Consider the following 128,020-nt stretch of genomic DNA (forward strand, 5'->3'; position numbering starts at 1 on the left):
CACATTGCCTACACGTAACGCAGCATTACTCAGACGGAAAGTAAATCAAAGCAACCATCATAGCCCGTAACAACTGCCAGGTGCAGCAATGTAAGAATGTGGTTCCCAAGTATTACACACAGCTACTGTCCTTCTACAAACAGAACACCAGCTACCAACAAATATTGACCAGTACCAGCCCCAGCAGGGATATTGTACAGTCTGATAAGCAGCACTGATACATTGCAGAGTAAATAGATCCCTGTTCTTCTAGGAAGAGTAGATCGCAATGTGAAGAATAAACATTTTGGTGAGTCACTTCCCCTGTTTGGGACATGCGAACATATAGTAAAAAGGTTCAACGCTGACACGGTTTAGGGTGTGACTTTTCTCAATAGCAAATCACAGCATGAGTTTGGAGCTCACCTAGGAGGTGAAAACTTCCATGGCACTGTTCGAATGCTGCTGGCTCCTCCAGTGTCAGCGCATGCACATGCTGCATCAGAAATCTGGGTTCCACAGGTATGTTTTCATGATCCTCAACCGTGACAATTCACTCACGAGCTTATCAAATGTCCTTTGCATTTTATCTGCCACAGTGATTGATCCCATGCCAATGCAGATATGGTAAAATACAGACGTTCATATACAAAAAAAACCAGAGCTTCATGATGATTCTGCATTTGTATTCTCAAGATATGATTAGCACCTGGGTAGAAGAGTTCCAATTTGACTATCCAAAATTATGTCCAACTGGTATCTTATCTTATGGTGACTGTAGTTCCTGAAAACTAAACAGAAGATAAAGAACAACCCTATCATTCACCATTTTGTTTTGAAGAAAGTTAGAGAATCTCACTTCAAAGCATGAAATTCCCTATAGGAGCCCCTGTACATAAATCTTGTTATCTTTATCTGACCAACTGACAGTAGTAAATTGCTGGAAAAGGCAATGTGAAACACTTTGTAAAGAAAAAAATTACTGGAATATGATGAAACTTCAGGTTACTGTATGTTAAGCTCTGGTACAGTAATTCAGTAAGGTATTCAAAATTACTCCTTGCTTGTTGGTATCACCCAAGTGCCGGGAAAAGTACCTTTGTGATTATATATCTTGCTATTGTATTCAACTTCAGCTCCTGTGGTAAAGACAGCTAAAATGCTAAGCTTAATAAACAACCACCCTGGGATGGTACGTTACCTGCTATAAAACAGACTGACCAAGAACTAAGACATCCTGTTTCTCAAGTAACATTCTGTGGCAACTGTTTTCAACTATTTACTTGTAAATGTATTTTTCAAGAGTTTCCCTAACATGCAGAAATTGTGTCGTAAATGAGGACTCCAGATAATCTGCAGAGATCTGATGATTCTGTCCTGACACCTTTCTGAACCACCAGGATCGACGTGTCCCCGGGGTGCCAGGCACCCCAGGTGACGTATTTGCCAACTGTACATTTCTGGCAGAACTGGGACAGATGCGTTCCCAGTTTTATTTCTGACAGTATAAAAGTTTTATTTCCTTTCATATGGCTGTCACATTTACAAACTAATAAGACATCCCCTGCTTTGCCCTGACCCATCTGCTTTCCCTAAAAATGTAATTCTGCTTGTATTTTTGCTATGCCAGACAAATTCCTATTGCCTCCTGGCATGAGGTCATTCCAGGCAAATACTAGTACATCATCCCTCTTCCCTCCTGTCACCTGCTACTGCAGATTCATATACAGGATCCTGTGCACAGGCACTGATGTTGAATAATACTTGTCTGAGTCACATTTGTTGTGAAAATGGCAGACCATTTCAGCCAGTGGAAAGCGATCCATTTCAACAGCAGAGAGTTTGTCCAAATGCCTTTATTGCCACTGCTTTCTTAAAAAACATACTTAAAAAGTGTAAAAATAAGAATATTTTAAATAAATTACCCTAGTGTGTACTGTCTGAAATGTTCATGAGCTACAAGCTCTTAATAACTAAAAGGCATTTTATCAGCTGTTTCATTTTGTATTAGTGAAGATATATTTCCCATCAGGGTAACAAAACCAACAACATTCACCAAGACAGCAACTACAATTTCCTCTATTAACCCAACAGGGAAGAAGGCATTCAGCATCAAACAGCCCTGTCATTTCTTTCTCTAGAGGAATAACTTTCTAGATGCATTACCAACAGTCACGGAAAACTGCCTTACAAAAAGAGTTTTATTTACACTATAGAGGAATTAAGCTGAAAGTGAAGTAGCAGGGTCTGTGTTAGTAAGAAATGCATCTGTAAAACACGCATTTATAAAAAACGTGCAAACGAGCAACAAATTCACAGGCTTTCTAAAAGCTTAGGATATTAAGGCATTACAAAAGAGATGCCAGTAGAGCTGGCACTCACGAATAAATGTGGGTTTATTAGACTAAGTTTTCAAAGCCTAGATGCTTACAAGGCACATTTTCCCAGCCTTTTAACACTGGTTTTAAAAAGTAACTCTCCAAAATAGCCATTGGGTCCTATTATCCTGCAGAAGGAAGTAGGGAGTGTGAACTCAAACCCTCCCGACTCCATCTGAAATGTAATTAATTAGAGGCCTCAAGGTATCACAGACAAAAGCCCGTTTATATGGAAATTCCTCCTCTAAAAAGAGACCTGTAGAAACTTCCTGATTCAGCAGATAAAACAACATGTAAACTCATCCTGGCCCGTCCGACCAGCCTACAGACAGATCTCACGCCACCCTCACAGTGCTTACTGCTTACAGAGCAGGGAAGTGTTCAGGCTCCTGAACTTCTGTTCATTTTAACAGTTTCCCTTAATGAGATGTAAAAATATTTGAAACATTTACACACTGGAGGAACACTCCAAAATTAAATCTAGAGAATACGGGCTTGGCTTAATAAGATAGTTTCTCACCCTGTTCATTTCTCCCAGATATGCAGCCAAACTGGGCTTTAAAAATACATTATAGTATTTCTTCAAGCTTAATTTGAGGAAAAAAAAAAAAAAAAAATATCCCTGAAAGTAAAAAAGTACTCCTAAGTACCATTAGAAAGTCATTACAAGTAAGCTAACACTTTTCAGAAAAAGTAACCAGAAGTTTGTATTCTTAAAACAGACCTCGCTTAGTAACTGGAAGCATACATAAGGGAGGCAAGTGTGGGGAGTCTCCTGCCTTTCTCTCATAGGAACGACAAAACCTCTGGACCACAGGAAATAACACAACTTTTAGAAAACCCCAGTGGTGTGAGTGAAAACACTTCAAATAAATCTGTAAGCCCTCAAAATGATGTTGAAGGACAACAGATGTTCTTCCCCCCACTAGCTCATTTGAAGACTCACGTACTCCCTAGGAGAAGTCATTTATTTGCATTGATTAAAGTCAGTATTCAGATCCAGACTCATGCAAATGGAGAAACTGAGAGGAATAGGTGCATAAGGAATGACAAGCTGTGCCTGTTCTCTTGTTGCCGGGGGGAAAAAAAAAAAAAGCCTCCCTGAATATGTGAAGATAATGGAAAAATACAGACTTTTGAATATACCTTTTCTTCAGATTTAATATCTGTATAATGTAAAAGAATGCACACAAAAAAGGTAAGTCTTAAATTTAGTCTGAAAACTACTTTCAGAATTAATTTTTTCTTTTGCTGTGTTTTTGTGATATGTGGCTGACATACCGGTGCCTTGGCTGATATGCTGCCAAAATAAAATATAATCATCATTATAACTGCCATTATAAATCAATTCTGAAATTAAATCAGCAATTTAGATCCATCTTATTGTCAAGCATCCTTAAGCAGGAGCCTTTCCACCTAACCATCTCTGCTAGGAAGCATTCCCGTTAAGTAAGAATGATGACAGCAATACAGGCCCAGATGCGTCCATGAGAAACTAAAATAATACACGGGTATCAAAATCCAAACGCAGAACCTCCCAGCCTTTTCTCAAGGCTGCAAGCAGCTACAATGCCAGACATTACCCTAAGAATTGATCATTTTATTCACTGACTCGTTAGGTAAAAATCTCCAATAAAGCTGGGAGCAAGGATCAAAGTCCAGCCCAAGTCAGTAGGCTAAAAAATAATTAGCTGTGATTACCACAATGTTATTTCCTCCACAAGCGATACAGTACCACAACGTTCCTTATTTCTTCCACAAGCGATACAGCTTTATCAGAAGAAGCGATGAATGCTCTTTGACGGTCCTTAGCAAAGACTAAGCCAGGGGCTGAGGACCTCTCCTAAGTTTAGGAGCTACGGATTTGAATCTTCTCAGCCAATGCCAGGCGTAGAACAAGTCTCTTGCACCTTGGGCAAATACTGCAAACCTTGTGGACAAGTAAGCATGGAGATCCTACCCCCACCAATGACATCTGGAAGGACGGGAGCAGTCCCTGCAACGTGGGTGCTCGGGTACGGAACTCGTGCCAGTCTCGGGGTTGGGGATGCTCCGACAGAAGCTTTGCACAGCTGAATTAAGTACCAAAATCCCCTTTATATTGTCACACAGCATCTTTGGTGCCTTAGCATCTGCAAATCAGTTCTGTAGCCCACAGAGCCTCTCACGGCTCTTTAATCTTTCACCTGATCAACAGAAGGGTTTTCCTTTCTTCTTGCTCTCCTGCTTTTATTCTCCCACATATATTCTTGCACCTGCAAACCCAGTGTTATTACAGCAGTGTCTCTGGGAACCTGGAGATATTCCTACTGGCATGAGATTCACCCCTTCTTCGCTCCCTTTTTTCCCCCCTTGACTGCAGCCTTCGGTTTATATTAGGGGGCCCAATACTAGCCTGAACAAAGTTTACCAACAAACCAGTATGCAGCACCTGCCTTGGATCAAAGCCTGCTCTAATCGGCACAAACCGCACCACAAGCGCGAAAAACCCAACAGGGAGTTTGAGCAGGTCCAGGTGGAACCATATTCTTACTAGGGGAAAGATATTATGGGGGGGATTCACGTGCTGTGTTGGACCCAACGGGGGGTGGGGGGGGTGTTAATATATTGAAGATGACCCGCTTCTGCCATTTTTTTCTCTGCATTAACGTTATTTCATCACCATGATCACCAATCAGAGCAACTAAAATGGGCTGTAGCTTAACCTCAAATTGAATTGGTAGAGAAAAACTGATTTGCAAACTACTTTCCTCTCATCGCTACAAATAATTAAAAATTTTGCTGCTGTTGTGAGAAATTTAACAACTGAAGAATTGCACAAGCCATAGTCTCAAAGGCTGAACAGTTCACAATGACCTGAACGTAGCAGTAAAAATTTTATAGCAAAATACTTCACTGCCACAAACAATTCTATACCCTCTTTCAGCTTCGTTTTCATCAAAACCGAAACTTGTGAAAGCCAGGAAATGCACCGTGTTAAGACACAGCCCATACGCTCCTCACCCAAGAAACAACACGAACTACCTGCAAACGCAAGAACCGTGGTCACTATACAAAGGGCCGTATCGTGAAAGCCAAAATAACTCTAACAGTGATGCAAGGCGATCTTGGGAATCTTGCTCTTAACCTACACAGGAGGTAACCTGAGACTGACATTTGCCTCTGTACCCGCTACCGCCTGCTTGGCTCTGTGCCTTTCCAGCCTTCCTCTTTCTCTTCCTCTGTAGGATTTTGCAGCATGAATCTGCAGCCTACAGTGCTACGAACTTTAATAATTCTGTGCTGGTAACCCACGATCACAGTAATTTTGCAGTAAGTCTCCATTGCTCCTGAGCAAAGAGCATCTACCAATACAGCTCAGGAAAGCCAGGTCCTATTGTTAGGATTAGCATTTTTAGAAAAAACATACTAGTACACTAGGAAATATCACAGAGATGAAAGTAAAATACTGGAGCTGAAAAGAGCAAACAACCCTGTGTGTCAAGTCTATAATCTGTATTTATAAACTATGGTTAAATGCCACTGTCTCCTGCTCAACCTCTGACTGATCCAACCACCACCACCCCCAGTCCAATAACTTTTACCACGGGTTTTATGAACTACGATTTCAAATCTAGCATGTTGACTAGAATTCATAAATATGTATTTAACAGTGTAGTGTAGAATAAAAAAAAAGTATGAGTATGTGTTTCTACAACATTAAGTAGCAATAACACTGTGTCAGTGCCCTTCACTTCCTTTGCAGGAGAAGGGCTGGGAAGCAGATACTTTTTCACTCGTGAGAATGAGGGAAGTAAAGCAAATACCTTCTCATTTTAAATTTGGTTTGACCATTGCTGTCCTTAAATGCAGAAAAGTCCTTCCTACTGTGTACAATTACACATATATATATATATTTTAAATGACTGACAATTTTTAATCAATAAATCAGGTGTCACCTACTACATTGTGTAATCCTTCCACAAAAATGTTAAATAAGTATGAATTTTCAGATTGGCTTAGAAACTATATTTAATCATTATAACCAGTTTCTGGATAAAGGCATTCAAAAATAGTTCTGCAGGTGAAAGATTCAACAGAGCAAAACCGCAGTACTTAATTAAAAGGAAAAAAATATGTAAAAAGGAGTAAAAACAAAAGGACATTTGAAAGCAAATTTCAGCCCTCAACTAACCCAAGAAATAGAGAAAGAAAAGGAACAGAAAACAACCAACCTTATATCTGTATACTGATTGTTCACCCAGTCTCAACATGAACTGGGTGTCAGGTACATTCTTTTTGACAGAATAAAAATAATAAATACCAAAATTCAGAAACCATCGCAGTCTTTTGCTAATAAAGTCAGAAATCCCAGGTTTTCCTATGAAATTTATGATTATACTATGCCAAAATAACCACAGGATTACTTATAGACATACATATCAATGATTACACTATGTAAAGCAGAAGTTAATAAATAATATGTGTAAAGATAAAACTCACATGCTCACATAAAAAACCACATACATTATCAATACAATAAGAAAGGGCAGAACACTAAGCCAGCTTTCATTTTTGTAGAATATATTAGACAACTGAAAGGAAGTGAATATTTGTGGCAATTCTACAGGCCTGGGATAATATGCTACTGAATAAGCTGAACAATGATATGAGGTCTCATGGGGGAGGGTGCCGGCGAGGAGGTTTGGAGATTGACTTGAAGCAAAAAAATCAACAGTTTTGGACTATATAGTTTACATGTTTACAAAATCACCTAAGCTTGAAATTCAACCCAGAATTTGTGTCTAGCTTTTCCATATAAATTCTGGGTACATATTACTAAAATATAAAATATAAATATGCAAATATATACCAACTTTTTATGTTGTATCACTTCAATACGAAAAGCCAATAACATCCAAAATCATGAATAATTATTTGGACTACAAGGAAAATCTTGTCCCACAGAGGTCAACAGCACAAGTCTCTGGTATGGTTAAATTCCCAATACTGTATGGTTAAGATGTACATTTAAGATAGCCATACTTGATTGTGTAAATGAAAAAGCCTAAATGTCAACTCAAACATCTAATTGTAAATGGAAACTCATTCCCTGAAGGCATATTATTCCACTTCCACACACCAACACAAAAATAAAGATTGCAAAAATGTAAGGCAATGAAAAAACAAACCAGAAGGCCACGCAGTTTGAAGACCAAATTTTTCTTTACTTCAAAAATACATCTTTATATTCAAATTCCAAGATGCTGCACTGTAATAGGAATATACAATAATAAATTTAATTTATCTTGATCATTTGCATCCCCTGGCAAACTGAGCACAGGCACACCGTGTGGTTTTCAGTGAAGACCTTGGTTACCTAGTCTTCTGTCTGCGTCCATTATAATGCAAAGCAGTCAAGAAATAAGCCTCAGGGTCACGTAATCCATTCTCCATTAAACTGTGAATCGCCTCATGATCAAACATTATCCAATAATGAATGGATTTGTTCATGATCCATCACAAGAACTCTTCAGAGTATATGTGGATTTTTTTTTATTTTAAGATGAACACACAAAAGTATTGCAGTTACATAACTGAATTTGCTTCTTAAAATTTTGCAGCACTTAAGGTGAGCTTGGTAGTTAACCAAGTAAAAAGTTGAACCAAAATTGACAGAAATTAGAGTATGGCAAATGTCATTTTTTAAGGAGCACTTATGCCTTGGCATCTCTTTCATCATTCTGCTTGGCTGGGGCACCTGTTTATCTTGACCTTAAAACAGGACACATGCAAAAAAAAATATACTTTATCTCTTCTTGCTTGATGATGTTACAGTCCAGCAGTTAAATACCGTCAGTTATCTTTTGCATACTTCAATCCATTTGGACATGGCCAAACAATGATTTGAAAAACAGTAAATATCACAATCATAATTTAACCTCTGGTAAATTAACTCCTAAAAAAGTTCTTAGAACTAAAATATGGCATCCACATAATTAGGTAGCAGGACTCTTCTGCATTGGTCACACCAAAAAATTGCTTGTTTGGTAAGTTTCAGTGATAAACACTTCAAGCGGGAGGTACTGGCAGTCGTCTTACTATTTCCATAGCTATCTTTAGATAGGCTTTAGCCTGTAAAAACAGAAACATATATTTAGCACCGTTCATTTTCTATCAAAAGGAGTATTTCACATCTTGTTAGGTATATGTTCTTTCACACACCTTCAAAGAAAAAGAAAAAAATGCTACAATAAATGGGTTCGATTTAGCCAGTTTTGTGTTCAGGAAAAATGATGCATTAATACATAAAATAAGTACAAGCATTATTTAAAATATTGGGAGGAAGGGCATGTAAAATTTAACTTTGGTGTTATTCCAAGAATAGAACTTGACTGAACAAGCTGTCTTAAACAGCAAACAAAATCAACATTCTGGAGGAGAAGTGTTGAGAAGGAAGGAGACTCTTTAGTCCCAAAACTGCTATCGGTTAGAAACTTTTCTCACCTTGAAGACTGAGATGCACCGTGCACAGGATTGAGATAGAGTATCAGAGAAAACAATGACGTTAATTTTTTTTTAATAATTAATTAATTATGGACTAGACTACACTACAGAATTTCCTATACAGACATTAAAAATTAAAGTATTTTCAAAAAAACCCATCTTTCCAAAAGACTGAAGTGGGTATTGGAAAGAACTAATTCTGCAACACTAGAATCCATACAGCAAAATCTGCCTTTCACACCAACCCATGGCATCTGGTCAGATACCGTCAACTGGAGGGCAGAAAAGCACAGAACTGTAAAGACTATTGGGAGTGACCCAAATAAGTATACTTCTTCTAACATCTCCAAAAACATGGCACAGCTAGGACCGTGATCAGCCTAACATCAAGTATTCATAAATATAATGTCAAGAGACATGTATAAAAACACTGCCTAAATCCAACACAGAAAAAAACCACAAAATGAAACCAAAGAATTCCTGTACCAAGCTCAACAATTTGTAGTCAAAATGGAACATGCCTTTTAGAAAGGTCTCCAATCTTGATATAAAGATTTTCAACTAAAAGAGTATCTTTGTATATGTGTATATTTATATATCTTGTACGTTGTTCCAGAGGTTAATTCCATTGTTAAAAATGTACACCTTATCTATAATTTGAATGTCATGCTTCAATTTCCAGCTGGTGCATCACGTTCTGTGTTTGTCTAGTACAAGAGAAAACTCCCCTGCTATTCAGCTTGCTTCTGCTTTTGTTTGAAGCTGCTACTTCATCTTCTCAAATAAGCCTGCATATGGAGCCAACATTGTCAACCATCCCTGTTTTACTAGAAGAAATCACCACAGTGTTCCTTCCCTATCACACCGATCTCTCCTGCCTCCTGCGGCACTCTTGGATGGCTCTAGCCTCCAGTTAGACCTTGTTTATCCTGATGAGCCTTTAAAATAGTGAAGGAACTGACATGCGCCTGAGGCCAGAGCTTGAGGGGCAGGAAGAGAAGGTCTGTCTCTCGCTTGGGCCACCTGCACAAACTGCCACTGGTCTGAACCAGGTGCCAGCCTTTTGCAGGGCCAGGCAGCCCAAACGTGTCTCCTCTCTTCTAGGGTTCACTTCTGACTTGTAGGGTTTTCTTTTCCGGCACTCCCAGCCTCAGTGCTCGCATCACCTTAAAACTAATGTCACAATTTTCTGAGTTTGTAAGGAATGCAGACACCAAGCTAGAATTGTGTTCTCCCACATGTGTGACTTTGTGGCAAGAACTACAGAACTTATGTCACAAGAATGAAATTCAAACTTCTCCCATGGGTATAACTGCAGTGCCGTTGGGTAGCACAGCTGTGCCCATGTGCAACGCCCACCACACTAGCTATTAATTCCCTGGGTGGTCTAGCTACTCCCCAGCTAGCCACCTGCCTAGATGAGATAATGGACCAACTTGAATAAGGTGACTGACTGAAGTCAAGCTGCCTTTGCAGTTAAATGTCTGACTAATTGGTGTAGGAGCGCTCCAGGCGGGAATTTTGGACTGTCTTGAAGAGTCCCACAGGCAGCTCCCACTTTGTGTAGATCAATTCATGTGTTTTAAGGAGTCAGTTAAAAACTTGCATAGAAAATCTGGCCCTTTCTAGAGATTGTCCAGGCTGTTTCTGCTCCAGAATTGACCAAATTGTACACAGAATTACAAATATACTATAGAAATTGTTCCTGTAGGTGCAGAAATACTAACACAGGACAGTGGTTTTGTACATAGTTAAGATGGGAGGTGTTCTAAAGACAAATTAAGATAATCAGCAGCAACGGATCATGCATATGCTGAAGCAGTCATACAGGACCATGGACTAGCTGCATTGTTAAAACTGAGCTATAGAGCAGTTCAGGGAGTCTCATTTGATCCAGCCATAGAAACCATTGGCAAGGGTCCTTGGAACACAAGACTTCCATAACCATCTAGACAGCAATGAGCTATCCTGCTTGGAAGACTTGACTGCTTGTGTGTTACCCTATGTCAAAATCCCAATAAACTAGATTTCCCCCAAAAAAAAAACACTGCTAATGAGTATCTGGGCAACAATTTCACAATGTACACTGACTCTCATTTGCCAAGTAGCTGATCTGTCGCTTCATAACAGGAGGTTCCTGGTGTAACTCTTTGTAACCAGCATGCTAGTAGTACCTAGCCCTAGCATTATCAGCAATTGGTCTTACCTGCTAAGCATCTTTTTTTTTTTTGTTTTCCTAGATCACTACTTCATATGTTGAACAGACCAGCATCCCATACATGTCCTTACAAAACTCTACCAGTAACCTGTGTTTGACAAAATAATCTGTTTCGAGCCTTAGTTTCCTATCTTTGAACAAATCATTCAGCTATGAGTGAGGACCTGTCTCTCAATCAACATATGTGAAAGGTCTAAATGGAATGTCAGTGACTGTCAATACGCCTTTCATCACATAAAAAAACCCCTACATGTATTGAATGGTTCCTCCTACTCATGTCTTTTCAATGGGGCATCTGTAGACGGGAAGCACAGCTCAGTTCAGCTGTTTACTCCGTCATTACTAAGCAAAAGAAAATGGATTGCAACTGAAAACAGAGAGGGTTTTTTACTTCCTTTTTGGGTGGAAAGCTAGAGGAGAAAAAGTAAAGGATGAGTTCTTACTCATCACTCACAACCATTTTCATTTTAATAGGATAAAAGTGTGCTTTACAGATCAGTATTTCCCTTTATGGTTTGGAAGCTCTAAAGGAATGGTTTATAGACAATCTTTCTGAAAGTTTTTTTCACAGATGGACAACTTGATATTTAACAGTAACATATCAGTTAGCTGGAAGCCAAACATTCCCCCTGTTTCGAGAGGATGAAGGAGAAGCACACAGGAAGACAGAATGCCCTAAAACCCAACCAGGCTTGTTCATTATGAACACTGCCCAGATGGGGTCCGAGAGCAGCACTGGGGAAGGGCACAGGTAGAGGTGGAAGGTGATGTTCAGAGTCGAAAGAGATGGATAATGGCCACGTGAGAGACTGCTTACCTCTCAAACACTGGTACAAACACTGCCAGAAGAGCACAGCATTTTTTAAATCACAAACCTCCTTAGGACTGAGAAGGCATGGTAGATGATGAAGTGACTAATGACAGCATAGATCGTGGACTAGGAAATGGAGAACTTGTAATGAAGTTCATCAGGGAAAGGACTGAAAAGTCCCACTTAGCCTAAATAATCAGAACATACTGATTCATTACTCTGTCATGGGATAATAGACATGGGATAGATTTAAACTGCAAGTCTTTTTATTAGCTCATCTAATTAAGCCCTACAGTAATCCCAGAGAAATGTGAGCCCTTCAGTTATGGCGTTTCATTCTCCCTAAAAATCTTACCCCTGAGGGAAGTATGCATCATTGCTAAGATTATTGCAAACTGACCGTACAGGTCATAGCTGACTCTGCCCTGTTCTCATGGATTGGATTGGCTTGGCTTGACCTGCTAGTTTGCCTTTCACTGAAGTGCAGATCTTAGCCTGCAAACAGCTCACTGCAGTGGCTTCCAGTGTCTGGTGCAATGACCACACAAATACAGAATACGATTTACCCATCAACAAAGGCAAAACAGGTATGAGCTGATACCTCATTCGCCTTCACCCAAACCACTGCATACAAACAGCTTCAGAACAGCAACTCAGAAAAAGTATACTGATCCCACCACTTGGTTGTGGGCCAAGTATACCATAGAGTATAAATCCCAGTACTGACATGGTTTCTGACTTCTATTTGTGATTAAAAGACTTCAAGACTATTAAGATGCTTTATCCAGTCCAGCAATCCAAGGGAGAATCTATGCAAGTCCCAACCATCTGGAATATCAAATGCTGTGGATGCTACTATACCTGTAAAGAAGGATAAGGTATTTAAATCTGCTCAACTGAGCTGTTAGGGCCTTATACTTTATTCATTGCTAAAGGAAACTAGCAACCATATGCAACTAATCAAATAGTGACTATCACAAGGACAAATACTAGACTCAGCTACCATTTGCATGAAAATAATGATAGGTGATAGCTCTTGTTCTTATTAGCACCCTCTTTGCTCAGCCACAGTCCATTTGTCCATTTTCCAGTTCAATCAGATTGTTAAATAGCTTTAATTTCCACAGAAATTGCTTGTTACTTTGACACAACTCCAACCTTCAGTGCATGACTGGAGCTGCCCTACGATGTCTGTATTTTACTGTGGTCAACTCAGAAGGCACTAAAAGCATGATGATAAACACAGCTTTAAATGAACTTCCACTTCAGATAAAAGCTTCACGTGACCCAGAGAAATTCTTGATAGCTGCAAGAGGCCCAGAGCCTTTCCCACTCTGTCCTCCTCTGGGCAGTTCTACCATAAGATTCTTCTTTGCATGTATTGGCAACTCCTGCCAAGCTGCAATGAAGTCTCAGCCCAGAAAGGGGACTTAATGAAACGATAAAAGTCAATCCATAAATTACAACATGAAATAGAGGAGATGGGTAGGTAAACTGGATGCTTCCTGAATCTAATCCCTAAAAAAAAAAAATCCTCAGTGCTCATGGGAAATTTGCTGTTAATCCTATATATCAGCGATTGCAAAGCCAAGCCATCCTCTGAGGGAGCCTCAGCTGGTAAACACTGCTAGCCCCAAGGTGCCATTATGCATGTACATCACTCAGGTGCCATTACGTACATCACAAAAGACATCCTGCCCAGAAAACTGTTAAGTAGAACACTGCAATTCAAATGCAATATAGTAGCATCATTCAAACAGACTATCCTACCACTCAGCATTTTCTTCAGCAGAGTGAAGCATAAATGAGGGTCTGATGATGCATTGTACTATCGACACCCTGAATGAAGGATTCGAACCTACACATACCAAATGTTACTGTGATCATTCAAAGGAAGCCTTGATGATAAGGCATATTATAAATCATATCATGCAGTCTTCTTGAGGGTTTGCTTTTCTTTTAAAGACATCACACCCTGGAGAGACCACTCTTTATATGGAATTATTGATGACAGCTAAACAACAGCAAACATTATTTGCTACCACTACCTCAATTTTTCTCCAACTATTTCTTGCAAGCTTTAAAAGGTTGTACATTTTTACCCTACTTAAACATCACCCTTTCATAGAGTTCTACAAAAAAAGTCCTTCGAAATACAAATTCCACCTGTCTCTTTGGATAATACCACAGCAAGGTCTGTAACATTTCTAATTTAATTGAAAAGGGATTTTTAACCAGACTTAACTTTCCTCTGTTACGTCAGACTGCTGATGCCTTGTGCTTCTGCTTTCCACCTGACTGGGCTTTTTCTCTCCCCTTATAGATCTGTGTGCAATTTACTGGTCTCAAAATCCTTCACCAATGTATGTGAGTACGAAATCTGCAAGAGGGCTGAATCCATTTCACATTGTTAAATGTGAACTAGACAGTAACAGAACATCCCCCAAGAAGTACGTGGGGTTTGTATCATACACTGGTCTTTATCGCAAGCTGGACATGATGACATTAAGCATGTTTTCCAGCCGCAGGTCCTGGTTTCCTTGCTCCAGGACAAGTTTGGCTCTTCTCCTACCCAAGTCATAAATTCCTGACCCCACCGCATGTAAGTTTGTGCATACCTGCAAGAGGCTGTGTGATCTGGGGATCCAACCCTCTAAGCTATATATGATTCGTTGGATTTGCTCCCTTTCATCTTCCCCTGCTTTCCCCATATAGTCCACTCAATTTTTACAGAACAAGAGGGTAAACTCAAAGTTTTTTTCCTTAATAGATTCAAAAGGTTTTCCATAACAATATGTGGCAAGAAAACACTAAGGAACTAACTGACCATTATGTGTTTCCTCAAATTTGTTGTTTTTTTTTCCAAAAGCAACCATCCTCTTTATACTTTCTGGCATGAGGGCTCACTATCTCTTTAATAATGGAGAAGGGGAAGAAGGTGAAATGTAAACTTCATTCTTTCATGACTCCTCTGCTGCCTTGAATACATTATCCCTGCTAAACCTTAGAGGTGTATCATCTCTCCTCCCCAATTCTTTTTTTTTTATCACCCCATTCCCAAGAGAAGATGATCAGAGATACCACCTACCTACTGCTTGCCTCAGCCTCCAGCATGTCTCCTCCCTGAAACGTCTATCCCAACAAGACTCCCCAGCTTTTAGAAGGTAAATGGACACACTGGTACAGCTAATGTATTTTGTACTTGCTTGAGCTGCTTCCTTCATCTTGAGACAGATGGGAGTTTGGTGCTCAAAGGTCACAGCTACCCTGCCTGTTCTAGCAAGGTATTAACAAATCCACTGTGCCATCAAGGCTGTGATATACCCGAAAGTTTCTAGCAGGAAGTTCTCATAAGATAACCACCAACTGTCTCATACTGCTCTGGGTTTTGTGCTCACAGATAGTTAGAGCTCTTAGGAACCTCTACTTACCTTTTACCCCAGTGTTGACAGAGAGTTCACTGGGCATTTAAACAACTCATTTGGTGGAAGAATGACTCCGCTGCAATTAATCATGTTCTATATTTCTTGCTGTGTTTCTAGCCCTCTTATCCACAAGTTTCAGGATGCTTCTTTCAAACACCTGTTTTGCTGCTGGTTCATTTCATGATCCCTAGGAGATTCCCCTACACCTCAGCATGATCAATTCCACCTGGTTTCAGTGATTCCTCATTTGTTTTCCCTGTTCTAGCTTTTTCCCTACCGTTTTTCCTATTCTACCATTTTAGCAGTGTTCCTGATTCTCCTAGTAAGCTTTTGCTGTCTAGAGACTCTCATATGTTTGGGTGAGCAAAAAAATGAAACCTTCATCAGCCAATCCACCTCCACAGCTTGATGGAGGAGGAAAATGCTCCCAAGACTCTCAATTATCTCCTGAAGGGTCTGTAAGTCCTCACTGTTGATTAAACTAAGAAATTATTAGCTTCTTGTAGAGGATCTTAGATCACTCCCAATTGCTGCAGTGTGTCTGCTCTTTCTGTTAGACTAGCCTCTGCCATTTAGGCTAACATGCGAGTACAGCAATATTCCATTGCTACAGTACGTAACAAAGTTTTGTCATTGAAGACTATTAAAAAAAGGGCCACAATTTAAACAACTAAGCTGACAGAAACATTAACATAGACAATGTTATACCAAAAGCAAAATTCTTTTACCAGCACTGTTTATTTCTCCATGGGGACTGTCTCAAGCTTCACCAGAAGAGAACTCTGGCCATTAAACCTTCACATCCTTTAGCACAGTCTTATGTATTCTGTGCCTTTGCTGAGGATGAACTTTCTAAGTTCACACATGCACAATTCTACAATTAATTTTCTTTTTTTCTGGCAGGGTTGTTTTAGTTGTTAGTAACTTCCTTGCCAGTTGTGAAAAGGAAACTTCCCTTTTCACCAACTACATCTAAGCTTTAAAATAACAAATTTAGACAAGTTTGCTTACACATTTTAAAATTCTAGTGTAGAGTGAGAGCTATACGTTTATATATCAGCAAGGCAAGTTGAACCCCATGGCAGGTGTGTAAGTAAAAAAAGTATTAGCTAACATATTTTAGAAACACCATTTATTCTAGTCTTGACAGAGCTTAGAAGGTGTGACAGCTTGCTGGGTTTCTGAGAAGTCAATCACCATCCTTATTCCCCACTGTTTGAACATGCTAGCTATTATTTCAGTTCCATGATTCTGTATTTGATTTGTAAGTGTGTTCTAACAAAAACAGCACAGATTTTTGCATTTAAAAAACCCTGTAAATTTAAGGGACAAGAGCAGAGATAATTTCAGCAGCTCTGGGCACATTGTTATCTATCTGAAAAATTGCGATTGTTCATGCATGAATAGCCACAATTTTAGTTTATTTGAGAAACATGGCAATGGGTGTCATGTATTAAAGATTAGAATCGGACCTTATATGACCTCCCCCCCCCTTCAGTTATGTGCTAAGAATTTAATTTTTCTTTTAAAATATAAGAGAACAACAATAATTTTCTCTGTCTTTAAAATGAGAAGCAAACCACAGATAAAGGGAAATTCTTTTTTCATTCTGTAGAGATTAGTGATATCTAAAAAAACCTCATTCTTTGAGGAGAATGATTATCTCGCAGACACAATGGCAGAGAAGAATATTAAAAGTTTTCCCCAGAGTCACACATATTTGTCAATCTTTATTCCTCTTCATATTTAACTTAATTGCCACAAATGGTGCTTATAACCCCTCCTTTCGTTACCAGGAACATAGTCCAACGAGGAACAGATGGCAACACAACAGACTTCCCTGTCTTTTTTAATTTTCAGAATGCTATCCTACATGTCTGAATTCTTAGATTGATAGTCCTGCAGGCTACAGACTCTTGGTTATTATAGATTTCAGATACAGTGAGCTGTGAGCCTTCCATCTTAGTTTGCTCAGCTGTTTTGTGTCAACTTTGACCTAAGCCATGCATCTATTCAAACCTTTGCACTGCTGATCAAACTTCCCAGATAGAAACTACCATATTGATTAGAATGATTCCTTTTTGCAAGGATCTAGACTCAAGATCACGACATTATTCCACAGAGGATCAGCATGGGCTTTGCCCAAGCCTAGCAAAAATATTGCATTAAATTAGAAATCAACATGCCATAGTGCTGCTGCTTCTCTTTCAAAACAAAATGGCGTATTACAATTTTAAGACTGTCACTGTTCCTCCGGAATCCCAATCAGTATGTTAATAACACTGGATTAACAGTGTTAATCACCCCCCTTTTTTTTTGTCTTTTAAAAGACTGGGAAGGAAAAAAATATTTCAGCATGTGCCTAGCAATCATGGTATTAGAAAGGTTACTGATACTAGAATGTGCTGTAGGTACATTCTACCTTACCTCTAATTGATTCTACCATCTATTATCAGCATTAATCACTTTTTTTTTTTTTACAGTAACATCTAAGCAGCAGTCAAGAGTGAGGCTGCATCATGCCATATACTGTGCAAACACAATGTGGCAGACAACACCCTGCCCTACAGAACCCAGCAGACACTCCAGCGAGGAGAAAGAAAATACTAGACAGGAAAATCTTACTCTATCATTGTTAATGAAGCTTTATATGTGCGACTGCTTTTCTTTACAGACTTGCATTTTTGACTCCCACCACCTCAACAACTCCTATTTTCCTTTGGCAATAAAATGTTATGATAAATGCACTGAAAAAGCCATTTCCTGTTGTGTGTAAATTGCTCCACTTCCTGCTGAAAACAACCCAGGTACTGACGATACACAGGTTTTGTTCCAAACATCTTTGGATAGGACCCTTTGACAGTTTCCAGGCTCAACTACCAACGGCTCAACTGACAGTTTTAGAGGACCTACATTAGCTGCAAGGTCTCATGAGGCTTGACACTGACCTTCCTCTTCTTGGCATGCCAGAACCTGGATCAAATCTTTGCTATTCTGAATGATTCAGACTAATTAAAAAAACCAAACCCACAGAAGCAGAACAGATGACCAGCATTCCAAAATGAAGGGCCTGAGTACTTGATGATACTACCCTCTTTTACTTTATTTCCCTAAATCACATTCAGATACACATTTTTTTCCAAACAGCAATAACGAGAAGCACTCTCCATTCACTTTTGGAGGAGGGCTTTTTGTTGTTTTAAGTGCAGTGCATCAAACTTACTGCATCACTCTGAGGCTGCGAGATCACAACAGGCTGTCCTGAATCACATGTCTCCCGTATATTAACGTGCAGTGGAATGTCTCCTGTATCAAAAATACCAAGACACGCATATGTGAAGACCTAACATTTCTTAAATGTTTTGTTAAAATAGCCCTAAAGCAGCTTGAAATCAAATTCCAGTTTGGTATATTCTTTGAATTACTTAATCTCAAAAAATTAGCCCTTAAAATGAAAATTGGCTGCAGTACAGTTTCTGTACATCCATAATGATTAATGCCAAACATATTTTAGATTTTTCGTTCTCTGAAGAGGAAGGACTATGCTTTGCAGTCATTTATTAGAGTCGGCAGTTTGCTTTTTTTGCCTCAAATACACAGAAAAACACAGGCTGAGATACAAATTATTTTGCGTACATAAAAAAATTGCTTGAGTGTTAGGCAAATGCTCATCATGCAACTTACTATTCAGACTATCTCCTCATTGTATATTCTTTTCAGTGCTGTTTTAAGATTTTAATCACTGTTCAAAGACTTCTTTGAATACTTAATTTCCAAATAATAGCATTTGTTATTGTCCTTATTAGGCCTTGGATCCAATTAAAAGGTAGACAACTATTCTGTTCATTCTTCTTTCCAATAGAAATCTTCTTTATAGTCTGCTTTTATAATGAGCAGGGAACAGTCAGAGAGGAAAGGAACGCTCTAAGGGAGCATTAGCAGCCCTATCAATTAGCAGCCCTATTCCATTCTGAAACACATTTTCTGAAATAGTTTTTCAGCACTAAAGAACACTAGAAGTTCCCATGTTTAGTTCATTGCTACATAGATAATTATGAAGTGAATTGAAGACCAACTTTCTTTTAATGGAAGATACAGCTACATTTTACATCATGGATAGACAGATAGAACAGCCTACCTTAGTTCAATCTTGACTGGTCTTAGAAACTATATCAGTTTAATTCATACACTTTAGCAACATTTATTTAACCCAAACCAAGGCCAGTGTAAATTACTGAAGTTCAACGTAACCAGGAAAAGAGATGTTAAAAAAACTGTATGAAAATTGACACAGCTTAAGAGATAAAAAAACAGAATGGAAAGCAAGCAGGAACACAAAGAAAAACCCAAACAAATAGCAAACACAAAAGCTGTGGCTCCATGATTAGTGAGCTGAATCTTTGAAGAACTTCAACTTGTTATTTATGATGATTACAGTCCATTTCCTTCAAATTTAATTATTTCTTGTTTCAGTCATGAATAAATTTATTTAGGCATAAAGGTCTGTTCATTTATTCATTTAAAAAAATATTTAGGGGGTCCTTTGAAAGGCTTATCTTAACCTTAAATATTCTTAATAAAATAACAATAACTTAATAAATCTCCCAGAAGTTAGTTCCCACCATTATTTTATGCAGAGACTAATCTTCACTTTTCTCCCCAAAGATGTTTTGTTAATGAAAAAATACTTCTTCACTATCAGCTTAGTAACAATCTCAGAGAACTACAAAAAGAACTGCCCTACTACAAAGTGGTAGCCTCTCTCTTTTCTTCCTCATACTTACAAAGATGTGCTGGTACTACAGGAGCACAACAGGACTTGTATGAGCAGAAGTGCAAGTCAGAAGACAAAGCAAAATGCAATCTTAATTTAAAAAAAAAAATCAAAACCTTATAAATTAAGCAGAAGCATAAAGACATCAAAAGCATCTGCACAGCTGTTTGGGTGATAAGGGTTTGAGAAAGATGAAGTTTTTGCACTATTCTTCACTACAGAATGTGATAGGAACTTACCACCGTATATTTTTCTGATACTAACAATTATTGCTGACTGCAAAGAAAGGGTAAGCGCTGAGAATAATCTGAATTTATTGTAGGATTGTAGGAAAAACAAAAAGAATTTTAAAAATCTGAGAGTCATTGTTGCTAGTTCTATTAGCAGATACAGTTTAAAAAGTTAGGAAGTGCAAAGGTCAGGACGGAGTGTACAGAAAATATCTTAGTATTACGTAAATTGATAGTCACAGCTTTCTGGTCACAGTTACAGTCATCAAACTTCAGAAAAAAGAAAGCAAAATAGGGTATTTCAGAGACAGAGAGAGAAACAGTCAGCAGTACAAAGTCTCTCTCACAAAGTTTGGCACACTTTCCTTTAGGGAACAATAAAAAGATGAGACAATCGAAAGTATATGAAATAATGAACTACACTCCAAGGTATACTGGCAACTACTAATTGTCTTCTGTCATAAACAAAAATAAAGGAGGTATCCAGTAATATTAAAGGCAGCCAATTCTGAGCAAATAAAAGGAAGATACTTTCCTATCCTGTACATTGTTAGCATGCAGAATTTGTCAGATGTTATCATGGCAACTAAAACCTAGTCAGGTTTCACAAGAGGCCTAAGTGCTTAGTTGAACAAACAGAAAAGCCATAGATGTTGCAAAATGTAAGGAAAATAAATTTAGAAATACTAATTTCAAGTATATACTTTTTTTTACATATATATGTACATAAAAGTTCTCAAGGCTTTGGCGCAGAATTCAAATAACACTGGGATAAAACTTCCATTTGGGATAGATTAATGTAAAATCTGTAAGCAGTAATTCTTATAATACCATATGGTATTATTATATAATGGTCATCCCTGGAAGGAGGAGCATACTAATCAGATCAAGTGCTGTGATTCTAAATTTAACCCTTGGGCCCTGTTCTTAATCTTAGCCTGGTCTTTCACTGACAGTTTGAAGGTAAACTTCACTCTGTTTTGATTCACACATCTCATCCATACCCTGCTAAACCTGTAGATCTCTCACATTACTCCTAATTAAGTATAATCACAATCAGTTCTGCCCTCTTAGGGAATAACAAAAACCATCTATGGGACCAATAGCATGGCACATCATTTGTGCCTGTGTATCTAAATGCATGTTTGATTCAACTGCTTGCAGAAGATTTGCATCCATCCACATAACCCAAGGCTGTAGAAGTCCCCTTGAGCTCTGATCACAACTCATTATATATTCAGAAAACTAAAAGATAGCCCAAAAGCATGCCTTTAATTATGTGTTGCCTTCCTATCTTAAGTTTATGTCAGACCTTGATGTTTCTGTGTTGATCTTTCTAAGTGAGCTTCCTGGTTCTTTTTAATGAATTAGCTATGGAAAATCATTGAGATAATTATAGTAATACATGGAAACACATCATTAGCACATGCAATTATCCCATTTACCGACTTAATTACGCTGTGTTATATTCTGTAATTTTTTTTTTACTGACAGCACAGGGTGAAGTATGCCTTTTTAAAATAGCAATGTATATTTTAAAGATCAATGTATATTTTAGCTTATAGGCATGCCAAATTGTTTAATCATGGCTAATTTTTGTTTTCAATAAAGATAAATTTTCTTTTGAAACAACATTTTGCAATTCAGCCTATTCTTTTAATCTCAACACTTACATACAATTATTACAGTCTGCTTGCTTCCATACAAGAATTGAGGTATCTTCATATGGGGATAAAAGCAACTGCTTTAAGGGACTGCATTTGAAATTACTGTCTTTATTTTAGTATGTAACAACTCATTTCATTTAAATGAAATAAATGAGAAAACTTCTATTGACATTAATGGACAGAGTTCAGGTTTGCTTTATAAGACCAAATAGAATTGGTTATTTGTAAAAATTGTTGTATGATCAATAAGATAATGAATTTCAGGTAATATTAGCACATCGATATCAAAACAATTTATGTTCTGGATTGTTTATAAATTCAAAGACATTTAAGATGCAGTTCAAGAATTTTCATATCCAGTCCACATCCCGTTTACAAGAATGATCCTGAAAAGGAACAGAGTATAAAAAAATTGTGACATTCAACTGCTTAAGTTATTATTTCTATTATACCCGAACACTGTCTGAATATAGAGTAATCTAGGATTATGCAGTTTCATACTTCAGTCAATGCTTCCTTCATGCACGCCATTAAATTTTTCTTCAAAAATAAAACTATTTCTACATTCTTACCTAAAATATCCAATCCAAGGGTTTTTGCTAGATCTCTTACACCATCAGCTCCGAAAATGTGTGTCTCATGCATACATTTGGGACACCGGAAAACACTCATATTTTGAACCAGTCCTAAAACCTGTTAAAGTAAAAGAAAGGAATGTTCAAACCTGGGATTCAAGGTTATTATTTCTATTATTCATCTCTGACAATAAAGAAGAGATTATCAACAAAGAATTGACAAAGAGTACTCATTTATAATGGGAAGTAGCAGTAATATCAGACTCATTAACATCATTATCAACTCTTATTAGTCCTCTCAGTTTCACTATCATTTGTGCATTATTTCAAGTTTTTCACATTTATAGCTCTCAAAGATTAACAAACTTATTTGTTACAAAAAGCATCTCTTGTACAGGCCTACCTTTCCAAGAACTCTCTGTGCCAGTATTTCATTTTCAAACTATGAATACTGGAAGAATTTTCATGTTGTGTTTTATAGCTTTGTAATTTGCAGTTTCAGGAAACACAAAATAAAAACATACCATTACAAGAAATGACATAATCAGACATGCTTTTAAGATATTTTTTTGTAAGTTATCCTGTAGGGAAATGTTTTCAAAAAGAACCAGATTTGCTATTCTTCTGAAGAGCAGAAGCACATTTTAAAGATCAAACAAAGGACATAATTATGTGAAACTAAGTGGCAAAAACCACAGCATAAAAATCTAATACACACATATCGGGTACCTTTCTGTTGATGCCAGGTGTTCAACATCATCCTTTCAAAATAAGTCAAATGAAAATTTGCCAAATCATGCACACAAAAATCTTCTTTCACAATGTATAATAATGCTAATGATAGCATTGATCTCATTTTATCCACTTAGTAAACACAACTATTCACTGAGGCAGAGCAGAATTTCTCAAAACTGATGAAAACAGCATTCAAACACTACAGGGTGAAAGCTTCTACCCATCTGCTAATCAACAGAAGACCTGCTTTAAGAGGTTCCATGTTACAATATTTCACTTTAAGATTTACATGTTATCTAGATACGTCACATATACCAGAGCTAAGTTTTAAAAATATGAATATATATTTTCAAGTACAAAAAGCTGTTATTTACTTTGTAGCGTTTTGTACTTTTAAATTTCCCTAGGCATTCTAGTTTTGTGCTTGAACAAGCTGGCCTAGTTATTAGAGGAGTAACATACTCACTATGCTAACAAAGTATATCTGAAAGGATATACCAGTGTTCAATGCAAACAACAAATATTAAGTTATTTAATTAAAAATCAATGTACAACTTTTGGCACCAAAATTGAGAAAAAAAAAAGCATGTTATTTACAATATCTTAATAAAAATTTCCTTAGATATAAGCTAAAAAAGATCAAAAGACGATCACCTGCTTTTTCTATACCACCGTAATATGTTTCATGCTATTTTCTAAGTAGTCTTCCTTTACTTAAGTAAAACTTTCAGAGGGTTTAAAGGAAGGAACATTTTAAGAAACAGTAATAACAACAACAAAAACCAAAACCAAAACCAACCAAACAAAAAAGATCACCTACTTTCAATTTAACACCACAAATTTTTCCCATTTTCTACTTTGTCCCAGGGACTGCCAGAGGAGCAAGAGAAACAAGTTTCTGTTTACTGGCACATCACTACAGGTAATTTTCTCATCCAGTTCTTAAACTGAGACAGACATGAAATACTATGCGTCAAAGGGTACAAGATGCAGGGATGGTAAAAAGGGCTCTCTACAGCCAGTCTTCTACTGATGACCTCTGAGCAGGCATTCATCCTGCTCTTCTCTAAATTCAAGTCATGGAATTTTCACTGTGTTGGTAAACTGGAGAACACTGGAAGGAGTACTATTTGACAAAAGAAAAACAGTATTTGAACTAGGATACAGGGAAGCCATTTTCTGCAGCACAGGGAAAAAAAAAGAGAACTTGACATTTATACTTTAAATGAATTAATTCACCTTCAGGTATCTTGTGGTTCGAACTTTCTGTTCTCCTCAAAGTAGTCATGCAACTTTTATGATTCAGCAAATTCATAATCAAAGAAAAAGTAGTCTACTATTGTTTTGTGAATAGTTAAGGACTATTACAGCAGTTTTGTTAATTCTTTGATAACCTAATAACTAAGAAGTCTTTCTGCCACAGTTAATGCAAATGCTGAGATACAGCTGTATCCTCAATGCTATAGCAGTTTTAGAGGGCTTATTCACTGTCCTTTTCTGTTTTCATTTCAGCAAATCTTAGTAAAAGCAAATGACATATCAGCATTACACACTAATTTTTATTTTTTCAGTGTTGTTCCTATCTGTCAGCCAATGAGTACTCCATATTTATTAATATATAAATTATTATTTTGGAATATGAAGAGATTTTTTTGGAATATTAAGTTGCCGATTATAAACGCCCAGTTTAATATAGGATCTGTGCAAACAAACACAACTTTAGTGCTGAAGTGTATTTTTAACATGCATACTTCAGCAGATATAATTACAGAAGGAAGAGAGTTCACTAGGATCCTCAGAGCTTTTAAATCTACAGACAAAGTAATAGGTCTTCCTAATGAAGTCAGTAATAACTCTCATTTCCCTGCTCAAATAATAGATCTGGAATAGCTTCAAAGCAGCTGTTCCTGTCTACACAAACTATCCCGTAAGTATGCGTGAATCCTATTCTAGTCCTTAGTGAGCTCCTTTCCCTGTACACTTCTCGGCAAGCTTGGCTCAGTAATGACATGAAAATGAGCATGATGAGATGCACCACAATACAGGAGCTAACCTATGGTAGTGGAGGAGAGGATAGTTATAATGCACGGAACTGAATTCCATTTAGTCAAATCATTATTTTAAACGGTGAACAGACTTCTATCAAGAAATAACAGGAAATGAAGAAACTGTTCATTATGAATTATCTCCATACAGACTGTTTCTGAATGCGTACATATTTCTTATGCTCAATTAACCTTTTGGTTCCGTAACAAATCATGCCAAAATCCAAATATACTACCTTCTAAGTTAAATAAAATACAGTGAGAAAATTAAAACCCTCTGTCTTTACACAAGGAGACAATTCCTGAGAAACCCACTTGTACTACAGGATGGATGGTGCTGAGGTCCAACTCCAGTCTGATGGGGACTGAAGTGATCAGGGTTACAGTTCCGCAGTCTGCCATCAACCTCCTGTGTAACACCAGTCAGTCCCTTGACGTTTTAGTGCTTCAAGAAAACAGGCACACTAGTTTTTCTGTCTTCCTATCTTTCATCTTATAATGAGCGATTTTTGGCTCTAACATCCACTCCCAATATGAAGCCATAATCTTGGCTGGGTACTCTGGACACTACAGAAATACCAGTAAGTACATAGCCAAATAAACAATTTAGACAATAAAAATCTTAGAAGGAAATACATAGCTGAGTTTACATAAGCAGCTTTTTGAAAACTGTGAAATCCACAACATAACCTTCCAATTTAATGAAACTACCAGGAAAGTTACAGATTTAACTTAAACCCTCTCCTTTTCTTTCAAGGATGTGATTGAAAATATAAACCATACTGAACTGAACTCAATTTAAGCAGTTGAAAATAGGCGATTCTTTCCTAAACATTAAAAGTTATTCACCTTTTTTTTGTCACCTGCCCAGAGCAAGCCTCTGGGATGCATAAAAACGATGGCCAAACTCACATAATGGGCAAGAATCTTGAAATTTGTGATAGGAGTCAGCATCACTTTGCAAACTCGCTCCACTGCACAAGAGATGGCACTCCTCTTCTAATGACTGTGTCTTAAGACTGGAAATAAGACTTTTGCATTGTAATCCAGGTTCTAATGCTGACTGTTATTGCCAGCTTTCTATCAGTTCCTTCAGCCATTCCACTCTAATTTCAATGCAGTAAAGGACAAACAAACAATGTTAACGACATTGTGACTTTGCTGTGCTAATACTACACGTGTCAGTTGAGTCTTTGGTAACTAATGACTGTGGGAGTAAGGGGAAGGTGGTGTATCTATGCCTATATGTACAAGGGAGAGACTCCAGTTCATTAAATATAAGCAAGCATACTCAAAGATTCAGAGCTGAGCAAACTACAGACTCCCTGCTTCTTTGAAAAGTAGACTCTTTGCAAGCGCTTTTTTAAAGATTAGATTAAAGATTTTACAGATTAGATTTTTAAAGACCAGTCAATTATATAATCAGGATATGCAATTTTAGCACAGTCCCACAGATTCCACCTCTTTGATGTAAACCTCAGGTTTGAAGTTGTCCATCAAAAATTATGTAACTAAACTTTCTTTAGATCCTCAGATTTAGTTGACACTTAGAAATGTAATACATAGGCAGGAGGAGCTGCTTTAATGCTGAAGTAAATGACATGTCTGTACTGATGTATATACAAGGTTAGAATAAAATGAAGCAGCGACATGAAAAAGGTAAGACCTGATGACTGGTGCAAGCACTTTCAAACTCAGCATCTGGCGCAACAGCTTTGCTGTGACTTTTCATTTGATTTAGAAAGATCTGAAAATTCCAACAAATCAAAATAGATCGTATTTAATATTTTATCTACCACTAGTCAAATTAATAGCAGCCAAGCCTATCCTAGAATGCATGATTTTCTTAGAGGCCATTCTCTTCAAAGACCATTGAACAAAACAGACTTAGAAAGAAATCCTGGTAATTTCTCATTAAATCAAAAGGAAAATTCAGCAAAGTACTAATTTGAACACAATTTCATTTGAAGAAAATAATTTTGCATAATTTTAGCAAACCCATACATGTGTTATTCTTCTGTTATATATATTTGTTTTTCTTCTAGTAGCAAATTATAAATGCTACTATACTTTCATTTTGGTGCAAATATGCTTAAGGAATAGTTAACAATAAGGAATTTCTCAATGTATTTCTTTTGTTAAGCTATTCTGTAAATTAAAACAAAAGGGGAAAGCAGTCAATTCAAGGTTTCTGTTGCATTTTTTGAATTTACAAAGCACTAGCTATGAAAAAAATTTCCTTTCTTAATTAAGAGTTGAAGTAACCTTCACACAGGTAAGCAAGAAAACATCATTTTTAAAGCACACTAAATGGCTTTTTTTCCTTTACTGATTAAGATAAGGAAGCATTTCAGTTTATATTTTCTAATCAACTGCACATTTCAAATGAAAAATGAATCTCTTCATGAACACTCTGGAGTATAACATTCAGTTACTTAGCAACTTGTAGCACACAGAAAATATCGAGTCAAAGATGTCACCCTGTTTAATATTTTCTTCCAATCCATATGAATATTGTTGGTATTTTTAAATTTTGCATTTCCCAAACAAGCGAGCTACCATATAAGCTATAAACCTCATGAAAAACAAAGTGATATAGACAGCCTTCTACTTGTCGTGACAGTCACAGAGCCCTTCAAATGGCAAAGTGACAATTAGGTATGCACTTATCTCCCAAAAAAACCCCTTATATTTCCTTCTTAAAATGTACCAATATATGATTTTTCCACATTTCAAGAAGTTTTAGATTTTAAGCTCCAGCACAGATAGTGCTGAAGAGGACACATAATGAGGATATAATAAGACAGTATAATTGGAAAGCACACATTACTTCATAAGATACTCTGTTTAGCAGTCTGATCCATTCCAGGTGATTAAACAAGCTGATTTAAAAGAAATTAAGTACTATTTTGACCTCGGCCTGAGAAAATTCTTTCCTTTCTGCTAAAGCAAGCTCCTGATACAGATATAAGATGGATTCTAATCCTTTTTTTTTTGAACAAGAATTTATGAAATTGAAATGATTCCTGAATGCTTTGTTCACCTATTGTTGCAGTATATGGAATTTTTTTTGCATTTTGGAAAAACAATCTACTGGTATTATTGATGTAGAGGCTTACAGGTACATGAACTTTTCTAAACATTTCAGCTCCTTTGCGTGCATCCAGTAAAGCCACATCTTGCGGAGTAGAGATGATCACAGCTCCTGGGAAAAGAAAACATGAAATACCATTAAAATGTGTATTATTAATTCTACTGTTAAATATTTTGACTATTTAATACATGCTACTAAATTCAAAGTAGTTACAATTTTATATGCCTTTTTTTTTTTAATTTAAGGCGGAAAATGATGCTAGTTTTTTTATTATCTGAGGACCAAAATCACTGAGATACGATATGGAGTGACAGAAATCATTTAGATATTTTCATCATGTTTTTCTACGTAGAAACAATTTATATTTTCTAAATGAGAAAATTGATCTACCTGTCATATGACCATGGCTAGAAGACAACATGGTCCACCTGCTGACAGGTTGCAGAGGTGGTACTCTGGGAATATCTACACAGTAACTGTCCCAGGCCATAATTACATTTGAAAGCTTTTGATTTAACAATAAGCCTTGTTCTAAAATCAAGAGGCAGCTGCCTGTAATCAGACTGTTGCTTTCTGAACCTGCTACACTTGCTGATAAAAGTGTTGACAGGCACAGTCTTGAAACATGTTACACTAGACGCAACACCAGCGCAATTGTATGAATGATACCACAAAATAAGAGGCCAACTCATGCACACTTGCACTAGGTTTGAAAAATACTATTGCTTACTGTTCAGACACGGCTCCAGGCTACCTGATAATTAGTACTCCCAGGAGTTATTAAGCATATAAAACAGGTAGAGCTCTTTGTCAAAGGTTAGATTCTAAAGTAAGCCTACAGCTTACTATCCCACACTATCCTATATTACTTCTTGATTAATATAGCCGGCAAAAAATAGACATTATAATATTCCCCATTGCTTCACAAAGAGCATCTTTTTGCATATGCTCAGGGGTTTCAAATATTATTTCTTCGAAATTTGCATCAAGAATCTGCTCATGCTTGTCCCTCTTTTAGAAAAATGAAATGTAAAAGAGGACATTATCGGTCAATTGATTAGCTCTGGTTTCACCGTGACCATTCAGTTTCCAAAGCATCTGTTATAAAACGTCTCTGCAGAGCCAAGTCAAGCCAACCTCGCACAAGAAATTTATGCCAAACTTCACACTAATAGCAACTACAGCAGACAAGTTTAGACGGACGCGACAGAGTTTCCTACCGGGCCTGCAGCTCCCAACCCTTGATGTACATGGCAAAGGAGGAAGCAGGTAGATTTCCAGAGGCACGCAATACTGGCATCGCTGGCACTGGCCGGAGCACCGGGCATCCCGAGAGTGCTCCCGGCTCTGGCAGCACTGGGACAGGCAGCCCTGCCCTCACACCAGCCCCACGCCGTCCACTGGCTGCCGGGTGGCATCGTGCCTGCCTGACAGCCAGACGTTTCCAAACACCGCCTGAGAGCACGTTTCAATGTTTTCAGCCAGCGTTCTTAACCTCTAATTTGTGAAAGAAAAATACAATCTGGCACCTCGCTCCTGAAAAGCTTCCAATCTCTGCCTTACATAATATTAGACACAAGTCCAAAAAACTGAACGGCATATGTAACGTACTAAGCAAACGCAATTTCCCTATTGTTTGCTAAAACTCTGGCATCCAAGTAATTTGCTGTTTTACCCAAGCCAACTTGTTTCCAATGGCATCAAAAAGAATAAAGTGGAAGCCTTTCAGTTACATCCAAGTCACCTTAGCTCCTCATTTCACTAAGTGTAGGGTTATGCTCTACAGCTGACATTGAAATGCAGGGCTAATTCCACAAAATGAATGCACCCTTCCCTAAAAGCACAGTCCAGAAGTAATTTAGACTCAATGTCCTCGAGTTTTCTGCATATTTGTAAAACAAAGATCTTTCAATACTTGGACAAATTTGCATCTTATGTGTATACACTCATGTTAGTTGTTTCACACTTTTGTTCACACTCTTCTGTGAAGCTGCCGGCTCAGCATTCCCTGGAACTTCAGGCAGAAGCTAATATGCAGTCAACAAAACTGAAGTTTATATTTGCTGGTCCATTATTAATTTTTTTTAAGAATCCAATAATTGGCATGGCATGAAGGACAGAGACCATGCACAATGAAAACACCCACTAGAACCACAAGCAACTTATCAAAGAGATATTTTTTTACTAACAAATTCTCATCCAAAGGGGAAAAGATCCAATGGCACATTGCAGAGTTTAGGCTGCCAAACACCAACTCCCTGTACAAAAACCCCCGTCTCCTGAAATACATGAGTTAAAATTAGGCTCGCTGGACAACTTGCATGGCTTCTTCCACAGAATAAAAGCCAACATGCTCAGAAAGCTGCTGCTGAGGGTGTAACAGATGTGTGTCTCCTACTTGCCTTTTCACTCTGAGCTGGGTTACAGACAAAATTTATTCACAGCAGCTTGTACTGACTTGCACCAACGCCCTTTAAAATAAGTATCTTTTCTCTTTCTTTGGTACAACTGCTAGTCCAGCAAAGCCAACCTGAAGTTCAAGAATTCAAATTATTAGCAGTATTATTTCCTTCACTAGCAACTGAATACGGCGGATGAGACTTTTCACGGTGCTCCCCTCCCCAAATAAGTTTGCATATGTTTATTTCAGAAAGTGATTCAAATGACGAGCGAGAAAGAACACATCCCACACTTTCTTTGCTATCTTGGCTTTACATGGTTAACAGGAATATCAAGCAGTAAAGAGTTATTTTGATCAAGAAAGTAATGAAATATGACTGAATTCACGCACACAGCACGTCTCTTGAAGTGTAATACGTGCAATGTTTACACAAGCCTCTGTCTGAATGAGGCAAACTAAGGCTGACAAATTGAACAGAGAAGTTGCAGAAACTGTAATGCTATCGCATAGCACATTAAAACATACTGCAAACTCTATGTTTGCAGTTGTGTGCAGAAGAATAATTTCTGTGCCTTGAGCATACTAAGGATATCTAAGTTGAGCACATTTAGGTTTAACTGACATATCTACTTATTCATGCACTCCATTTATTTTTGTAACTTCACCGTATTTCTGTTGACAAAAAGCCGATGCACATTGCAGTAGTAAAAACTATGCCAACTGTATTTTTAATCCCTAGCATACATAATATAGAGAGACAAAACTGATGTTTGGCTTAATCCCAGGTCCTTAACCCTCAGTAAAAGAAAGGTGTGCCTACACAGCACATGGGTACTCACCCTTCTGGTAGACTGCTGTTCAGGAAATTTTAAGAACTGAAACAGCCTATAATTTCTGCGTATAGAAAATATCACCTACATTCACTGCATCATTAAGGTTTGCATCAGATGCTCTGGGTTACAAGGCATAAGGTGGAATCTCTCCAAGCCTTAGCTATAGTCAATTTGTACCCAAGCAAAAAACAGGCAGGTCTAAAAAGAAGCTGATAAGCAGCAGTTTAGAAGGGTGGAAAGGATCCCTCTAACACATTCTTTTCTTCCCTCTAGTGTCTTCAAAGACAGACTTCAGAACCAGGCTACGTGCATCTCATCCAGACAGATGATTAAGGACCCCTCCACACACAAGTATTAGACTGTGTCTTACATCACCCTGATTCTTATTAACTTAGCAAATAATGCTACCCCAAAACCAGTGAAGTGTAACTGACCAGAAAGACTGATAAATAAGAGTTCTGGAGGATAAAGACACAGAAAGATACACTGCATTTTTCTAATAATTGCATCTGCTTACTGACAGGCACTGAACGCTCTTGCAAGGAACCACATTCAGACTTCAGTGCAGCTGTGGATGGCCTGATCCGACCACACCACCGATGCACCTTTTGTAGCTTTTGCTACTTTTTCCACTGCATCAATTTCAAACTTCTAGGCGAGACTTTCAAGTTATAAATAGCCTGGTGAATCTGAATCTTCTCTACTGTGGATGTCTTCAGACTTCCTCTCACCTTCTGTTAAATTTCTTGTTACTTCACAGGTAAAATGTGCCTGCAATTACGGATAGAGTTTGCACTTGAAGATGCACAACAAGATCTTGCAAGAACAAAGACTTCTGTCTTTGCTGAAATTTCAGCTGGTGATGATTACAGATACATTAACATTAAAAAATTGTCCATCTCCTTGGATAAACCTTTATGTCCTTTAACTTTTATGTGTGACATCTCATCACAGCTAGCAACTTAAAAGAATCACCAGTGTGATTTTCCCTTAAGGGATCCTTACTTGAGACTCATAATATAGCTCAGAACTGTCCCAAAGGATGGATCCTGGCTGCATCACACCTCCAGCCTGCTTGCTACCTTCTTCTTGGAGGAGTCTCTGAACAACTGCTCAGAGAGTGTATGTTTCCAACAGCCACACATCCTCTTCTGCCCAGGAACTAGTGGGTAATTCGAGATTGGGACACTACCACCTTGCCCACGTGAAGACAGGACATAAATCTTAGACCAAGCTTCTCCCTCCTGGCAGGAGGAACTGTCAGTGATGAAACCATTGAGCAGAGGAGTATCACAAGCTGGATAAAGCTGTCACCTGAAGTTAAACTGCCCTCACCTAACTGATCAGTAAGTTTTGTAACATCCATTTCACACTAGACCATGTGGAGAAAGATGTGGAAACCAACACTTGCTGTGTTAAAATGTTTGGGTTTGGTCATGGCAAAACTGATTGTGTGTCACACTAAAGCAATTAACAACGCAATATTTATTTAGCAAAGTGAAAACACTGAAAACATTTGTAATAACATCTATGAATAAACATTATTTGCAAAGTATAGGCATAAAATAAAAAGCTACTCCCTCACAGACACTCTGCCACTTTCCATCTTTCCTTAGCTATCTGAATTAGCATTTTTCTGCTGTGCTCCATTCCACCTCCTGCTTTCAAGAGCATTTGCCAATCATGTCCAGATTATAATGACCATTGTACTATGCAAGAGCGAAGTCCAAATAGTCTCTTTTGACAAATGAATATGATTTTTTTAAATGAGAGGTCCTAATCCAAAGAGGAGAACTGGGTAAAACATTGATTCTACTACAGAAAAAAGACAACACTGAGACTACTTGCATGACCTCCAAAAGCACTCTGTGTTTTACTTTTCTCCCCCAGAGGTGGGGGTGTTAAGGGGCAGATTTAAACTTTTTTTTTTTTTTCCCCATAAGAAATAGCTAGAGGAGAGAATGCAATACCACTATTCACATGGATTTCTCTCACCTTATGCAACTGTCAGCTGAACACTATGCTCGTTTATTCTTCCTGTTCAGAATAATTGGTCTAAAAAAACCGAGGCAATTGCAGCTAATCTAGTACTTAACATACACTTAGCTGCTGTTGCCAGACCTCAGAGAACCTCAGTTTTCAAAGCCTCTATACTTAACAGCTTTTTTCCCCCTCAATACCTGGAAACTATTTTTCAGGAATGATAAAATTTAAAGAAATTGCACCGAATAAGCTATCACTTCAGCCTGGACCAGCAATGTGCATTAAATCTATCTCCATGAGCCAAGAGTTAAACTTTAAATTTAAACTTATATTGAAAGAGTGCAAGGCATTAATGTGTAAACTCATACTGTATTTTGGTCTCTACATTAAGTTTACAGACTCTACTGAGTCTGAGACTTCATAATGAAGTACCAGGAGTGTCCAAAGCTAAGATAACCCTGATGATAATTTGCCTTTGTCAACTACATCTTCTCTGACAACAGAGCAAACTATTTCAGCATACAAATTATATTTGGTTGAATACAAAGAACTATTTTAAAATCCCCACCGGTGTGACTAAGGGGTTTTTGTTTTTCAATCTATCCTAAACCTATGTGCCTTTCCTTTCCTACAGTTATTTAAAATATCAAAATACAGCATGAAATAAAAAGTAAATCCACATAAAAATCTGGTATTAAAAATATTTGCCATTCAAAAATAGATCAAGTAAAATTTACTATTACCCAGATGGCTTTCATAAAATATCTTCAAAAATTTACTGTAGAAACTAATGATGTACCTCCTCCACGCAAGAAGAAAGCAAGCTCAGAAATGGAGAAAAACATTATGTGTTATTGTTAAACTAAAAGGAAAGAAGATCAGATGCCTTGAAACTGTGATTTGCATCAAAGTAAGAGATATTCAACAAGGGGCAAACAGACACTTACACAAAGAGCAATGACAGAATACAGATACACCTCTAATCTTAAACTGTATGCTACATGCAACTTGTACTGCAGCATTGGGGGTTTTTTGATCATTTCTCTTCAGAAAAGACAAGAGAACAGCACCATACCTACTCAGCTTGCAATTTTGGTTAATTTTAAAAGACACCTTTATCTCACAAATCACAATTCTTTTTCACGCTAATTCATGCATAGTTTTATAAAACATCAACAGTATTTTCTTTTTAAAAATCTGATTTGAAATTCCCTTTTTCTGTTTTTAATGCTCATTTCTGAACAGGCAGTCTACTCATCACCTGGAACTTCCTGTTCTTGTACATTATTATATGTTGAGGCAGGATCCAGTTCTCCTAAGTCCCACACATCACTATAAAACACTTGTGTACAAGGCTACACCCTGGTCTGTGTGACACGGACATAAATATGATGAAAAAGTTCGGTTCACCAGTTTGGTATGTCACATTCCATTCAGAATTTAGAAATGTCAAGTGTCTTCAAGTTGGTGGCATCCCTCTACACTTTTTTCTTCAATGTACATATTTGAATAGAAATAAGACTATTAACACTTAATCAGTAAAGACAGAAAAATGCCCTTTTTTTTTTTTTTTAAAACCTATCTATCAAAATGCTGCCATCAAAAGAAACTCTATTAATTAAAATTCTTTGAAAATTCGTATTTGAAGTAACAAAAATTCCTTTGGTAAATATTTCAGCCTTACATGCAAAAGGCATTCAGGATATAATTAAAAGCTACATATTGCTGAAAGATGCAACCATAAGGAAAAAAATCACACCATTTATAGGACAGGGCAATAAAAAGATGGTAGGAACTCTGTACTGTGTTGATTTTAAATCTAAAAGGTGACAAAAGTCACTCCCTGTATGACTAGCAATGGCGACGCTTCTGCTTTTATAGAACTTGAGAAAAATGTAAAATAGCATTCACATTGCTTTCACTTCACTTATCTTGACTAATTGTCTTTTCTGATTCTTATTAACAGCCTTTTCAGACCTTATTATTGTAAGATTATAATAATATATGCTTTATGCAAAAAAAAAAAACCCAAAACACATTACTTCCGAAAGGTGGGAAAATTAAGAGCACTGAAATAAAAACACGAAGCCTTTTACCTTTACGTGTCCTGTATAAACAGTTCAGTCCAATGCTCACTACTGTAATTATTAAAAGATTGTTCAGTAAGATGTGAAATTATTGGGTTGTCTCAGTCAGCTTCCCACTAGACAGGTACATATTTCTAATGGTTTTCACTGCCATGGCATCACGATATCCAAAGAAAAGAGCGATATGACAAAGTTTAGCAAATGAAACAATTCCAGTATTAACCTGGAGTCCATTCTGTCAATTGAGACAGGAGTGCCAGTCTCTAGAGCTGTCAAACTGTCACATTTTACTAATGCAGACTTCACTTTAACATTAATAAAGAAAGGGCAGTAGACAGCCTAATTTATTTAACGGTCAGCCTCCACGAGGAAGAAACACTTGTGCAGGACTCTGGGACTGCCTCTCTAAAAGGGATGCCCTTGCTGCTGCCCACGCAGCCTTCACACTCTGAAGGGAGAGAATGATAAACTTCTCCCCCAGCCTTTAGGGAGGCTAATCCTCCATCTCCAATATTATTTATAAATTTGATTTATGGCTCCTTTACCTAAATAATCAAAAAAATACACACACTTAGACTTCTCAATTTCGCAACCACGTAATGCAAAGGAATCACAAGCCTTATTCTTCATAATATCATTAATTTACACTACATCTTGATATCAAACATCATAATGTCATCTGAAACCCTCTATGTTTTAAAAGCTGGAAAACATGTAAGGACACTTCGAACTTTCCCAAGCACACATGATCAATACATGATAAAGAGCCCACTTCTGGGTATCCCATGCAAACGATGAAACAGAAGAACAAAGTCGAAGAAGCAGAACCAAATACAAATTAAGTGACAACAGACCACAAACAAAGCCTTTTTCTCCAGACTGACCCTGGATTTCTATTTGGAAAGCAGACTTGAATCTGAAGAAAGAAGTGGTGGTTGAGCAGAAATATATATCACATTTTCTAACTACCGTATCATTTCTCACCTACTAGTTTTTGAAGAACGACTCCAACATGAGAAAAGTTACGGATGATTAAAGAATAATATGCTAAATAAGATGCATCTCCTTGTAAGGTGACTAAGAATAATAAAATAAAAAACAGAAGTCACAGTAGTTTCCTTTTTCATCTTTTAAAGAAGTAAAAGTACCCACACAAAACTGTCACTCCAGCTGAAGTTGCGTGAGGCTGATACTCTCTTTAATGACAACCAGGATTATAAAACATATTTTGTTGTTTTGCTTTTACACATTAGGTATCGCTCTAGTCTCTTTTTGACTCAAGAAAGTTATGGTACCTGTGATGCAGAATAAAAAAAGGTCTTCTAAAATTAAAACCCAATACTATTTCACACATCTGATCAGTCCCTCTCTTATTGTCAGATGTTGCAATGCTACAGTTTTTCATGACGCATCTGGGCAAACCTGTCCCAAACAAAACACCTTTACCTGTGCTCTTTCTGACACTCACAGAAAAATCTGTAAATGGCTGGCAAAAATATGAATGCAGGCTTGTAAATTTATCTAGAGACAGAGTAGAATTTTTCTATGCTGTCTATTCCTAGGAAGCCATAGATAAATAATGAAGAAACCGTAAGGCAAATACTATATCTCACATATGCATGAATGCAAATCAAAGTACAACTTTTATGCAAACTAGATAATGCACTTCTAAACGTACTTAACCAAGATATATATGCTGTCTCTGAGGAAAAAGAATGAAATTATGCCACTAATACCATGACTGTCCAAGACATCCTCAAAGGATAAAGAAAGAACAAGAAAACTGGAGAGGGAACAGAATGGCACACCACCAAATACTCTCTGTAAAAAAATAAAAGACAACACACAGCTTAGAAACATGAATTGCAAATGAAGACGGAGCCCGCAAAGCCAGCAGAATTCTGTAGACTGCTCCAAAGACATCATCATCAATATTTGTAACACTATATTCCATACCCTTAAAAGGAACAAGGTTGAAAAAAATGAAAGCATGTTAAACAAGGCTATAGACTGTCAAAGAGACAGAAACCAAGTAACAAAAGTAAAAGAAAAAAGTGCAGTTCAAGATGTAATACACAAAAAGAAGCCCTTCCAATGAGAATGAAAAATACCCACAATACACAACAGAAAAAATTCTTCATAAATCACTAAAATTCACTGAGCCAGTAAGAACACTGGGAATTACAAATCTTATCACTCCTTGTCTGCTTTGTTGTCCTCATCAAAAGCATAATACACTTATTTTTTTAAACCACAGGAGTAGACCTCAACATGCTCAACACCACCAGCTAATGAGAAGGACAAATGTCAAGTGATGCTATCACTCCTAATTTTATGGACTTAGGATTGACAAAGAAATAAACCAAACTGAGCAACTGTGGTAACAACATGAAGCCATTTCAGAATTCAAATCAAAATGCTGTCTTCAGTTAGGAAGTTGTAAAAGCCCATATTGGTACAAATTTAAAAAAAAAAAAAAAAAAAAAGGAAAAAAAAAAAGCCAGAAAGCCATTGCAAAGAGTTTAAGGAGAGACATGGGCAAGAATTTATCCCTTTTTTATGGCATATCAAGAAAATCTACATTGCTTATTGTTGTTTTAAGCTGGTTTTCCTTTTCTTTTTTTAAATCAACATCTTGTCTACTTTGACTTGCCTCAAAACCTGATTCAACAGGTATGAGAACGACAAGTTTCTGACAAGCATATGGAAAACTAATGAAAATACTGAATAAAAATTATTTACCCTCAATTCCTATAACTTTGTTATAACTACACAAGAATGACAACATTGCTGTCCTTAGCAAAAAAATCCAGCTTTTTATTTTAAACTTCCTTTGCCTTTGTTAACATGTATTACATTCTAAGAAGATGTAAGTATTATGAAAAAAACTATCTAAATTAAGGTTTCCATTTACTGATGTAGTGTACCAGTTAGAAAGATCTTGTGACCTTCCACAAACAGACCTCAACAAAACTTAGAAGAAATACAGGATTTTTTTGTGATACTTTTGTCCATCACATCTCTGTCCCAGAGGACCCAGTGGGCCAATACCACAACCACTCACACTTCTGAAGACAGTGTAGAATTCAGTGGGAAAAGGGCACAATAATCCCTTGAAGATCAAGAGTCTAATGACCTTTTGTATGTTAAATCAGGACATTTAGGTGCACTGTAGTGGATAGCAATTATCAATACCCACCATACTTTAAAAAAAAAAAACATAATCCACTAAGATAAAGCCACATCTCTTTAATTTCATAATTTTATTGCCCTTACATACAGGATTTAATGTGAAATTCTACTTTACCAAAAACTTCCATACCACTGTCATGCTTCACCTCATTGCTTAAAACCCTAGGAGTAAAAGGCCCTCCTGCTTTGCTACTCACACATGCAACCTACTAAGCACTGCATTTAAGAAAATGGCTATGAATCATGGTTTGCTTTTCTTCATATGCTCCAGGTCACAGAGAAGCTAAGGCACTAGAAGCCTCCTCTTCTACTTCTTATGGGAAAAATTCATTAAATCCTTCATCACTACTCTACTGATTTGCTCCCTTCCACCACTCAACACAATCACAGACAGCAGAGGGAACCCCCTGTGGTTATTAACAATTTGGGGGCGATAGTGTTATGGCTGACTTAACATGTGCCTTAACATTTGAATTTTATATGTCAAAAGATTTAATTTTTTCTGAACTTGGCATCATGGAAGATCATGAGATACCACCATGCAGCCTTAACACTAAATCTAACTATTTGTCAAAAATTTTGGCTTGTAGATATATGAGTAACTGTGGTTATCATGTATGATTGCAGCTGACACATGACTGTGTTACCAAAAAAGTACAAGGTGCTGCCTGGTTGTTAAAGGGTTCCTTTTGTTCCTGTAGACTTCACTGTGCTGTAACAGTGGTGATGGTTTTGCTATGAAACCAGGATGTATGTCCCAAAATCCATTAGCTCTAGTGCCTTTATAAATGGGCATGTCTGTAATGCCCACCAGTCTTTCTACTCATACCTGTAGCTAACACTTTTATCCTACCCTATGAACTTTTACAGATACACAATTCTTTATTCATTAAACTTGTCAGGCAGCCTGGTAAGAGTTCTACATGCAAAGTGACTTAGTTCTACAAATTTAATATTTAGCTGTTTCACTTCAGTGCATTACTGCCACCACAGTGCAGAGAAAGGAGTGTTGGAGGTAACCAGGGCCTCCCTGTGCACATGAGCCAGTCTGCACTCAGGAAGGAATGAGAGCAGTAAAAGATGCTACCATTTTGGGTTTGTATCAACATATTTATCTGGTATCACCAAAAGTAGAGCAAGCAGTCCCACTGATTCCTTAATAACTCAGAATCACAGAATTTCTGGTTGGAAAAGATCTCTGGAGGTCATCTGCTAGCAACACTAGGTAGGGCCAGCTAGGGCTTCGTCTAGTACAACCTGGACAACTGCCAAGGATGGAGATACCATGGACTCGTTGGGTAATGTGTTCCAGCACTGCACTACCCTCCTGGTGAAAAGCAATTACTAAATTATTTCTGGAACTGTAAGGATTGCTTTGTCTCTTACCACTGAGTTCCTAACATTGATTATGTTGGCTATTCACAACTGCTTCTGTTGAAGTATGTCAGACAGGTAATAAACAGTCTATCAGGTCTTGTGAGATGCTCAGCTTGCTTTCAAAAGCAGTATTTCTAACTCCTGCTGAAACCCATGAGATTCGAGGGCAGCCTGCATATCTCAAGACTGATTTGTTGAAGTTTAAAACCCCTACAAAAAGTCAAATTCATAACACTAGAGAAAAAAGAATGCATTAGTGTATTACAGCGCTGCATAGTTTATCTGAATAAATGTTGTGCATTAACAGTGTTGCCAGCTTCTAACTAGAAAGCAATCATGAAGACAAACTATTTTATTGTATTAGCTTTACTGTGCAGTAGATACAGACAAAGAAAATATTTTCTACTACTAACCTTACCAATTTTTGGCATGACTGCCTTTTTCAAGAGTACTGCTATACCAGACTTCTCAATCTGTTTGAAACTTAGCTTAAAAGAAAGTAACACAACCACCATGCTAACATGTTAAAAATCACTGATAGTGTTTTTCATCACCACATGACTGACAGGGCAGTTTCTTAGTGTGTTAGAAAGACAAAAGAATTTTTGACTAGCATTTTAAAATAAGATTTTTCTAAAGCTACCAGACTTAACTAATTTCAAATCTCTGAGGCAGTCAAGTAATACACATACCTGCAATTGGAATATTCTGTGAGACTGACAACTGTACATCTCCAGTCCCAGGTGGCATGTCAATTACTAAATAGTCCAGCTGACCCCAGTCAACCTAGAAAACAACAGTAAAAATGTATGTTGGAGGTCTGAATTGGTTTTATTTAAGGCACTTTGTGTTTTATGGCAGTCCTTGTTTCCTAAAATGTAAAACAAGTGAACCAAGGACACCTCAAAAGAACTGCTACTGAGATGCCTTTTAGTCACGCTTTCAGTACAGGATCAAGCCATTATTTTTCTAAGAGATGCAATCTTTGCTAATCACTCAAACTACGAGAATAACTTTATTATTAACCTTACAAACATAATTCTTATTGAATTCTTCCCCCCCAAAAAAAGCAGCAACAACTTAAGGCTTTTAGCTTGCAGACACGTAATCGCAGGCTAGAAGCAAATGTTAGGTAAAATTCAGGTTAGAATTCCACATTTCAAATACAGCTTAGGAATTGTTTCCATTCATTTTAAACCAATTTTGCTTGCTTCTTATCACTTGTTTGAAACTACATATAAATCTTTAGCAATTTTTTTCTGGTTTGTTGTTGCAAAGTTAGAGCTATCATTACTGAATTTTTTCTAGGAAAAAGAACTGTTGGGAGAAAAAACAAACAAAACACATTTGTTAAATTAAAATTACCAGGTATAATTATACAAACAACGTACATGAGACATCACACAATTTTAAAAGTTTACTGGTTGCTGGGCATCAAATAAGAGTGACCATTAAAGATACTAGGCTCAAGTATGAGAATGCTGGAATGCTGTGATTATTTACATTCTTTACTAAGACAGATTTCCAGGAGAGCCAAATAACTTTCTCCAGATCACCGTGTACTGCAATAAATGTTCTCTTCCCGAGAACAGAAATGGTCCTAGGCCTACTCTATATAACGTAAAGCCAAGCTACACTTTGCATAACCATTTCCCAACAGTTTAACTAGGCTTTGGGAAATCCTCGATTCAATTCTGACATGGTGCAGGTTAGTACCAGCATGCTTTTACTAGCCAGCAGTAATGTGTGAGGTCTTCTATCTCTGCAGTACAGAAGCCTTAGAAATCATAACCATGTTAAAAATAAAGACCCACAAATGCGTCCCCCTCACTTTTCTCTCCACACAGACATAATGCAATTACATGATATGTTTCCGATTCATACAAAATAAGTAAGATGCAACAGTATGAGCTGCTTTAATAGAGGCAAATACCAAACAAGAGCAGGATTTTACTTTCTCTTTTATTTTACACATTCCCTCAGTGTCACTTTAACAGCAAAAACAACTAACATTTTGCCAGTCCCCCAGCTACTGTCCTGGAATGTTAGACCCTGTCAGGGGAACACTCATTCATTTTCACCCAGTTCTTGTAGGGATGATGATGTTCTGGGGAAGCACAAGCGATATGAAATCCAGACCACTAACCCAATGTAGCACTCCAGTGAGAAATGGAATTTGGCACACCTCCCTTTCCTCACTTTCTATATAAAGGCTGCAGGAGCACTAAGTGGTGCCTAAGACAGTTTAGCTAAATAGGAACTGCTAATTATGTTAACCACAGCAAACACTGCACTTTTTTCACATTTATTATTGATCTGTATTATCTATATCTGCATTATTTTATAATATCTATATTTTGTCAACAAAAATTACATATACCTAGCAGATTTCTGAAAGTAATTATCATTAATAATCATACTGAGACTATATGACCCCAAAGAAATATTACAAATATGTGCAAAAATGTATGTACAGAAACATAGGCACAGGATAGAGAAGCCAGTTTATCTAAAAAAAAAAAAAAAAAAATTTTAAAAAAAAATCTGCTTTTTACTTTGTTTTTCTTAACTCATCTTGCTTAGTTATAAAGCAAGATAAATGCCAGTGCTGATGAATGCCTCCTCTTCCAGTGAAAATTACTTTGCTTACTTGAAGGCATGAACTTTACATTTCTATGTTTCTTAATTAAAAATTAACTATTATAAAGGTGACAAATTGAAATTACATAGATGTTAAAAAGTAGCAGTAGTTTACAACATGAATAAAGTTCCTTAAAGATTCGCAACTAAACACACAGATCCTGTATAAATAGTTAAGTGTGTAAATCTTAATATGCAAAAACGAATCCTTCATAACAATCACAACCATTTTGAAACACTAAGGTATATAGAGTTCTACTTTTTAAAATGGATTAATTCAAAATACCTTTTTTCCCCCCAATGTCTTCATAAAGGCTGATCCTGGCATCTTTTGTTAAGTCCAAATTTATAAGTTCAGTAATCATATTCTCCTTTCTTAAATACTTTTACAGCAACTACGAATAAACTGGTTTTTCTACTTTCTGCATTGCAGCAAGACGCAGTCCAGAAACACATCTGAGTGCCATTGTACTACTATCATTCTGACATAGTTTCCAATCACTTTGTCCGCTAAAAACACTTTGTTCTTGAAGAAACTTGGATAGGAGTAGTTTTCAGCCCTTTTCTCCATGAGCTCAAAGTTCAGTCCTTTTAGGTACAGCACTGCCTCATGGAGTAGTACAAGACAATCCAAACTGCACCCTTATCAGAGGTAACTGGTTTTTTCTTTCCTATAGCTAAAAGCTGCCTGGTTTTGCATATACTTGCTGTCCCTAACTTTAAACTAGCTCTTGTGGAACAAGGCAACTTTCCGGGTTTGACCTATAGCCTTACTTTTCACTCTTGACCAGAGGTTCTGCTCCTCCAACCTCTTCAAGCACTAGTCTCTTTCATGAAGCTCCATGTGATCCTCCTACCTAGCAAACATTACAGTTCTCCAAAGAAAAGGTCTAGACCTGCTCCACTACTATGTGGAACACTAACGGAGAAGACCTCAAACGCCAGTGCTCAAACCCTTTCCTAGGCTTTCAGTTTTGTGGGGAAGCACAGAGCAGTTGCTGCTCTTCTAAGCAGAGGTAGCTGCCTTGGTAAAAACATCTCCATGTAGAAACTTTAAAGTGAAAGAACAGTTTTATAAATAGCTTACTGCTTCAAAAACACACAAAACAATTGTTGCTCAAGAAGTTAGTTTCAAAATTTACCACATATAGTAGCATGGGAGAATGGGTACAGAAATCAGAGAGCACCAGAGCCTTCTGCCTCAAGCTTCCTCAGTAAGTGACTCCAGAACAACAAAAAGAACTTCCACAACATGCACTTTCTGGATTGTCCTACGAGTAATCATTTTTATTAAAGTTATAAACCTCTGAAAACAGAAGTTAATAACGGAATCTTAAGCACATGGTGAATCTCACGGTTAATCTCATTGCTAGGCAACAGGAAAAAATACTCTGTTAATACATGGTGCAATTAAATTATAACAATTTATGGCACTGAAACCATCTTATTTCATGTATTTTCTTTAAATTCATGGATTGAAAAAAAGAAATTAGCTGTCTTTATCAAATGAATTGTGCTCCATTATAATACTTACAAATCTGAGCACAGAAAAATGGAGAAGCTAGACCACCCCAGCAGCAGTGGAGAGGATCTGTTGCTGCTGTGCAGAGTAGGAGGAAGACAGGCTTTTGTTACACCAGTTCAGAAGAGGCAACAGTGAAGATGTCCATATGTGAGAACTACCCTGCACACACCTCTCAGTTATGCCACTGCTGTGGCGCTGAACTGGAGAAAGTCAGATGGCAAACTAGATTGGAAAACTGTTCCTCATTAAAATTAACCTTGTTTATTCTGGATGTAGTCAAGTAGTTATCCTCACAATTTTATTCTCTTCTTCATTTGTAATTCGGGGTGAGAATGGAGAGCTGCACCACAATGACATAGCTATAGTTGCTGGAAAGAATTGAGCTAGTGTTTTTACCCAATAGCGAGCAGTGTCCTCTAGACACATGGATTTGCTCAGACTTGGGGTGGGGAACTCTGCACCTCATCCCATTTCGCTCCGTAGACTCCCTCTTACTCTCTTCTACTCTGCAAGAAGTAGATGACGAACACAACACCGTGGAGTTCAGTTGCTCCTCCATTACCCTCCCACAGGAACACAAAAGCAGTATGACAGTCTTTTATTAAACAAATTATTGAATGTAATTTGGAAGGTATAACAATTTGTTATAGAAGTGCACGTATTATTTAATGTGAGAATAAATTCCAGGTCTGTTACTAAATTTCAGCAAAGGAAGAAAAACAGGGGGGAAAGACTTTTTAAATTAAATTTAGAACTGGAACATATAGTCAGAGGAGTGGCTTTCTGAAATCCACTATTGCTATTCATTCAACATTATTAAAATGGGACGTATAATCAGGCTGTGATATAAAACACTAATTTGAATGCAAATCCTGTTTATATGCAACAATTTACCAAATCAGGACCACTAGTCCTCATGTTCTCAATCAGTTCTGAGAGTGTGTCTGTATGCAAATGTGGCTGCATACAAGTAAATGAGCTCAGATTAACAGCACATTACAGTAAACGAGTTCCCTTTGCAAGCAATATGCGGACAGCAGTTACAAAAGCCTGCCTTATAGCATCTGAAATCTGTCAGCACCTTTGCATGTACAAAAGTGTTAATATCTTTGCCCCTCTAATATATACAGTGTGTAAAACATTTCAAACCATAGAAATGTAATTGCACTTAAGTATAGCATTCATCTTTTTTTAAAAAGGTTTAACTTGACATTTATTGTTAAGCAATGTAATTAAGTGCCATGTGCTTCTGTGTATTTTCGCTTGCTCAAACACCACGAATGCTTCTATGTAAATTACTTTAATCAATCACTCTGTTTATGTGGCAATTCATAATCAAAATACCAGATACACATTTTGAGTAAGGGTTCCAAATAGCAAGCTAAACCCAAGGTAGAACATAGAGATACAGATGGCATTTCTGCTGAGGAATGAAGCCTGAGCATCCTCTGTGCACAAGGCAGAAATGACAGAATATTAGCACAGAAGGATTGCTACTTGTGGTTTTGAAGTAATCCTGGTGTTTGGTAAATAACAGGAGATATTATTTATTTCTTCTTATTAAGAAGAATACATGCAGAGTTTCAATCAAGCAGCACTGCAGGTGCAGACTTGGCAGCAGCCAACCAAACTCTGAACAGCAGTATCAGAGAAGTACCAAGAGCTACATTGCAGGCAGCTTAAGGTCTATTCCTGCCAGGTCCCCCCTCCTCCTAACTATTTTGTTGTGTATATAAATGATTTAACACAGGCAAACAGCTGAACAAAATAAAGGTAAGAAATGCTGTTGTTCAATGAATATGTGTATATATATATATATATATATATAACTGTTCACATATATTTACATCTTTTAGTGCAAAATAAACAAATATTTAAAAAGATTTCCTTGAAAAGTTACTTAAAGATTCTGCTTAAACGTACATAGACATTGAGAACAAATAAGTAGTTTCATGATGTAAGAAAACAGATAATTTAGGAATAGTATAATGAAACATGGCGCTTTAATTTAAAAAAAAATAATAATACTTATTTTCACAAATATTTGATAAAGAAAGGAGACATTCCCCAGACATAAACCAGAAGATTTTTAGTCCCTATGGAAACTTGCTCTCTGGTAGTGAAGTAACTACTTAAACCATAGCAGGATATTCCATAGTGCTTAATACAACTTGACACTTTCTGAATAAAGACAACTGCCCCTTTGACTTGTCCTCTGATGCCTAAGCAATATCAAAGCCTTGCAATCTAACACCATAAAAAACAGATGCACTGCAAAGGTTCAAACTCCCTCTAAAGTATTTCTGAGCAGCCTGTTCTGCAAAGTTCAGAGCAAAATTGAGGTGAAGCATAAGAACAGTTTGCTCCAAAGATTTCCACAAAAAGAAGGAAATTCTCCTATTCTTTCTCAATATAGACTAAAAGTAGCTTTTAGAATTAAGTGCCTAAGAAGAAAGCCAGGGTCCTGTTCAATTCAACAACCAAAACAGAAACTGGCCTCCTCCTCCCTGGTGGCTTTTAATAATGTTAAGAACTGAAGGAAAATGTAGTAGCCTGGAGTTTCCGGCACCTTCATTTATATGACCTACAAAGCTAAACAACTCCCAGAAGACTACAATAAAGAGGTTATTCTCTACGGGGTGTTGTAGGAGACAGAGGGAAAGCAGTCAAGACTGGGCTCCTACTCACCTCAGAAAGCCCAGTCAACATCATGTCAGCCTGAAGGGAAGACAGCAGTCAGCTGTGGGGCACATCCACAAGACTCTGGGGACAATCTCTGGGGATGACTGAAAAGGAATATTTCTGGTTTTGCTTGGTGATATGTTATCAGATTTCAGAGTAAGTAGCCTTGGGGTGAAACATTAAATTTCAATATTAAAATGGTTTTGTTTTTTTTTTAAATAACCTGTTTTTCACACATATGGACAATAATACATCCTCCAAACTTTCCGTACTTAAAATTCACAAGCACATTCTCTCCAGTCACTGAATTCAAAATAGCCTACCCTTGCTAATGAAACCAGCATTGGAGAGTCTGCTTGAATTACCTCAGAGCACAACAATCAATACTCCCAACAAGAAGTCGCAACAAGGCTGCACAAAATACAGAACCTTTCAAGTCCACAAGAAGATTCAAGAGGATGAGAGAGTGTGAAAAAAGAATGTAAGCTAGAGTATGTGCAAGAGCAAGCAAGGCAGATCAGTCACTTGCTGGGATTCTTCACCATGGGACTGTGAGGTTGGTATACATTCTCTGTTAAAAGAGCCACCTTTAGGAGAAAGAACAACTGCATATAGGTTGTCCTTATGAAGAGTGCAACACAGAAAGTTCATTAAAGACACAGACAAGATGTAGAAATGAAAATAAATACAATTTTAATATTGTACACATTTTGCAGTTGAACACGTAACATTCCCACAGTTTAAAGATGTGCTAAATGTCTTATTCCTCGAGTAGTAAAAGCATTTACTATGAATTAGGCAACAGATAATCTGTGAAAGCATCGCATATAGATTGCCAAAATAATTGCTGTGCCCACAGAACCATGCTTTTGCATTCACCAGTGCCCTCAGTTATGAATCTGCAACAATAAATTAAGAGTGTTACTTGTATTCTAAACCTAATTAAAATAATTTGCTGAAGGTGCCGATACCATGAGTTTCAGGGACATTCAGTGATTATTGCCAAGCAAGGAACAGTCTTCACATTTTCATTTGCTTCCCAGATTTTTGTTTAGCTCCAATTCTTAGTTAATGGTTTTTATACAGAAGAAACTGTTTATATCTAGCAGAAAAAGTACGTAAAATGGGCACCCACTTTAGTTGCATCACAAAAAAGCTGTATTCTAAAGGCATCGTTCTGCTGGGAGAACATATTCCTTCTTTTAAAAGATACTGTTGATGGAGCAAAACACTGTTAAGAGGAGAAACATCTAAAAATCTACTACAGCTTGATAAATAGTACAGAAAAGTGTTTTTTTCTTGGGGGCGGGGGGTGGGGTGGGTGGGCAGGACACAACACAGAGACACTAATTTCTGGTACCTTAAGCACAATTACTTTACGTTTGTGTCAATCACTTGGTATGTGAGAAATAATCACTTCCTACAAAGAATACTGGTACAAAAACTGCTGCTGTCCTTGGATATCTGCAGTTATTTTCTGGGAGCAAAAGAGATATGGGAGGATGGTGTGAGTGGAAGATCAGCCTGTCAGCTTCCAACGGTCAGAGTGCAAGCTGGATTATTAAAAAATAAAAAACACCACATCTGTGCAATCAGTTTAACATCTATTAATTCAATATTAATTTTAAAAAGCTTTTTATACAGTTATATTCATAGTTTATTTACTAAGTAAAATTAGCGTGTAATGCTAAACAATGTATCAATGTTCAGGGTGGGGAGGTTCCAATTTTGTTTTGATCAAAAAGATGAAAAAGAAATGCTGAAAAATGGAAAAAACACTGCCTAAAAAAAGCAGCTTTGGTGAGCTCCACCTATGTGTTCAGAAGCATCTCTAAAAATTCCCTCAAAGATTTTGACGACTCAGGAAGGGAAATACCAAAATCTCCATTGAGCACCAAGTTTCAACCAGAAGCCCATTTAGGATCCATTAATTATACACACATTTGTGAGAAAAGAGCAAGTCTTACAGGCCCAATGCTCTAAAAATACAACAAAAAAAACCCTAAACCAACCAAAGCCTGTGGTTCTGCTGTTATAATTGTGGTTGTTTAATATCTTAATTAGACATATGACAGAACCTATCTATGAACTGGAAGATGTAAGTTTCCATTTCTCAGGTAGGTGGCATTTACCTGGACCACTGTACAACCAAGAATGCAAAAGCCCTATGTAAGGCCAGTAGCCGAGGTATTCACCTGGAAAGCTGAAACTTCAGATTAACTGAATTTGCTGCATAGCACTGGTCACACTCCCTGCTCACATGTCTAGTCCTGGCCCCAGAAATCTTGCATCCCTGGCTGTAGAGCAGAAGGTTTTGACTGCTGTATGTGATTTCGGAGCACTCTCCTGGGTAGCAGGAAAAACAGGCTTAAATGCTAAACTAAGAAAGTAGCTGAACTTGCAGCTCCCATGTCCTGGCTGAATAGTTATGGAAACTTCCCAGGCTTTTATTATGAACAGAGAATAAGTTTGTCAAGCTAAACCAAAAGAAAGGTCTTGGCACCTAACAGAAGATACTCGATTTTGGCTCTAAATCTCTGCTCCACAGAACTGTCCGATACAGGCTACAATTAGGTGCTGAAATCCAGGACAGAGACAGAAAGTGACACACATCCCATAGGCTTTTTCCTAATAGCCTTCTCGCTCAACACCTTCAGTATTGTTCATTTCCAGCCAGTGAACCTATGACTTACACCATTAATTTCCACTTACTCCACACCAAGCTCTTAACTTCAGCACTCCAAGATACTGCACCTATTCTGCAAAGGCACTGCCAAAGGGTGTGAAGGTAAATCCAGGAGGGGAAAGTAACCCCTCAGATAGTACCACTGGGAATGCCAAGTGAGGTATTACCACCATCCCAGGTAGGCAGTGGCTCCAGCCTAGGCTTTAGTTTAACTTTCCATTCCTGCAGGCAGGGCACCTACCTCTTAGGCACTGCAACATTCAGCACAGAAATACCCGTGTCCCTTTTTGCATCTAACCTACAGCAGCTAGAAAGACAGATGCTCTTATTAGTGGAGAAGAATAGAGAAAGTAGAAGAGTGGCATTAGGTGTCTACTATTTTTTGAAAAGTCTCACATAATTAATGGAAACTTCATTTAGAAAACAAATAGTGCCATCTCCTTTCCTACTTCCTCTACCACCAGTACTCCTGTTTAGCAAACGCTTAAGAACATGCTTAAATCACCACCTCTTTCCAAGAATGAAGCTGCATGCCATTTAGGCACAAAGTTCTGAACTTGTTGCAGAGAAACCTTAAATGTCACCACAGTTTCTTTTAAAAGCTCAAGGGGGTAAAAAAGGAAAAAAAGGAGGAAAAAAAAAAGGAGGGGGAAAAAAAAAAATCAGTTCTAGCCGCAGTGCAGCCATTTTGAAACACCACGAGCTCTCTGCCATTGCCTCCCATCTAGTCAACAAACCCAGCAAAACAGTTGTATGTTTTGCATTTGTTTTGTTTCATGCAAAGGAGGGCAGACACATGCATACCTGTGTAATCTGGGCAAGAGATGAGACTACTGGAAGCAGAGCAAAGAAAACACACAGCCTGTTCCCACAGCAGCAGTAGCTGCACAGTCATAACCATGACAGCTGAGGAACCAGGCCAAGAAATGTTTGCTGTAAATACATTCTCACTATGCTGTTAGGCTTTTTTTTTTTTTTTTTTTTGCCTTTTTTTTTTTTTAATCCTCAAAAACAGTTAAAGTACATTTACTGCAAATGCTTCCAGTTCAGCAGTAAGTTGTCGGCTAATGTTTTTGTTTTCTTTTGGCTTTCCTAACACTTCTTTCTATGATTGTCAATTCCTTTCAGAGACTATAATCCCTTTTCGTATCAGCTGCTAACACGAGCCAATAAAGCAACAGGGATCCGTATAGATCCTGCTTCCTTCATTAAGGGAAGAAAGGCAACAGAACAGGTTTTGTAGCTGCAGCCAGAAACGAAAAGAAAGAATCAAGCTCATAATTGTTCAATCATACCCATCCCAAAACACACAGGAGCACTCGAGTCAAAGGGTTATGGCAGGAATACTCTAACTCCATAAGGAGTTAAGCTGACGGGCGGAGGGATGGAAAGAAGGAGCTTTCTGTCATCTCCCACACTTTTGGCTGCTAAATCTCTAAATCTATGTTTAGTTTCTAATCTGCAGGAAGTACAATCATTTCCTTTAAATATGTACATACTGAATGGAACTGGTTAAGGCGGTTCTCTCTGGACAGACAGGACCTTTCAAGGTGATTATTAGCATTTAAGCAAATCAGTGATGATTATAAGAATTCCTGTAAGAGGCTTTTCTAAACTTCAACATCACGACTAAAGTATGATGTAGAAGTTAGCGTCAAGATTTCCATTGATTTCAGTGGGCTCTGGATGATAAGAAATTAGTTTATTTGTCCTTTTGTCTTAGCAAAATAAATGTAACAAAAAATCAGTATAAGCATTTTTTAAAACAAATTCTTTTATAAGGTATGAGTGGGTCATCTGTTTATCTTGCCCCTGAAACAGTTTCCTGAATTTCAGCAATAAAATGAGGGATGCTAATTGACCCTCCTTGCTTTAAGTGAAAGCTTATTAAAGATTTAAGAAAAAAAAAAATCTCACAAGCATTCAGTTATTGTTTACTGCCTGCCAGCTGTAGACATAGTCTTAGTAGCATATCAAAGTACAGTCTTAGCACTGCAAAGTTTGTACACTATTTATGATTGAGTGTTGTTCCTCTTTTCAAAATATCTCAATAGCAGATTTTGAGCTTTCTAAATAGAACAAATACATAATACCAATGATCTTATGTGTACGGATGAAGTGTCTGGGTCTTTTAATTTTTGTACTTTGGATCACAAAATGAAAAATAGAAAAGCATCCCAATGCCCTGAAGATGGAACTGCTCTTACTGTTCTGAAGAACCCTGATGTCTCAACTTTCTTTTTTTTTTTTTTCCAAACTGGAAAGTAGTAGACTTTAGCATGAACTAGCAACCTCTATGCCCACATCAGGCTAAGATAACTCAAAACAGAAAAATAGAACAGAAGAAATATTTTTGTAATCGCTGAAATGCTGGCAAATTTTTCACTGTAGTGACACCTGGTGAGACTACTGTATTTTAGAATTATGCACTGCAAAGTATAAACACATCTTTGTAGTTTATAATAGAAGCACAGCTTTGTTTAGCTCTATGAAACGTAAACTGTAAATATCCTGCTACAGACTATCTGCCTCAATTCCTCAATTACTTACAGACTGGATAAATACATGAATACTGTGAAATACAAGTCAATTTTGATATTAGCAAAAATTCTCAAATTCTCAAATGGAAGATGTTGCCAAAACACAAAACATAGAAAGAGGAAAACAATATTAATATGCATTTAGCACATACACTTTAACTACATCTACTCTGTTGATAAACAGACAAGTGTGCACAGACTCTTAAATGTGTATTAAAATTCAAAAAGATTATGAAAGTTTGAAAAAAAATACTAAGAATTATTCATGTTTCTGACCATCTTTGCTACAACTTCCCATTGCAGCATCGCACTCTTTTCCAGTCTTGAAAATTTACTGCCATAATGTGAGTTAAATGCCTTCAACGGTAATCTCTTGATAGAGCGCCCTTCCTAAACCAAAAAGCGTTAAAAATAAAATCTACACTCAAAAAAAAAATCTTCTGGCTTCATTGCAGTGCTTTTTCTTCACTCGCTCTTTACATTTACAATAAGAATAATTTTCATCATTGACTCACTATTACTATTCTGGGGATCCTTTCAATGCATTCAAAATATAGCTGAAAAAAAATCAGAGCCATCAACTTGTTATTGTCGTCTTCCTCCTGACCCAATACACGTCATTCCCTGCTATATCCCATTTCACTGCTCCCTCTCATCCACCAATACACTCTCCCACTAATTTTATACTGATGAGACACAGGTTTTTTGCCCACATTAACAATAAGTTCATCTTTGAGCAAGCCCCCTATGACATTTACCATGTAAGTGATGAAACACAGCAAAACTGGAACTACACCAATTTGCTTAAGCGATGGATCCAAAGGATAAGAAGTTTTTGCTACCCTTAAAATCCAAGGCTTGCACCTATTCTCCTAAGACAGTGCGAAAGAGTATGAAGGTAAATCCAGGAGGGGAAAGTAACCCCTCAGATAGTACCACTGGGAATGCCAAGTGAGGTATTACCACCATCCCAGGTAGGCAGTGGCTCCAGCCTAGGCTTTAGTTTAACTTTCCATTCCTGCAGGCAGGGCACCTACCTCTTAGGCACTGCAACATTCAGCACAGCAATACCCGTGTCCCTTTTTGCATCTAACCTACAGCAGCTAGAAAGACAGATGCTCTTATTAGTGGAGAAGAATAGAGAAAGTAGAAGAGTGGCATTAGGTGTCTACTGTAGTCTGTATTTTGAAATTTTTCATGTAAATAAGTACCACCAGTATTCCTGTTAGCAAACACTTAAGAACATGCTAGCCTTCACATCTGTGTCTCCAGAGTCCATTCCTGAACTCATTCCTGAACGCCTTTCTTCAACCTTTCTTCTAAAGAATTTGGACATAAAAGATATATTCTACATGTGTAACTTATTTTGTCTTTTGCTGTGATTTTTTAATTTTTCTTTGTCCGATTTATACTGTAAAATACTCAAGGCCAACACTGATAGCAGGATTTAAAAAAAAAAAAGAAAAAAGTCAACCTATGGTTCTCCATGCACTACAGAGGAGGGCCAGATGCCTTAGACTGAGTTTCATGAAGGTCTGCATCCTAGGCAGTAAGCTACTAAAGCTAAAGCAAAAAATTGCCATAAGTCTCCAGCACAGCCTTCTTTATGGCATTGCTACTCAATTCTAAGATGCCTGAGAGCACATCAATGCACACAAGCCTAGAATCACCATTTTTAAACCTCTCCTAGATCAAGGTACTTCTATCAAAACAAGAGGTATGACAGGAAAAAAAAATTAGGGATGCTCATTCAAGAGATAAGGCTTATTCAAGTTCTCTGCCTACAGGGATCTGATCAGCACCTCTAAAGTCTAAAAAGACCAAATGACTGGAAATGCTAGTGAGGAAAGGATGCTCTCAGTCATTACGTTGAAACTTGCTCATTTGATTGCAAGACTTAATGGTATATTAATTTGAGCAAGAGAGATGAGCTAGCATGACTGTCTAGCTTGGTGATCAGGGCACTTATACTAGAGAGACACATGCATTTCTGTTTAGGTTTTGACTGAGTGCTCTAAGCAGTGATCTCTGCGAAAAGCAGAACCATTCTCTCTGACCTATAGGCTTTAATGGAGTTATATACCAAGAGTCAAATAGGACAAGTTTAGAACTAATCCCAGGTTCACAGAACTACTTAGGTTTGAAGGGGCCTCATGAGGTTATCTGTATGGTCCATCTTGTTGCTCAAAGCATGACCAACTTAGAGCAGGTTACTCAGTGAGTCTTGCCCAGCCGAGTTCTGAATATCTTCCAAAAGAGAGATCCTAGAATCTCTCTGGGCAACCTGTTCTGATGTATGATTGCTTTCACTGTAAACAAACAAACCAACTGACCTAGTTTCAGCTGGGATAGAGTTAACTGTCTTCCCAGTAGCTGGTACAGTGCTATGTTTTGAGTTCAGTATGAGAAGAATGTTGATAACACACTGATGTTTTCAGTTGTTGCTAAGTAATATTTAGTCTAAAGTCAAGGATTTTTCAGCGTCTCATGCCCAGCCAGTGAGAAGGCTGGAGGGGCACAAGAAGCTGGCACAGGACACAGCCAGGGCAGCTGACCCAAACTGGCCAACGGGGTATTCCATACCATGGGATGTCCCATCTAGTTTAGGAACTGGGTGGGGGTGGGGATCACCACTTGGGGATTAACTGGGTGTTGATTGGCAGGTGGTGAGCAATTGCACTGTGCATCATTTGTACATTCCAATCCTTTTATTACTGCTGTTGTCATTTTATTAGTGTTATCATTATTAGTTTCTTCTTTTCTGTTCTACTAAACCATTCTGATCTCAACCCACGAGTTTTACTACTTTTCCCGATTTTCTCCTCCATCCCAGTGGGTGGGGGGAGTGAGTGAGCGGCTGCGTGCTGCTTAGTTGCTGGCTGGGGTTAAACCATGACACCAACCAACCAATCCTCCCCACCCCCTCACATTTCTTATTACTGCAACTTGCATTCATTACCTCTTCTGCTATCACTGCACATCCAGGAGGCATCTACCTTCATCTTCTCTGTACGTATCCATCAGGCAGTTCAAGACAGCAGTTCATCTCCCTTTAACCTTCTCAAAGCCAAAAAAACCCCATTTCTCTCAGTTTCTCTTCACATATTACATGCTCCATCCCCTTTATCACCTGGATGGCTCTTTGCTGGAGAATATATATGCAAGGTAGCACGCACCATCAGAAGTTAAGCAATTGTGCATATGTCTGCAAAAGACACTTAGGTCCTGATGAATACCAGTTGTGGTGAATGCCAGTGACACAATTACATTCATGTTAGGCATTCTTAACAGATTTTGTATCATTGATACACGCACATACTTTGGGAACCTGAAACTCAAAATATATTGTACTCAATAGAAAAAAATGTATAATAAATTTATTTTATAAATATGAAAAAAGTATCAAAGGAAGAAGTTTAGATTTACTTGGAAGTTGTAGATACTAGTCTTTATTTCTGTGCATCTCTTCAGAAGTGATAACTCACAGCAATACTGAACATGGTATATAAACAGAATGAAATTTGCATGGTTCCAAAAATGTAAGGCAAAAGAGAGTATGTAGACACAAACAGAAGCTGAAGGACAACTCTTAGTAAACTACACTAACCAATCAGGCAGACAGCTTAGCATGTGGTACCGAACTACCTTACTGACAATGTTCTTGTATATTGCTTCCATATCAAATGCACATCATTCCTTCCAATTTGGAATGGTTTCCCCTAATTTCTCCATTGTTCCATTTGTAAGAAATCTATTTATACACACAGGCAAACTAGATGGTACAAAACTGTGAAAGTTTATATGCTGAAGAATTTATGCGATATAACACAGTCTGTTATAAACACACATGATAAATGACACTGGACTGATGTGTACAGACATCAGATACAGAACATTCTGCTGCATTGAACATGCACAGTAAAACAGTCAGTGGCAGCATGGTAGCTATTTTACCAGGTATAAATACCTGCTATTTTCCCTCAATACCTTATCTATTTTTCCGGTCTTCCCAAGTGTAGCATTAATGTATACCTAAAATAAACCACATTTAAAGAAAAATTGTCCCCGAATCCGCATATGCAACCTCTCTAATTTAAATGGTGGAAAGGAGAATACAAATAACTACATACACACTTCTCAAACAGTAGCAACTGCACATAATAATTTACTAACTAATGTATGTCAAACAAAAATAGTATTGAACATTTATATTCTCCTCTATAGAGATGGGCCACTTCAGGCAGTGATCAAAAACAATATAGCCTCCATAGTCTTTGCTCTCCAAGAATTAACTACTACTACTGTTTCCAAGTTAATCTAATCCCAAAGCTTTAAACATAATTTTTTACTGTTCCATTCACTCCACTGTTGCTTTTATGGCAGCTTTTTCACAGAGGCTCTTGAAATATCCCAGACCTCACAACCCACAGTCTGCTCAGTATTTCAAAAACAATTTATCCATCTGTCTGCATCTTCCCTACTCCCAATAACATATGATACTCTACAACTACTTACGTATGATAACTAAGCATCAGAGACTTATGCTACAAAAAAGGTTTGAGTACATATATGTATACTCACACATACACACTCTAATATATATATACACACACACGATCACCATTGCCTCTGACAAGTGCTGGTTTCGAAGCAGTTCTCTTAGTAGAGGACAGCTTCAGAAAGAAAGCAGCACACAAAATCTCCATCTCTAGCCAAACTTTCAAAATTACATACAATTGTAATAATTGCATAAACCGAGTTAAAAGTTTTTTTTAAAAAGACAAGACTGGATCTTCAGACTACAGCCCTATTCAACTCTGGGTTGAGCTAATAAAATAATTTTGATCATTCTTCTGCTGAATTTATGGTTTTCAACATGAATCTACAGGGGATAAAGCCTGTCCTTGCTTCAAAGTGCAAGGTCCCATTTCCTTTTGCTCATGTGCAACTGCTCTGCATTGGAAGTTTTATGAAATCTGCTTCCTGCTAATTTCCCTGTTTTCTTTCCAATTATATCCCTTCCAGTGAAACTTGGGTTTATTTTCATTTTCTTTCAGTACATACCTTTTATAAAACAGAGGCACTAAAGTTGTTCTAAAAGAAGCAGCAAGAAAGAGATGGAAGAATTACAATTAGATAATAATAAGAGTGGTTTAGGAACTCATTAGAATTGAGCCATGCCAGGAAATGCTTCATCATCTTTCTGGGAAAACGTGTTCATCCTTATCAGGTACATCTAAAGAAACTTTAGAGCTCACAGTACACTTAACAGTGCTGAGGCTATACTTTATAGCCATACTATACCAAGGATGCTGCCAATGCACAAAATGTTCTTGATACTCTAGAAGAGCACGATAAGGAAGAAATACAAGAGTCTTGCCATGTAAGGTCCAACTAGGCTACAAAAACGTAGGTTTAAGTGTCATGTCAGTGTAAGAAATCCTGTTGAGGATGTTAACCACCCACAGATCCCCACCTTGAAAAGTGAGCAGATTTTGGGGCTAGTTCCAAGGGGACTGTTTGCACTTAACAGAATTGCTGACTTCCATAATCCATGTTGTGTAGGTAACACTTGCTTCTAATAGTAATACAACTTTATCTATTGATATGACAAAGACACCAGGAGAACATTACATGCTGAATTATGCACTCATATTTTACCTGTAGTCCCATTTTTTAATTTTATTTTTTTTAATAGAAAAGCTGACATGTCCGCTACATATCAAACTTTTTTTCCTTCTCTGCTGGTATTTCAACTTGATAACACATGTAAAGTAAGATAGAGCGTTCAAGATCAGAGAAACCAACACTTACTATCCTTCATATTAAAAGTTTTACTGATTACTGCCTAAACAAGAAACCCCCTCCATTCGTATTGCTGCTATAACTATAGCAGCTATTAAATTGGCAACCAACACTGTGCCACTTCCTCTCCCCCAACCTTTTGGCAGAACAATTGCCACATTGTACTCCAGGACATACAGCAGCCAGTCATGCCGCTCCTGGATCAGTTCGGAATTGTGCCTGCACCCTTCTAATTGCTCCTTTGCCACTGAACTGTCAAGATGTCCTCAGACAAAAATAAGAATGGTGCTAGAAAACTTACCATGCAGACTGTATGGGACGTGGTGATGACCATTTAAAATCCTTGTTGCAAAAGCAGTTTAAACCAGCAAACAAGTTTTGCTTGCCTGTTTTGGTTTGGTTTTGGTTTGGTTTTTTAATAATCTTTCTATTTCTGAGGTTCTTAGCTGTCTACTTGATACTTATTTCAACAGAGCTTTTCAGACACATTCCTGTTCAAGTACTGGCTTTAGGTAACTCAAAAAAAAATTTGTATCTTTACTGTACTTAGCCTAAAGGTTAATCAGAAGTCACTCCCACAACAAATACACCAAGACGATGCATTCTGAGGTAGCTTGTTTAATCTAAACCAAGTACCATAGCACTGAGTCAAGACACACACAGAGTAAAGGAACAAGTGCTGAATGGGACTGTACAAAAGAGTAGGCAGCTTCTGAAGTGTATGTTAAGTGAAAACTGAATAGAAAAGGCTAATACTACAGATAACACTGGAGAACTATCAAAACTTCCCTACCTGGGCTTTAACAATATCTTCAGAGAAACGAACTATCTTTTAAAAAAACTGAAGTAAACAAAAAAATACTCTCTTCTATCTCACCTACAGGCAAGCAAGATTCAAAGGAAGTGTTAACAGAGGTGAAAGAATTTTTACATGAAGGTAACTATGGCAGGGACATGGGAAGAGTTAAAATCCAGATAAGAGGAGAAAAAAAAAATCACCCTGCAGGATGAACAGGCCTACGGTACATCCAATAATGTGAACAAAGAAGTTGTACAGCATACTAAACCGTTAACTCTATTTTGTATTATAAGGCACATTTCCTTCAAACTCTGTTTAAGGAAAATGATATGATGTGTTCCAGAAAACTGTCTTTGCTCATGAGATATGGATTACCAGACAAACAGCAAGCACTAATTTTGGTCTTCAACGTTATTGCCTGTCATCTACCAGTCTGACACCATACAACACACAAGAACAAAGATAGCTTGTCAGACTAGCCATGTGGCAAAAGGAGAGCCTGGATTTAAAAGGTGGTGTTACATCTGAAAAGTGATGTACATCCTGGCCATATGCAAGTAGAAGTGAAGAGAGACAAAAATGAGGATGGAATCTGGACTGTGCTGAAAAGCCATTCATCTGCCAAAGAAGTAAAACTAGAGAAGGACAAATATACACATATTACAAAGAGTAAGGTTACATGCAGTAAGTATATAAGAAAGCACATAATGTTTATATTTAACAAATGTATGTTCCATTTGTAATTTATTTGGAATACAAATATTGGAATTTGTAACTCCATGTAATTTCCAAAAGTAAGAGTTCCAGAAATTTAATTAAGTTGCAAGTGTAAGAGAAGCATTTAAATACTCATTACAGGCACAGACCAATTATGAGTTAACAAGTTAATGAGTTAACAAGTCCCACTAATGAATTTGGAAGCTAGGGCCTTCAATGCTTTATTGGAGTATCTGAAGCATGATAAACTCTGGAAAAGAGATTTGTTCATACGGAAAAAAACCAAACAAGCATCCACAGTTATTTACAGAGTGAACACATAGTCTTGATGATCTTAAACAAAAAAACCCTCCACCATCTAACAATAAACACCATTATAAAATACCACCAGAATTTTTGATGCAAAAGTCTGGGAACCTCTGTGTTTTCTATGTGGTTGACTTAATTATTTTAAGAACTTAATATTTTATCAGCTTGTCTGAACGCACACAAGCTCCTTACATTATACTATAAATCTAAATTAGGGAGCTGATTTAAGTGATTTATATGTAGCTACAGAGGTAAAGCAGCTATTTCTTAAGAACATGGTTTTAGAAAGTTAAATTCAAGCAGAAGTATTTTACTCTTGCAAGCAACTTTATCCTGTCAAACAAAAGGTAATAGCTATGATCAACCAGAACAGATAAAGAGAAAATAAGGAAAAATTTCAAAGCTCCCAACAGATCACAAAACTATTTCTAATATAAAATGGAATGACAGTATCTTTAAAAACATCACTGAATGCTGTGGTCATCTCTTGTTTAGGTGTCCAAGGCTATAACACTATTGGTTCTACAGTTAACCCCTTCCTGAGACTGACTAGTAACTATGTCAGAAGGGAGATTATAGTTTTTAAAGCAAGAGTAGCATGCGTTAGGCTGGAAAATTTACCAGTTATTTTCTAAAAACCACAGTACATGTGGTATATGTACATTAGATAGAACCTGCTGTTTCTCCGTGTGACCGGCGAGCTTCTTTCTTTGAAGGAGGAGATACAAACAACTTTTTCCAGCACAGATTTAAGACTACCCTGGTCATCATGCAGAAGCAAAATGCTTGTGGGGAGAAGAAATTTAGCTCTAAAGCCTTCGTCTTTCAGAATTCAGGTTCCACTCTCAGGGAAATCACTGATGCCCCGAGTATTAACGGACTCTGTCTCATTCTACAGCATGATCAGCCAGCACGTTACTGCTTCATCGGTTGCTAGGGAGCAACGAGCTCATTACACGGCATCATCCACACCCTCCACAAGGATACTGGCACATGCTTCCCATCTGGGGATACTACTGATTGAAGTAATGGCACTGGAGTGCCTGCCAGTCTTCAGTCTCCCAGGATGGAGTATGCCAATACAGCAGGTGCTAACTTTAGTCCTACCTTCGAGGTTTTAGGCTCTAGTCTTTGTGAGCCTGGCCAATGCAATGCAACACACAAAGAGGTCAGAACAGCCTTCCACAGCTATTGGCATGGACACCCCTTATATTTAAAGGCCAGATCTAGACAAAGATGTTCTTCCTGAAATTTTGGCAGATACATGGCTTTGTTGACTAGGGCAATGATTGCCACTATTCTAATGTCTGTGTTAGAGGAGAATTCAGTAAAAATGGAAAAAGGCTGGGGAAAAAAAAAAAATTAAAAAAATCTTCTTTTCAGTCATTAAGGGAACACAAGATTTGGAGGCATTCACAAAAGACATACAGAAATGTAGTGATCTCCAAGCTGTATACATTAAAACGTTGGAATGGATGTCAGTTGTGAACAATCTGGGTCACTTCAAAGTCTAAACATGCAAACCAAATGCATTTTTTCAGCTGTTTGTCTCATTAGCACTTCACAGATTTATTCACAATAAGAGGGGAAAAAAAAAAATCTGTCAAGAAATAAAAAAATCCACCCTGCTTCCATATGCCAGGAAATTTATTAACTAACAATCTATCTGCATTACACAGATACGGTATCTAATGATTTTCATGTACCTGTCATATGTTAAATGCCATCCAAGAATTCTTAGTGCTGCTGAATTAACAAGCACATAACGGAATACAGCGGTCAATATGCATAGACAGCTATACTTTCAAATCCTTAGACAACTTCAAAATGCCTTTTGGTTTTTTTTTTTTAACAATGATATAAACAGAGAAAGGAATGAGAAGGAAGGCAAACTGGGGTGATTCACTCATCAAATGCATGGAACAACAGCTTTATTTGAAGGGGATAGGTAAATGCAAAAAGTGTCAACTTTCCCTCTTACCTGAAGTTAAGATTAAATTCTTAAGAATTTATGACCACAAAGATACAAAAATGCTCACCACTAATAAATGAAATAATCTCATGGACACTAACGTTATCACTTAAATGCGTTTTAAAATAACCAATTAGTTTGAAACACAAATACGTACCTACGTGCTTACCTGTCTCAACAATTTCTCAACAGCTGACATTACCATGAGCCCTCTCCACACAACAGGGGCAGTCTCTTCTATCAAGAAACCCATAGACATGCTGAAACAACAAAGCAAAAACTTAAGCTTTCCTGCACAATACCAAATACAGCTTTAAAGAAGCTTGATTTAAATTAAAACATATGCTCACCATGCGATTCCATAGTTCTTAAGGGGCCTCATTAGATTTTCTAAAACAGAAGGAAACAATGGGTTTTTTGAGGGCGGGGGGGTGGGGTGGGGAGTTGGCTTTAGATAATTTTTTTTTTTTTTTTTAAAGAAATAAGCTTACGCATTTTTTTTTCCTCTTAAGAGCAGTTTTCTCTCTCTGTTAAAAGCATTTGTCTATTTTTTCCTCCTCATACCTTCAATATACGTATACATTTATCTATTCTACCCAAGAACCTGGCCTCACTTTTTCTTAGGTTGTTACATTTTACTGATACCATTCATCTTCTGCCAGAATAACAATGCATTTGCCCATAATATAATGTCACTTTGTGCTCTTGAAACCGACCTTATCTATTTGTATGAAATCCCCATGCTGTGAGGCATAAATCCCCTATTGGACAGCCCTCTAACTTTGGAATACTTTGCTAAATGCTGAGTCACTGATATCAGAACAAAAACCAAAGTCCTACAACACAATGAGATTTTAATTTAATTTTTTTTTTAAACTATGCTATCACTAATCTCGTGAATCAGAGGATGGTTCCCATTAACACACCAGTGTTTTGGGGAATTCAAGTCTGCTTTGGAACCCCAGAGGAGAGGGACCAAATAAAGCCACCCCTAAACTACATGCTGTCAACAGGTCCAAGTAAGAAGTCCTGGATTTCTTCAGACTGGCAGGAGTCTGCAGGACTTCTAAAATTCCTGTAGGAGCAAAAGATGCTTATTTGAACATTGCAGGTAATGTCCTTGTGATGCTCCATCTATGCTTTCCAGTGTCAAGAAAAAAAAGCAGAGGGAGAAATATTGTAATTGTTCTGCTGGCAAAGGGGCAAGCAAGCAGAAAGTAAACAACAACAACAACAGAGTGCATTCAAAACAAAACCTTGCAAAAGCCAAAAACTCCACTTTATAGTCTCTGCCATCTAAATCCACACTTTATCTCAAAATGGCACACACACACACACAAAACAACAACAGGAATTTTATTTGGTCTAGCTGGTTTATTTTAATAGCAAGCACAGGCAGGAACCAGCAGAAAACAGAAAGACTACTTTAAGCAATAAAAAATATATTATAATATGTATTTTGACAGAAACTTTTGATGCACCCAAAGTAAATATATATAGATAATAAAATAAAAACAACATGAATATAATGCAGTGCATTCAAAGTTGAACTCCAAATTCAGACAAAATAACACCCAAGAGCACGCAAATTAAACAGTTAAATCTACAGATGAAAGCTTTCAAGCAATCAAGTAAGCCAGCATTCAAGCCATGTAATTTTGTAGAAATATGGCTGAAAATAAATTGGATGTTTTGGTTTACAAATCAAAAAGAACAAAATAGGAAGCTAAATAAATCACTTGCATGACTATTGTGTTCAGGAATGAGTATGGAACTACTACTGGAAAAGAGATGGCCTTGGACTGATGCAGTGCACCAGTGTAATGCAATTCTTCTCTCTTGTGCAGCTCTTTCCAGTGTTTAGCTAGGGCTTATTTTGGTGGCATTATACTGTCTAACAGCATTTCTAGGAATCACAGTCTTACTTCTCCCCCCTGCAGTAAGATAGTTTTGTTATGAAGAGGTTGATGACATCTGAGCTTCAGCCTAGAGCCATCTCTAGTCACTGCTTTGGTGTCCTTGTAAACAACATATGTACCACTACAAGTTATAATACTGTTAGAAGTCTTGAGAAAAATGACTACATATTTACCTATGAGAGGGTTTTAAAAAAAGAAACAGGAAAAAAAAAGTATCTGCAACAGCATGTATCACTGCAGATTCACAGTCTGCTTCATTTTTACCATGAAATAGTAACAATTTTAAGGAGAAAAAAAACAACAAAAGAAAACAAAAAGGTGAGGCCAATCCTTGACTGCTCAGCACATGAGGACCACGAACTGGAAGGTAAGAAGAATGGAAAAGATGCATGAGGAAGTTCACCAAAATACTATGCCACTTCTCAGTCCAATCCAAGTGCTCTACAGTATGTCGGTCAAATATCCAGAGGCTAACTTCTCAACATCCACTACCTGCATGGACAGTTTCTTCTGTATAGAGCCCAGGAAGACATACTAATCTTACAGAACTGATGCACCTTCAGAGATCTCCCTCTCCACCTCAGTGGGTAAAATAGAAAAGTTGCTGTGAGTACACATACGCTGACCTAGAGAGTAGCCAAAGGGGCCTCTCTGTTGTTAAAACATGTGCGCTGTTTATTTCTCAACAGTAGAGTTTCATTTTATGAAAACTGAATCTTATTTTCTTTGGTTAACAACAAGGACTATAAACTGCTCCGAGCAGCAAGATTTAATCAAATTTATACAATGCACAACAACAATTCACAACCTGCTGTATGTTCTGGCTATAATGTTCTGCATATTCTCAAAGCAATACAAAATACTGCAGAGCACCCCACTGTTTGCCTACTGCTAAAAAGCATTCTTAAGACTATCTCAAATCTAAAGTGCTTCAGTGGGCTCTGGTAATCACCCTTGTCTCATCAAAAGCAACAGGCATTCCTCCTCCTTCGCCCTGGGTCTCATGAAGATTTTATAAAACATAACATGTAAAGAAGATTTAGCTTAATGAGATCTCAGTAACATCTCTTAACTTCCATTGCTTTCAGAGTACAGTTAACACTTTCTTCTCTGTTATCAGATGCCTACCATACAACTCCAAAAATCCAAAACACAACAAAACAGATTTCTTAAAATCGCAACACACAGAAATACTATGCCACCTACACTAAGACATCAACAAAATATCCCTGCTTACAACTTCTCAGTAAGCTTGAGGACCCTAAATAAAAGGGTGCTGTGTTTTCTCTGAACATACAAAATCAGATCAATAAGATCAACTGAACACCAATAACGTGTCAGTCAAATGTCTTTTCTAGTAGAATACAAGTAAGGCGCTGGAAAAGGCAGGCACATGCAAATTCATGACAGCATTACAGCAGATTGCTGATTAAAAGAGTTCTAGGGCTGGTCTGAAGGCTGGATTGCTACTCACACGGGGAGGAACGATGTTGAAGTCATTAGTATGGATCTTCTGCATTTTGTAATTTTTTTATTTTTTTTTTTTTTACTTTTTCCCCTCCAGAAAAATCAAGCCTTGCAGACTGTCCTGGCAAGGTGAGTTACTCCATTCTCTTTCTCTAGAAAGCCTAACAGCCCATTCAATGGTGGCCATAGGTTAGTGCAGCACAGAAAGTATGTAGAGAGCTATGTATAGGGTTCTGGCTGGGAAAGGGTTCAATTTCTTCATAGTAGCTTGCATGGTGCTATGTTTTGTATTTGTGGTGAACGCAGTGACAATAACACAGGGATGTTTTCGTTGTTGCTGAGCAGTGCTTACCGGTAGCCAAGGGCTTTTCTGCTCCTCACCCCACCCCACCAGCGAGCAGGCTGGGGGTGCACAAGGAGTTGGGGGGGGACACAGCCGGGACAGCTGACCCCGGCTGACCCAAGGGGTATTCCAGACCATGTGACATCATGCTCAAGCAAGGAGGAAGAAGAAGGGAGCAGGGGGATGTTCGGAGTGACGGCGTTTGTCTTCCCAAGTGACCGTTACGCGTGACGGAGCCCTGCTTTCCTGGAGATGGCTCAACACCTGCCTGCCCACGGGAAGTGGTGAATGGATTCCGTGTTTGGCTTTGCTTGCATGTGCGGCTTTTGCTTTACCTAATTAAACTGTCTTTATCTCAACCCATGAGGGTTTTGCACTTTTACACTTCTGATTCCCTCCCCATTTCATAGGGGGGGAGTGAGTGAGCAGCTGTGTGGTGCTCAGTTGCCCATTGGGGTTAAGCCACAAAGAGACAATTTCAGTTCTTGGGTTAGTTTTCAGAAGAGGTCTGCTGACTGATACATTATAGCAAGCAAAGGCTTACATTTAGTCTTATCTCATCAAGTAAGTAAAGATCATTATTCCAGGAGATTGTGATGTTACACTACACCACCTTAGGAGGCATCATGCTGTTTAAGAAAAGCAAAGGTAGCTTGTAATTTTTAAATATGAGTATAGTAGATTTGCTAGGGTGTTGCATAATCCCTTTTCAGCTCACTGACTGAGTGAGCACTAATGCAGAGGAGTTGCTCAGAGTTTTCAAGTTTCTCAGATAAGGGGTATGCTGGGGTTTTTTACCATTTCAAAGGCAAAAAAAATACCCAAACATGAGATGAGAACACTAGAAGCTCAGATTTTTCTCCTTGTTAAAGATTTCCTATTGTACTCAGCTATTTTTGGAACTTGTCAATATAATGGAAGATCAGAGATTTCCTAGAATTACAACTAATTATTTTAATGTTTGTCTTCAATAAATCTTAATAGTGGAAGTCACCTGTCTGTCCTAACTGGACTTTGGTGATCAAGCAGGAAAGTGGCAATGTTAAGTTGTTCTAAGATGGGACATCAATAGCTAAATCTATCAAAAAGTAGAACAATTGTATGATTTTCCAGTTAAAAACATCCTACTGACCTTCGCATGCAGATTTCCAAGTGTTTCCAAAGACACTACCAATGCAGAAGTGTTTGCCAGCACAGATGCCACTGCAAGCTCTGGGCTATGCTCTGAATGTGTCTGTTTCCCGATTCTTAATTTTTATATGAGCCCCATTTCCATGACACCCATGCACCCAAAATGAACATTTTTACCTAACAACATGCTTCTGAGGTGGGGAAGTATTATCTCATGTTACAGATGAGGAAATCAAGACCTGGACTGTGAAACTTGCTCTATATTATTCAAGAATCCTGTGGATTTGAAGACCTATGCTGTGTTCCCCCAAGGTTTGATGCTCTAACAGAGCCTTGGCTCCACTTACAGCATCTCCAAAGTTGGAAAGCATGTAATGCACAACTGATAAACAGCTAGGAGATCTAAACAGTTTAGGTGCATTGATGAAGTTACATATTTTCCCTTAAAATTCCCAAATATGTCTGAAAGAATTAAAATTTTAAAAAGCAAACTGAGGCACAGTGTACAACAGAAAAAGCTGTAGAAAGTTACACTACATGTTGTCTGTAAAACCTCGGTCTCTGAATAACATTTTACCATCTCACATTTAAGCATTAAAGCAGCAGCTTTAAAAGTGTGTTTCTGAATAGCACATAAGTTTAAGTATTCCTTCACCTTTCATAGTGTGCTATTTAAATAAAACCCATACTGTAATTCCCCTGCATACATTTATCAAAATTTGAGCAAGTTGATACTTCTTCATAGTTTATACAAAAGCTAAAGTTTCTGCTTCTGTTTGCACAGCTCATCATTGGCAGAGGTTTTCATGACAAATTGCTATTTTCCACCTCCTCACATCTCAGTGGCATCTCACTGACTGAAACACAGATGTATAGCACAACAAAACAGTCACCATGCTAGTCAGAGAGACAGTGCAGAATAGTCTGTGGATTCCAGCACGTTAAACAAGATTATCTGAGACAAACTCAATTAATGTGCCATACATACAGGCAACCTGAAACAGATTTGCAGCATGGTCACTTGTAAAATCTCAAAAATTTTTGCGTCATCTGGTTTTTAATTGTGTAGAATTTCATGCTGCAAGAGACTACAGAACACTCTATCACAATGCAAGTCGGGACTCCAACTTATACAGCACCTTCTGTTAATCACAGTAAACAGTAATTCTCATTGGCTGTCACTATGTAAGAGTGTAAGGAACTTACTTGCTCTTTATTTTGGAAGTCACCTCCCAAGTTCAATGTTCTGTAATGGGGGGATCCAGGAGAGGTCCGGGAAGGAGGGAAGGAGACATAGGACAGGAAGAATAGCAAAAAGGTTGGGTTTTACTTGTATAAATATAGATGTCTCCTGCCACTCTGGATGCCTTAGGGTGCTGAGACTTGTACAGGGTTAGCAGATTTAACAGAGGACATAGGGGAGAGCCACACCTTCTGAAGGGGCTGCTAGATGCAGGCACCATACTCCAGCGTGTTTAAAGCAGTACTAGTTTCCTAAGCAAAGGCAAGTGAGTTCCACTGACAGGGCAGCAAAGGGAAAAGAAATGCAGTAGAGGGGAGAGGGACAAATAGCAACAGGGCCCCAGGATATCCCACAATAAAACACAGAGATACCAACCTACGTCAGAGGAAAGGATGCTGTCACCAAAAGGAGGTTTGTCAGTCACAAATTTTAAATCATTGTTTTAACTGCTTACGCCAGAAGCCCAGAATATTCTATGGCAAGTGACAGACTAATTGAAACTTCAAGCTTGATTTCACACCCTGTTATAAGTTTATTTGCAGGATTGCCCCAGAAATACTGCAATTCGTATTTTAAGCTTGAAGAGCTCCACACAAGGAAGGCTGTGATTTTCCATTACACCCTGCACTAACAATGTTATCTAACCATGAACACATCACAAATAACTTAAACCACAGCAAACTAGCAATGAGACTCAAAGAGCATTATTCAGTGCTCACAGTTCAACTTTAAGAAACAAATGCATAACGAAATGCAGCTTTTCCCCAAAAGATTTGCTTCTCATATTCAGTCAGTCTACCAATCCCGTTACCTGATTAGGTTTTCCACTTTTTTTTCCTCCTGATAGACTGCAGAGGAAACAAAGCTCTGTAAAAGCTTTTTCATTAATGGAACTGTTTTGCAGATATGACTTCATCAGTCCTACCTAAAAGCAAAAGAACTAATTGCTTGCTGGAAGACTATACTTCAAAAGCAAGTCCAGCACAAGTGAACAGCACAGTGACCTCGTCATATCTTTGTCACATTTTAAAGCATTGCTGACTTGTTAGGTTTAGAATAGTAACACAGGACTAGTTTTAAGTATCTTGCCATTACCTTCCATCACAAACGTCTTCCTTACAATCATTAAAATAACCTGCATTTTGAAAAGCCCTCAGACCCCCATGGAACCAAAAAAACTTTATTTATAGTGGATCAAAAGCTTTATTAGACTAATTTGGGTGGGAATGAAATAGACCAATACAACATCCAGTTCAAGGCTTCTGTCCTGACACGCAAAACCTCTGGCAAGGCTCATGTTATCTGAAGCACTGACTTGGTTCTATGAGAGGGGGACTGCCCAGGTCAGTCACATAACAACTGACAGACAACAGTAAAGCAGAGCAGGGAGAAACAGGAACCTGAGGAGCAGACATTCCCTATGCATTACCTTCAATTCAAGATCTAACTTAAAAAAACATTCCAGTTAACTAAGGATTTTCATTGCTTTCAAAGCAAAACTATGGAACTCAATACATTTGAGTCAATTCAGCCTTGTTAGGTTCAATATTGTAATCAAGACCCAAAAAAGAGATGTAGGTGAAAAAACATGGAAGAAAACACTGTTCAAAGGATTATGTGTAATTTCAAAAAAAAAAAAAAAAAAAGAGCACCTGGACACTGATGACACAGATGAACTACAGTCAACTTGTTGATTGTCCACTCAAAGTGTTTCTGTGTATATTAAATACTCCCTTTTGCATTTCACATGAATCCCATCATACATCCCTCTGTGATTTTATTGTAACTTCATAACTTGTAAAATGAAGTTCTATATACTTTACAAGATTGTGACCATCAACTAAAGCAAAGGAAAGAGATGCTAGCTTTCAAACTCTTACTGTCACTTTAAACCTCTGGTCACTACAGGGAAAGGATTAAAATATATTTTTTCTATTTTAGATGTATTCCACTTCATTTCTTTATTCTGAAAAGCCACTCCATTATACTGTAGAGAAGGGGAAGGAAAAAGTAAAAATACAGCAAGAAACCCACAGAGAAAAACACACGAAAATTAAATTGAAAGGTAAAAATATTGACAAAATTCAGAATTGTTTACAATTCCTTAATTTTACTTCTAGCAGAGAAGAGGGATGGAAACATTTATTCCTCTGAAATAAGCAAAAAGGTAAATGTGTTCAGTGGACAAACAAAAAGATGAATAATTTCTTTTGTTTATGTATGTACAATGAAATATGTAACTATCATGTTACTATAATAAAACCATTTTGCAATTTAATTCCAATTTGTATAAAAGTTGAACCAGACAAACCACTTTTATCTCTAAGAGTAAACTTTATAATATAATGAATATTTGCTAGCCATAATCCATAGCAAAACATTTATAATTACAGCACTGCAGGATTAGCATGAAGAGTAATACACTTCCGCTGTAAAGTACTTGAAATGTATTTTTTCAGGCTACAGTGTTTCAGTAATTTATATTGCAATTGCATTTAGTAAAATTTGATTTGCCACTTATCCAAAAAAGATTGCTCTCAGTAAGAGGCTTTAATTACTACATTACATTTCTCATTTTATACTTTTTTGCCTTACTTTTTTGGTAATTTTAAGTATGAATTTATGTATAACAAAGAATAAAATTTTAATAAATTAACCATCTGGAAGTTTTTTATTTTTTAAACAGCAGCTAACAACTGCATGGCTATAAATAATTCCTCGCAGAGTTGGGTATCTTCCACCTCCTTTCCCTTCCAAGTAAAGGTCATCAATTTTTTCCACAGGTGAACTCAACAATAGCTGAATTAATCCAGTTTGAGGTTAATTGTTACAGGCTTGAGGGCAATAGTCAATGTCCAGAAAAAAAAATATGTAACACTTGAGTATTCTTCTCATTTTCAACTACCTCATCACATATGAAAGAGCCTCCAAAATATAAACCACTAGTGACAAAATAATAATTGAGAATGTTGTAACATGCAAGGTATATGGGACTACTCTACCTCAGCCATCCAAATAAACTGGGATAAGACATCATAAAAAGTGAAACACAGGGTTTCAGTTCAGACTTCTTTCAAAACAGAATTGTAAAGCGTATCATCAGACTATGCACAATCTCAGAATCACTTGTTCACAAGTCAAGAGGTAATGGCAGTAGCCAATACGACTTTTTTGAAAGAATCAAATTTATTTTTTATTTAAATTAATCGTGATGCAGTTCCACTGGTAAAGCGTGATAAAGACAACTTTGAGAAAACAAGCTGTATCTTTAAAACTAAACTCTTATGTAAGATCAAGAAACTTCTTCATGGTTACCTCAATAACTACTCTACCTATGTAACATTTTCTCTATTTAACTAGTTTACTCCAAATTTTCTATTTATAACCTTCAAGTGGATGCACCATAATCCCTCGATATGGCTACTTCTAGAAGACATCTTTAAGCAGTCACAACAGATTCTATTTTAAATTATCACTTTCTGTTACAAAATTCTGCTATCACAGTCTAAAGAATAATAGACATGTAAGTGTGTCCCAGTAAAAAAGTGCAAGTGTCCATTTCTGACTTTAGAATTTTATCAGTAATTTAATTTCCATAGCTCCTGCAATATTATTAGACTCAATGGGGCCAGCCACAACTACTGCTAGCATTCTCTCAGAAATTACTTTTTATTTCAGATTTTGGTGCCAGATACCCACTAGTGATCTTCTGAATTTACTATTTTATTAAGAAATAAAAAAGACACTGAGGATATCATAAAATGGCAACAAAGATTTGAAATATTAAGAGAGCACTCAACTGTCAAAGAAAAAAAGCCCACCAAAAACTTCACAATCATTTAAATTAAGTGAAGAAAAGTTATCTTTATCTGGTAAAATGGTAGTATCTTTTTAGTTATATATTGATGAAAATATATATGATTATATATATATTATATAATAGCTTTTACTTTCCACCAACTAGTTTCAATGGTAGAATTTAAAAAAAAAAAGAAAACAATGAAATTATGCAGTTCACTAAGCCAGAAAATGGCTTTTATAGTAAATTATTTGGGGAAATAATAGAAGTAATTCTTTTGTTAACTTGTGTTATAAGTGTTGCCCTGTGTATATATTGTAGTTGATGTTAATATTTATTCCATAGTTAGATAATCCTCCATTAACTAATTAAATTCAGGTTTGAACTTATTAAACAATATTTCCCTGACCATTTAAAGTATTTTGAATGACACCCCATTAAATGTTAGCAGACTTTCCAATGTACTACAGTTTGCAAAATTAAATTAATAGAGTATCTTCCATTTATACAGACTCTCTCCTCACTAAGAACTCCTAATTAATTTTGAAAACTTAAATTATAGCATAACTATAATAATTTCTATTCAGAATTAATAATTGCTGCACAGATTTATTCTGTATGGTACCAGGCATCCCTAATCCCTTTTCAACTGCTACGTGCGAGAAAAGAAAGAGAAATCAAAGAGTGCAAGAGTGCTCAGAACCTCCTAGGATGATTCTACAGATTCATTTTCAAATCCAGGCCTCACACTGAAGACTTTAAACATAGTTTTTTATTGTTATGCTATTAAAAAATGTTTTTAATTGACTTATTGTTATGTATTGCTTGTTAATGCACATCTCTAACACAGAACTGCCTCGGTTTGCTCAATTACTGTACAAAACAATATTTGTTCAGAGTTTATGTTTTACTCTTGAAAATGTAGCAAGAAATCAAAAAATAACACTAAACCTCATTATACCAAAATACAAGCGTCACACATATTTTTACTTCTATACCTGTATATATAAACCTATATATCCACACCACATACATACACCTTTGATGGACCGCTTCCTTGCAAGCTTATCTTATCTGTCACTCATTAAAGGAATCCTTCAAGTTCACAACTAAAGCTTCCTTGGCCTTCCAAATTCCTATTTTCACAATGAAATCATCTTAATATCAGCTACTTTGCCAACAGTTTCATTGTTGTTACTCTACAGCTTCATCAACTCGAGTTAAAAGTGCACAGAGAAGTGAACAGAATTCCTGAATACAAATTCTATCCTGTTATCATTCATACTGAATTACTACACGAGTTTCTCAGCAGACTTGTGTAATGTGCCAAGCTTTTGAAATACACAAATCTATTTTCTGTCAGTTAAAAAATAAGGTATCTTCTTAAATCCTAATAATATTTGCTTGTACATTCCACACAAGTAGAAAGAATACATTTTAGAGATCAAAATGTAGTGCTTACAAGTCAACAGCAGCCATTTCAATTGAGGAAAATCCTCCAATTTCTATTACATTGAATTCCATATTTTTAACAACACTCAAAACGTGTTAAGACAAAAACTTACAGTGAATTCTCAGCTGTATACCCAAAATACCTACAGTCACTGAAACTTATATACAAACAAAATTGAGCTGCCCCAATATCTGACTGAATACAATCCTAAGTTCCTGCATTCCTTGCAAGCTAATTTTTATGACTATATGAAATAGACTGGACAACTTGCTTCTTATTTGTGGCTCATGAATGACATGGATTTAAATTTGGTATGAATTGATAAAATACACAGCAAAATGTATAAGAAGTTCGAAGTTATCTAATCAATTTTTCAGACAGTGAGAAAAAAGAAAAAAGGAGAATCAAATTTTTACCCAATCTCCTTTGGAAAGGAAAAAGTCAACATCACACAAAAAGGAAAAGAGAAGAGATATGAAGAACACCACAACATAGTCCCTTTTGTGTTCATATTGCATAATGAACTTCAAATGCAAAATTCATAGCAAAAAAACTGTTATGGGAAAACACAGCCTGTATGACATACACCCTCAACAGGGTCCAAAATACAAGAGATGTGAGAATACTTCAATCTGTATCAGGAAGTCAAACTCTACTGATGATACATGAAAGGGTTCAGTTATTTATTTATTACATAACAGAATTATCCTTTGACTTCAAAAAATAAAACAGAAGGGCAATAAATAAAACCAAGTACTCACTTTCTCTCTTAGAAATTAATCTAAATAAAGTCTGTATTTGTAAGCTATGTACTTAAATGTCGAGAGTACTCGACAGTTGCCTGTATAAGCACATGCAGTGCATCCATATATGAAAATACATTACTTTATCCAGAGTAGAGGGTATAAGCATAAGGAGACAGAATTTTAATTATATAAGAAATCCTAAGTTTGCCACTTAGAAATTTTTCAGAGGCTCAACAGCCACCCCTTAAAGGTATTGGCGCTGTTTCATTCTGCATGCTTTAAACCAAGTGAGAACATACAGAACAACCACCACCACAACACCCACACAAGTGCACAAATTAATTTCAGTTACAAATGGACATTCTACAACTACAGCACAGTAGATGTAGAGGGATGGAACACGTCTCCTCTGAGGAAAGGCTGAGAGAGTTTGGTTTGTTCAGCCTGGAGAAGAGAAGGCGCCGGGGAGACCTTATTGGGGCCTTTCGGTACTTAAAGGGGGCTTATAAGAAAGATGGGTACAGACTTTTTAGCAGGGCCTGTTGCGATAGGACAAGGAGTAATGGTTTTAAACTGGAAGAGGGTCGATTCAGGCTAGATATAAGGAAGAAATCTTTTACACTGAGGGTGGTGAAACACTGGAACAGGTTGCCCAGAGAGGTGGCAGATGCCCCATCCCTGGAAACATTCAAGATCAGGTTGGACGGGGCTCTGAGCAACCTGGTCTAGTTGAAGATGCCCCTGCTCATTGCAGGTGACCTTTTTTTTGTATATTTATGCATGGGCTAGGTGACCTTTAGGGGTCCCTTCCAACCCAAACTATTCTATGATTCTATGATAAATAAAATCATGGCATGAAAGGAAGCGGAAGGAATATTTAAATTCCATTTTACCCAGCAATTACTGCCCACAAACGTTAATGGGTATTTACAGTTGATTATTTCACTCAAGCCCTTTTATGTCGTATTTGAACTGGTACATGCTCTTGATCCCTCCCTGTCAACAAGTATTGCCAGCTTGTACTTTCTTCAGTAGGATCCTAGTACTTCTCAATGTGTAGGCCAAGTGTTGCAGTGTGAGACTGGTTTTGTCTGTGATTACATGCTTTCAGCTTGTATAGTTATATGCACTTTATCACAGGACAGGCAAAACAAACCATTAAACAAATCCTATCACCTCAGTGTCCCTACCACCCCCAAAAAAGCACACTCGCTTACACTCAAGCATCCCATGAACAGGGAGGGTATCAGGATAAAGCCATTCTTCAGTTTCACACTTGGTTGGCCCGAGTGGAAGTTAAATTTCTGAAAGGTAAACAGACTTGATGCAACCTTTCTACCTTAGGTCTTCCTTATTTCTCTCCAAACTCTCCTACCTGAATTTGCTTTCCCCCACACCAGAATCCTTCCTACCAAAAGGAAAATTAGTAGTTTTCTCTACTGTCTTTACCTTCTAGTAGTAAAGTCACCACCACTGCATTCCTAAACACACAACTTCAAATAAAAATTAATCAAGTGGCCTGGCATGTTTGACTGAAGAAAGAGAGATCAAACACAATCAATTCAATGACATCTTATACAAGCTACTGTAATGACCCTTCTTTTTTTTTTTCCTAGACTAGTGTTTTTTTGTTTTTTAATTTGGAGGTCTTCTGTAGTGGGATCCTGTATGGCAAGTTTAAAACTACTGACAATAACCTTCCTTTCCTAGCTACCCTTTCCAGTGCCTCCAGTAATAATCCATGAAACTCCCACAGTCTGTGGACCAACATAGAAAGAAAGAAGACCCTGAATATGCTCCTAGTTGTACAAGCTAGCTTTGAAAGCAACCTCATTATTAAAAACAAAAAGTTTAAAAAAATATATATATACTAAGTCTTCATCCTCTGTTTGTATCCCTTCTGTGCCATACCACAAAGCACCAATGAGTGGTCCATGCTCATCCCTGTACAAAGATGACAGAAAAAAAATCACTTCCACTTACTTGTTGTTAATTCTGGGTTTCCTTTTAAGTTCATCATCTTTGGAATTGAAGGTCCATATATGTCTGCATCAAGTAAACCAACTTCTTTTGTCTGTGTAAGGAATCAAAAAAAAAAGTGTTTGTCAAAATGTCTGTCTTCCTTTATGAATTATTAGTTGAGCAAAATTTCAAAACTGCCTATAGAAATAAAAACATGGTCTTGATTTTAGACATGTTATCAGTGTCCTTTTCCTTGCTCTATAAATTGCAATTGAAGCATGAAATATAACAATGTCTCTATAAGTTGAGCCAGATGTCTTCACAAAAATCTTGATTTTCAACACAGAATCCTCACTTGCACATTTTCTTACGTATAATGTAGACCACAGACTTTATATTAACAAAAATTATAAGCAATGTTCTCTCTACTCCATGTACATTTATGCAGAAATAATATTTTAACTTTTTTTTAAAGGTATCAAATTTTATTGTTAGAAAAAACAAGCAATGTTTGTACATCTATTCAAAATAATGCTGTTTAAATTATACTAGCAACTACAAGGAATGTGAAAAACATAAAAAACATATTTTTATCTTTCATTTAAGTGGCCAGAATAAACTTTTTCAGACATTTTGATAATACTGAAATGCAAGTCTCTGAAGCCAATTAAGCAGGCATAACATTTTAATCAAATGCATTTACACAAAAGAAAGCTAAAAAATGGGTTTATTCAACTACACATGGTACATTAGGCAATAAACTTTAAATAAAAATTATTTCAACTACGTAGTCTAGACTTATAAGATTCATTTCTATATGCTTTTTATAGACATACATACACATTTTGTAGAAATAAAACTATTTTTCCTACAGATGGTAAGACACACTACTAATTACCAAGTTCTGCAAACTAAGTAATAAAGAGCAAGCCCTTTAAAGTGCTAAATGTTGAGCTTCTCTAATATAAAAAGCTAACTGTAGTCAACATTTTGCAAAATTGCAAGCAAGTATGTTCAAGGGCTTGTTTGAAGGGTTAAGGCAGCAATGGGAGCTTTTCCAACAATGCCAAATCAGACTTTCACTGTTTGTGTTTCAAAATCTGTGCTTCATTGTTTGGATGATGCTTTTGTAATTTGATATCAAATATTAAGCCATTTTGTTATCACAGTTTTGATGGGAAAGATGGAGAGAAAGATAAAGGCTCAGTGATAGCTATCAAGTTTCTGGTTAGAAGAAGAGCGTAACAAGGCTTTTAATGCAAGTATACAGCATCTCTACCCTTGGAAAAGATTTCTAAACAAGAAGTATATTCTGTGGCATCACAATCTGTTTGTTTGTTTTAAAACAGAAATGCACCTGGATTAAAAACCTAGGTATTCAGGCCACTACTTCTAAATAAAACTGAATTTCAATTAAGATAAAGAAAGTAACAGAAGCTTAGACACCTGAGAAGCAAGACTGACCCTTTTCATAACATACATAATAATTTGAGTTTGGGGTTTGTTTTTCTGTGGGGGTTCCCTTCTTTTTTTAATTCTTCTCTTTAAGCTGTTGATATTGAACCCTGCAGATACCCTTAACAGCTGAACAATTTAAAGTGTTAAATTTACCTAATATAAGCCAAACGCATCTTAAATTTTACAACTGAGAAGTAAAAAATGCATTACCATACATGATCTACTATGTACTTTGAAAAATAAGTTTTTACTACAAAAAACAACCAAATTTGGCTTCAGTCATTCAATGTACTTTTTTATTAAACAGAGCAAAGCATATGTAATTACATGGATTATTTAATATAGATTTTTTTAAAACATTTCTTTCTTTCTAACATCTTGTGAAAGCTATTACAAAAAAGTTCAGGAGTTACTCTGACAAATTATTCTACTTCTTGCCTACTATATGAAAGCTGTAATTTCAAAAAGATTGAAAAGACCCACTTTTATGTTAGATTTCAAAGACATCAACAACAGTATTAGAGCTTCTTTGTTCTTGTACAAAATGCATATTTTAACAGATTAGAAAGATTCATGACTCCGTCCCTTTATCTGTGTCAGCAGCTAATCGAACCCATCAAAACATCATCTAAGGGCTGTGCCACCTAATTCCTTCTCCAATGAAAGTAAATATTTGCAGAAAAACCTACATAGTGTTTTAAACCTGACTGACATCCTTTCCCTCAACTTTTTGAGGGTTTTTGCCCCAACAAGGATTGTGACTATCCACTGACTAACTACAATAATCTTACAACTCAGTTTCTTTTTCAGCCTAAAGGGACTGAAGATTTAGGATGATCTAAATTAAGTAGATTGACTTCATGACCTCCTGGGCATAGTCAGATCTTCACCACAGGCCACTTATTCCTAGGAGTCAGCAGGAACGTATCTACAAGTGTACTAAATTTCCTCAAATGAAGAATAAATACATGCACACTGGAGAAAAATATCCCTCTATTACCTCAAAGGACTTTGCAAATTCAGCTGCTACTCCAAATTACAAAATTTTCTTTGTTTCAAGCTAATACAATAAACCTGACAGTTTCTCAAAAAACCTCCCTAAAAACTAAGAAAGATGCCTGCTTCCAAGATGCACTGCTTTTGTTGGTGGATATGGCTCAATAAAACTGTTGTCTTCAAACAGAAAAATAGTTAACAGATTCTCCAGTTTCTACAACTCATGTTAATGAAAGCAAAAGTGCTCCTGTAAGCGTGGTGCTTTCTACAGGATTATAGGAGAAAGGTCTTTTGGAAAATCTTTAAATAACTGGCAGAACCTCACTGAAGATAGCCTAAGGTAGGTTTTTTTCTTCATCAAGCAATTCAATATGTTGGGTAAAAAGAGTTCATACTGCCTAAAAGTAGCAGCTTATAAAGCATTGGCCCAGTAAAATAAGGTTTTGACTTTTGTTTCTCCCAACTATCCCTGCATTTGCAGTATGTAAGCATCCCTAGAATACTAATAATAATCCTTTACTCAAGGTTTAATTATCTTGGAAAAGCATTATGGCAGCTACCAAGGGATCTTTTAAGACAGGCACAGCACAGTCCAGATCATCTCTTCCTGCATTTACAATGTTTTAAATCCCCAAGAGATGAAATAATTTGCACACACCTGGATGCTACCACATGAAACTGTTAATCAGTATTACCAGCACCAGATACTTCTCATGCCAAGTGAAGTTTAATCCAGATGCATGAGTTACAATAATTTAAAAAAATTAAATTTTAATAAATTGTGGGTTTACCCATATAATCCACACCTCATAAATCAGCACAGGGGATTACAAGGAGGACCAAGAAGGCAACTTTAAAAAAAAAAGGGGGGGGGGGGCAGGGGGAGGAGGGAAGGAAACTCCAGGATTCCTCTAATGTCCTCTGACATTATTTTCATATGCATATACATCTCATGTCGATGCTGAATCATTTTTTTTCTTAAATAATACTAGCATTACACAGACAGAAACGCAGCACTCAAAGCACATCCAAGCATGTCAAAGTCCCCCTGGTTCTAAGTGTTTTCAGAGCACAGCACGCACCACAGCTACAGCCACTCTTGGCACACTGCAGGAAAAGGATTCAGGTAATACAGCTCCATCATCTTCTTAGGGCTGCATTTTCTCCTTATAAAAATATTTCTATTCTGTGCTATTAAACAAACAGGATTCCATCTCTCCAGCTGGCATAGCAATAACCAAGTTCAAAACAGCTGTTCTCAAGTTAACATTTGTCCTTTTCCTTCCACCTGCCCAGCTGTGGAAGAAAGTTTGAATCAATATTCAAGTTTACTACACTTGTAAAGTATTTTCTAGAGACCTGTATTTTTTTTGTTGCTTTACTGCAAGTTCTGAACAGCTTAAACTCTGAAGATATAACTGACAATATAACCATTCCTATATGATTGAATCATGTACTTCCACGTCACTGGAAGCTACTTTGAAAAAAATATACTAAACTAACACATGCAGAATTATCAACCTCTTCATACAGAGTAAGATCCTTACCAATATTCCATTGGGCAGAGAGAACACAAAAGTAGAAATCTATATATTGTCAGCACATGAAAACACAGAAGTGCTCTCTTGGTGTATTCAGCAAAAAGTATACTTAAACATTCACAGATGTTCAAATTTACCTTCTTACCAATGCTTTTAAGGTTTCCCCTCTCTCTAGCTAAATGCTCTCTAGCATAGGCTAACTACTGCTAGGATTTGCTCTTGCTGCAGTACTGGTGCCAGCTGTCATGGTCTCATCCGATCATTGCTGAGCTCAAGACCACAAGAAAAAAAAATTTTACAGGATAAAGGACTGTGGTAAAGAACTATAACTCCTCTTCACCATCTGCATTTACATCACTGACTACATAGTCCTTTTTACTTTACTACCATTAATCTTCTCAACAAAATATTAATTTGCCCAATTAGACCTCTCTAAAGATTTCTGACAATTATTCAGCATAAGGTACATCCATATAATCATTGCATCTCTTACCCCAGTACAAATAGAGTAGTTTTCACTCCAGTTTAGAAACTTCTCTCATCTACACTAAGAAATGAAAACAAGTTTTCACAGTGACCAGGTATAGATTCTGTATTTACAAGAAAACCAAATGCTACATCAATAGATAAAGAAGATAATTCTTGCATATAGCCTTGAAAGATGAGAATTCTACAGCCTCACTTTGTGCAGTGTACAAATTACAGGCAAAGACAACCTCACCAAAAAGATCCTTTCCTTTAATTTCTCTGGCAAGATTCTCAATGCAATTAAAGTTCAGTTTAGCCTTTTACCTTGGCCACTGCCTTGTGAGCAATAGAGATTTGCAAGATAGCTGTATTCTGAATTAATGATTTTCAAGTTTTAAACTTAGTTGTAATAAATCCTTTTGGGGGGGGAAAATTAAAATAAAGTTGCTGAAGGCCATATTAGACACAGTCCCTCTTTATACCGGCAGAGAGAGGTCTTGCAAAATAAAAAAAACAGTAAATTTTGCTTCCTTTGCTTTTCCTTACACAAATTCAAAATTATTCAATTGCTATTATGTTTGTTCTCTTAGGCAGGTGAGTTTTACTATACATGGTTCCTTGTACAGTTGATATAGGTCCATGCTAATGACAAAACTATCCATATCTTTCCTCATCCTGTTAAATATTTTAGCAAATGCTTCAGAGTTGTTTAGTCTCTCCAATACACTTTCTTTATGTAGGTTCCCTTTTTTGTCTTTCAGGTAATATGAAATCAATTACATTTTCAAGTAACAGATTTTTTAACCAAATGCAACCAGTTTCGTTCATACACCACAGAGGACCCCTGCACACACAATTCTGTGTTCAGTGGACAATCTAGTGATATTCACTGATTTCTTCCAAGTTGCCAAATGCTTTATTGAGGAACAAGCCTGATAAAAGACTTGATGCCAACAGAGAGAAAGAAGGAGAAAAAAAAAAAAAGAAAAAGAAAAAAATCAGCTCACAAAAAGCTGCTATAAATAGTTGTTAATCAACATAGCCTACATTACCACTAAACATCCAGAGACTCTTTGACAGCATTAATTTCATTTTTGCTCATCTTTTCTGAGACTTTATTTCATACTTGGTAAGACATATGTATCCCCACTGGCCATTAGCGGATGATACTTTACTTTGAAGTTAACTCTGCAGACCACCGGAATTCCCTGGTGTTCAGCCTGGGAGGGATGGAGGCACAGGTTAATGAGCTGTTGTTGTTCAATATGGTGAAGGATTCCCTACATGAGAAGCACTCCCAATATTCAGCAGCTGCAGCCCATTCCGAAAACAGAAATTCCAGCTTTGCTAAGTGAAGATGCCAGTTATTTTTAAAGCTGGTGCTCTTAATCTACCACCAGGACTCTCAATTTACCCTTTTAATGTCATTATAGACTTAGAGCTAATCCCAAACTGCAAGCAGCAACACATAGAACAAAAGAGAACTTAAAATCAGGATAGGCTCTGGATTCCTCATTTGACATACTGACACACTGAATAGCCATCTTTTAATCCCTAATTCTCTAACTCTTTCAGCTGCACGCTATTTAAGTGCCTAGCTGTAAATTGGATTAAAGCCAAAAAAGTACCACTGCAGTCTTCTCACTCTCTACCCTAGAAATGCAGACTTTTTAAACACTCACTCTTCTACTGGTTTAAAAGCCCTTTTCCTTCATATGAAGATCTTCTAATTTTCAGTCAGCTACAGAACTTTTCTGGCAATTTTTTCCACAACAGTCTGCAGTAGCTCCTAGTCAGATTTCTAAATAATCAGATACCAGTAATTCAACCTTGTTTGTCCTTCTTCAACATTATGTATCCTATTGAAAAAAAAAAAAAAAAAAAAAAAAAAAAATCAATACACCACCATTTTAAAAATAAATTACCAAAATCCAAAACAGAATCCCAAACATTACTACATCTCTACAAGATGTCTCACTCCTTTCACAGTATGCCAAATTATTATAAACCTGCTCCACCTTTCACATAAGTCTCTCTGACATCTGCACTAGGCTTTCAATGACTTGAAGACTAAGGATGAAGGTAATTAACTCTACATGCAATATTTAAAAAAAAAAAGTAAATATTTTCAATTTCCTCAAATTAAGCATATAGTCATTTGATTAAAATAAAACATTTTACATGGCCTATGTTTAAAAATATTTTTAATTTCACTCATTTTTTACTTGAAAAACAGTGACATTTTTAAAGCTTTATTCTCTCATTTTCTCAGCTGATGTAGAAGCTGAGCTGTCACTGCAACATAACCCGAATCAATCCTAACTGGCATCTCCAGCTTTATTGACACTTTTCAGCATTAAGAAACAAGCATGAACAGAACACCTTATCTATAGCAATTAAAATCTTCTGATTCTCTAAGCAACAAAGGCAAAGATGCATAGAAATCAAACCCTAATAATTAGGAAAGCTGCATAGGAGGGGGACAAAACAGGTCAAAACTTTCCTTCGCACTATAATTATTCAGTGAAGGAGCCCATTACCGTCTAAATTCTTCTGGATTTGTTTGTTCCCCCCACGTGGAATTCACTCCTTACCAGAAAGAAATGTATATACATTGTGAAGTCATCTATTAATGCAGCAGTCAAATATTATCCTGCAGACAAATAGCTTAATTACAGGAGCCAAATATTTGGGGGAGAAAAAAAAAAAAGTTGGAATGTAAAGAAAATAGGCTGGGTAGATTTTGGGTAGTTCTAAACCAAATGTGTGTTGTTTGATTAAATACACATTTTGAAAGAAATAAAACTGATTTTATTATCACAGCAACGAAAGCAGATGAAGACCCTGCTCCTAACTACATAGTTCCTATGCTATAACTTACTACATCGCTGTCGGAGACGTCCTACTTGCCTACACGTGTAACAGGCAGATATCCACAAGTTTTCCGCTTTAAAAAAATAAATGAAACCTGCGCTGTGCCATTCTGACTGCCATATTGTTTGCGTAAGCGTTTTTTCCTTTAGCTAATCATCAACCCTCCCAGCCGTGTTTGGGGTACGAGACAAGGTGTTCGGCCCCCTCCTGCAGTACGAGGCGGGGGGGCCGCAGCGCTCTGCTCGCCCCCCGGCGCTCCCTCTGCCGGCCGGCTCTGGCCCTCCCTACGCAAACGCTGACGGTCTCCTATTTAAATTAACGCGTTGCTCAGCAACCAGCGGGTTTGCTTGATGTATTTCAAGTTTCGGTCCCTGGTCCGCTTGACCCAACAATCCCCTGACACAGAGTTAGGCCAGAACAGCTAAAACCGATGCCTTTAACCACGCGCCCCCACCACCGCAGGCAGAAGCCACTTGCTTATGCTTACACGCTAATTTGTTCCATACGGTTTTACTCCTTGCTCCTCCGTCCTTCGCAACATACAAACCATTTCGTCCTATAGTGAAAAATGTAAATCTTCCTGGAAAGAAAAGCAGAGTCAAAGGAAATCTGACTGGGGAGTTTGCCTCGTAGTGACAGCGTAAGCATGCAGCCTCCCAACTGGATTTGTGCCATCCTTAGTCATGCACAGCTGGTGTTTGCTCACTAAAATACTCTGTTCATAAACAAGCAATCTCTATCCTATTATTGCTGCCATCTATTAATTCAACTTGTTTCTACTATAATAAATCCTCTCTGGCCAGGCAGCTTTCATAAATAGTCATTCTAGTCTGAATATGAATCGTCCTGGCACGAAACCCAAAAATTCTTCCCAAGCGCTCCAAGGAGAGCACAACTGACTGCTGGTACATCAAAAGAACGAAAGAATCAGCTGTCAAACTAAGCAAGCAATTAAAAATAGGACACAAGGGTGAAACTTCAAGTTATTTCTTAGCACAAAAAGAACACTGTATAGATTTATAGGTCTTGGTACAGGCGCAAGAGCTTATACAATTCTTAACGAATCCATCTACAACAGGTAACACGGGGGTACCAAAAGCCTAATATTTCAGAAAGGGACAAGAGGCTGCCCTGCTTGTTTCCCTGGCTTTGCATCAAAAAAAACCCAAAACAAAACAAAACTCAAAAAAACCCTACTCTGTCTTGGACATGGTATCTAGGCATCTAAATGAAATCCTGTCCTGAATTATTTACTCTGTAACCAGGAGGTAAAAATATGCCAAACAGACTGAGCACCAGCATGCAAGACTTGAACTCCTGAATTCTAATCCCAGCTCTGCCAACAACGCTGTGCACCAATGACAGCGTCCAAGGCTCTGTCGATGCCTTAATACTTCAGACAATCACTATAACCAAAAAAGCTACCACATTAAGAAGGGGGGGGGGGGGGGGGGGGTGTGGAATCTATCTATAGAAACAGCAGGGGTTTAGTTTGGTTTTTTAACTATAGAAAGTAGACTTTTAAGAAAAGGTGGAAGGAAGCTTTCTTTTATCAAGAGGACAAAAAATTCCTTTATGCTTTGACTGTTAATCTTCTTCCAGCTTATGACACTATCAAACAACAGTAAGATGTCACAGCTGTTACTGAAAGCAGCAAGAATCTACCCTAATCCAATCTCTTCTGAAAGCATCTTCCACAGATCTCCCTCACCAGAAAACAGTTGCTCTCAATAGTCTGTGACCTGTATAATCTGAGAGAAAGAACACTTGAAAGATCAGAAGAAAACATCATTTTTAAAGTCATTTAGCTCCAGTATACTACTTGCTTTGAAAATCTAGTTACAAACATTGACCATGTAACAGATACAGACTATATCGAATGAAGGAAGCACAGACCTTTATTGTTATGGTGATCTATCTTACTTCACGAGTCCTTTCTTTCCTTCTTTAAACAGTACATGAAGTTCAAGCACCAGTTTCTATAAACCTGTATTTTGCTTATAAGAGACATAAGAGCTGTAATGAAGTTGCAGGAGGCTACTGAATCTCTGATCTACTAACAGAATCATTACTGCTTCGTCAGAAAGAGATGAACTTACAATAGCAATGAAGGGAAGGGAAACCATGGGAAGGTGATGCACAATCAGTAGTTACTAAAAGTAAAATGAAGAGGTCCATTGCTGCACATGGGGGTCAAAGAAATTCACTATAAACTTCAGCAGGAAGCTCCAATGGACTCTGGAAAACAACCTTTATTTCACCATAACAAAACTGAACATTGCAATGATCCCTACAATTCAGAGCACTAGACAATCCCAACCTGTATCAAGGTCCCAGGGATACTAATTTCATAACCCTGACTCACAAGACTAGTCAACTGAAATCAATGGGAGTACACAAACGAACACACGAGCAAATTCAAGCCCAAAGGTTAAACATAAGCATGACATATGCAATCATTATCTTAAAAAAAAAAAAAAAAATACATGAACAAATAACATAGAGTTGAGTTTATTCAATCCACCTTAATTTCATATTTTCTAACCTGCATCAATGCACAATTTCACCATGGCAGCAGCTTGCTAAGTTGTGACCATAAGTTCATGCAAGTCACAGCTATTTCATCAGTTTCAGCTGCTCTTCATTGATTAACATCCACCAGATGCTGGCCTCCAATTTTACACTACCACATAATCTTAGCATTAGAAATTACTAGCACATTCTATGTTTACTTAACTTTCTTGGTTCAATTTAATTTAAAATTATTTCTCTGTCCCTGATTTTCCAAGTAACTCCAGCAACAACCTCTTCAATCACTCTAGACTATGGTCTCTCTTATTTGTGTGCTTTACAAGTGTTTTAATGGGCTACTGAAGTGGTGTATCACATTATTATTTTTAAAGCCAGACATTTAACTCCTGAAAAAGGGCATAATCCCCAAACTTGTGTATGTCAGAATTACTAAGAGATGTTTTATCTAAATATAAATTTAAATAATGCACAAAACTGTATGTTTGAAAAGTATCAGGCACAATCCTAAAAACACTTAAGCTGATACAGAAAGTTATGTGCAATTAGTTGACGTGGTTTCCATGGAGCTACTCAATGACCATGCCACAACACAGATCACATTGCAGGATCACATTCGTTTTGGAGAAGTATTACAGCAAATGCCATGTTTTAAAGTTAATTAGAAGGAACCATTCAAGCAGTTTTGCTTTTCAAGATGACAGATTTTTCTCTGAAATCAAATTACTCCAGCAACCTATTTAAAACACAGAATTAAAACCTGTGAAATACCAAGATCAGATGCCATTACAAACAGTACATATTTCATATAACAGCTTTAAACACTCTCTTCTTATCAAGCATGACTGAGTTTATGGAAATTTTTTTAATCTTTTACAAAATTCCTACCAGAAGCATGCAAATTGCATGTAAACCTCACTCCTTCTACCTGTTGTTTTATTTTACTCATCTTTTACAACCAGAAAAAGATACTACATTTACCAGATTAAAGTACAGGTGGATACTTTGTATTAAATTAATGCTTTAGGAGTACAAAATCTGCATTATACACCCTTACTTAGGAAGCGAAGCTTTCTTCTGAGTTTACCTCTGTGGCAATAAACATGCACAATGGAACTACTCCCACTTTCCAGCAGCAGGTGGACATAACGAAGACCTGTTGTTTTTACACTTGAATGGTTCTCACTGTCTATTTATAGTCCAAGTAACAGTTCGAGCAATACCAAACTGGGCAATGGTATTTTGTCACTCAAAAAATGTATTTCCAAGCTTTAGGGAAGATATGTAGCTCCTTTGTTTCCTCAGCTGTTTATATATAAAGAATTTTTACATATTAATTTCTCTAGAAAAAGTAAATCTTTAGAGCTATAAAAAAATGTTTGGGACACCATCAAGCACTTACTCTTATTTTTTCCAAGTCAGTGCTCTGAAGCGATAGACTTTAATTATTTATTTGTCTTCAATCTGCACAAACATCCTCTACTATGTCTACACATCCTAGCAGAATTGCATTTGCACTCAAAAGACACACAAGTAAAAAGACACAGCCAAATCCAGATGAAGGATGAGAGCCACCAAGTCATTCATGGTACTGATAAAATATAAACAAATTAATATAAACTCAAAAGTCCATGAAAAACAAATAAAGAAATTAACTGTCACAGTAAATACTCAGATTTAATGTATGTGACTGTCCCTGGCGGTAACCATTTTATTTATGACACACATGCTTGTTTCACATTAAGGCTGATAATTAGATGTTCACCTACCGAATCATTTGCTGCTAGGGCAAGGGCTATATTCACTGCAAGAAAGAGGAAGAAAAAAAAAAAGATTAAGTGCAAGAAAACTTAATTCCTAAATATTGATAATGTTATCGTTACTCACAAGAGAAAATATAATATAAATACATCACACTTACTTAATAATTGCATTCATTATCTTGGTTGTTAGCTTCTTGCACCTCTACAATATTACCAGCTTACGTGACAGCAGCACCCACATTTCAGTCCATCTTTGCTAACAGGCTAACAAACTCAAGCTAATCTGCAAAAACTTGCAAACTCTAACTTTCTAGAGGACACTGCAAAATAAAAATACAATGTAAGTATTTTGCCAAAGGATAACATGAAGAAAAGAATTTTGACTTTTCAAAAGTGGACACTGTACTATAAAACTAAAATAACCCTCCCATCAGTAACCTTCACCACAGTCTCTAGTGAAATTTCTTAAAGCTAGAGATTAGGTAAGTATTAACCTAAACTATTAAAGTACAGTGACTAGAAAGATGATCGTACCCCTTTTTTTGATTTCTTGTGATATATTAAATGTGGTATTTTCTGGAAGAAGGTTCAATGTATGCTCTTCACTTCATTTTTACATCAGAAAACAAAGTCTCATCTACCCTGAAAGCATCTGTAACAACTAAAGAAACAGAAAAACAGGGTGAAGCGATTAAAAAGACTGAGAGTTTGTTTACAGCTTTTACATCTCCATCAATACTTAACTCCCATAACTAAAAAGCACTTGCAAGAAATGGTATCTTTTAATGGCTCACCAGCTTCAATTCTGTTGGGAAACCTCCTAGAAGCTTCAGTATAACCAAATAGTAATTGTTATAATCCAAGCAGTAACATGTTTTAAAACAAGAAGAAAAAAAAAAGCCAAACCACACAGGAAAAAACCCACCACAGACACAACTCTTTCTTGGGCAACATCTCTTGCTTTCTTTACTGACTGTATGTCAGTCCACAGAGCCTTTTAAAAAAAATAAGCTGTGGTCAGCCTTGTTCTACTGGAAAAGTATGAAGGTACTGAGAACAAGCTGGGGAGCCAGATTCCTAGCTTAAAGAACTTAGTGTTGAGAAAGGTAAGTTCCTTTAAACAGAACGGTGAGGAGGTTAACAAGGAAAATTGTACAGCTCTCCCTAAGAAACACACAGCCTTTGTTTACTCCTAAGCTGATAAAGCATATAGATTTTATTTTTCAGTTTGCTATTTAAACAGATGCTTGATTAACTGTTCCCTGAATCAATCAGACGAAAATTCATCCTCTGAAACTTCGAAACCAATCTACAAATCACAGATAAGGAGAAAAAACAAGCAAACCAATGATAAATGAAAAAAAAAAAAACCCTGCAGCTCATGTCTGACACAAAGAAGCAGCAAGTTACTCCACACACTGTCTTAAAACCACTTTATACATCTATCTTCTTCCTATACAATTACCACATGTGAAAATTAAGGTATGATCCACAATGCTTCTTCAATAAAGGCTACTTGACTATTGAAGGGAAAAAAGGGAGACAGTGGGAATAATACAGTGGGAAAACCTGAGGTTTTTAGCTGGATATCTAGCTGGACACCTCATGTTCTCTGTCGAATCCCAGCTGATTATTCTTGCACTCTATTGTCTTTGTATTATCATCAGTTCCAAGAGGGTGTAGAGATGCAGCATAGGACCCAACCTGACCCTAAGCGTTCATGTTGGCCCTAACTAGTAAGTTCCCGTAACACAAGAGAGCAGGGCAGATACATTCCAGAAGTTCAATACAACTTTTTATTATTATTATTCTTTAGAACTTCACAGCAGGCTCCAAGATAAGTCACCATGGTATTCTCCACCAATGCTAAACCAGCCAACCAGTATCAAGAACAATGCACAAGGAGATCTGAGTTAGTCTTCTTGAAATCAGTACAAGTCTGGGAAGGTTTATTAGTTTGTACTTCGTTAACTTCCAAATCCAGACTGGCCCTAGGAATAGCACAGTTGAATTCTCAGAACACTGAGCTAACAATACAAATAAAACTTCCGGGCCTGAAGTACAGAGCCAGATGTACATGGTTATCTGTGACATGGTTAATATATATCAATAAAATACCTACAGGTAACTAAGATGAACTCTCTCTGAAAGATAACTTTCAATAATTACATCTAAATATAAGTGGCATTTATAAATAGAATAAACGGTTTATGACTATTTATCAGAATATTTTAACACACAGAGACAGCCCAGAATCAAAAACCATGACATTGATCCTGGAAAAGAACAAACATTATTACCGTCTTTGCCAAAGCCCAGACCTGTGTCTGGGTTGGTCAGGCAAACAGATGGATTTTGGCCTCTACCTTGAAGGGTGAGTTTCAATAATAGTACATCTTACATGCAGAATAGAAGCATGCAAAAGGAAAGAAAAAAATTAAAACACAGTTAATATAACTGAGATGAAGTCGACACATGATCAAATGTATCAGCTCTCCTGAACAATAACAAAACATCTCAGCCCTTTAGTCTTCGCTAAAAATGTCTGAAGGCCAAGGTAGTTGGTTGTATCAATAGTTTTACTTTCCTCAAAATGCCAGATTAACAAAATGTGAGCAAGAACACCAGCCATGAATTTTACTCCACTTCCACAGCTGAAAACAATAAGTTTCAATAAATTAGAAACTTCTCTTCTTTAAAGACCACACTTTGAACTCTTCTCATGCCAGGATCAATCTTCTACAGTACTCTCATCTTCAAGGTAATGCAAAAGAGGGGACAGAAGAGACAAAAAAACAAAAACAAAAACAACAACAAAAAAACCAAAACAAACAAACAAAAAACAACAAACAAAAAAACCAAAGAAACAAATAAAACCCAACCACCATATTGGCCAGATAGAGTAAATACAGCAGAACGCTGGTACAAGACAGAAACTTGACAGGAAAGAGATAGGAGACATAGGAAGCAAACAAACAAACCAACATTTACACTAGGCAAACAAAAACAACAAAACCAAAAACCAACCAAAGTATTTAAACATGCATTGAAAAATATTTTTCCTATCTCACAGTTTCTTCTTGTAATGATTGACTACACTGATTTCAGAAGACCAAAAAGTGCTAGAAGCAACAGAGAATACAATATGAAAGTTATATGCAACAAACAGAAAAGAGTTATTCAACAGGTTAAGGAATGGTCCTGACAAACTTGACCAGAATGCATAACCACTTGTCCTGAAATGGAGATATGGAGCGACTGAAACATAAACACAGTGGGGGAAAGAATACAAAGAGCCTTAAGAGTCCTTGAGAGAGATGCAGACAATAAGACTGATGATATTTTCTGTGGTGCTTTAGGAATTAGAGGTACGTACTATCCTCCTTCCTTTTCAACTCCTGCTCTCAAAATGAGTCAGCAGAGTTGTCACCTAACATGTTCCCCACAAACCTCCATTACAAAGAACATAATTTTAAGGACATAATTCAGCAATGATGCCATGCAATATTTTGATCAGAGTTACCTTATCTTCAATTGTTCATCTGAACCATGATATTTATTTATTCTTATTTTAATAAACAAGAACTTAGATTCCTTTTTTCTTCTCAATATTATAAATGAATAAATTCATTAACAAAAGGCTGTCCAATGCACCAGTATTTGAATGGTTCCTTTACATTTCAACTCTCTTATTTAATGCTTGTTGAACCCTGATTTTTTTATTTTTAAATGAACGGGTATGAACTCCCAGCTCTAAATATTATTTATGTACGTGTCATACTTCATGTACAAATTACATAGGTGTGTACAAATTACATACAGACGCCAGTTAGCAGAACTTAAATTAGCACATTTATTTGCAGACATGAGGAGGATAATCTGAATTTACTATTCAAATTATGTTCATTTTATAAATTGTTGATTTACAGATATTTGGTATTTTCAGTAACCTGAAACAACCAGCCTATGAATTATAACCATCAACCAAAAGCTACATCACATTAAGAAATGCAAGTGTTGATTGTTTTGCACGTCTTTGTACAGGAATGTACTTCCTATCTATAGGATAGTATGTATGTGTATCCTATGTACAGAAAAAAATACTTTCAAATTATTTTTTTTTTTAAGTACACTTACTCTTACTATCATGTTTGCATGTACTAGTATTTATTAGACAGTCAGTCCTTTTCAAGCATGGCTGAAATACAAACCACAAAATGAGAAATCAAGAGCTACATCAGGGTGTTATTCACAGCAAATGAACAGCAGACAACATTCAACTAAAGGATGACTCTTTTCCAATCTAGATGCTAAGGAAGAGATCCTTAAACAAATTTCTAACACTTTACAGAGATCTTCTGAAAGAGGTTTACCTTCAGTGTCATTTTTGTTTAAGTTCAAGTGAATTTCTGCAGTACAGGTAACCCATGTACTATTTTGTTCTACCACCTAGGAGCTGCACAGTTAGAGAAAAATTAATTCAAAACCTAATGGTGGGCCTGAGAGAAGAGTTCAAGGTGCTTCACAAGGCTCTGGTCAGTTTGTGTGGTTCATAACTACTGTTTCACCTTTTGTTTATGAAATGCCTACACAAGTAGTTGAGAAAATTGGACAGAGACCTGATTTTGAAGCCTTCTAAATATTACTATCCTCTACAGAGCACATGACTATGCCAACATAGCACAGAGGAGCACTGTACAGGCACACCTACGTTGCTAGCGGAGGAGGAACAGTATCGCTGCACTGGCATATGACCCTCCCACCTCAGCTTACATCACCTCTTAAGAAAGCTGACTGTCCCAGGACAACATGGCACTATTACAAAGATACTATTTCAAAGCTGTCTGCTCAACTCACACCTCATTTAAAGTCAACACTTCTGTACCCACATAGATTCTCAATGGCTGCAATGGGATTGACAGGGGTGAAGAGCCATGTTAGTGGGACTCACAAGGTAATGGCACAAGTGCCCAAATACTCCTTATGAAGTATTATAAAATGTGCAAAGTAAACAATAAAAATAATTTTAAAAAAAATCTTACCTGCTGTTGTTGATTTTCCAACTCCCCCTTTTCCAGAAGCCAAGACCACCACCTGCTTAACTCCTTCTATGGGCTTCTGTTTCGGCAGCCCGCGTGACAGGATCCGGACACGTTTGTTCCTTAAAGCCTCATCCCTGGAGCTTGAGGACTAACGAAAACAGAAAGCAAGCAAACGCGTATGCAACAACCTGCAGTTTTTGCAGAGAAAGCTGACAGGGATGAACCCACCCGCACGCTGAGAAATTTTCACTACTGGTCCAAAGAAAACATTTTGCACACGGGCTCTCCCAAAGGGAGCCTGCCTCAGGGGCAGGCAGGCTGGCAGGAACGGGGCCTACTTAAAAATAACCCCAGTAGGCATTTGGTTTAGACAAACAGTTAAATATGATTGATCTTAACACGTAAAAGAAAGAAAGAGTGAGGGCTTGTGCTAAAGTAAACCGAAACACCGCTGTCAAAGTTGGGAACTTTAAAAAACAGGCTAGACCTAGTGGTCCTTTACGTTACAGTCGCTTCGAGCACAACAAACGCAGCAGAGGAAGCGAAACGCGAGGTGCCGAGGCGCCGGAGAAGCACCGGCGGCGGCCCAGCGGGCCGGCCGGCCCGCCCGCCCGCCCCGGGGCCGTCTCGGAGGCACCCGCACAAGCGCCGGTTGGCTGGAGCCGGGGCATTTCAGGAGAAGAGGTACGCGACGGCCCTGCGGGCCCTGCGCCGCAGGACAGACGGACTGCCGGGCAGGGGCCTGCGTCTCCACGGGCAGCGTCCCACCTACCGCCCGGTGGCCCGATTTTAACACCACGGGCGCGAAGCGACCGCGCGCTATTTCCACAGAACCGGCTCGGCTCCGCCCAAACACCGGGCAGAGGCTCACCCTCCCCTGCTCCGCCCGCCCGCCCGCCGCCACGGGCCACCCCGCGCCGCTAACGCCCTGCAGCGACCGCGTCCCCACACCGCACAGCAAGGGCTGAACCGGCTGCGCCAGGACACAGCCCGCCAACACACCGAGCGCGTCTAGGCCACGGCGGCCCTCCTGCCTCCCACCCTCCCCCCCCCCCCAAGCACACAGACAGACAGACGAACGGACGGACCGATCCTCGGCGGGCGCGGGCGCGGCCGCCCCGCTCCCCTCCCGCCCCGGGGCGGACCGGCCGCACGGCGGAGAGCTCCCGCTTCACTCACCGCGGAGTCGGCAAAGGGAGCGGCGGGACCGCAGCCCGGCTGGCGCCGCGGCGCCGTTGGAGCCCTCCCGCCGCCGACGGGGAGGCGGGCGGCGCGCAGCGCCCAACGCCAGGCGGGAGCCCCCATGCCTGCCGCCTCCCCCGCCCCGGGCGCGCTGAGATGGCGCCGTCTCGCCGCGCCTCGGCCCGCCCCTTGCACCGCCCCGGGCCGGGCCGGGCCGGGCCGCGCCTCTCCCCGCTCGGTTGGGGTCGGGGTGCCGGCCCCGGCGCAGCCCGGAAGGACCGGAGCTCCGGCGGCGGGCCTGGGGCCGGGGCCGGGCGGCCCCAGCTAGGCCCGCGGAGAGCTTGCTGGAGATGGAGCATTTTGTACTGAGAGAACTGCTGCGGCCGCGGACCTTGGCGGAACAGACCGAGGCCTTCCCGGATAAAGTGCCGAGCGGTGGCACCGTGAAGCAGCAGCAGCAGCAGCAGCAGCACAAAAAAAGCAGCTCCGTGCCGCTGTCTGCGAGAAAACCGACCCCAGGGGGAAAATACCGAGTGACCGTGTGCATTACAAGGTTTGGGGTTATTCCTCACAGTGCTGTACTTGCCCCCACTGAACCTCGTCCTGGTTTTTTCTCTGCGGCACTCCTTCAGCTTGTCGGTGCCTTACGGATTGCTCATCTTGGCCTGCAGAACGGTTGGCCAAGAGCTTGGTCCCTCCTTTGCTTGTGTCCGCTGCAAATATAAGATACTCCATTTCATCGTTTGGGTCATGAACTGAAAGAACAAAGAGACCTGTTGCCAGGACAGGTGCCACCTGGTTTGGGGTTTTTTTTAAAAAAAACTACTAATGTTGAAGCACTGATAAATGTTCTGGTTATACCAAAATGTTGGTTTTCCAGCCAGTTTACACCCAGTCTGTAGAACTTTCATCAAAACCACATTTTTGTTCCTTATGTCATGTGAGATTTGTTTAAAGCTCTAAGATACGTATCATCTACTGCTGCTCTCCCACCTACAAGGCTTGTAACCACGTTGTGAAAGGAAATGAGATTGGTTTGACATGATTTGCTCTTGACAATTCCATGAATAGTCCTTATTCATCTAAGTGGTATTAGAGAAGTAGTTCAGATCTTGGCAGTTTCAGGCCATTAGTTTTCAAAGATAAAACACAGTGTAGAGAGTGTCCTTTGTCGGTATCTGTTGCAATATGTAATGGATCAGAGGATTTTATGTTGGTTTAAAGGGTTATTCTAATAAACATTTCCTCTCTTCCACAGTGAGCAGAATTTTCACCACTGTTTTAAGTGTTATTTTTTTACTTGTATTATTAAAAGTGCTAACGAAGCATTCTGCTAAACCCCACCATTTTCAAAGGTTTATTCCAGTGCTCAGCTACCACACACAAATTACAATGATAAAATTTTTTGCTATCCTCTAAGTGATTCTCATTCAACCTCTCATTTTTGTTGTATCCACAGGAGCGTATTTTGCATAGTTAGCACAGACGCTCGAAGAGGTCAGTTTCCCAATAATTTACACTACTGCCAAACCAAAATGCAAAAGAATACTGAAAACCAATGAGCCACTTCATTTTGAAACTGTAATATAGATCTGCCTCAAGAGTCTTTTTATCACTGCCTCAGGAAACCATGTTACCTTTTGCCTTGCAATAAATTTGCATAATTGGTTTTCCTACCTTGAGCGGTTGGAGGCACTGTTCAAGTGCAAAATATTATGCATCTCACAGAAATGAAATCAGTACCGCAGGATCACTGGTAGGCATACAGTTTAGATATCCATCACTTCAATGTCTGTACAAAGAAAAGAAAATGGCAAAAAAGTTCCATCATAAACTCTTTGGTTCTGAGAACAGCTCTGACACTGACTGGAACAACCCTCACAAATATTTTTGTGGGTTTGGTTTTTTGTAAAGCTGATCTAGCACAAAGTGATTTTTAGAAAAGTAAGCTGAAGGAGTTCTCCAAACTGTCACTTAAGAAATAACAATTCTCAATATTTTTAGTTTTAATAATTTCTTTTAGCACTGGTTTGTTAATAGTAGGGGAGCTAGTATGGCAGTAGGTTGTACTGAATGTGAATATAAAAGTAGAATTTGTCCATTAATAAGGGATTAAATTTGCTCAGCAACAAAGCAGACATTTTCAGAATACCTTGACTGTTAATACTGAAATACATTGATTACAGTTTGATTGAGTAGTATTCCAGCATCTCTACTAATTGTGAAGACAGTTTCGTGGATTATTCACTTCTCATAATTGCTTTTGGCTTCCTATTTAAATTTTAACATTTGAAAGTATTGGTCTAAGTTGTTTGCCTGACATGTCATTGCAGTCCACATTGCAGTGCTAAAATATGAGTCTAGGGAAACGCAATCAAAAATTAACAAGGATTTTACTGCCAGACCTGAGTCTTTATGGAAACTACGAGCAATCTCTGCATCTTTCAGAAAATTCCACTCCAGACTTTTCAATAGTTCAACAAAATGAAAAACACAATATTTAATTTTAATGCAAATTGATAACATTTTCTTTAAGTAAGTGTAAGAAAATATTTCAAAGACTTTAAATTGCTATTCAGCCTGAACACTAAAAATATCATATATAAAAATATCATAAAAATAGAATTTATTTTTGTCTGAAATTAGATTGTATTGTGTTTAAATGTATTCTTTCTCCACCCAAAATCAATTAAAGGTATCCAGGTATAGCTAGGAGAGATTTGTTGCCAAATGACTCCAAATTTTAAAAATTAATTAACATTTGAAAAATGACTTGGTAGATAATTAGGTTGATTTGTGTGCAATAGGAAGTAGGCAGCTAAAAAAACCAAAAAGAGTATATCATCAAGACTCTAAGCTTTCAAGGCTGATGGAGCCCTGTGTGTTTCCATTCTCATTTCTGGGTGTCTATATAGTACCATATTAATAATATAGTAATTTAAGGACACACTGCAAACTCTTACTTATATGAGTCATCCATTCTGGTCACAAGGTAAACTAGAAATTATATTAAAGAAAGGCAAAATAAATGTTCTTCAAAACTAAGGAGTCATTTTAGCTTCATGACCAAGCCTTTAATCTTTGGCCGCAGAGGTATACAATAGCATACCAAGGAGACTGTGTGGCATGGGGGTCACCAATTCTGGGGTTTTTTTCCCCGGCTGGTCAGCCAGCCCTGGCACATTTAATATAAATAAGGTTAAAATGTTTCTTTTTATCTTTTTTTGTTCACATAGTGATAAATAGTCGGTTCATGAAAAAAGGAAGTCTAAGATAGTTAAGTTTTAGGCCAGTTACCGAAACTCATGATGGACAATGAGACTGATGTTGTATGATTAAGAAAGATAGATGAATACATTAATTATGAGATAATCTTCCATATATTGTTGTACAGTAAAATAAGATACAATGCCCTAAAAAGGAGTTACGGCAGTTGCGGCACTTCTGGAAAAGCCAGGAAAACTTGGGGGGTCATCACATTCCCTTTTTTCCATGCTATCTTAAACGGGAGCAGTTGTTCCCAAGCTTTTTCAAAGCTAAGCCTAGTTTCAGCAGTGACTTCTTTTGCTCTTACCCAACAACCACTGGTGCAGGGAGCCTTGCCGTTCTGCCCTCGTTTCTGAGCCTCGGGCTCGTTAGTGTTACCTCTTGGCTCAGGCCATGCACTGTGTCTCAGGATGGCTGCCACCTCCTCCCTTTGGCAGCTCTGAGACCAAGCTAGGGCTGCTCTCGTGGCTCTTGCCAGACTATCAGTCTCCTGCGGGGCTGACAAACTAGATCAGGCTGCAAAATAAACCACGCCAAAATGCCTACTGGTGTGAGTTCTTTGCTTTATCTTTGCTCTGCTCCTAATGTAAGTTAAAGCAAGTTCCAGGTTGCTTTACTTAATGCCGAGACACGCGATCGGGTCCTGCGCAGACCAGCGCTGGCTTGGCAGAGCTCCTGCGCGTGAGCTCACTGTTGTACCCGGGGGTAACAGGCTCCAGCCGTATCAGTAAGGCACACCTCAGAAACACACAAGTAGGGAATTTCAGGCATGAGAGGAGAAAACAACTGCAGGCATGTATGAGGAGGGTCCTTATGTCTCATGGTATTGCCTCTGTCATTCATTAGAATTTCTCTTCTTATGTCTTTTTCCTGCTAGGCTTAGATACCAAGGCCAACATCACTGATATTGAGGTAGTTATGCCCGCTTGTTGCGAAGTAAATTTGGCCCAAGGGATTTTAACAGATTCTGATTTCAAATATCCACACAAAACAAGTGAGGTTTACCTGTGGTTTTGTATGCAATATTACCTTTTTTAAGAAGCAAACTTTGTTCATTATATATGGCAATCCTTGAAACCACGACATCTTAACAAGCATAATGAAAACACATAAGAAACAGTAATAATGTATTCATTTTTTCTTTATCATGTGTATTAATATTTTCAATAAATGTAAGACCACAAAAGTAGCTTCATTCTATGCGAATGCTTTGCCAAACCTTAAACGGGGAAAGAAATTACGTTGTCTCCTTCAGTTGTGTTTTGCTAAATGAGTAAGAAGGTCTGGCAGAACTGAACCCAATTTACTTTTTATATTGTTTTCATGCAGACATTTTAATCAGTGCAGTCCTTTACAGTCAAGAAGAGACGAAAACCTTATTTAAATTATCGCTAGATTCTTCTGAAGTCAGTCATCGAGTTCTTCAGATTAATACTGCTTACTATAGTAACAGTCACATCACAGTGAAGATGCTGCTGATATTACAGCAATTTTTCCAGCCTTAAGCAAGCCGTGCAGAAAACAAAGAGATTTATTTTGTTGAATATGCCCTTCAGTAACAAAGCCACATAATTTTTCTTCGGTACCTGATATATAGATATTCCTTGCATAAATGAAATTAACTCCAATTAACAGTATTTCCTTACTTAAAGAAAAGAGAGAAACAAAGGTTTTGATTTCTTTTAAAAGTATTCCTAAGCTGTGTCATATATTTTACAAACATTGAAGGCAGACTGGCATTTTCTTTCTTTCTTCTTTCCTTTCTTTTTCTTTTTCTTGGGTTTTTTTCAGTAATGGAGATAAATTGCAATGGTAAGAGTCCCAGGGGCAGAAAGAGCCCTATTGTGTTAGGCATTGTACAAACACAGAATAGAAAAGATGGTCACTGTCCTAAAAGCTTCAGTAAACCATTGACACCACTGGTCTGAATCATAATGGCATTCAGTGACAGTTTCAGTTTCTGAAAGCATTTCAACTCTGCTCTTCATTCATTTTTCTCAGTAATGAGTGTATGCTTTAGAGGAAACATTTTTGTTAACATCAGAACCTTGAGCCTAAATGAGTTCTGTGTAGCAAATTAATTTTATTTCATCAATGAGACTGAGACATTACATCAACTTTTAGTGGTTTTGGTGTTTAGTAGTTATTTTTGAAACCTGCTTCATGTTCCAAAACAGTTCAGTTTTGCTCTATGGCCATTCAATTCTTATGTCACAATTCCCAGTACCCTAGCAGTGCAAGATATTTCAGAAGGGCACCGATGCACTTTCGGTGTATATGGACCACTTCAACAATTATGCCAGCAGCAACCTGGTCCAGAGTGTTTCAGTGTGCAAGGACCAACCTCAGCTGAAATAAACGTGATCCAAGAACACATCTTGTGTCTGCATACCCTGTTTGAAGCACTATCATGTAAAACTGTGGGGCACCCCACTACTGTGGAGCCAGAGCAGCTGATTCTTGGAATCCAATCCTCTGGTTAATCCACAACTGTGAAGGAAAGTAACTATTCTTCAGGGTTTTACACTGAGCCAGAGGCAGATCCAGGAATATAAGCTGGAGTTCCTGATTTCTAATCTCCGATGTTGAAATGTTACTATTACTGATTTAGCTCCACCACCCCCACCCCCCCCCCCAAAAAAAAAAGAGAGACACAGTGCCTCAGATTTTTCATTATGCTAACGTTGTCTAATGTCAAGCAGCAGGCTGCTATAGGTAGAATAGAGCCAATGGATGTTCCTACCACAGAGAGCGAAGGCAGGCATGTTTATAACTTGCCTATTTTGTCCTTTATAGGAAGCTTAGACCAAGAAAAGAACAGCCTAAAGCAGAGCACCTTTGAAATTTAACTTTTACAAGAAGCTGAGCTAGTTCCTCTCGATTCAGAGAATTTATCTTTGCTTTCATTTTCATCCCAGCTCCCTGAGCGTGAGGAGAAGAGGGACTGGGTTCATGGCTCCCTACAACAAAGTAACTAGGTTTCTCATTGTAATTGGTTCAGAGGAAGGTAGTTTTCTAGTGAATTCCTCATGAAACCTCTTGGCCTATGGATCTTGAAACTAAGGTCAAAACCCCAGCTCTATCACAGAAATAAATGTGATTTGCATTCTTCTAAATACTGCTGCTTAAGAACTGCACTGTACCTTTTGAAATACCAATTTAATCAAACTTTGACATGAGGAAATATAACAATATTACAGGAAATAGAGGGACTATTGATAGAAGACACAAAATTGTTTTGACACTAAGTGGTTGTTGAATTCAGCATTTGGCTTATTAGCTCACACTTAGGACTCGTGAAAGCCGTTATAGAAAGGAGCGTTGCAAAGCAGGGTGGTGGTGTGCAACCTGCCTCTGGAGAATGGGCTCTGGCCCATCTTAACTGCTGAATCAGGACCAGAATTGTTTTGTTAGTGAGCCAGCCCTGGCCAAAAGTATGTCAGGAACCATTAAAAGTAAAGATGAGTGTCCAAGAATATTTCCTGCAATTGATTAACATCCTAGTACAGATGTAGCCTAGAGGTTCACCTGAAGGTGAGCCGAGTCATTCTCTAACTCCAGACTGCATTAGTTAGATCTGTGTTTTCTATAATAGGAGCTAAAACACCTCCTATTTGTGCTGGAATTTATTTGTGGGCACCAAAATTAAGGTTTTTTAAATCTGTATGTGGCCCTCACTTAGACTGTCACTATGAAGATGCAATTATTTTTTGTCCTATGGGCAACAGAGTATCCAGGGAAAGATTAAATATCTGTAATTGATATTAAAATATCCCAAGTTACAGAGTAATTGTTTTACCCAGTTATTCATAAAAATGTAAGCCTCCAGCAGTTCCAAGAATTATCTGTGAAATAAAAAGCTCTTTACGAAAAAGTTATACCAAATACCATTTTTCTATTCTGTCAGAACATCAAATATTGAAGATAAACTGTTTTACTTCCACTCTGTAGCAGCTATTTAGCATCTATTATAAAAGAAAGAAACTGTGACCCTTTGGCAGCTTAAAAAAAAACAACTATCAAAGATTATGTGAAAAATCTCCTTTTCATCATTGCAGTGCTTCTGAGGTATCAAATAATAAAGCAATAATATCATCCCAAATAAGTTCAGAAACATGCATTAAAAAAATCTGTGCTTTAAGAAGGTGTGAAAATTAAATATTAAAAAACAATTCCTGACACTGGAATCTCTCTGAAACATGTTAAGCCACACTAGAAGTCATAGCAGGAAGCCACATTATTTCTTGACATGGGGTCTATTATCTTATTTAACTCCATGAATATTCATTAGAATTTACAATCCTCTATTATTTAGCTCACTGCATTAAACATCTGCTTTTTTTCCCACTAGACCTGAGGGGAAACAAGATCACCTTCTATTTATGTTGGTTAAAATAATGAAAAGATTATACATACACTATTGAATTAACTGAAATAAACTGATGGTAAATGAAAGTCCTACAGTTGCCATTTGTTCTAAGGGGAATGAGTTCCCAAAATATAATTTTAAGAAAAGCCCATAGATCAACATTATTGTATCTGTATATGATGTTGTGCTATGGCAAAGCAAGATACCCATTTGTGTTGTGATGCAATGTTCTTACATCAAAGGGAATAAAATGCCAAAATCTGTCAACCCTGTTTGGCTCATTGAGCTCTGGCAATCTTGTTGAACTGTGCTGTGAAAGAGGTTGCTGTGTTCTGGGAACAACAGCTCCAACAACTGATAAATGACAGACCAAGCATATAATTAGTGCCTCCTCAAACTTACCCAGTTTTATCATGATGCACGGCAAATAGCGCTTGGGATGACTTCAGAGGTTTGCTATTCAGAGAATTTCCTAATGACCTATCATTTGTGTGCATGCTTTCTTCACTAGCTAAGGATCAGTATGCCCGAGGGGAAAAAAAATGATAGGAGCTGTGGCTCAGGGAGAAAGCTTTTGGCCTGAAGCTCTGGTAAGAGGTTTATTTTGAAAGTCATCCCTATAAACGCAAAAAAAATGACATACAGCCTGATTACGCCTGCACACTCCACAGTAACTGGAGGCAAGGAGTCCTCCAGGTACATAGAGAATAATAAATGACCTCTCATACTGTTTGTGAAAGGAGCAGAAAGAGCCATGTCTCAATCCACGTACATTTTTAATAATAACATAAGGCTTTATGCCAATACTCTGATAATTTTACATATCGCGTCTATCGCAAACATAAAACTCAAGTTCCAGCTTCTAGAAGATATTGATGCATTTTTGTCTATAGCGACATCCTCACATTACCATTAAAATTTCTCACTGAAAATGAAAAAAATGGGATTAACTAACAAAAGCACACCTCTGTAGTACTAACTGCTATCGCAAAAGTGTTTATGAGGTGAAAAGAGCAGTGATGCAGCAATACCTGGGGAAGAGAACAGATTTTAATTCCTTTACATAGCAGAGGTAGAGGACCGTATCCAGCATAACAGGATCCAGTAACACAGGGGCTGCAGAGCACAGCACAAATACTTGGTGGACCCACCTCGGGTCTGCACCAAACCGACTGTATTGGTTTTGTTTGGCAAGGTTTTGGTAGCGGGGGGGGGGTTACAGGGGTGGCTTCTGTAAGAAACTGCTGGAAGCTTCCCCTGTGTTCGAGAGAGAGCGAGCCCATACCAGCCGGCTCTGAGACGGACCCGCCGCCGGCCAAGGCCGAGCCAATCAGTGATAGTGGTAACGCCTCTGTGATAACATTTTTAAGAAGGAAAAAAGTTGGGACGGAGAGAAACTGCCGCCGGAGTGAGGAGTGAGAACATGTAAGAGAAACAAGCCTGCGGACACCAAGGTCAGTGCAGAAGGAGGGGGAGGAGATGCTCCAGGCACCAGAGCGAAGATTCCCCTGCAGCCCGTGGGGAAGACCCTGGTGAGGCAGGCTGTCCCCCTGCAGTCCAGGGAGGTCCGCGGTGGAACAGATCTCCACCTGTAGCCCGTGGAGGACCCCACGCCGGAGCAGGTGGGTTCCTGAAGGAGGCTGTGACCCCGTGGGAACCCCGCGCTGGAGCAGGCTCCTGGCAGGACCTGCGGATCTGTGGAGAGAGGAGCCCACGGAGCAGGCTTTCTGGCAGGACTTGTGACCCCGTGGGGGACCCGCGCTGGAGCAGTGTGCTCCTGAAGGACTGCACACCGTGGAATGGACCCATGCTGGAGCAGTTCGTGAAGAACTGCAGCCCGTGGGAATGGCCCACGTTGGAGGAGTTCGTGGAGGACTGTCTCCCGTGGGTGGGACCCCACGCTGGAGCAGGGGAAGAGTGTGATCAGCCCTCGTCCTGAGGAGGTGAAGCGGCAGAAAATAACGTGTGATGACCATAAACCCCATCCCTGTCCCCCTGTGCCGCTGGGGGGGCTTGGTGGTGAAATCCGGGAGGGTAGTTGTGCCCGGGAAGAAGGGAGGGGTGGTGGGAAGGTGTTCTGAGATTTCATTTTACTTCTCATTACCTTGCTCTGGTTGATTTGTAATAAATTGAGTATGTTTTGCAAATTGAGTCTGTTTTGCCCGTGACGGTAATAGTGAATGATATCTCCTGTCCTTATCTCGACCCGCGAGCCTTTGTTATATTTTCTCTCCCCTATCCAGCTGAGGATGGGGGAGTGATAGAACGGCTTTGGTGGGCAGCTGGTGTTCAGCCAGGGTTAACCCATCACAGTTTCTTACAGAAGCCACCCCTGTAACCCCCCCACTGCTACCAAAACCTTGCCAAACAAAACCAATACACCGACCCTGCGTGTAGGACATAAAGAACATAGGACCTGTGCTCCACAGTGCCTGCAACAGGGCCGCGTCTAAACACCTCCTCCCTTAGGAGGAACGCAGTTTGCAGCACCCAGCTAGGTCAGTCAGGCATGGGTTAGCTCGGTGGCTTGAAGCAAAGAAGAACCACCACCTACCACAGCACCAGACCAGCCCCAGGCTCTGCGCAGATGCGTGTGTGGTCAGCGGCTCCCTACAGAGCACAAGAAGCTGAAGCTGAGTTTCACTGATCAAAGCTGGCCTGAGCAGATACACCGAGCTTGCTCAGGGATGGCAAACAGCCTGTGCAGGGGCAGACTCCCATTCAGCACTCCCACTCCTCCCTGTTTGCTCCTGGCCCTGTGACCATGAGGTTAGCCTTTTACAGCTAGGTGGGTGCTTTTTCCTCACCCCTGCTTCAGTTACTGTCCTACATCCAAGTAGTTTCCATGCACTCCTGCTGTCTAGAACCCAGACCCCAAACTCAGGAGACCAGGGAAGCAAGTATAAAGACATTTGAATATACCTGCAGGGATCAGCCTGGATCTGGCAGTACCATTCCTAAACAAGAGCAGAAAATTACTGACCTTTAAGGGATTCCTCTTGAAGTCAGTTTGGTGGCTCTGTACAACCTCCCTCCGAGTTCCAGAATTGCAAGCGTTGTGTTGAAACTCAAGGTTGGGTCTGCACAAGAAAGGTTCAGGGCTGTAGCTTATTAGATTAGGTCAGTTCTAAAAAAACCCCTGTATCTCTTCTAACCACTATGAGGTGTTACAATTAGACCCTATGGTACCTACTGTAGGTAGGCTACTCCCACTGCTCTCTTGATTTCATTGGAGCAGAATACAGAAGTCCTTTTAACATTAATGCCTATCAATCATGCAGACAAACGTTTGGTACAGGAGACACCCAAGCAGGGACAAAAGAGAGTATTTAAATGTCACAGGCAAATGAACATGCCTGACATGCAGAGAAAGAAACTGTGATTAATAGTGTTCTTATTTCCTTTAGGCAATCATGGTAAGCAAGCAGATTGCGTATCTTTATCTGGCTATCTTTTTTTCCAATAGAGCCAAATTTCTACTTCTCCCTTAGAAAAGCTGTAATCGTACCTGACACAGCCTTCACACCGAATCTGTTATTTTGTTCAGAAATTTAATTAACTTCTGATTACTTTAACACATTTCAGTATCTATTTTGTAATTATATGGACTAAACAAAACACTAATCTATTTTTAGTGGTGTATTTAATTTTTGCTACATACTTTAAACACGCATAAAATCAACTGCTCAAATCACAAGATTGCTCTTCCACAACAGGAATAGCAGCCTTCACTGGCAACAATGCTGACATTTGTGGGGACAGTCAGTTGGCTCTGCTGGAAGAGCTAGAGAGGTGTATGAATTCTGAAACTACAAAACTAGGGCTGAAGAAGTCATGACCTTCCTCAGAGCTATGGTGCAAACCACAAAGATAAAAATCAGTGTAATCTCTTCCTCTCAATCATCTTTTCCCAGAAGTCTGCAATGCTTCTTCTGAAGTCTAAACAGATCTGGGGGTCTGTTTGGAAGCCAAAGTTGATGATAAGTCTTCATCCCATGTCTTCTCTGGAAGAGCTACTTCTGGTAGTTTTATATAAGCACTGTACAATACTTGTGGTCTTTCAGTGACAGGACTGCTATTCCATCTCATTTCTGCTGCTTGACTTGTATTAGGGAAATTCTTTATCTCCTCTCTCTGCTTTCCTTATTTAAATACCTCTGGAGGAAGAAGGATGATGGTTGGGAGGCAGACATACTCCCAATCTTAATGTCTGGGCAGCACTTTGAATAAGAGAGAAGTCAATACTAAATACAGTCATCATAATGTGTCTGCTACTTAGACAATAAAATTATTCTAACACCACCACCTCATTCTTTCTACACCCACATTACTGTTCAGCAGTATCTTCTCTTTTCCAGCTAATCAGCATTTCAGCTAGCAATTCTGAGGCTGTAGAAAGAAGAAAGCTTAACTGGGTCTTGAACTAGACTGAGAAACAGGTCACAAAAAAAGTAATAATAAAAAAAAAAATCACCAGATATAAAAAGCCAGATAGCTCATGACAGATAGCACAAGCAGGCTAAGTAGCTCAAAACCAGAAGCAAAATAAGTAAACTCGGAGCAAAAGGGAAGAAAAAGGGATCATAATCCAACAGAAAGCAAAGGACTTGACTCAGTTCAGGATAAGACCATAAGTATCACTTCAAAAACAAAACACACTATCATTCTGAGCTAACTTGTGGCAGTTTTAACATCTTAGACTAAAGATATGCAGTATTTTTTTTCTTTCTTTGAGGGATTGATCTGTTGTTTCAGCACAGCAAAATTAAAAAGTGTACTTTATTTAAACATTAATTCCAGCTTACAGAGTTATTTTGTGGAATTTTCTTTTTCTTGTGATGGAAGTTTGCAATTTATTGCTGCAAATTTGACTTTCCAGGCCACCTCTGATGATGAAAGAGTCTTCTAACAGCAACCTCTAACAGCTAGCACAGCAGAGTCCATCAGTTCAGTCTCACCCTTCACAGCAGTAGTGGCATCCACCTGTGATTCCTTACTAAATGTTTCTAAGTGACTTAACCAAGTATTCTTTCCTTCCTTATCTGTGCCCTGCTACTTGTCTTCTTTACTTTTTTTTTAATCTCTGTATGTGTGGGAAGAGAGAGTTCCACAGTGGACAATGGAGAAAATAAAACGTTTAGATGTAATTCTTCCCTTGACACTCTGCAGCATTTCAGCTACGCCTGTCCCACAAGATGTAGTTCTACCAAGATATAACTCTTCCCAACAACCTATTTTGTGTCTTTGTTATCTAAATGCCACTGCAGCTTTGTATAGTTTATCTTCAAAACAGATGACACTACCTAGGGGCACTCTGTTGATGTGATAGCTCCTTGAAAGACCTTTGATCATGGTTTCAGACACCATAGACAAAGGAATAACATCCAGGATGCATCTTGTCCCTTCAAAGTTCCAGTCAACTACTGCCCCTGCCAAATGGTATGCAACACCAAACTTAATACTAACAAAACAAAAAAAAAAATCATCCCTAGGGAAGAATTCAAGACCACTTGAGATCATTTTGGTACTGAAAGACCTCTAGCATTTCATTCTCTGAAAAAACAGGATAAGGCCAAGTACCTGCAGAGGCAGAGCTCCCAGCACCCACCCCCCTCTTCACAAAAGGATTCATTCAATTGAACATACACAAAATAAGCATGCCCATTCAGACAAAGGGTAAGGAAAAATACATGTCCACTGAAATTTGTGAGAAATGGTTCATACTGCCATCTGCCCCTCTGAGAGAGAACTGATGTGAACAGTTCTGCACACTGTTCTCAAAATACCTACTCTCTGCGCCAGTGATAACAAGCAGAGAGGATACAAGAAATATTCTGGGACAGCTGTTAAATCCAAAACATGCAGAAAAATGTCTTTATATAATAACTGATAAAAATACCAATATATTTTATGCATGGATGTATTTTTTACACGTCAGGACGTTCTTTTCTATATAAAAACCACAATCAAATCCAAACTCTCATCTAAAATTTAGTCAATAAATTTACTATCATTCTTTGGCATACAAAGAGAGGCCCCTAAGATAACTATGGGCCACTAAGATTCAAGAAATTCAAGATGCATTACTACAAAATTAATTTGGCTTCCTAAGGCAAACATGAAATAATTCCACCAAGAATCCATAAATAATGATGTCATACTAATTTTTTCCATACGCTGTTTCACAGGCATGTGTTGAAACCTGCACATGAATAAACATTCTCCATCACATCCTGGTGCAAATATTGGTACTGCAACGAAGAACAATCAATATCCTTGTATATTAATATCCCTTTATAATCTGCTTACGTAATTTGCTCAGACTGTAGTATAATCCATTTTCCTTAACAATCAATTTTTATCACAAATATATAGAGAAAACACCCTCATTTTAAACGGGTTTCTACCTCATTAAAATTTCTTAATGAGTCTGGGGATACAGCTTTAGAGTAAATGAACAGAAGGTATTTTAAATAAAATTAGCTGAGTTTAAATAAAAACAGCTCATACTTAACAATACCCTACAGCTAGCAAAAATGAGCTAGTTTATGCACAAACCACCTCGTGTGACTTCCTCTTCTTCCATAAACATTTGCTTTGGGAAGAGCAACCTCATTGAACACTCACGCAAGAGAGAATGTTATTTTAAAGTAACAGACAGAAGCTGAATATATCCCTATGTGTAACACTGGCTATTCATGAATGCATGTTGCCCCTTACTGTGCAATAGTAATCTTCAATAATCTTACTCTATGATTGAGGCCAGGTAATAAAATTTGGCTTCTTACCAATGTTATGCATTACTTTTTTTTTTTTTTCAAATGGTTGCAAAACTAAAATCTTCAGTCTTAAAATGAATTCAGAGAGAGACATTGAATTTTGCATCACTCTATCCTGACTTCGCTGAAGCCAATGCTATTCAAAACTTGTATCTGTCAGAATTCACAGACAGGAGGAAGGCACAACTCCTGATTTTGGAGCTGTTTGATGAATATCAGGGTATGTAGCAAAAAACCTGACAGATAATAAAAGAGGCAGTTGCAATACTTTAACTTTTCCTAGTAGTAATGGTATCTGATTTCGGAACTACGCACTTTTTTCTTTTTTTAGATCATGATTTTGATGCCCAGCTATCCAGATCCCTTTTCACTGCATTATTTTCTGTTCCCTCTGCTCCAAAGCAGTATCATTGAAGAGAAGAAATGCTCCAACTTGATAGGTCCATGTCAGTCACCTGAAACACAAACATTACTTGTTTTTAAAGAAGCAAGTGACAAAGAATATTCAGATTAGTGATTTTCTTTTTCATGCAGAAACCACACAGCATACTTTTCTTACCCCAAGCACGTAACATTTCCCCACCAGAAGACTAGCAGATTTTTCATTTCTCATCAAAAAAAAAAAAAAGAAAGAAAGAAAAGAAAGAAAAGAAACAAAAAAACGCTTCCTGCTAGCTGTTAAGGGCATCGGTGAGCTGAGCTGTAGCAACATGTTGTTTATTCTGTTCCAAGCTGCATCCCTGCTGCCCGTCCCCTTGGAGGCCACCGGCAGATGACAAGCCCCGTTTCACCATCTGCAAAGGGCACACAGTATTTGCCGATTTTCTCTTACATTTTTAGCAAGGGCTTTCTTTAGCGCTTGCGTGTCACACAGGCTGCTGTTAAACAGTTGCAGAGCAAAGCCGTCGCCGTCCCGCAGACCCCGTCGTTGGGCTCTCCCTGGGCGCCGGTCACAGGCCCGGCTTGCCCGCGATTCCCCCGCAGGATGGCGGCGCCCCGGCCCCGGCCCCGGCCCCGGCCCCGGCCCCGGCCGCCGCCTCTTCCCGCCGCCTGCCACGGCGGCCCGTGACGCCCGGCCCCCGGCGACGGGGCACCTCGCCGCCTCAGGCACCGATGGCAGCAGCCTGCGGGGCCGGAAAGGCGTTGCCCGGCGGCGGCGACCGGCCCCAGCGCGGCGCGGGCCCGCCCCCGCCCTCAGGCCAGGCCGCCCCGGGCCCGCGATGGCGGCGGCAGCGCGGCCGGCGCTGGCTCGGGCCTTGCTGCAGCAGTGCCTGTCCGCTCGGCTGCAGGTGAAGCCGCCCGAGCGCGGCTGCGAGGCCGAGTGGGTGGAGGTAACGTCCGCCGGGGGCCGCCCCCCTCTCGGTATCGTCCCGTCCCGTCCCGTCCCCCTTCGGCGGGGCGGCAGGCGGCGGCTCGGGGCCGCTCCGCTCCGCGGCGGGCGGCAGGGAAAGGCTCCGTCTCCTGCGCGCAGGGGGCGGCGGGGGGCAGAGGTAGGGTGCGCCGGCCGAGGTCGCGGCCCGTCCGCTCCAGCGGGGCTGCTCCCGCTGACGGCAGCGGGAGGGAAACCGCCGGCCCTGCCCGAGGCGCCGTCGGGTCGGTGGCCCCGGCAGAGCGTCAGGAGGCCGCCGCTCGCCCTGCCGTCTGCGCTGGCCTTCAGAACCCACAGCCTGCCCTCGCTCGGGTTCGCTCTGCGGAGCGGCGGCTGCCGCGGAGGCGAGCCCGGGCGGCGGGCTGGCCCCTGCCCTGCGAGCAGCCGAGGGCCCACCCGGCCGCTTCTCTACCCCGGCCAGGAGGGGGAAAGGGGAGCGAAAGGAGTAAAAAAAAACCCCACGTGGGTCAGAGCGAAGTCAGGGAAATCACCTGCCATTACCGTCAGGGACAAAACTGACTCGGCTTGGGGAATTTAAGTTAACTTGTTGCTAGTTAACGTAAATATTTAATGAGTGATTTGGCCATAGAAAAATAAAACCCAAATAGTTGGACGTGAGGAGCACACCCTGCCTCCTTTTCCCGGCTAAGCTTCCCCTCGGACGCCGCTCCTACCCCATTCCTAGTTTCCACTCCAGAGCCCACTCCTGACCCCCTCGTCGTCTCCAAAGGTTACAGTCGGCCCCTTCAGCGAGGCCAGGAGCCACACAGGAGGCTGGGGTCAGCGCACCGCAGTTTCTCCCTGCTGCTCCTTCTCATTCTTGCCCTGTGCTCCAGCGTGGGTCCCCCACAGGCTGCAGTCCCCTCAGGAGCACGGCTGCTCCACCACAAAACACCCCCCTTCCCCTTCAACCTTGTTGTTCCCTCTTTGGCATAATCTGCCCTGTCTGAAATAGGCCTTCGCAGGGGTGCTGCCAGCTTGGCTGATGGGCTCGGCTGTGTGCTTCATTAGTTGTGTCACAGTGTACACTTGAAAGGCCAGGTAGAGCGATGGCAATCGGAGGGACTGTGGCAGCAGTAGTTCTGATATTTTTTTTTCCAGATCACTAACCAAAAATTACATTTAGGATGTAGACCACCACACAGCTTGCGGGAAATACTATCATTTACCCCTTTTCCTCCCATAGTCTTCTGCCAGGGGAGGTAGGTAGGTAGGTAGGTCTGCAGACTCTTTGGGCTATGTGCTATGCCTACAGCCCAGGGCTATTTACCAAACATGAGGGCTGCCCTTCGGATGTACTGTCCTGCTGTAGTTGTCACTGTTTATGGGTTACCTACCCTAAAATAACTCATCTATGCAGGTGTCAACTATTTAGCTCTTGGGGTGGTTTTTTTGGTTTTGTCTTTTGTCCTCCTTAAAGACTACAACAACAGAAGGGGCTAAATATAGTCACTCACCCATTTAAAAGTAAAAATTCTAGCATGCTTAAAGGGCTTATGAGTTCATTCAGCAAATCTGAAGAGCATTTAAAAAAAAGAAAGTCTGTCCCTAGGTGTTTCCACTGTTTGATTTTCGCATTGTTCTTAAAACATTTCTCTCCTTGTTCTGAAAAGGCAGGCGGATCCCTAAGACCTAGATTCTGCAGCGTAGTCTGGGAAGCCAGAATGTTTTACTCAGAGGAAATACATGTCATCTCACAGATACTGTGTTTGGCTGAAGTGCATCTGTGTGTATGGCATTATTAGCCTCTCAGTGTAGGGTTAATTATAGTGAAAGTTGCTCAGCACAGAATGAATTAAGTATAGGAGAAATAACCTATTGCTAGCTTGCTAATCTCAGAAGTAATTGTAGATCTAGTAAATAAAGGCAGAAATGTAATTTTGCCGGCTGTCTCTTAAACTATCCGAAAAAAGGCATATCATGACGTAGCTCTGTTACAAGCAGGTTATGCTGTTTATATCTCTTATTTGAAGTTTAATGGCTTAACCAAAGTCACTGGGAAAGTAATAGATAGCACTAAAGGAATCTGCAAGATATTTGGGTCGTCTCAGCCGCAGATATTTTTCAGACATGAACCTTACTAATATTTGTCTTGGGTACTTAGGAATCTTTCCTGGGTACCTGGGGCTCTTTAAGAGAAATCTGTTTTAACAAGAACTAGTCATCGTGCGGCAAAAAACTATGGGAAATTCGTAGTTTCTTTTGTATGACTACTTTAGAGGTCATTGGATGGAATCTGCTGCTGTTTTCTGGTAGGGTACTGTTACTCCCTATATATGCATATCAATGCAAAAATAAAAAATATAGACCTCATAAACTATTATTTACATAAACCAGTGTGTTCCTGATGATCTATAACAACTTAAAAGTGGGTCCTCACCTTGAGAAATTTCTAGTGTACTATAAATAGCACATTATGTAGGTGGCTTTGAATAGCTTCTGAGCTTTAAGAGACCCCTGTAGGTACTTCAGGAACTTCAGAGCAGATGTTCTTTATCTGGAAAAAGGTTAGGAGTGTACTTTATATCTATACATGAATCACTGCCTTCATTGTGTTTTCGTGATTGTTTTTTCTGTCCTGTTGAGGATTACTGGGGATGGGATGTCTTGTTTATGGAGAAATGTTGGTTAGATAGCATCCATAAAAGGTTTATGTATGCAGCAAAATACTTAGGAGGAAAAAAAGTAATACCCCTTTTAAAGGCAGGGGAGAAAGAAGGTGAGATTTGGTGTATTTCACAACTATGGGAGAAAAGAAACGTAAAATGAATATTCAGCTAAAAAGTATAAGAGCCTATGCTTTATGCAGTGAAAATTGTCTTTCCCTTATCTTCTTTCCCTTGATTTGTTTTCTGGTTAAGATAGCAAAAAGAGGTGCAAAGTACCAGGCACAGAGTTGTACTGTGACCTGTGGTAGATGATGTAATCTCTCTTTGCTGCATCTGAATGTAAGGAGTATGAAGAAATCTTCTCATGGGGTAGCAAATCTGAACTTGAAACAGAAGTGTCAAAAAATAATTTATATAAGTTAGTTGCACAAGCTGGCTTCCTAAGGATTACAAAGTTTCTCCATTCTCACAATCAGTTGCGTTAAATTTTCCTAAAAAAAAAAAAAAAGGTAGAGTTGAGATAACATTTTGCAGAATATATTTGGGTTTTGCTAATGACATCCTGCAAAATTCAGATGAACGTATTTAGTAAGGAGGATGAGGAAGGAATTTGTTATTTGTTTTTCCTGCAAAAAAGCTAAAGAACAGTGTTTGGAGCTAGCCTTGCTAAGGCTGGCTGTATGGCCTGAGGGGCTGGGTACTTCAGCCCTTCATAATGCAGGTTGCCTGGTCTGATGATTACTTGGGACAGTTGTATAATAAATGCCAGTGTTGCAAAGTAACTTGCTTTGCTGGTTTATTTATGTAGGCATTTTACTGATAACAGTAAAATCCACATAGAGTGCAGTTTCCCTGCCCAGCCGCCTGCCTGTCACTACGTAAGTTCCTTGCAGTGGCTGTTTGCACGTCAGCATGCTGAATTTATGACCTTCTTATTTGTGTTATTTTGTTTCATTTTTCCTGCATTAAATATAGCTCTGAAGAGCAGTCAGCTAGGCTTTGATAGGTTACACAGGACCTTCAGCAATGGCAATGTTTTTGCTTTTGTCCAAAGGTTTACACATTCCCGTTCCTTACGCTGGCAACAAGCACAAGTCCTAGGACTCCTGGAACACTGATACAAGATCAGAGGACTGCCATGTATTATTATTAGGTTAGCTCTTGAAATTGCATTCAATTTTACATCTTCTATTCAATTAAGAAAACTAAGGAACAAAAAAGTAAGACATAACTGGAAGTTGAAACGTGGTTGCACATGTGTTGAAAATAGTGTTCAACCACAGTTTTCAGTCATACCTGAAACCGTAAGTTTCAACTTAGTTGAATAGTTTTCAACTATAACATGGTTGAAAAGTGTTCTAGAAGATCATAAACATGCAATATATGTAGAAGCATCCTCTACCAGCTTTAACATGTCTCTGAATTGATATTTTTTACATTTAACCTCCTGTCCCTCTGATTTCCCTCAATACAATTTGTATGTTTCATCTTGTAATAAAAAGTATATTCAAAAGTAGGCATCAAATCATGAAAGAGGCTGGAAAAGTAATGAATGTTTTTACTTAATCTTCAGCTGTCTGGCCTTAGGACTTGCAGATGTCTTTATTTACCTTTTTGTCTTTTAAAATGAGTTGCTTGCAGAATATTGTTGCTTCTGTATGAGAGACTGGCAAAAAACTCTGTCAGAAGTCTCAGGATTAGAATGATTTTCTGTGATGTGTGCTATATCACGGAGTCACTTATTTCTGTGGTCAGATATATACAATGTAAATGCGTTTGGCCTATTTTATAACAAACATTTTTATTAGTAGCTATGTGTGCATTGTTGGTGTCTATTAATATCCTGACGCTGGTCTGTTTCTGGAATGAATATTTAGCTAAGCATGTAAGGATATCTAACTTTTGGCAGTCTGCACTTCTGTCCCTCATTCAAACAAATGGTTTGAAATGTCATTTGAGGTTCAGGCCATCATATTTCTTACAGTGTTTATGAAATATGGCAGTAATTTGGGAACCTGTATAATATTCTGCAGTGGTCAAAATGAGTTTTGAAAGGAGCCATTTAAAGCTTTTGAAAGTTCTCAGCATGTGACATTTTGGCTACAAAGAGCATTCTCTTCTTCCAGAAGTTAGTCACTACAAAAATAGTTGAGAAGGCATAGCTCTTCTCGGTCATTGCCTGGAGCATTTTGTTTAATCTCTGCAATAACAAAAGGATAAAATCTCATGTGTATAGCTAAGTTTTCTCCACCAAAACCCTTTATCTTTTAAAGAAAAGGGGAAAGTTAAAAATAAAGGGAGGAAAAATTTTGGAAAGGTATTTTTAAGAAACTATTCACATTTCTTAGCCTTTTGCTTTGACAAGGTCGATATTAATGACTCCTTCCTGCCCCAACCTAGTTAGCATCTCTTAGGTGGTATTTCATAAGCTGGCATTTATTTTTCTTCTAACAAACATATAAAGATACTTATTCTTGACAAAGCAGTGGGTTTTTTAGATACTGTATGCCTGTGGACATTGTATGCCTTTCTGTTTTTTTCCTGAAGAAGTTAAACCATTCAGGTATACTTGTGCATGAGACGTAATTGCTGTTGGCTGCAGAGCCTATCAGTTTGTCTTAATAAAGCACAGGTTGTTGAGCACACATTACTTGTGAACTAACCAAGAGAGTAGAAAAGCTACACAAAAATTTCCTTGTGCTGTCTCCTCTCCTAATTCTTCCCTCAAACAGATAGTTCTTACAAGTAGTCTCTCTGAATGCTAAAGAAGTGGCATATCCTTTACACTATACAAATTAGGGGAAAGGTCCCATTTCCCTGAAAAGATTTCACCCAGATGGATAAATAATATTCTGAACAACTTCATAGTTGTTTGTCACCATATCTAAATTGGTCATCATATTTAAATCTTTAATTAACAGACTCTGTTTTTTCAGAATTATCCTGTACTTGATTACTTTTAACATCAAAATATAATTCAGTTCACTGACAATTACTGTGGTGTCTGTCATGTTTCGTAATTGGAAATAAACTCATAATTTACACTGAAAATTATTTTATCTGTATGTTTGATAGGAAAAAAGCTTAAAAAATGTCCTATGCTCGATTTAAGTACACTAATTCATCTTGTCACCTTGTCTATGTTAATACTGTACGTTGTACATTCCAACTAAATTTGGCTTCACACGGAGCTAATAAATAGGCTTAATTGTATGTAGAAGCATTGTGCAGATAATCAGTATATATCTCATAAGATTCCACAGTGTGGTGTGTAAACTCGATGTCTGAAGCTATACTAAATAACTAAAACTACTCTCGGAAGCTTTTTTGTTGTGTAGTTTTGTCATTTTTTCTACCAGTTTTAATGACAAGTGTGCATGGTGGACAACGAGAAACATTGACATGGTTTTCTGTAATCTTTCGTAGATCCAGAGAGGGCTTGTTGTCTACATATGCTTCTTCAAAGGTGCTGATGAGGATCTTGTTCCAAAAATTGGTATGATATTGTCCTTATAAATTCTCATATTGTTTGAAAAAGCAGCAAAGCAGTAGAGACAGAGAAGGCAGCAACCATTTCTACAAGAAGTCGTCAAAAAGCCATCAGATAGCATCATTCCAAATCAATCACCTGGCTGAAAGAACAGTTTGGTCAGTCTTGTTTCTTTTGACAGTTGTCCATACTCTGTCTGTCTGTTCATGATCAGCCTATTAGAAAATCAGTTCCCATGATTATAACATTCTAGCAAACAGAGAAAGCGCTGCACTGGCCGTTTGACATATTACATGTATCAGGCAACATGTTCAGTCCAGGACAGAACTGAATTTAGAGAAAACTGTTTTCAAATAATTCATGGCTTGATTTGAGAAGGACTTTAATGCTGATCTCACTGTATATGCAGGATATTTAAAATTATAGCCAGTAGAGGGAGTTGGGTGGATAACTAAACAGCATCCTTCCCATCTCATTTCAGTGATACTACGTACACTGTTAGCATTTCAGGTGCAGTTTTCTGGTTCAGAAGTGATAACAGCAATATCTGCAGTTCTTTCCCTCTTGTCCACATGCACTTTAACATTTCCATCAAAGACAAGAAGATGTTGTGGATAAGGTCAAACGGTAGTGATTTCTGTCTTCACCCACTGTTGTTTTGGCTTGAGGGTTTTCATTTTGGTTTTTTTTTTTGTTTTCTTTCTTACTTTTATTTAATTTCTTCTCCCTCCTTTCCTCCATGAGTAGCACTGGATCACCTGAGAAATTCTGTGTTGCCACATGTTCCAGATAAAAGTGCCCCTTTTCTTTTCTGTGGCTGGCTGCTATTACTTGTTTCGCAAAAGGTCATGTAACAATAGTCTATTTCAGGCTGCTTGCTGGGACCCGCAGAAAGTCCTGGCAGTGCACAAGCACAGGTGCTATTAAAACTGCTGAGAGCAGCTCCTGGGGGGGTTCTCTCTTGGTCTTGGAGGGCACAGTCATTCTCTGATGCTAAACTAAGTTGAAATCTTTTGGTGTATTTAAAGCTATGATAGGAAAATTGATTTTGTGCTTGTGAGAGTTTCATGAGAGTGTTACTTGAGAATAATGACCTTTTCAGCTGTGTGGCAGCTGAAACAGGCCAGAAAAGGAAAGTTCTGTTTTCTACTAGGAGACTCATCTATGACCATCCTCCTTAAGGATATTAAAAAATATATTTTGAAACTGTTTAAATGAGTGGTTTTGGTTCCTGAATCACAACTCAGCTCTTTTTGCTTTGAACAACATTAAACTTTTATAGGCTTGGAGGCATGACTAGTACCCTCACAGCTTTTACAGAGTTGGAGGAAGTTTTGGGGGAATTATTTGATTTGTTATAGAAACATTTGAAAATTTGTTAGTAAATGCATTGATTTTATTTGCAAGTTTATATATTCTGGCTTATGGGCCAAATTACATCTCTGACCTTCCTGCCCATTTCCTCTCTCAGAAGACAAGCTGGCACCTGCACGTCTCGAAGTGGAGTGCTGAAGGGCACTCGCTCCACTTCAGACCAAACTGCTGAGCTGTGGCTTCAGCCCAGATCAGTGCTGGGTCCTGCTGTGAACAACTACAAACAGAACGAAAAGACAGTCAGGGCAGAAACTTCTCCAACCTGCACTGAAGATGGTGTTATCTCCTACAATGTGTAGTATTGTGCAAATGTTGCCTATTTGAGTATCAGGCAATTAAGTTAGGGTCACTAATTGGATCCTGGGTTCCTTTGGGGGTGTCCAACTAGAGTGAACTTCAGGATTTCAGACAGCCAACCACTCCCCCCCCCAATAACTCTTTAGACAAATTATATTAATATAAATATCCTTCACATTCTTCACAATACTCAGACATCTTAGTTGGTTAATACTGTTTATTGACTGTCCGTGTTTCATTTCATTAATAAGCAGTTTCTTTTACTTGAATAGTTTGTCACGCATCGCAATATTTGTTGAATCTTGTTTATGGTGTTACATTAGGTCGTGTTTAATTTGCTTTAGTTACACTAACTGTTATTTTATTTTTATTTGCAGTCAATATGCTGTTGAATGTTAAATTAAGTGAGAATGAAAGCAGCGAGTACGTTTCTGTTCTTGATTTACCAGGCGATGTGCTAATCATACCACAAGCTACCCTAGGTGGTAAACTGAAGGGAAGAAAGATGCAGTACCATGCAAACATTGAAAAAGAAAAAGGGCTTGAACTTTATTCTCAGTTTGTGACTTTGTGTGAAAAAGAACTGGCTGCCAATGCCAAATGCATGGAAGCAGGTGTTCTCGTCAAGCACGGCACATACGGAAACAGGCAGGTGTTAAAACTGGATACAAATGGACCTTACACTCATCTGATTCAATTTTGAAAAAATAAATATCCTGGATACAGTACTGGCTTGCAACTGTTGTCTTTTTTTTTTTCCCCCCCTTCATTTCTAAGCATTAATGTACTTAAATGGTTTGGGAAATACAGTGTAAGAAAGACTTTCACTCATCTGCATTGGTGTTGCAAATCCCATTAAATAGAAGGATGCCTGAGACTGCTTTGTGATAACGAGTATATGTTTTATGTGCATATTCATCTGAAGTGTGCTCAACAAAATAATAAACAAAATAATTGTTAATATTGATCCAATGAAGGTGGATAATTTGGAAGGCTTTATTAACAAAAATGTAATGCATATGTTTGTTACTACAAAATAATAACAGAAGTATTACATTTATTAGCCATTGTAAAGTACACTTGAGGAAGTGAAGTTTATAGATTAAAAAAAAGAATGCTGTAGATTTACTTATTTGTCCCTAGATTTTCTGAGTCAGACAATTTTTGTCTTTCTGTTTTCTATCTATAAAACAGCAATGCATCCTAGCTAACAAATATATTGAAAGCACAAATTCACTGAATTTTTAGCCTCTTAAAGAGTAGGCACTAAATAAGAAAGTCTGTCCCTCTCATCCACGGTGTGTAGGGCTGGGACACTTAAGGTAGTACTAGGACTGAACACAGGCTATACAGGGAAGAAAAAGTAAGGGAAGCTCATGTAGAAACTGAAATCAAGGCAGTACCATTAAATTGCTTTCTTGAAGTTTGCACTTGGAAATCTCCTCTGATGTGTTTTGATAGGCTGCTTGCTATAGCTTGGTCTATGTCCTTGTTACCTTGGTCTTGTTGTCTACTCAATTCTTTCATAACAGAGCCTCAGGAAAAGGACTGAAATATTCAAGTGAAAACAAAAATCGAAATGGTACGACGTATGCTGCCATCTCATTGTTCCCTCTGCCCCTATTGCTTCCTTCCAGCAATCTATTGAATCCGCCAGGCAAAGACTAGCTTATATTTCTTTTATATACAGTGTTGGCACATTTGGGGCCCCATTCCCAGCTGACCCCCTATGCAGTACTGTCATAAACATTATTAACAGCTGGTGTTAAGAAGATATAATGGGAAATTCTGTCTTGTAAGGCAGCAAGAACAGAACAGCTACATTAAAATGGGGCAAATTCAAAACGGATACAAGTGCATTCATCCTGTGAGTCAAGTTTGTCTTTTAGTGCAGCATCATGAAGTCAGTAATTTAGAAGGGTTCAAAGTGTAATTAGACAATTATATGGTTTGCAGTAATTATCCAGAGTTCCCATTTAAATAATAAATTCTTCTGGAAAAGATGCAAAACCTCATGGTTAGCAAGCATGCCAGCTTGTGCAATCTTAAATTGTAGGTCAGTAGTTACAAATATTCTGTCCTTATCTTTACTTTTTAAAAAACATAACTGCATGTGTAATCTGCAGGCTCAAACTATGCCATGAGAATCACATTTTTTGAACAGATAAAAAGCTCACAGTTTTGATGGGAGTAATGAGATTTTTCAGATTAACATAATATTTGCTTAATAATTATGAAATACTTAAGGATGTTGAATTCCTGGCAACTGGCACTCTCACAGCTGAAAACAACTATTCACACAAATGGCCTGGAAATATTAGCTAGGTCCCAAATGACATATTAATTCATTAATAATTAACAGTTATGATAGACACAGTATGAGTCATGTTCTGAGTTCTTACTAGTGACATTTAAATAAGGTTGTCCTGATGTGAATAACTAATACAAATTAATTATGATCTGTGTGCTTGAAAAAACTTTTTTTATTGCTCTTTCCATTGGAGGCCAAATCCTAAAAAGTGCTGAGTAATACCACTTTTCACTGACCTTACAGGAATTGCGGGTATTCAGTATATCTCAAGAATTGATCTTTGAGGTATAATGCACAGTCTGCAGTTTTCACTTTTTTTTTTTTGCCTGGCTCCAGAAAGATCTTTGGCAGCCTGGCAATTCATTCTCTGTATTTCAAGAACTCTGCAAGTTCTGAGAGGGATGAGCTTGAAAATGTTTAGTGAAAAACAGACTTCAGAGCAAACTCCATCTCGTACTGATCTCTTACAGAAAACACATAGAAACTTACGTATATTTCAGTGGTTCTTGGGACAAGACAGAACTCTGGAGTTTCTGCAAAAAGGTGGCATCTTTTTGTATTATCTGCCCGTTTCTGATTTATTTGTGTATCCATCTCGGAATACTGATTTCTGCCGTCTTCTGCTCTAACGATTGGCAGCTTGTTGAATGCTATGCCCTTTGTACTGCTTTATTTATATCTACTATTGATTCACAATCCATTTACAGAAAGAAGCCATTTCTGAATAACATGATGGACCATACTGATGAAAAAATTGATTAAAATTATTTTTTCAAAGCCATAGGCTCATTCCTTTCTGCCATGAGTATATGTTTTAAACAAATGACCTGACACTGCTTTAAATAGTTTCTGTTCTGTGACTAGACAAAAGCTCAAATAATTATCCAGTTCTATACTTAGAGAATATCTATTGGAAGATATATTCCCCACTTCCTTGAAATAAACTATAAAATCAGGAGGCATCATGATGCTATTCTAGTGTGGCCTCCAATTCAGCTGTCACACAGTAATTGTTATATTGGGGTTTTGCAACCTTGTTCGCAGCGTACACACCCAATGTGTCTAAGCTGAGCGTGCGTGGACTATGAACTGCGCTCATAAAATTAATGAGTTCAGGTGCAATAGCTTGTTTTCTAGTCAGCAGTATTCCTGCTTCCTTCCCGTCCCTTTGTGGAAATAGTTACCTCTGCTGCTACATGCAGTATGCAACATGCAAATATTAATCCAGAACTGGAAGGTAATAAACAAGGTGTAGCCCAGTAATACTAGTAACAATGCTGCAACTGTATTGCTATTGCTAGTAAGAGACCACAGGCTTTGTTCTGAGTTTACAAGACCTCAGGATGGAGGCTTATCACATGTGCTTTGTCTGAACTTTCCCTGATCTTCCTGGAGCTTTGGTTTTACTTGATTTAGCTGTGATGACGTTTTTTTCTAATGACAGGAGACTATGGCTAATTTGTTTTACTTTTGCTCTGTATGGTGTAACCACAGTTTTTATATAGATATTAATAATAAGTAGTTATTCTGTGCAGAATGATATATTTATGACTCTAACATAATGTTGGAGTGTACAGAAATAAAGGCCTGTTAGAACAGCACCAACCTGGAGAAGTGGAGACACCAGCTGCAGTGTAGAGAGTAGAGGCATGGGACGATAAGAGATGGGGCACAGGCTGACACTGGAGTCCCAAGGCTATAAACAACTTGCCAATGGTCAGTTAAAGAATGCAGACCTGGAGCTGGACAAAACTAGACTTAGGGGTGAAAAAAAGAGAAGAAAGAACAAGCATCTAAGATAAATAAAATACAAAATACCTAGTTGCAGTCTAGTGAGGAAAAAGCAAGGTGTAAAAGTTTATTGGAAAACATGTAAAAATAGCCTCAGGTGAGAGCTATTTCCAAAAGAGGAAAAAGGAGAGAAAGAAGAAGAAACCATAAACACTAACATCATACTCCTGCAGGCACAGGACTCTGGATGCTGATGATCCACTGTGCTCCCTCCACCAAATGGAAGCCACAGGGAAGTGAAAGGGTAAGCATGACACCAGGAGAAGGGGTAGGTACCAGACAGTGCATGCCTAACAATTTTAACTATAGTGTTATTATTAGAGACTTCCTATACAATTTATTTTTATTTCCTTTCTTTTTCTGCAATAATTAGATCTGGACTAAAAATAATTCTTCAGTTAGACTGCTAAGGTTGCAATTATACTACTAATAAATTTTGTATGACTTTACACATAAGGTGGGTTTCTTTTTGACCGTAACAAGTTTTTGCACATAACAGCTCCTGCAGACAGTTGCTTCCCCATGTTGAAATGACACCCACTTGATAGGCTGCTGGAAATCAGCCAGCCTTTGTGGTGTTTTTCACCATGTCCTTTAATGCACCTGTGATGTCTGGTCCCGTTTACCACAAAAGCTGCACCAAAGTTTCTTTCTTCATTGTGACTCAATGCCACCACTGCTCTTTAGCCCCTCCTTGAGAACAAAGTCAGTTCCATCAGTCTGAGGCAGGTACTTGGATTTAAAAGTATGACCTGGTGAACCTCAGTCTCACCTCTAGTATAAAACCAGCTTCTTTGGATAAGGAGATATGAATCTTTTAAACTTCTAGTATTTTCTGCTTTTAGTCTTGAGTAGTCTCTACTTTGCTATATGGTCTCCTTCAAATGCATTATGTTTCTCTTTTGAAGCTGGAGTGGCAGTATGCCACAGAGGACTAGAGTGGTCCCCAGAAATCCACAGGAATTACCTGAGGACTGCCACCTGTATTGGCTTTGTGTGGCAAGGTTTTGGTAGTGGGGAGGTTTACAGGGGTGGCTTCTGTGAGAAGCTGCTGGAAGCTTCCTCTGTGTTCGACAGAGCCAATACCAGCCGGCTCTAAGATGGACCCACTGCCAGCCAAGGCCGAGCCCATCAGCAATAGTGGTAGCACCTCTGTGATAACATGTTTAAGAAGGAAAAAAAGTTGCGGGACATACAGAAATGGCAGCTGGCGAGAGGAGCGAGAACATGTAAGAGAAACAGCCCTGCAGACCCCCAGGTCAGTGCAGAAGGAGGGGAAGGAGATGCTCCAGGCACTGGAGCGGAGATTCCCCTGCAGCCCGTGGGGAAGACCCTGGTGAGGCAGGCTGTCCCCCTGCAGCCCAGGGAGGTCCACGGTGGAGCAGATCTCCACTGGCAGCCCGGGGAGGACCCCACGCCGGAGCAGTGGATGCCCAAAGGAGGCTGTGACCTCGTGGGAAGCCCGTGCTGGAGCAGAGTCCTGGCAGGACCTGTGGACCCGTGGAGAGAGGAGCCCATGCTGGAGCAGGTTTTCTGGCAGGACTTGTGACCCCATGGGGGACCCACGCTGGAGCAGTGTGCTCCTGAAGGATTGCACGCCGTGGAAGGGACCCATGCTGGAGCAGTTCGTGAAGAACTGCAGCCCGTGGGAAGGACCCACGTTGGAGAAGTTCGTGGAGGACTGTCTCCCGTGGGTGGGAACCCACGCTGGAGCAGGGGAAGAGTGTGATGAGTCCTGCCCCTGAAGAGGATGAAGCGGCAGAAAATAACGTGCAATGAACTGACGACAACCCCCATTCCCCGTCCCCCTGCGCCACTGGGGGGGGTGTGGGGGGGGAGTTGGTAGAGAATCCGGGAGTGAAGCTGTGCCCAGGAAGAAGGGAGGGGTGGAGGGAAGGTGTTCTGAGATTTGGTTTTATTTCTCATTACCCTACTCTGGTTGATTTGTAACAAATTGAGTTAATTTTCCCCAAGCTGAGTTTGATTTGCCTGTGACAGTAAATGGTGAGTGATCTCTCCTGTCCTTATCTCAACCCAAAGCTCTGTGTTATATTTTCTCTCCCGTGTCCAGCTGAGGAGGGGGAGTGATAGAACAGCTTTGGTGGGCACCTGGTGTCCAGCCAGGGTCAACCCACCACACCACCAAACCACTAAGAGACTGGCTTAATTTCTTATCTTCTTTACATGTCAGTTCTCAGCTAATGAATGGCTATTTAGTTTCTTTTCAGTGCGTCTCTACTTAAGACTGTACATTGAGCAGAACAATGACTATCACTATGTTTAGTGTCTTGCACAGCACAGTGAGGCTGAACTCTGTGAGATCCACCAGCTGCTTTATTTTAGAAATCAGGGTCACAACTGCTGGTCAAGAACAGAAATCAGAGCTGCCTCCTAAATCTCTTTCTTGGGAAAACAGCACCGAAAATTTGAGACTCTCTCTTAAGACTTTAGTGAATTTGGTATCTCCTATTCCTTCTTATTTTCTTGAAGTTCCTTTGAAAGCAACTAAAAATTTGGGAATCCCTACACAGTTCTGCTACCAGAAATGCTGTGTAACTACAACTGAAAAGTAAGTGGTGTATGTGGACAAGAGAAAGAAACAGCAATTAGCATGGCCTCAATAGTATGAACGTATTGCACATTTTCTATTTAAACCAATGCTGTCTGCTAGTACAATTACTGCCAGTGTGTGGCTTTGGGCAAAGCAATTTTCTGCTCCACTTTTTCCATCTGTGAGACAAAGAGAGAGTGAAAACAGGGGGGAAAGAGGTTTAAAACCACTGTTTTTTTCGTCTTTCACTAAAGGCAAAAAATCACTTCTGTTCTTTTTAAGTCAGAAGGCAGTACACTCTCACCTCTCTTCACCTTTGTTGGAGCTACAGGAGTTTGCCTTTCACTACCTCCTACTTCAGCCTCTGCCTCACAAATGTGACTTGAGCTAATGTCCACAGAGCACTTTGAGTACCTCAATGGAAGGCATGGTTTCACTACTAATAACACCCCATATTGTTTCTAAAATCAGAGTGACCCAGACAGCGTGGAAAAGCAAATAAATGGTATTCCTGTTGCACTGTTCTAGTCCATATATATTTATGTTTCTTGTTACTCTGAATTTAAGATTGCTTTCTATTCACTTTAATTGTATTTGCCTGTGTAAGTGCCACAATATATGCCCTATTATATCAGTAGGTATTAAAAATGTGCAAGTAAGGAGCTTAAGGCTATTTAGGTGTGCCCCGTTAGGACAGAGATTGCAACAAAGGTTTTGGATTAACAGGGAAAGCAAAAGGTTCTCGGGAGGCCTTAATATTCAGTTGGCAATCCATCTCTAGATCTCATTAATGTGCAGCTAATTCTTGTCAGAATACTTTATTCAGGATTCTTCGGGTATTTAATTTTAAAATTTAAAAAAACATATTATTCATGTTTACCAGTGAAGATTGATCTTTTATTCACAAGTTGAACTGTTTGAGATGTATGTGTTGTGATTTTGATAGGACTCATTTCCCTTTCTTATTTTGCACTTCCATTTGGGTAGCTCTTTCTAACATCATAGGCCTGCATAATACTTTTCTTTACATTTTAGGATTAAAAATAACAGCAGGACTGTGTAATAGTTTGGCAGGAATTCAGGCCTTGTATTTTGTGATAATACAAAAAGCAACTGTGTTGGGAATAAAAAGAAGTCTAGCAGTATTTAAGCATGAAATAAAACTATGTATTATTTTTTATATTCAACATGTAAAAAAGAAGGATTCGTAACTAAGGCATTGCAAAAGGTAGGACAGACCAAACTGTATTGGATTCTACATAGCTCCAGAAGGCAACTACGCCAGGGACATGAATGTTTCACTTTGGAGATGAGAAGCACTTACATAGTTACTGTCTCAACCGAGGGAGCACTGGTGGACAGCCATGGACGCCAAGGACTCCAGCAGTTCTAGAAATGAGCATGTTATAATGTTTATAGACAGATGAATAACGTTACTCAGATTAAAGCCAAATGTAAGTTGCTTCAGACTTGAATGGTCTGACTCTGTACTTAAACGGGTATATTGACTGTATAACATAATTGCAAAAAGAAAGTAAAACTACTTGTTTAATCTTACAATTAATCTAAGAACATTCCTTCTTACTGATTTTAAAATAGAATGGAATTTGGTTTTGTTTGCTATGTGACAATTTGGTGATGTTTCATTTGCTTTAAATCAAGCCCCTAATCCTGTGATTCTTACTCATGCATAGACAGTCCCACTGAATTCAAAGGAATACATTCTTTTCTCTTCCTCTAGAGTCACTGAGGATTATAAAGCTGTAAGAAAGAAAATATTTAGCTCAGAGGCATATGTGACTGTATAGATGTCCTACTATGACTGGAATTTGTACAGCAGAACTGATTCATGCTCTAAATCAGTCAACCCACTTTACCAAAATAGACTAACTAATGAGAAGACTAATCAGTAGGTTTGTGCATTGCAATTATTTGCCAGTTGCTTATTTTATTAAGTAATTTGCTATTGAAGCTCAGTCAGAACTAATGGGGAAAGGGGAAATTGAATTAATACATGGTGAATACATTTAATTGTCCTATTTTTGTCTGGTTTAGAACAGAATACTATAAACTTGCATGACAATATTTTTTATTTCAGATTGAAAGGGGGAAAGATTAAAATGGCATGCATAACTGCTGAAGTAGACACTAATTTGAATCAGTGCATGGTTAATACTCTGTTGACCAATTTAGGGGAAAAATCGTATTAAAGAATCAAGGTTAGCTATAAATCCAGTGAACACAGATTCTTAACCTCACGCAAGCAAGCACTGGCGCAAAGCAACCCTAAAGCCCATGTACCTGGAGATGGAAGGAGCATCCTGCATCAGTATCACTTGTTATTCCAGCTGATTCATATCAGTTTAGCATTAACCCAGCATTACTTAGAGCTGACATGTATACTGTGGGCTGGGTGAGATCGTTCTTGGGAAAAACTGAGCAAGACTACTTCTTAATGACTGATGTTTTATCGTGCCCTGTGCTCAGGTGACATTCAGCATTATGAGATATTAATCTTGAGTGGGTCTCTGCCCGTTACCACAACAGGCTAAGTAATCGGCATAAAACAGACTAAGTAATAGGCATAATAATGATAATAACAACAACAATCTTCTAAAAATTATTCTAATTTGGTTTTGTGTATTTGTTTCTGAGCTAAACATGATCAATCCTTCAGAAGTATTACCAGGTCTTTCTGTTACCACAGGACTATCAGACAGAGCAGCCTTTGTTTTTCTGGAGTTCATTATGGAAAACGTCACAGCACCAACAGTCTCTGAATATAAATTGTTCACTTGACCTTTCTCACAAGTTGAATGGCAGTCTGCTTTATGTTGAGCAGCAGCAACTCATCTTCTGATCAAGATGAGGTTAACTGAGCAAATAACTCTTTCCTGGGGGGTGCACGTTATTTTCGATACCAGGGGTTAACACCCTCGCAGCAGTAGGAGTTTGTAGAGTTGATTTCTGTGAAATACACTATGGAAGTAGTTTCCTGCTTCAGGTATGAGGCATTTATGTATTCTTCATCACAACATCCATTGGCAGAATTTTTTTGTAAAAGGTCATTGCATCAATGCTCATGTTTCTTTATCACAGGCGATTTAGTAAAAGTGAAACCAGTGCCCATATACGGTAACGCAGCCTGGTTCTCTTGGCATCCATAGCAAAATGTAATCAGGCAGTTCTGCGTGCACTTTTTGAAATATTCCTCAGTGGCACCATCTACATGACTGAATACAGATGTTCACAGAGGATCACAGTGTATGTAAACTTTACATATTGAACCTATTTGAAGATGAATTTACAAGCTTATGTAAGGGCTAGACACGATTTCAGCTCCTACGCTTATGCATCCCAGGCATTTTCCCCTCCCCAGGATGGTTTCCACCACTTCAAAGAAGATGGCCCGAGAGAACCCAGTTTGCGGAGAGGAATCTTAGTTTTCCACTCCTGTGCTTAACCAGTATCGCCCCGTGGGAATAAGAAGACAAAAGATCATCTTTAAGATTTGTTGTCTAGTCAAAACCAGTCTTTAATTCCAGAAGGCATTATTTCTTCATCAACTTTGTAGCAGCAGCTAAGGTAGCAGAATTAAAGCAGAACATCTCAATCCCACCAAACTAACTTGTTGCCAGCAGAAACCGATGTCTGTCTTCCAGTTTGCTCTGCTAGGGAGTTGGTAGGATGCAAAACCCATCTGGACATGGCAGGGCATCAGCTACAAAGCTACAATAACATTATCGTCTGTTTATTTTTAAACTAAAAGATGGTTGGGAGACATATATTTTCCCTTTATTAAGACAGAACTTAAACTCTGATGGCAGAATTCAGAAGAGAAAATCCCCCGAATAGAAATTTTCTCATTGCCACTGAATTTGCCTGTGAAAATTTCCAAATCATTCCCTATGACGTAGCAACCTCTTTCAGTT

The 128,020-nt window shown here is 38.5% G+C and overlaps 2 protein-coding genes and 1 long non-coding RNA gene across 5 annotated transcripts; 1 reads left to right on the forward strand and 2 right to left on the reverse strand.

The window, feature by feature from the left end:
- Window positions 1-7,536: 7,536 nt before the first annotated feature.
- Window positions 7,537-94,058, reverse strand: NUBPL (NUBP iron-sulfur cluster assembly factor, mitochondrial). Of its 2 annotated transcripts, XM_049825506.1 has the most exons (11): window positions 93,879-94,054; window positions 92,700-92,847; window positions 87,664-87,698; window positions 76,050-76,140; window positions 62,316-62,355; window positions 62,135-62,225; window positions 40,983-41,076; window positions 28,443-28,528; window positions 22,541-22,661; window positions 18,521-18,603; window positions 7,543-8,471 (listed from the first exon to the last, which is right to left on the reverse strand). In XM_049825506.1, the coding sequence occupies exons 1-11, from the start codon at window positions 94,002-94,004 to the stop codon at window positions 8,409-8,411; spliced, it is 978 nt and encodes a 325-aa protein (XP_049681463.1). In that variant the 5' UTR covers window positions 94,005-94,054; the 3' UTR covers window positions 7,543-8,408. The 2 variants fall into 2 exon arrangements, with proteins under 2 accessions (XP_049681464.1, XP_049681463.1); XM_049825507.1 differs by lacking the exon at window positions 18,521-18,603 and having other exon boundaries at window positions 7,537-8,471; window positions 93,879-94,058.
- Window positions 94,059-102,276: 8,218 nt separating this feature from the next.
- LOC126049302 (uncharacterized) lies at window positions 102,277-109,267 on the reverse strand. Its single transcript, XR_007509151.1, has 3 exons — window positions 109,129-109,267; window positions 104,501-108,751; window positions 102,277-102,442 (listed from the first exon to the last, which is right to left on the reverse strand). It is a non-coding gene; the product is annotated as an uncharacterized LOC126049302 (long non-coding RNA).
- A 237-nt stretch (window positions 109,268-109,504) lies between these two features.
- DTD2 (D-aminoacyl-tRNA deacylase 2) lies at window positions 109,505-118,163 on the forward strand. 2 transcript variants are annotated; one of them, XM_049825448.1, is made up of 3 exons: window positions 109,505-109,627; window positions 115,701-115,770; window positions 117,813-118,163. In XM_049825448.1, exons 1-3 carry the CDS (start codon window positions 109,517-109,519, stop codon window positions 118,136-118,138), a joined length of 507 nt encoding a protein of 168 aa, XP_049681405.1. In that variant the 5' UTR covers window positions 109,505-109,516; the 3' UTR covers window positions 118,139-118,163. The 2 variants fall into 2 exon arrangements, with proteins under 2 accessions (XP_049681405.1, XP_049681406.1); XM_049825449.1 differs by having other exon boundaries at window positions 117,885-118,163.
- Window positions 118,164-128,020: the final 9,857 nt, after the last annotated feature.

Source organism: Accipiter gentilis, chromosome 22 (genome assembly GCF_929443795.1).
Source record: "Accipiter gentilis chromosome 22, bAccGen1.1, whole genome shotgun sequence".
NCBI classification, from domain to species: Eukaryota; Metazoa; Chordata; class Aves; order Accipitriformes; family Accipitridae; genus Astur; species Astur gentilis.

What these genes read in the sequence shown, in the direction of transcription:
- NUBPL (XM_049825506.1), bottom strand. Translation starts at nt 94,004, where the DNA reads ATGGGGGCTCCCGCCTGGCGTTGGGCGCTGCGCGCCGCCCGCCTCCCC. An exon ending in CCTTGGATTGGATATTTTAG is followed by an intron (nt 18,604 to 22,540) that starts GTAAGAATGTAG and finishes TTTTTGATACAG; the next exon opens with GAGACATTCCACTGCACGTT. An exon ending in CGCAGCCTCAGAGTGATGCA is followed by an intron (nt 8,472 to 18,520) that starts GTAAGTTTGATG and finishes CTGTTTTTACAG; the next exon opens with GCTAAAGCCTATCTAAAGAT.
- DTD2 (XM_049825448.1), top strand. Translation starts at nt 109,517, where the DNA reads ATGGCGGCGGCAGCGCGGCCGGCGCTGGCTCGGGCCTTGCTGCAGCAG. An exon ending in GCGAGGCCGAGTGGGTGGAG is followed by an intron (nt 109,628 to 115,700) that starts GTAACGTCCGCC and finishes AATCTTTCGTAG; the next exon opens with ATCCAGAGAGGGCTTGTTGT. An exon ending in GGATCTTGTTCCAAAAATTG is followed by an intron (nt 115,771 to 117,812) that starts GTATGATATTGT and finishes TTTTATTTGCAG; the next exon opens with TCAATATGCTGTTGAATGTT.